Source organism: Thalassophryne amazonica, chromosome 14 (genome assembly GCF_902500255.1).
Source record: "Thalassophryne amazonica chromosome 14, fThaAma1.1, whole genome shotgun sequence".
In the NCBI taxonomy this organism is placed as follows: Eukaryota; Metazoa; Chordata; class Actinopteri; order Batrachoidiformes; family Batrachoididae; genus Thalassophryne; species Thalassophryne amazonica.
This window is the reverse complement of record NC_047116.1, coordinates 48,835,659-48,979,837: the sequence shown is the minus strand read 5'-3', so window position 1 is coordinate 48,979,837 and position 144,179 is coordinate 48,835,659. Positions and strand designations below refer to the sequence as shown.

At 42.0% G+C, this 144,179-nt stretch overlaps 2 protein-coding genes across 3 annotated transcripts; both read left to right on the top strand.

The window, feature by feature from the left end:
* The first annotated feature begins 86,196 nt into the window (after positions 1-86,196).
* Positions 86,197-108,961, top strand: LOC117524626 (protein FAM171B-like). The gene is made up of 2 exons (XM_034186439.1): positions 86,197-86,457; positions 108,658-108,961. The coding sequence occupies exons 1-2, from the start codon at positions 86,316-86,318 to the stop codon at positions 108,942-108,944; spliced, it is 429 nt and encodes a 142-aa protein (XP_034042330.1). The 5' UTR covers positions 86,197-86,315; the 3' UTR covers positions 108,945-108,961.
* Positions 108,962-117,840: 8,879 nt separating this feature from the next.
* Positions 117,841-140,728, top strand: LOC117525191 (protein FAM171B-like). 2 transcript variants are annotated; one of them, XM_034187038.1, is made up of 7 exons: positions 117,841-118,211; positions 121,553-121,645; positions 121,789-121,947; positions 135,886-136,056; positions 136,498-136,614; positions 139,140-139,263; positions 139,346-140,728. In XM_034187038.1, exons 1-7 carry the CDS (start codon positions 118,013-118,015, stop codon positions 140,304-140,306), a joined length of 1,824 nt encoding a protein of 607 aa, XP_034042929.1. In that variant the 5' UTR covers positions 117,841-118,012; the 3' UTR covers positions 140,307-140,728. The 2 variants fall into 2 exon arrangements, with proteins under 2 accessions (XP_034042929.1, XP_034042928.1); XM_034187037.1 differs by having other exon boundaries at positions 117,842-118,211; positions 139,343-140,727.
* Positions 140,729-144,179: the final 3,451 nt, after the last annotated feature.

Genomic DNA, 144,179 nt, shown 5'->3' with positions numbered 1-144,179 from the left:
GGGTCGTTTTGACCGTTGGGTTTTTCCGTAATAATTTTTGGCCTTGCCTTGCAATATGGGGCGCCTTGGGGCAACTGTTTGTTGTGATTTGGCGCTATATAAATAAAATTGATTTGATTTGATTTGAAGTCAGCATGACTTTATTTTTCAAGACCTCCGCCTGACTGGAGTGTTGTAATTGATAGAGAGATGGCTTTAGAACTGCTCTCTGGGTGCCTCTGTGTTGGGAGTGCTGTAGTAAACAAGAGCTTCCAGCAGGGGCAGAATGTTCAAAGACAAAAGTGTGGTTTCAGTGTATGGGTCTGTTGTTACTTTTAATATTAGTAGAAGTTATTGTGGCATTAAAAGTTAAATTCGTTTTACTAGTAGTTGCAAATGTACCAGAGACAATATTGGAATTTATCTGTTATCGGTTATCTGTAACTTCCGATACATTTTTTGGTGGTTTATTGTTTCATCTTTATCTAAGATATCTTTTCAGTTATCTGATTATCTGTTATCGAAGTTAATTTTTTGGTTATCTGTGCCCACCACTGGTTGTATGTGAACTTTCACTTTTTGCTCTTGTGTTTTTAATTGAAAATACCCAATGAGATCTCATATGAGGGTTGGTTGAAAGGTTCTGCCTGCTACATCATTCTTACACTAATAGGTAAGATATTACATTTCTATGTAGATCCATTCCCTTTACACACGCGTACATATAAGGTATTCTTTCAAGGTGGGAAAAGGAGAAAGTTGGAGGGTGCATTGCAGTCTAGCAGAGGAAAGCATTCAGTTCCTGTGCATGTCAAGTCCGAAGTTCCTGACAAACTCACTTTTGGTTCTGTTTCATTTAGACTCAGCATCTGTGGGACTCATCACACACCCACTTTTATATCACTGAGTAAATCATGGACAATCTGATGGGCCCACTTTTTAGAAATAACCATTTTGGCGACGCCTTCCTGCTTGACACACTGATTAGTAGGAATCAACTTGTAGGAATCACTTGGTGCTCTCCATCTGTGGCTGTTATGAGGCGCCCCCTACAGGACTGGTCATGCAAACTCATCATGGCTGGATTTTGCCCTTCAAACTCCTTACCCACCTCCTGACTATGCTGACATCCACGTGTTGCCATAGGCGACATTCAGTCATGGATAAATGTCCAAGGGCGTGCAACCCTCCGACGTGATGAATTAAAAAACTGCACATTGTTTTAAATGCACGCTCATGAATGTCGCCATTTTTTATCAATTACTGTGCACATGTGACACATTGAAGGTGATTCTGCACATGCCTGAAATTGCAGGCCAGATTTCTTTGGTATAGTGATATTTAATTACTAAAGACAGGGCTGGATCCAGAGAGAAAATCTGACATGCATTTTTGCCCAATGATAAAATAAAAATCGTACACGTCTTGCTATTCAATAATCTTCATTCCTTTATTCGTGTGCAACATACACTGTCACACTTCTTTTAATATATTTATTATACTTCATGGACCATAGTGAACACTTCTTATTTGTATAAATATGACATCCAAAAAAAACAACACTATAAGAAAAATTGACTATAAACCGGATCAGATTTATTGCCAGAATCTTTCAATTATACCTGAATCTATATATGATTTTTTTTTCAATTGATAAAATCAATAAAAAGATGACTGCACATATTCCTAATAATAATATATGGAGATACAGACAGTTCACAGAAGACATTTTCCATTGATACCAATCAAAATTAAAAACAGTCCAGCAGGTAACAATATTCATCATGTCCATGACTAAATATACTGTATTTAAAATATGAAGAAAGTTCTGTGTGTCAACAATGATTTAATTTCTTTGATTATGGGAAAGTGTCCTATGTCACGTGACCGAATGGGTGCCTTCGTTCGGATACATGTACTTAGTAAATAAATAAAATGTTTTCCGATCTGAAAGTTTGTGTGTGGCATAAATACACTTAGACCAGGCATACTTCCATGATGATTTATGGATAAATTAAACACTTTTACAATCAATGCATGTGGCAGGTCTGATATCATTGGCATCAAAAGCGACAGCGACTGAGCGAGTGGGGTTTTTTTTTCCAAAGTTTCGGCCATCGATCGACCAACGATTTTAGTCGGAAAACCACTGAAAATGTAATTTCAGTCATCATAGAATGCCTTTCAAACCACACTATTGTCTGAAAACTATTTATAAACCACTCACCGTTTCTTGCTGAAATAAGCGCCTCCTTGCACAACAACTTTTTTCTTGGATGTCATGATCATCGACTCGACTGGACTGACGCTATGTTTGTTTTGATCCGGTTTGAATTTTCCTGTGTGTGTATACACCTGCGCAGTGCATTGTGGGATCAAATCAAAAGCTGTGTTCACCGGGGGGACACGTTCGGCACTATTCGAGATTTTTTACTGATGACAAACGATGCATAAAAAAATCTGACTGATGCAACTGCATCGGTCCAAACCAGTCAGGATCCGGGCTTGAAAGATTATTCTCACGCTAGTTTTAATTCCATATCTTGCTTGTTCTTGAAATAATCATGATGGAGGCAGAACTTTCCAACCGTCAGTCAATTTAAATCCCATGTTTTTTTAATTACTTCTGATTACATTTTTGAAATAATTAAAAATGCCTATCTCAGCTTTCAATGCTTACCAGCCCAGTGAGTATAAGAGAAATTGTGGAGAGCTGGGCATGTCCCAACTTGTCCCCTGGCACTCCGAAACGGAGGTGTTCCTTTGTCTCGCTCGATCAGTGAATCGGTCCTGACGCGCGAAGCCTCCGCGTGGCTTTCCATGACAAAATCTCTTGTAAAAAGTGAAATCTGCCGTAAAATGTCTGATGTCCAGCTCTTGTGATAACCACAGAAATTGCTCATGACGGTCCCAGCTCCATACAGCGATCCATTTAGAAATGATGTGGTGTTTTCTGCCATTGTGGGCCATCCTTAAAGCTGTAGTAACACTCCTTATTCTCTGTGAAGCCCGTAAAAGTTTCACCGAAAGCCAGATAAATTTTTCAAATGGTTTCCAGCTGCCTGTCTCTAACAGTTTCTGAAAAACGTCTGATGGAAAAAAAGCCCAAATCATTCCGCCATTTCCTCGCAATGAAACAAAGACGAGAGGGGTGGACCACTCCTCCCACAAGGCATGCTCACAGGCGAATGATGCAACCGACAGGCGTGGAAAAACTCATGCATCCGCACGAAGGTTCAAGCTTGGCTGAAGTAAAAAAATATGAATCAAATCCATATGGTTTTTGAAAAAAATATTAAGGTTAATATTAATATTAAATATTACTTTTCTAATAGACCTCATAAAACTTTTTGTTCCACTGAAGAGTTTAAAACTTCATCATTAAGTATATCAAGTGAGGAAAAATGGAAATAAGGAAAAGGACAAGGTCACACATAAAGTACCACTGAAGAAACTTGTCACCAATAAATTATTTTTAGTTTGTAATTCATAATGCACAAATTAAAATTTCAGTTACCATTTTCTTGCTTTATATAACTTAGCTCTATATTCAGTTAGCTTTATGTGGAGTTGGCTTTATAATTGCGTAGCTTCAGATTCAGTTAATTTGTTAAGTTTTACATTCAGTTGATGTGTCCAGTTAACGTTATACAACTACACTTGGTTAGAAGATTCTGTGAGTTTTTTAATGTTCATAAAAAATATGTCTGTAAAATGGCTATGTTTTATTCAGCACTCACAATGTTAATGTGTGTGCAAATGATTAAAGATTTATTTGTCATTTTTGATTAATTAATGCGTACATGATAAATGCCTGTGCTTTGCCAAATTCCAAAGCATGTACAGAGACTTTAGATATGAAATAACAGCCCAGTCTCACATTTTTTTTCATGCTCTAGTCAGGAAATGAGTCAAATTTTCATGACGGTGTTTTGTTTGGTTTTTTTTTACTTACTATTAATAACCCTGCTCCTACCCCCAACCCTAACCTTAACCACCCCCAGCCCCCTGCTTTACTTTTAATTTCATGCAGCCATCACAGAATGAATTAGAATGAATTTGTGCTGCCATGACGAAAATGAAGTGCTTTTCATCACAATATCACAAACCAATAGATTAATGTATATTTTGTGCTGCTAGATCAGGACTTGCTGTGAGACCAGGTTGCAAATAACACTCTGTGTGATAGATGTTATTATTGGCTGTTTATGTGGAAAATAACAAACATGGAAATACATTTACTGAGCACTGAATAGATTTTGTCTGCTCAGAGACAGGTGCATGTTAGCCAACACTTACTTGATCAATGCACAATCAAAATTATTTAAATGTTTATCTCTTGTGCACAACTTATTCAACCCTGGTGGAGTTTGACCACAGATGAGTATGTCATTGCATTTGTTTGTTTTGACTGCTTTTCTTTTGCTTGGTTGAAAATTTTTTGTGTGTGTGTGTGTGTGTGTGTATGCACACGCGTGTTCACATAATATGCATTATGATGTTAAACAGGACATACAGTGCCGGTCGCATTGCAGAAGTTTTCAACATGTTTGAATTGTTGCGTTGTGGTTTGATCTCAACAAGATGCATGTTTGTAATGCAGTTGCTCCACACATTGCAACAGAAGAGAGCTGCAACAATTGTTTGATTAAATGATCATTAATTGACTTTGACAACGGTTTTGGTAATCAGTTAGTTGTTCTGCATCATGGGCAGCACCGTGGCTTAGTGGTTAGCACCCTTGCCTCACTGCAAGAAGGTTATTTTATCCATTTTCTGACATTTTATGGACGTAACATCAAATCAGTGAACCAAGAAAATAATCAATCAATTCATCAATTATGAAAATAGTTTTATTATTTGCAGCCCTGCAATACATCATGCATTTCAGTAAGATCCTGCCATGATGTGTATTCATGTCACATGAATGTGTGCTGCATGGCAGGCTTTACTGTTCACAATCTAGGTCATACAAACCTACAGTGAAACTAATCCCATGTCTGTGTGCAAAGGTACTGGCATCACTATCCACCTTTTTAGTAGTTCATAACTCCATTGAGCCTTCCAAGGTGTCTGTAGTCCTCATAGAACATGATACACTGGTATTTTTTTATTTTTATTTTTAAGAATGGCATCAATTCGATGGTTTCAGCACCTAGGATCAATACAGTATTTCAGGCTTTTTCTGTTTGTTTTTCAAGGCAACTATAAATATATATATATATATATATATATATATATATATATATATATATATATATATATATATATATATATATATGATATGATATATATATATATATATATATATATATATCATATATCTATATATATATATATATATATATATATATATATATATATATATATATATATAGATATATATATATATATATATATATATATATATATATATATATATATATATATATATATATATATATATATATATATATATATATATATATATATATATAATTCTCTTTTTTATTATTTTCTTCCTTCTTAACTAGATCTCCCATTGCTGATTTTTGGAACTTGATTGTTTACTATAGTGGCTAAAAAGCAGCCCAGTTTTTTTCATGCTCCAGTCACGAAATGAGTCACATTTTCATGACACAGTTTTTTTTTTTTTTTTTTGTTATTTTACTATTTCTAATCCTACCTCTTTCCCTAACCCTAACCACAGCCTAACCCTCTCCCTTCCTCTAATCCTAACCATAACTCTTCCGACCCCCCCTCCCCAAAGTCACTCCAAGTCGTGCTCCCATCACAAAATTAATTCATGTTCTTGTCATGAAAATGTGGCGCTTTTTGTGACAGTATCACAAACTAATAGATTAAAATGCTTTTTGTGATGCCATTACAAAATGGTGTGAGATAGGGTTGCTAAAAAGACTATCCAATCAAAGCATGCTTTCATGATTAATCTGGGGAAATTGAGTATTGCAGGCTGTTGCAACCCATAGTAAAAGTTTTGAAAATGTTAAAAAAAATGATGACACTGTGACCCACCGTGATCTGAAAAAGTGAATAATCAGACTGTAATCTGTGCAGATTGAGGGTAATATTTATCTGTTACTTTAATTGTATACACAGCTTTGGCTTTTTATTTAATTACTGCATCTTGAAATAAAACAAATTTCTGCTTGAAAGTGAATTTGACAGTCACTTTGATGCCAAGTTAAAATTACAGGCTGAAATTACAATACAATGTAGGTTTATTTCTGTTTTAGGGCAGAGCAATTTCATTGAAATGAGAAGGCAGAGATAGTGTGCAGTGGTGCAGTAACTGTGCGCCAGAGGAATTGGAGTAGATTAGCACGCCATCCGCAGGATGCATGGTGGTTCGGGGACACACATGGAGGCACCTTGCCGAGACGCACAGCTCATTGCTCTGACAAAATCACTGCAAAGGTTTGTGCATACGCTGTATGGAGTATTTTTTGCATACCAGTACCGGAACACACACCATGCATCTGTTTTATTTGTACAGATGGCACTTTTGTTATTTAAGATAACATTGTTATTATTTTGTCAGTGCTTGAATATGGATTTGGAACCTCATTTATTTTGATGATGCCAGGCTACAATCGAAGAAATTACAATACCAAGCAGATTGTGTTATTTGTGACGTGAGCACAGCAGTGTGTGTGCAGTTAAAAAAACTCGCTGTTCATTGAACTCTTTGAATTGCCTCTGGATATACAGGATGTCCCAGAAAAATATACAAATTTTCATCTGCAAAGAAGATGGTCATATCATATATTTTTTAAATAGATACAGTATATGTCTGGATAGAAAGTTGAAAGGTTGAAGTTTATTGTACTAATGACAAAATTGCCAAGAAAATTTAAATTTTGCCATAAGGTGTCATTTTCTTTTAGACAGCATGTTCAACATAGGCTCCACATGGTCCGATTACTACCTGCAAATGCTTTGTCATGTTCTCGATCACTTTGGGAAATGTTTCCTGAGAAATGTTCTGAATTTCTTGGTGGATGCTGAACAAGAGCCTGAGGCCTTGGGTTTCCACAGATCCTGTCCTTGAGATACCCCCACAAGAACAAGCGTGGAAGAGTAAGATCAGGGGAATATGGTGGCCATTCAACATCACTGTAGAGAGAGATAAAATGGCCTCCAAAGTGTCCTTTGAGAAAACACTTTGTTTCCCTGGCTGTATGGGGTGGTGCACCATCTTGCTGGAACCACTGGGTTCTCATCTGGATCAGGTTGTTTCTCCTACAGGCCTGAGTATGTAGCTCAGGCAGATAGCAGTGGTGAGACAAAGTCAAGTCATTCTCAAGTCATCAATCTGCAAGTCCCAAGTCAAGTCGCATGTCAACTTGCAAACAGTTGGTGGTCATTATGACTTGAAACTTGACTTGGGATTTCCTGAGTCATGACGTGCAAGTCACCCACATGGTGGCTTTGAGAACAGATCTAGGAACCAGTTCAGTTGATGCATTCCCAGAATTTTCAGTTCCCTAGTACTGAAAATCCTGAAAATTGTTTACCTCCCCGGACAAGTGTACATGGCATTCGTCCGTCATGTGAACTTTCTTGAGGAAGAAATCTTCCTCCAACTTTCCTGAGAACCAGGTTGCAAAGTCTAGTCATTTCTGTTTGTGTTGATCAGTAAGCCCAGTTTTTGTTTGAATTTTGTATGGAAAGGCATGAATAGCTTGGTGAAGGATTCTCTGAACAGTGCTCTTATGAATGTTCATCTCAGCAGAAAGTCATTGAATTGATTTTTTTGGACTCTGAACGAGCGATTGTCTCACCATTTCCACATCCTTTTCACTACGACTAGTCATCTTCCAACCACTGTGACCCTTGTGAAGGTTCCATATGGTTCCCACATTGGTAAACTTTGCGATGGTGGATGTTATTGTCCAAAAGCTTGGTGCATGGTGCAAGTGCACCTGTTTGACACTTCTGATGCCAGAGTTCAATCATTTTTGTCCGTTGTTGTATGGTTAGGCTTGGCATTTTTTTCTGGCACTTGCTTTGTATCAAAATGAACTTCAGGGTCTCTGCAACAAGAAATGAAGCATTAGTGACAAAATTACTGCTTTTTAAGGATCAAACAAAGCATTTGAAAGTTCTACATGTTTTTGGGACACCCTATATAATAAACATCAATAATCCCATGAAAGGCATGTCACACTCTTCAGAAGAACACATTTTTAGATGTTATCAGATACATTTTTACTTTGTAACGTGTTGTTATACGACAGACATACACACAGTGCTGCGTTTAAAGCCGCTTGTAACCAGATGGTGGTCAGTTCCTCTCTGCTGACTCAAGACTGCTGCTGATGGTTGTGGGTAACTGGGGAAGATTACCTTGTATTTGGATTCCGGTCATCAAGCTGGTCCACAAAAACATGGCAATGGGAGCCTAAGCCACACTGCTTTCACAATTCAGTTTCTAATATTTTCAAATGATTTAAAAACAGAGTTGTCAGCTGTATTCCTAATCTAATTTCACCATGATTTATTCAGTAATCCAGAAACACTGAGCTCCTCTTTTGCATTTTCCTATAACAGAGCAAAGAAGCTTAACCATGGCAACAATAGAAGGCAAATGAAGTGAAACACACCGAAAGTCTCCCTGCTCTCATTACTTGTACAGTAGGTTAGAAGGTAAATGCCACAAACAAACCGACTTTGTGAATTTTGCGATGTCCCAAAGTAGAGGCAAAGTCACTCATTTTAAGTATGATTAATTCCACTTGGTGCTAATCATTGTGCTCAAAGCAGGTCTCCTGATAGGTGCAGGAATCATCTTCCAGAGGGGAACAGACGTACTGTATCTCCTCTCCTCTGACTACGTTCTTTACATGCTAGAAGTGCTCGTTCCTCTCTCTTTATCACTTCAAGACTGAAGAGAAGACTCAAATAAATTGTCCCGTGTGCATTAGTTTGATCCTTCTTTTATCTGTTAACAGCGTAGCAGTTTGTTCTGACACAAATCTCTTGGTTCTGCTCTCCTTACATGACAGGCAGCTCACCAAATGGGGTAGAGAAACAGGTCAGGTGCTGCGAATGTTGGAATTGTTCCAATTTGCTGAACTCCCTCGCTATGCATTTTACTCCTTAATTAGAATGCAAAATGAATGGCTGTACTGTAATGAGAGCAGAGGATTTCATGCATGTAGCGCATAATGCAGCGTTATATTAAATCAATATGTAGCAGATTGGATAAACAAATGGGGTCACAAAAGCTACTACCCTTTTGATTCCATTAAGGGATGCATAGTGCACGTATCATTCACATACCATATGCAGAGACCAGATAGACAGGAGATGGAGACAAGAAGAAGAGGAGTGTCTCCCTTATTTAGCAGGAGTAGGGGGAAAACTACAGAGGATCTTCAGACAGCACAAAATCCCATTTTACTTTAAACCGATTAATACCTTGAGACAGAAATTAGTTCACCCTAAGGACATGATCCCTAGTTACAAACAGAGCAATGTAGTGTATTCTATCAGATGTCAGGAAAACTGTAACGAACACTACATAGGTGAGACTAAGCAACCTTTACACAAAAGACTATACCAGCACCGCAGAGAGGGCGCCAGTGGACCTCAGTCTGCAGTTCATCTCCACCTTAAAGACACTAACCACACGTTTGAGGACAAGGAAGTTAAAATATTAGCCAGAGAGAAGAAATGATTTGAGAGAGGGGTCAAGGAGGCATTCTTTGTGAAACGTTTGAAACCCAGCCTCAACCGGGGAGGGGGTCTGAGACACACTTTATACCCTGTTTACAATGGGGTACTCAGGTCAAAGGAGTTTCAGTCTTTTGTTCATGGTAATGAGTCATTCACATCATCAGGAGAGTCATCAAGGGAGCCATCAAGAAAGGCATCCATCCCATCATTAGGAGGGGCAGCTGCCCTGTCATTAGGAGAGTGCTAACTAGAGCACAATAGTTGCTAATTAGAGCTATTGTTTAGTCACTAGCCTATAGCAGTCTGCCTCTCGGTAGGAGGGGTCTGGTTAGGTTTAAAACTCCAGCTTTTGTTGGCTTCTGTTCATTCATCTCTGCAAGAGTCAGACAGAAGTCAGACTTCCAGAGTAAGAATTTTAGCTGAGGAAGCTTCTGCGAGTTGAAGTGAAACGTCCTCGCGTCAAGCAACCCAGTCCAGTCGAAGATTCAAGATTCTCTACTATGCTGTGGAAGACAGCAGAGATCAATCACTAATGATTAAATGCAGAGTGGTGCATACAGAGCAAAAAGAGAAAGAAACACTCAGTGCATCATGGGAACCCCCCAGCAGTGTAAGTCTATAGCAGCATAACTAAGGGATGGTTCAGGGTCACCCGATCCAGCCCTAACTATAAGCTTTAGCAAAAAGGAAAGTGTTAAGCCTAATCTTAAAAGTAGAGAGGGTGTCTGTCTCCCTGATCCAAATTGGAAGCTGTTTCCACAGGAGAGGAGCCTGAAAGCTGAAGGCTCTGCCTCCCATTCTACTCTTACAAACCCTAGGAACTACAAGTAAGTCTGCAGTCTGAGAGCGAAGCGCTCTATTGGGGTGATATGGTACTAAGAGGTCCCTAAGATAAGATGGGACTTGATTATTCAAAACCTTATAAGTAAGAAGAAGAATTTTAAATTCTATTCTAGAATTAACAGGAAGCCAATGAAGAGAGGCCAATATGGGTGAAATATGCTCTCTCCTCCTAGTCCCTGTCAGCACTCTAGCTGCAGCATTTTGAATTAACTGAAGGCTTTTCAGGGAACTTTTAGGACAACCTGATAATAATGAATTACAATAGCTCAGCCTAGAGGAAATAAATGCATGAATTAGTTTTTCAGCATCACACAAGACCTTTCTAATTTTAGAGATATTGTGCAAATGTAAAAAAGCAGTCCTACATATTTGCTTTATATGCGCATTGAAGGACATATCCTGATCAAAAATGACTCCAAGATTTCTCACAGTATTACTAGAGGTCAGGGTGATGCCATCCAGAGTAAGGATCTGGTTAGACACCATGTTTCTAAGATTTGTGGGGCCAAGTACAATAACTTCAGTTTTATCTGAATTTAAAAGCAGGAAATTACAGGTCATCCATGTCTTTATGTCTGTAAGACATTCCTGCAGTTTAACTAATTGGTGTGTGTCCTCTGGCTTCATGGATAGATAAAGCTGGGTATCCTCTGCGTAACAATGAAAATTTAAGCAATGCTTTCTAATAATACTGCCTAAGGGAAGCATGTATAAAGTGAATAAAATTGGTCCTAGCACAGAACCTTGTGGAACTCCATAATTAACCTTAGTCTGTGAAGAAGACTCCCCATTTACATGAACAAATTGTAATCTATTAGATAAATATGATTCAAACCACCGCAGCGCAGTGCCTTTAATACCTATGACATGCTCTAATCTCTGTAATAAAATTTTATGGTCAACAGTATCAAAAGCAGCGCTGAGGTCTAACAGGACAAGCACAGAGATGAGTCCACTGTCTGAGGCCATAAGAAGATCATTTGTAACCTTCACTAATGCTGTTTCTGTACTATGATGAATTCTGAAACCTGACTGAAACTCTTCAAATAGACCATTCCTCTGCAAATGATCAGTTAGCTGTTTTACAGCTACCCTTTCAAGAATTTTTGAGAGAAAAGGAAGGTTGGAGATTGGCCTATAATTAGCTAAGATAGCTGGGTCAAGTGATGGCTTTTTAAGTAATGGTTTAATTACTACCACCTTAAAAGCCTGTGGTACATAGCCAACTAATAAAGATAGATTGATCATATTTAAGATCGAAGCATTAATTAATGGTAGGGCTTCCTTGAGCAGCCTGGTAGGAATGGGGTCTAATAGACATGTTGATGGTTTGGAGGAAGTGACTAATGAAAACAACTCAGACAGAACAATCGGAGAGAAAGAGTCTAACCAAATACCGGCATCACTGAAAGCAGCCAAAGATAACGAACTGTCTTTGGGATGGTTATGAGTATTTTTTTCTCTACACTGAAAAAACAAACTTGTAAGATTTACTTGATTAAATCCTCGTAACAATTTGCACTAACATTTTTTAAGTAATTTTACTTCTGTAATATCAAGTTTGACTTACTTGGCACTATCAAGTAAAATGTACTTACTAAAGAACTTAAAGTTCATGAAGATATTAAGTAAATGTTATGCTGTTCTACATAATTTAGATGTTGTATTTACGCAAACAAATCAAGTAAAATTAACTGACTTTTTTCCATAGGCAGGAAAATCAAACATGAAAATATTAAGTAAATCTAATATATTTGTAATAATTACTGTTATGAAAAGTATAAGTAGACCTTAATGTTTCTACCATTTAAAATTAAATAAATTGTATCATGTTTTATTACTCATTATAATTATGTAAATTATGCTTATTTTGATAAATGTAACCAGATAATATACTTTTATCACAAATCACAACTTGAGTACAGAAGAATAAACATTTATTTACAAAAGTTCACATCTGAACAGGTCATTTTTAAAACACGTTTTGAACAAACTGAACTACTGTTGTGTGTTGGGGGGTTTGGCTGGACATTTTGGTGTTCTTTTCTTTTCTTTGCTCTCCAGGTGGTATGCAAACTGGTTTTTGTCTGTGGAGAAGGTGCTGGCAGAAGAGTCCTTCACCCTCATCAGCATGATTTGCAGCACCTGTGGATGATGCTGACGTGCAGACTTGAGTACTTTCAGCTGAAGCAGATAATAAGATGGCGTTCTGCATTTAAGCCATGAGTAATTCGAGCAGAATTGCCGGGAACTTGACCTTGTGACGTTCGTTTGTTAGACGCTGAGGACCGCGCCTGGGTTTGACACATCGTGCCTGTGAAGGAGGACGGGTGAGGGACACATGCTGTCAGCACACATCAGAGGTGATTATCGTCTGAATGATCGTTAATAGTAATTTGGTATTTTGTTACGCAGTATATTTGAATATTGATGAGAATTGTGCAGCTCGCTTCTCACTGCCGTGGCGTACAGAATGATGATCCTCCACCTGTTGTGAGAAGCTGCTCATTTACATAAAGCTTAAATTCAGACCTGAATGTGTTGCTGATAGTGTGTGCCTTTGAAGGATATTTGATGTAGCTGTTGACTTACCTCACCTTTTCCATCCTTCAGAGTCAGTTTGTCGTATCCACCTGGGGGGTGTTCGGCGGTGAGTCTGGGTCCAGAAGCGCCGAGCTTTGATCCATTTGGGCACTGGAGAGCGCGCCGTCCTTCACCTTGCCAGACAAACGCACATTTATGTTGTACACCAATTATTGCACAGGAGAAAAATAAAATTGTTTTGTTTTTGGAACCGCTTTCTGGGTATTTAGCGCTGGGTTCAGTCAGACGCAGGTCCGCTCCTCAACCGCGTCTGCACATAACAGTAGTTCCCGGCCATTCCAAAATGGACCAAGCGGCAGAAGCGGTTCCTTTTGCTGAAAAAGTTCAAGAATACTTGGAGAAGATATGGGAGCAATTACGGCCTCTCGCAAATCAAATTAAACAAACAGATGCTCGCATTACGGAGCTTGCAGCGCAAGCCGTTCTGCTTCCTGCTGCTCCAGCTGCGGCACTATCGATACCGGTGCAGATAACTCCGTCACCCAAGGGGAGGCGGAGTGCGGCAGATTATTCCGTGGATTTCCGAATTTTTTCTGCTCAGTCCGGTTGGGATGCCGCAGCTTTGAGAGGAGTGTTTGTGGATGGTTTGAACGATTCATTAAAAGACGAGCTAGCGGTCCGTGACGAACCAGAAGATTTAGATGAGCTAATATCTTTGGCTATTCGTCTAGATGATCGGATAAAGGAGCGTGGACGCGAGAGAGGACGGACATCAGAGCGGGTCTTTTCGTCTCGGGGCTTTCCCCGACACAGATCTGGGCTGCCTCTTCTTCGCCCCACTGAGACTCCTCCGACGGGACCTCTGGCTCCTCTTGCGGATGAGCCCTTGCAGCTCAGATGAGCTGAAGCCGCCATATTGCCCCGGTCACATAAGCGTCAAGAAAGATAGTGATGACGTATCTCCAGGTGTTCTGGGACAGGCATTATAATGGACACAAAAAAAAAAGGGGCAAATCTTTGGTTGTTCAGTTATTAGGGCTGTTTTTGTTTTCTTGTAAGGGGTTATAAATTGTTTGGGGATTTAGAGGCGGTTCTGGTGGAGTGAACGACTGGCAGTTCGGAGCTCGGCCGGACTCAGGTAATCATTATTTGAAGTTTAGGTAATTTTTGTTTGAGGATTGGGTCGTTTTGTTTTGTTGTTTTTATTTCCCTGTTTCCCTAACCCCAACCTCACATGCTCTAAGACCGTTTGTCTTTTGGGTTGTGGGGTGGTGCAGGTTGGTTACGCTGAGCATTTCTCAGAAAACCTCTGCACCTGGGGGGGGTTGTCAGGGGCGTTTTTTGGGTTTGGTTGATTCCCGTTCCACTCCAGCCCCGGTGGGCCTTTGACCGTTCGTCATTGGTGTTACCGGGGTGTGGTGCAGCGGGAACGTACCTCAGTCGGAGTGGTGGACCAATCTGTGCCGTTCGCCATTTCGGTAGTTCCACCCCTCCCAATGGGCTGTTGGTATGGTTGGTTTGGGGCACCGGATGTCTTTCCGGTTTTCCGCTGCGCTTAGGGGATGGGACTGGGTTAGTTTTTCCTGTTTCCTTCCCCAGCTTGGTAGTTTTGTGCTGTTCGCCAAAATTGAGCCGACGATAGGCTCTGGGAGTGATCTGGGGTCTTTCGGGGTGCTGGGGGAGGTAACAGGGTTTGCCGGTTGTTTTATTTGCCCCCGGGGTGGTTTAATGAAGTCCGCCGGGGGTTGGATTTTGTGTTTCTTAGGTTTCCTTCCAGGTTCCACATCCAGGGTTGATGGGACGGTCCTCTTGGGGGGAATTGGCTTGTGGGGCCAACTAGCCAAGTGTGGCCGGGTCTGGGGTTCCTGGGTTGTGGGGAGGGTGCCTCCTGGGGTTGATGGTACGGTCCTCTGGGGGGCGCTGTTGCTCCATGAATACCTGGGGACCTCTGTGGGATTCCGGCTTTGGCTGTTACTCCTGGAACTGGCGGTAAAGGTCTTCTGGGGGGTGTTGGGCTCTGCAAGTCGTTCTGGGGGGGTTGTTTGTTATTTTTCTTTGTAAATTTATGTTGGTATTGTGTTGTTGGGGCTATGTTGGGTTTTTGGATTTGGGTGTTTTTCTTTTCTTCCCGGGGTTGGATGGGACGGTCCCCTGGGGAGGGTTTGGGTGGGTTTTGTGTTTTTTCTTGTTTGTTGGGTTGTATATGGGATTTTTTGGGGTTTTTGTTGCTGCCAGCCAGCCTTCCAGCCGCGGTGCCCTGTCCTGCTGTCTGCGGTGGACCTTGGGAGCATTACGCCATCTGCTTCCTGACGAGGACCCCGGAGGGAGGTGCTGTTCTCGGGCCTGGTCTGTTCGGTCGCTGGGAGGCTTCCCATTGATGGGGGGGTACTGTTGTGTGTTGGGGGGTTTGGCTGGACATTTTGGTGTTGTTTTTCTTTTCTTTGCTCTCCAGGTGGTATGCAAACTGGTTTTTGTCTGTGGAGAAGGTGCTGGCAGAAGAGTCCTTCACCCTCATCAGCATGATTTGCAGCACCTGTGGATGATGCTCACGTGCAGACTTGAGGACTTTCAGCTGAAGCAGATAATGAGATGGCGTTCTGCATTTAAGCCATGAGTAATTCGAGCAGAATTGCCGGGAACTTGACCTTGTGACGTTCATTTGTGAGACGCTGAGGACCGCACCTGGGTTTGACACATCGTGCCTGTGAAGGAGGACGGGTGAGGGACACATGCTGTCAGCACACACTCAGGTGATTATCGTCTGAATGATCATTAATAGTAATTTGGTATTTTGTTACGCAGTATATTTGAATATTGATGAGAATTGTGTAGCTCGCTTCTCACTGCCGTGGCGTACGGAATGATGATCCTCCACCTGTTGTGAGAAGCTGCTCATTTACATAAAGCTTAAATTCAGACCTGAATGTGTTGCTGATAGTGTGTGCCTTTGAAGGATATTTGTTGTAGCTGTTGACTTACGTCACCTTTTCCATCCTTCAGAGTCAGTTTGTCGTATCCACCTGGGGGGTGTTTGGCGGTGAGTCTGGGTCCAGAAGCGACGAGCTTTGATCCATTTGGGCGCTGGAGAGCGCGCCGTCCTTCACCTCGCCAGACAAACGCACATTTATGTTGTACACCAATTATTGCACAGGAGAAAAATAAAATTGTTTTGTTTTTGGAACCGCTTTCTGGTTATTTAGCGCTGGGTTCAGTCAGACGCAGGTCTGCTCCTCAACCCGCGTCTGCACATAACAACTGTACAACAATGGAAAATGTCAGCTTTTCAAAATAGAACTGTTTTTCTTAAAATACATGGTGAACACAAAAACACTCATTTGTTTCAATTATTTATAATATCAAAAAGTTACATGAATAATTTAACAATTTTGATATCTAGTTATAGAAACTCAAGTTTTTTTTCCCTCTATTGCAGATTCTTCTTCAAAATTGTAAAAATATTCATGTAACTTTTGATATTATAAATATTTGAAATGTTTTTGTGTTCACCCTGTATTATAATGGCACTTTTCTTTAAATACTGTAACAGTGCTTTTCAGAAAATATAACGCCACTTTGTTTCAAATATTTTAACAGTGCTTTTCATAAAATATAACGGGACTTTGCTTCAAATATTTTAACAGTGCTTTTCATAAAATATAACAGCACTTTTCTTCATATATTGTAGTGCTTTTCATAAAATATAACAAAAATTTTCTTCAAATATTCTAAGTGCATTTCTTCAAATATTCTAACAGTGCATTTTTCCCAAATATAACTGTTTTTCTTCAAATATTATAACGGCACTTTTCAAACACTAAGCTTTTCAAATACTATAACAGCATTTTCCAAATATAACACTGAGCTTTTCAAATATTATAACAAAACTTTTCTTCAAATATAACAGCCCAACAGCAACATTCAAAATAGCACGATGGCATTGTACTTTAAACCAGGGGTATCAAATGTATGGCCCGGGGGCCAAAACCGGTCATCGATAACATCCAGCCAGCAGGCTGAAGTCCTCAAAATGTAGGGACAGTGAAGTGCATAAACAAAAACAAGCTGCCGTCTGAACAGAGGGTCCAAGAAAGCTGCTACAGTCTTTTGTAAGATAGAGAAGCATGGGGAACACTGGCAGCTAAGATTATATACCAGGGGTGGGCAATCGTGTCATGAAGGGGTGGGACACTGCAGGTTTTCCTTACTACCAATCACCTCAGCAGGTGATTTCATTGACAATCAGGTGTCTCAGCAGGTAATTTCATTGACAATCAGGTGTTTATGCTCATCAGCAACCCACCTGCTGAGGTGATTGGTTGCAAGGAAAAACTGCAGTGTCTCGGCCCTCATTGCCCACCCCTGTTATATACCGACAACAATTTCAACTTTAAAGCTTGCACTTTTGGGGATAACTTAATCCCATCCAGTTCCAAGAAAAGTTTCTGAAAGACCTCACAGGTGTAGCGCAGTGGTGAGGGGTATGCAAGGTTGAGTGCATAAATCAGTCCCATTAGCAGTGCACAAGCTTTGGCACCATTGCCGCATCCTGGCAACATCTCCTGGCCTTCAAGAAGGATGGATACAACCATGGATCTTCTCCATCCGGCCCATGGACAACCAGAATCTTTAGGATGTGCTGAGTGGCATCACTGCGGTTGTCCTCCTGCATAAAATGACAATTCAATTAATTAAAAAATAAAAATAAATAAATAAAAACAGAACCATTTGAATCACTTAAGTGATTTGAATATTCTAGATTACATATGCCCTAAAAACAACCATTATTAAACATTACTCTGATCAGTGGACGCACATTTTAAGCCCCTTCCACACTGGCGTATTCGTAGAGTTGCTCATTGTGGCGTATCATCTATGCTGAGATGAGCAGCTCTATGTCGAGTTTTTTTCTCCCTATGCAGCAGTATGTTGAGGGCTACACGTGTAGGATGGAAGAAATTAAACATGTTTAATTTTCTTCGGCATAGAGGGCTGGACACAGTTTTAAGCAGGTCTGCGCAGCACAGTGTTACTGCATGCAAGTCTGTGCAACACTGCGGTTCTGTCCAAAACAAAAAACTGAGTGCGTGAATCCAGAGGAATCAGCTGGAGAACATGATCACACAGCCCACAGCGCCTGTGTGTGCTCAGACCAGGGAATCGAACCTCAACTCAGAAATCCAGAAACACAACAGAAACAGCAGGTCGGTCGTTCTCTCTCTGTCTGTCTCTGTGTGTGCCTGATCAAACCTGTGACTTTAAAATAAAAGCCTCGTCGCTGCATGTCGGTTCACTCATCAAACGCCCTGATTGATCAGGTCTGATCAAACCTGAAATGAGCTGTGACTTTAAAATAAAAGCTTCATTGCTGCATGTCTGAGATCAGATCAAATCAGCGGACCTGATCAGAGCAACCAGAGCTTTAAAAGGTTAACGAGTCACAGCGCTTCATTCACAGCAGCCTTTACCACAGCCAGACTCAGCAGCATCTGGACACAATGAAAATGATCCACCAAGACAAATAACAATAATAATAATAATAATAATATGTTAAATGACTGTTTCTGACGTGCACCATACCGTGCAGTAGAGAACAGAGCACACTTCCACAGAGGCAGAAACTAGCAGCTTTGGCTACATACGAGGCAGTAATGAAACTGGAAAGAAACCTCATGATACAGTCCACTGTTTTCCAAGTGCAGTGATGTGTTCTGCACAGTCGGCAGGAGTGAATTGGGTTTAAATAGCGGCAAGATACACACGCCTGTGTGCACACATTAAAAAGCGAACACACGCAGCTGCAAGCAGATCTACGAACACGGAAAGGTTGACTACTTGCGCATTTCGGCATATTGAAATAAAACAACGCCGCAATACGCAGGTCTACAAATATACCAATGTGAAAGGGGCTTTAGGAAAATAGAGATTAGCATGTTTCCAAACATCCCCTCCTGAAATCATATTGATTTAATTTTATTTCAAACAGATTCTCCCCTCGTTATCTGCAGTGAAACATTGGTCAATGTTTTGGTTATATATTGGGGCATATTAACACACCCAAAACCAGCTAGACTATCTATGCCGTTTAACGCCTTAAAAATCCTGATCAATTTTCCCATCAACACAATGTATATGAACTTGATATTGGCACTGTGGTGGGTGTATATTTAATGAGTAAGGTTGGAAAGGAAAAAAAAAAACGCTGGAAAAACATGATGGCTGTATGCTCAGGACTAACAAGGGGTTGCTGATCAGAACAAAGGCATTTAAATTAATCAGTAAAGTTGTCTGCTGGCAAGTACATTGTAAAGTTGTAAAGTTTACAATTTGAATAACCACTGCAGAAAGATCTAAATGTGTGGTCATGTCTCATGCCATCTGCAGATATTATTACAGGTAATATACAGTTGTATGCAAAAGTTTGGGCACCCCTGATAATTTTCATGATTTTCCTTTATAAATCATTGGTTGTCTGGACCAGAAATGTCAGTTAAATATATCATATAGCAGACGATCACAGTGATATTTGAGAAATGAAATGATGTTTCTAGTATTTGCAAAAAGTGTGCAATAATAATTTAAACAAAACTGGGCAGGTGCAAGTAGATAATCCTTTAGCAGAAATAACAGCCTCTAAACCTTTCCTATAGCTTCAAATGAGAATCTGGATTCTGGTTGAAGGTATTTTGGACCATTCTTCTTTACAAAACATCTCAGAAGTGTTGCTTTCCGAGCATGGACTTGTCATTTTATTGTTTTGAATACATTTAGCACTAATTATTGGAACACAAAATTGGTTTTGTAAGCTCATTGACCCTTGACATCCTTACACAGGTGAATCCAATCATGAGAAAGGGTATTTAAGGTGGCCATTTGCAAATGTTTCCGCTATTTGCAACTCGTTTAATGAGTGACAACATGGGAGCCAACAATTTTGAGATGTTTTGTAAAGAAGAATGGTCCAAAATACCTTCAACCAGAATCCAGACTCTCATTTGGATCTATAGGAAATGTTTAGAGACTGTTAATTTCTGCTAAAGGATTATCTACTAAATATTGATGTATTTTTTTCTGTTGGGGTGCCCAAATTTATGCACCTGCCTAATTTTGTTTAAAGAATTGCACACTTTCTATAAATCCTATAAACTTCATTTCACTTCTCAAATATCACTGTGTTAGTTTGATATGATATATTTAACTGAAATTGCTGATCCAAACAACCAATAATTTATAAAGTAAAATCATTGAAATCACCAGGGGTGCCCAAACTTTTACATACCACTGTATAATCAGGGCTGTGTAATAAGAAATTGTGAAATCAGAGGAAAATTTGCAAGAGCTGGGGTTTATGGCTTGTGGGGCCCCAGAAACCAAATTAATTTTGTATCTAATGATACATTTTCAGCATCTCCTGGAAGAAAAAATAAAATTCTCAAAAGAAGTGCAACTTTCATTTGAACTGTCAATGATAATGTTGAAATAACAGTATGACATGGAAGTAGGACCTGGAATGATTTTCCTTTTAATTGTAAACCAAATTATGCAATAACTCAGAACAATTAAACTACATTAAATTCATGAAGACGGAATTAAAGCATTTCAAAAACCACACCTAAAACTTGTAGAATATTTTGAAAATTATGGCAAAATATCAATAACATACCTTATGGTAAAAAAAGTCACTTACAGTGCCTTGAAAAAGTATTCATACCCTTGGTATTTCACAAATTTTAATTTGTTTATGCCATTTCGATTACAAAAAATAAAAATTTCTAAAGTTATCTTCCTTAGACTCAAACTGAAAGCAAATCTCAACAACTTGATATAAATTAATAAAAAATATAAAGCCAAGATGATGGGTTGCATAATTAATGGGCCCCTTTGGCATAATACCTGTAAATAATCAGTTTGATTGCAAGTTTTTTTCAGACAAGACAGTGGATGGATACATGAACATTTCCAAGTCACTGAATATGTCTTGGACTTTATTCCCATCAGTTATGAAGAAATACAAACAGTTTGGCACTCTATGGTAAATCTGTGTGGAGTAGACAGTTCTGAAAAACTGAAGAAGCGTGAGGAAAGCCAAGACACCCAGAAGAAATTATAGGCTTCTGTGGCTGTGATTGGAGAAATTGCGCACAGTGCATGTTTTGCCTTTTGTATTCCCAGTTATACAGCTTCATGATGAAGTGGTATAGAGGAGCATTTTCTTTCACCAAAACATTAAATCTAGGCTTGCATCTCAGATGTACCTTCTGGTAAATTGCATCTGAACTTTCAGGTCTTCTTTTTAATAAAACCCTCCTCTGTATCACTTCATTGTGAAGCTACATAACTGGGGATACAGTATGCAAAACATGCACTGTGAACAATTTCTCCAGTCACAACCACAGAAGCCTGCAACTTCTTCTGGGTGTCTTGGTGGCTTTCCTCACTCTTCTTCTTGCACAGTCACTCAGTTTTTGAGAACCGTCTACTCCACACAGATTTACCATAGCATGTCATACTGTATTTCCTCATAACTGATGTAAATAAACTTCAAAACATATTCAGTAACTTGGAAATGTTCATGTATCCATCCTGACTTGTCTGAAGAAAACTGGCAATAAAATTCATTACAGGTATTATACTAAAGGGGCCCATTAATTATGCAACCCATCATCTTGGCTTTTATATTTTTAATTAATTTATATCAAGTTGTGGAGATTTCAGTTCAGATCATTTTAAAAATTTTTATTTTTTGTATTTTTTTTCTATTTGAAATGGGATAAACAAATTAAAATTTGTGAAATACCAAGGGTATGAATACTTTTGCAAGCCACTGTATATCCTTGCGTAAATTCCTGTAAATTCATTCATAGCCACAATGTCTTTTTCCAATGAAAATCTACATCAATTAAAAAAATAAAGTCACATAATCTTGTCTGAAATCCTGTTTAAACAGCACAATATTTATTTTCCAGAGGAAAAAAAATTCTCACCACTGACCCTCTCTCTGACATCACTCCGTGACACAGACATGGCACAAAATTCGCCTTTTAAAAACTTGATGGCTCTTAAAGTATGCGATGTCTACATGGTATGTTTAGCTTAAAGATCAGCGTCATGGAGCAGCCACACAGCATCGCCGTAGCAGCCAACCAGCCTCGCTTTACCACAACTGTCACAACAGCCAGGCTTTGAGAGTCATTTTTCTCCACTGACATCCTCGGATCCGAGGACACAGATTTGTATCTGTAACACACAGATCATTGTCCGTGGACTTATAAAACTTGCACAATGTTATAAAAAAAAGAACGTTTTGCGACAGGCATTTTCATGACTCAGTGATGATCACAGAGTAGAACACTACCCACCCACGCGATGAAATCCGCAGAATTCTTCGGATCCACTAAGTTTTCATAGCCCTGATAATAATTTGTTGAATTTCCAATTTTAGACCATTTTTACACTGTGTAACCAAAATAGTTACTTTGTTAACATTAAGGAACAAAAGTGTCTTCAAAAACACTATAAATATGTCATATAATAGAATTTTCCATTTCTTTGAATTATACAAGCCCTCCTGTGGGTTCACCACCTGCAGAGGGGGCCATGGGGGTCGGGTGCAGAGAGGATTGGGTGGCGGTCGAGGGCGGGTGGCCCGGCTGCCCGGTCCATGCTCACAGCCTCTGGCTGTTGGGACGTGGAATGTCACCTCGCTAGGGGGGAAGGAGCCTGAGCTTGTGCGGGAGGTTGAGAGATACCGACTAGAGATAGTCGGGCTCACCTCCACGCACAGCTTGGGCTCTGGTACCCAACTCCTGGAGAGGGGCTGGACGCTTCATTTTTCTGGCATTGCCCACGGGGAGAGGCGGAGAGCTGGGGTCGTATTGCTTATTGCTCATCAGCTCAGTTGCCAAGTGTTGGAGTTCACTCCGGTGAACGAGAGGGTCGCGTCCCTACGCCTTCGTGTCGGGGACAGGTCTCTCACCGTTGTCTCGGCCTACGGGCCGAGCAGCAGCGCAGAGTACCCGACCTTCCTGGAGTCCCTGGGAGGGGTACTAGATAGCGCTCCGACTGGGGACTCCATTGTTCTCCTGGGGGATTTCAATGCCCACGTGGGCGGCGACAGTGAGACCTGGAGGGGGTGATCGGGAAGTACGGCCTCCCCGATCTGAACCCGAGTGGTGTTCAGTTGTTGGACTTCTGTGCTAGTCACAGTTTGTCCATCACGAACACCATGTTTGAGCACAAGGGTGTTCATAAGTGCACGTGGCACCAGGACACCCTGAGCCGGAGGTCGATTATCGACTTTGTAGTCGTATCATCTGACGATACAGAATCACTCTTATCTCATTGGTTGAGGGACATCTGCTCGCAAAAAGATCCCGGACGAGAATCATGAGCCGACGATGCATAGCAGCATGGCTGATACCGACACAGACACTGACACTGGTATTGCAGATACGCCTACAAACAGGAATGTCTGTAACGTCGTTACTCCTCCTCGAAAAAAACAAAACAAAAAAGAAAGCAAAAATACATGGGCAAATGGGAAAAGGTGCGCGACAACAGCTATAAGTATTCCCCAACCAGTCCCAGCAGAAGACTGCCCCTCCCTGAGCCTGGTTCTGCTGGAGGTTTCTTCCTGTTAAAAGGGAGTTTTTCCTTCCCACTGTAGCCAAGTGCTTGCTCACAGGGGGTCGTTTTGACCGTTGGGGTTTTACATAATTATTGTATGGCCTTGCCTTACAATATAAAGCACCTTGGGGCAACTGTTTGTTGTGATTTGGCGCTATATAAAAAAAAATTGATTGATTGATTGAACTGACCTTCGGCCATGTGTCTCGGACACTTGAGTGAAGAGAGGGGCAGAGCTGTCGACTGATCACCACCTGGTGGTGAGTTGGATCCACTGGGAGGGTAGGAAGCTGGTCAGACCTGGCAGGCCCAAACGTATCATGAGGGTCTGCTGGGAACGACTGGCGGAACCCTCTGTCAGCGAAGTCTTCAACTCCCACCTCCGGGAGAGCTTCTTCCAGATCCCGGGGGAGGTTGGAGACATGGACCATGTTCTCCATCTCCATTGTCGATGCGGCTGCTCGTAGCTGTGGTCGCAAGGTCTCTGGTGCCTGTCGCGGCGGCAATCCCCAAACCCGGTGGTGGACACCGGAAGTAAGGGATGCCGTCAAGCTGAAGAAGGAGTCCTACTTATCTTTGTTGGTAGGTGGGACCCCAGAGGCAGCTGACAGGTACTGGCAGGCCAAGCGTGCCGCAGCCCGTGCGGTCGCAGAGGCAAAAACTCGGGTCTGGGAGGAGTTCAGGGAGGCTATGGAGGAGGACTATTGGTCGGCCTCGAAGAGATTCTGGTAAACCGTCTGACACCTCAGGAGGCGGAAGCAGCTCTCCACCAGCACTGTTTACGGTGCGGGTGGGGAGCTGTTGACCCTGACTGGGGATGTTGTCGGGCGGTGGAAGGAGTACTTCGAGGATCTCCTCAATCCCATCGTTACGTCTTCTGAAGAGGAAGCAGAGACTGGGGACTCAGGGGTGGACTCATCCATTACCCAGGCTGAAGTCACCGAGGTGGTTAGAAAGCTCCTCGGTGGCAAGGCTCCTGGGGTGGATGAAATCTGTCCTGAGTACCTTAAGTCTCTGGATGTTGTGGGGCTGTCTTGGCTGACACGCCTCTGCAACATCACGTGGCGATCGGGGACAGTGCCTGTGGATTGGCAGACGGGGATGGTGGTCCCTCTGATTAAGAAGGGGGACCGGAGGGTGTGTTCCAACTATAGGGGGAATCACACTCCTCAGCCTCCCCGGTAAGGTCTATTCCAGAGTACTGGAGAGGAGAATTCGACCGATGGTCGAACCTTGGATTCAGGAGGAGCAGTGTGGTTTTCGTCCTGGTCGCGGCATACTGGACCAGCTCTACACGCTCCATCGGGTGCTCGAGGGTTCATGGGAGTTCGCCCAAACAGTCCACATGTGTTTTGTGGATCTGGAGAAGGCGTTCGACCGTGTCCCTCGGGGCACCCTGTGGGGAGTGCTCCGGGAGTACGGGGTCCGGTGTCCTTTGCTAAGGGCTATCCGGTCCCTGTACGACCGCAGCAGGAGCTTGGTTCGCATTGCCGATAGTAAGTCAAACCTGTTTCCAGTGCACGTTGGCCTCCGCCAGGGCTGCCCTTTGTCACCAGTTCTGTTCATTATTTTTATGGACAGAATTTCTAGGCGCAGCCAGGGTGTAGAGGGGGTCTAGTTTGGGAACCACAGAATCTCGTCTCTGCTGTTTGCAGATGATGTGGTTCTGTTGGCTTCATCAAATCAGGACCTTCAGCGTGCACTGGGGCAGTTTGCAGTCGAGTGTGAAGCGTCCGGGATGAAAATCAGCACCTCCAAATCCGAGGTCATGGTTCTCAACCGGAAAAAGGTGCTTTGCCCTCTTCAGGTCGGTGGAGTGTCCTTGCCTCAAGTGGAGGAGTTTAAGTATCTCAGGGTCTTGTTCATGAGTGAGGGACGGATGGAGCGTGAGATCGATAGACGGATCGGTGCAGCATCTGCATCTGCAATGATTCGGTCGCTGTATCGGACCGAACCAGTGTTCTCCCGGTAAATGTCTAGGGTGGGTGTTTACAATGAAATATACGGGAGGGCCCGGCTTGATCCGGAATAACTCGTCAGACGCAAAAACACCGGCAAACAGGTCTCCTATTAAGCCCCTCATAACTGCGTCCAATTCCAGGGTGTTCATCAGTAAAAATCCACAAGGACCTGTCGCTTGGAATTAATCTCCAGGAGAGAATCATAACACGCGTACACTATCAGCGTGGTGGTATGCGGAGTCGCGACTCTGAATCTCATTTCAAGTCGCAGGGTGCCTGTGGAGACGGGGCTCAGAGCGCCGCTGTCCTCCTCCGGGTTTAAATTGAAGACGTACAGCGCGTAGCCACGCGCAAAATCCTCCCGGTCTATACAGAGAGGCTGGTCTTTGAGGTGTCGTCCGGTCGCGGTGTAGAGATTGTAAAACTCCCTGACAGAGAGTTCGTTGTTAAATTCAGGCTGGAAAGCTTTAGCCGGCAGCTGTCTCCCGTTTTGACTGAGTGCGAGGTACTCCAGGTCATAGTGTGCAAATTCAAACGGGGACAGATCTCTTCTCCCACTGAATGCATTGTGATTCACCATACCCAGAACCACATATTTGGGCATGGTTCCTAAAAACAGGTTCTCCTGGTTGCATATCCTGGAATGGCTGGGGATCACGTAAGTCTTAACGTTGATTCGTGATAACGGGTACACGGCGTTCCCTTTCATGAGAGCCGCGGAGTGGCCCAATCTCACTGCAGGGGATACGGTGACTTTCTTAACGAATAGGGATGCGCCCAGAATTTTCAGCTTGAAAGTGGAGGCCGCCAGCCCCATCAGGCAGAAAGCATCGCTGGCTCGAATTAATTTAACTCTTAGATCAATGTTATTCAGAAGAAGCCTCTCGCAGAAAAATATGTCCGCGTGCAGCGGACCCTGAACTTGAAATTCACGCGATTCGGCGCTAAAGCGCGCTCTGCTCACGAGGCCTTTATTCGGGCCCGCGTCATCCACAGCGGTCGAATTGTGCTGACCCGGGGTGTCCTTGTAAAACAAACCGCCCGTGAACTGCGATTTCAATGAAGCGGGGGAAAAGTTCAGCAGCGTCTCAATCATTGCCCTGTACGGGTGCGTCGCGCTGGACTGGGAAATCAGCCGGTCACCCAGAGTCACGTCGACTTGTGAGAAAATCGTATTGAGAGGATAATTTATGACGCCCACGCGGGCGTCATTAGCCAGGTCAGTCCCGTCGGCGTTTGTAATTTTCATTCGCAGATAAAGCAGCGTATTATTGAGGTCTAAATACCTCTCACCGTCTCCGGGGATAAAAAACTCGATAGGGCCCATGTCCGTCAGGGCTGATAACGGGCTGACTTCAACGTATTGGCTTTGCTCGATGGACAGCTGGGTCCCGGGGACGGCGAATAAATCCAATTCGCTCATGGTGCATTCGGGGGAATTATTTCGCAAAAGAGACATTGTTTAAGAGAAAATATCCCCGGACAACCTCCTCTTCTTATGCTTCCTTCGAACTGTTCTGCTTTTTCCGGGGGTCTTTCGCTTTTTAACTGTTTTGACCCGTTTCCCCGGGGGGCGTTTCCGGGGCCTTCTTGAGAGCACCATGATCCCGGACCCCCGCTGCTGCTCGGGCTCCTGACTCCGTCCGGCCCTCTCAACAACGCGGCTCACTACGTCGGAAGCGATGCTTCGGGCTGCGTTTTTCAGGTGAGGTTTGGCGATCATGTATCCTTGTTTAATCAGCGGCGACACAAATTTGAACAGTTTCGAAAATATGTTCCCGAGCCCACGCCCGTACATAACAGGAGCGCCGTGGAAGCCGTGAAGGCCATTCCCGACTTGATTTTCATAGTAAGGCACAAATCTATAAATGTCGGCTTTGTGCGCTGCCCCAGCCATTTTTTTTTATCCCGCCGGTTTAAAATGTAATGTCACAACCACTTTACCGTATCTGAAATCCACCGTTTGATCTTGATCGCTTTTGATTTCGATGCGTATTGTCTCAATATGTCTTTTGGAGACCGGGATGTAATAAGCGGGGTTGAATTTCTTTGTAATTATTTCCCCGAAACGACCTCCAATTTCGAACGCTCGGAGGAGAGGAGCAAAAGCGTCACCCACGCCTGAGGCTGTACAACGTCTGTATAACAGAACAGGTGATACATCCCTGCTTTTATATCGGGGTAGCGGGGACAGCTCGTGACCCCGGGTCCGCATCTCAGCCATTGATTAGGGTGCATCCCCAGCATGTACGCCGTCGGGGCTTCAAAATATACCTGGCTGGTACCGTCTCCTTCCCACAGAAACTTTTTCTGGATATCGTCATATTTTAAAGTCAGATTCGGATCTATAGTCTTCAAACGAGGGTTTATCAGCCCTGCAATAACCTCAAAGTTATCATAATATCCCGTGTCAAAATATCGCGAGTGAACGGCGAGTTTGTTCTTGCCCGTAATTTTCATCACCTGGAACGTACAGGAAGGCTTTTCCGGGATATTTAACCAGGTGTGCGGATAACAAATTTCCGTCAGCGCCACATCCCAGTCACCCTCTAGATCCAGGTGTCGAGCCAAGTCCACCTGGTAGCATGAAATTGTGTTGTCCGGGAATACTTTTAGGCTGGCGTTTGAAGGCAGAGTCATATAAAATCCGTGTTTCAGATCCCGATCCATTTCTCATATGTCGGTTGAAGATGGAAGTTCTCATATTTATACGGCCATCAGCTGGTCCGCGGGAACCCAGGAGTTAAATTTCTCGGGCCAATTTTTCCATCTGACAAATACAAATTTCTTTCCCTTGGTAAAACGTTCACGAATAATTTCTTGAACCTGATACGGTCTGTCTTTTGCTATTTTAACCTTCTGCAATTCCGGTTCATAGAATGAGCCTTCAATGATCTCACCGTCATAATCTTTCAATTTATAAACGGGCGGCGTACGTTGTATACATTCTGACACCGTGAACATTTCATCCGTAAAACTTTGTTCATATTTTTTATCAAAAACTCCCCTGAGCTTGGAGACCCTGACTATATCTCCGACCTTATATTTACACTTCACAGGCCTCCTGCGTAGGGTGGATGCCCCATACAAATTTTGAAACACTTGATCGACATTTCGATCATTAACCTCATTCGGCCTCATCTTAATGCTTTTATGATAACTCTCGTTATAAGCCGTGAGTAAAGACGGTAGGACGTCGATGTATCTTCTCGTGTTTTTAGCAGTAAAATATCTCCACATTCTCGTCTTTAGCGTGCGATTAAACCTCTCGACAACCGAGGCTTTCAGATCACTTGCGGTGGCAAAATGTAGAATCCGGTGTTTTTTCATTAAATCCTTGAACGATTTGTTAAAAAACTCTTTCCCGGCATCAGTCTGCATCTTCAGAGGCACCCCGCTCTGCTTTAAGAGTGAGGCAAAGGCCTGTGAGACTTCGCGCCCTTGCTTTGACTTCAGAGGTCTGGCATACGCTTTTTTTGAGAAGATATCGATAACGGTCAGCAGGTACTTGTACCCGTCGTTAAAATCTGATAACCCCTGCATGTCGCATAAATCCGCCTGAAATTGGTTAAGCGGGTTTGTGACAAATACTCTATTTCTTGGAAAATGCGTCCTGGCAGGTTTGTGTAATGTGTATGCATCTTCCCCCGACAGGAAATCTCTGATATGCTTCATACGAATTTTAGAGCTGTGTTGATCATGCAGAGCCCTGCGTAAACGCTCCGGCCCTCCAAAACTCCCCGGATTTACCGGACTATAATATACATCCTTCATTAAACCCTCATCACCCATCTTTTAAGACGGATCTCTTCAGAATGATGAACCGGATAGTCCTTTTGCATTTTTATATGTTTTAGCGACCATAAATATTAGTCTTTTGTTTAAATTGAACTCTGATTCAGCACCGCGGAGAGCGCTCACAGAGCAGCCTCGAGCTTTTAATAAGACCGTGTTAAAACCCCTCATTAATTCATACGAGCACCTTTTTTCCACCAAAACCTCGTTTGTATGACTCTGTCTTGCAATATGAAGCGCCTTGAGGCAACTGTTTTGTTGTGGTTTTGGCACTATATAAATTTGATTTGTAAAACATTTCACCCTTTTTCAACAATATTATAGGAAAGAACACAGGCCGTATAAGGTTTAGAATATATGCTTTATTACATTCATTAAAGTCACGCACAGAGAAAAAAGCAATTGTTCATGTTTATTAAACACAACATGTGTGAAGGAAAAAAGTATACGTTTTAAATAGGAGCTCTTGGAAACGTTAAATTGAACTCTGATTCAGCACCGCGGAGAGCGCTCACAGAGCAGCCTCGAGCTTTTAATGAGACCGTGTTAAAACCCCTCATTAATTCATACGAGCACCTTTTTTCCACCAAAACCTCGTTTGTATGACTCTGTCTTGCAATATGAAAAACATTTCACCCTTTTTCAACAATATTATAGGAAAGAACACAGGCCGTATAAGGTTTAGAATATGTGCTTTATTACATTCATTAAAGTCACACACAGAGAAAAAAGCAATTGTTCATGTTTATTAAACACAGCATACGTGAAGGAAAAAAGCATACGTTCACGTACAAAACTGGAAAACTCTCAGTAATACATCTCCCCCGCATTTACGGTTTATTTCAGTATTCAGCTGTAAAAGTGTAGGAACAATCTCCCCTCTGGACACCCCCATCTGTTTCACCCGGCACGCTATCACATCCACAAACAGAGTGTATAATGTAAGCAGATGCATCGTATTACACCGTGTAAAATCGTCAGTGGTCAAAACAGAGATTTTCAGTAATACGTTGTACAGAGATTTTTCAGATGAATGGAGAGCCGCGCTGTAGATATGATCTGTCCAGACTCCGGGCCCGGGGCGACGTCTGATAACGTCGAAAACCCTCTCCATAGCGCATAAAGGCGGGGCGTCTGGGATCTCCAGCCTGCGAATGACTACCCGCTCCAGCTTATACGAGAGTCCACGTATAATATAAACTTCCCGCAAACTTTGAAAGAGAATCATCACACAATTACCCATGACTGTAAAACAATATAATGATATTTAAAAAAAAAAAAAAAAAAAAAAAAAAAAAACAGGTTTTTCTTCAGTCGTCTGGGTTATAGACGGCTACCATCCCCTCCAGGTCGAGATCTGCGTCTTCACCGAAACATGTGTACAGTTCGTTGATCTTTGCTTCAAAAGTATCAGTGTATTTCAGCTCAGTGAGGATGTTTTCTACCACCCCCTGAACCCTCGCAGCCGATGGGTTGAGGAAGCGCTGGGCTAGGAGCTTTACCACAGCCGGGATGAAGGTCGGTCTCCAGAGTCTCACCATTAATCTCTCAAAATGTCCGGTAAAGAAATATTCATTTAACGGGTCCAGGCACTCGTGCTGGCGCTGGCTGGGGTGATCGATCTCACACCCGTAACAGAGTTTTTGTCTGTAACTTTTGATCACAGCCAAAAGTAAGTGTGCCACGCCGACTTTCACCGTTTTCAGGAATTCCTCTGACAGGAACCCGTCAGGCCGGTCAGATGCGAAAGATGTGGCGTATTTCTCAGCCGGCTCGAGGTCTTGTACCTCCCGCGGACTCGCGGCCTCCGTGACAGCGGGAAGAGACCCCACGCCTCCCGGGCTGGAAAGCGCGTGAGAAGGATGGATCTCGCCCCAGACCGCCTCGAGCTGAACTCCCCACGGGCTCTCGTACCCACCGCGGGTCCGTGAAGCCTGGCTCAGGGAGGGCCGGTCTCTTCCACAGTCGAGCGCGCAGTCACAAGCGATGTCGTCGGCCGCTGCAATGGGAGAGGTTGAGGAGCTCATGCTGGTTCGTCGTCCGATGCTTGAATGAGATGTGGTCCCCTGGTTTTTATAGAAATCCCCGTGCATGCGGGGAGGAGCTACGTCAGAGTTTTTTTTATTTTTTTTATTTTTTTATTTTTTTTATTTTTTATTTTTTTTTTTTATTTATTTTTTTTAAGTAAAAAGAGGGGCCAAGTTTTTTCGGACTTCGATAACGTCCCTCCAGGCCAGGCACCTTGTAAAGAGGCCCGTAATCCTGTCGTTGCAGGTGTTGAACATCTCATGCCAGCTCTCAGCCGCAGCTGTGACGCTTCTGACGTGGCCGCTGGCACTAACCCGCTCCAACTTAATTTCACCCTCAGAGACAGTGTCAGCTGAGCCAGGTGAGTTGGAAGCGTGTTTTCTTCTTTTCCGGCGTCCGATCTCCTGGAGGTTCAGGGTTGACCGTGTCGCGAATCATCGAGCCCGCCGCCGCGGAGAAGACACCCCAATCGGCGGAAGTAAGCGCCACCCGTGGGGTTCCTCGAGTGGCAGTCTCACCCTCGGCCAGAGTGAAGAAACTTACTTGGGCATAATACGGGTCGAACGTGTAAGTTAAACGTTCGTGCCCCTCCAGGCTGTACGTCAGATCTTCCTCCGGTATCGGCTGGCTCAGACGGCTGACGTACATTCTCGCTTTTTTTGGGGCAAGCGAGCCTTCTGTTGTCATGGTGATGTTAACCGGGGTCTCGCAGATGTAGCGGAGGATCGGAGTTCGTCTCGCCATGGTGAATGCTGTATGTCACTCTATCGTCGAAAGGGGATTTTTAAACCCTTCTTCGTCCGCGGGGCGTAATTCCTTACCTTTTGCTCTAAAAACACCGTTTGGCGTAAGTGATAAGGAGCATTGTTTATTGTTCGGGCTCGGGGCAGCATCTCCGCTCAGCGGGTGTCCCGCGCCCCATGATCGATCGGCTAATATCTTAAAAGAAAACATCATCTGGCGTGAGTGATAAGGAGCATTGTTTATTGTTCTTCGGGTTCATCACCTCGGGGCAGCATCTCCGCTCAGCGGGTGTCCCGCCACACACACACACACACACACACACACACACACACACACACACACACACACACACACACACACACACACGCACACACACACGCACTCACACAGACACAGCGTCTGCAACAGGTTTTACAGCCGTGGGGTCATGTTTCCGCGAGCGGCTCTATGCGTGGGTATTTGACCGTCTTGCTGCAAAGACTTACAGCCGAGAGAGACGGGTATTTGTTCCCCTTCTTTAATTTACGAATTAAAAAACAGAAAAGGAAAGGTAATAATTTAAGAATTAAAGATATTAAAGGGTCATTAAATAATAGACAGTGATTTATGTTTAATTATTTCAGAATTAGTTAATTCTTTAATACATTAAAAAGATCTAGGTATTTTTAATCGTTCTTTAATTCATGAAATAAAATGACATTAAAATATTAGACCCTGGGTGGGAGGGGAGGTATGGCTTGGAGGCGGTGCTTGGCCGGGGTTAGGGGAGGAGCTTGGGGGTGGGGCTAGGGGAGGAGCCAGGGGCGGAACTAGGGGAGGAGCTGGGGGCGGGGCTTAGGGGCGGGGCATACTGACGTCATCGACTCTGATTGGATGTGACGTCATAAGGGGCGGGGGCTCGGAGGCGGGATTAGGGGCGGGGCTTAGGGGCGGGGCATAATGACGTCATCGATTATGATTGGCTGTGACGTCATAAGGGGCGGGGCTTGGAGGCGGGACTAGGGGAGGGGCTTAGGGGCGGGACATAGTGACGTCATCGATTCTGATTGGCTATGACGTCATAGAGGGGGCGGGGCTTAGTGACGTGGCCGATTTTGATTGGCAGCTGTCACTTTTTTGACGAAAGGTGGGTCAGTTTTCTCTCTCCGGTACAATGCCCTCAAGTAAATCGTATAGCACATCAGGTGGGTAACCTGTTGTCACATGAAAATGATTTAATTTTTGAGTAATTGCACAATGCCTTTTAACTCCTCGGCTGTGTGTGTTACTAGACAGTGCTGCTTCAACGTCCAACTGGTATTGCTGTTTTGTTCTACCAGAGAATGCTCCTGTCCTGACTTCAAGTTCCTGAAACTGGGACCGCTCTCCAGTACAAAATCTGCAAACATATGACCCACTGAAACTTTCAACAAACCCTGCAACTGAGTGGGCACCAAGATTATCTGCAATCAAAGAAAATACAGTGCCTTTAATAATTTTTCCTAAACATGGCACATAAAGACCATCCTCTTCAAATGTTTTCAAATCATTTAATAATGGGTCTAGCACTTGAGGATAACCAAATATCTTAATATCATCTGCCTTGCACAAAACAGCTAAGTAAATTGATGATAATGTAGACCTTAAAAGTGATGGAATATCAGCCAATACCCAGTAGACACCTGTTACCTTGTGCTTCTTTCGAGAAGTTCCTAAAGGATTACAGATTTCAAAATCATCACAGTAGAGCAGAAGTGAAAGTCTTAACTCCTCTTCAAAAAGAAAAGCATTTTTCATGAAGTGAGAACCATCACAAAAACTAGTATACTGACCTGCAGAACCACAATCTCTTGTACTCCTAAACACTATTTCCTGAATGTCCCCATTTTTCAGAATTTCAGACAACTGCTGCAAAATTGGTACATATTGGAATGTCCTTCCCTCTTTTCCATTGAGTATATACTCTAATGGCTCAACAACAAAGAAATGTTCCTTTAGATACCTATTTCTTTGGAATGCTGTACCAAGAGGACCTTTTTCACTTAAGGCTGAGCCAAGAGGAATTAACTGGCAAATGCTATTTACCAAATCTTTGATGACCAAGCCATCAACAGTGCAGTTATGGTTTGTTAATGTGTTAGTTACAATATTTTTTATAACAGGTGTAGATGCTGAACAACTAATGAATTGGAGCTCCTCTACAATCTCATCTATACATCTATTTGGAACACTGAAGATGCAGTTTAATTTAAGTAACAATGAAGCAAGATGATTAACAATTACTTTACCTAAATCTTCACCCTCATTGACAAGTGTTTCATCAGATGAAATGTCACTTTCATCAACAACTGACAACTATCTTCTGTTGTCCGAACTGAGTATGTCTGAAATGCGGTGTGTTTAAAATCTTCAAGGCAGTGAGGATTGTGCTTCCTACTTTTATGTGATGCAAAGGTTGAATATATATTTGTACTGTAATTACAGTCTTTAAAAACACAACAAACAGTTTCGTGTTTTTTCAGATGAACTCCCAGGTGTTCAAAATATTGCCTCTCTGTGTCAAAATTAGGTGAATTACAGAGAAGACAACAAAATGAAACACTATGCCCTAATTGTTCAGTTTGTACATGATCCCTTGATATATGTGTGCGAAGTGCACCCCAACTTTTGAAAGAACCAGGACAATCTGAGTACAAGCATGGCAGTGCCCGACCAGTGGGTAAATGTTTCAACCTATAATGCTTTAAGAGTTGTAAACGTGTTGATGTTCTAAAGCTGCAATTCTTACACAACCATATCATTACTTTTTCAGGCCGTTTGATGACACCAGTGTTCTCCTTGCCCTAAAAATGAAATAAAATGGTTATTAATAATAGAATAATTACAATGCTCAATTTTTAAGTGTACATTAAAGAACAGCAAGAGAGAGATCTGGAGCTTTGACTCAGATCACAAGTTGCTCACGGCCATTACGCCACACTCAAAATTCAAATAGCTGTTATCTGGGAAGATGACGGATCATTCACTGGCTAATATTAAAAGTGTGTTTCCACTGTGAAAAACACAACCTCAAACCTCCATAAAACCTAACGGCTGAGTTATTTCTACTTTAGCCTCTGTAGCTATCCGCAGAGGTGGATTACAGTAGCCCAGATGACGTAGCCACAAGTTAAAATACATTCAGTAAAATGAAAAGTTACAGTATTCTGTAAGTCGGCGTGATGTTATTGTTTTATAATGTTATTTTATATGTCTAAAAATTAGTGTCCAAGGTTCCTTATGTTAAGAGATGATCTAATCTGAAATAACAGGTAAATTATGGTTTAATTTACAGATGAAGAAGGTTTCTAAAGACTCTTATTTTTTTATTATATGATGATGATGTAAAAAAAATTGCAAGGATTTTCTTCAGAAAACTGCTGCATATAAATGAGCCATTCTGCAACTTTTTTCTGCCACTGATCTGTTTATAACTGTTTTATACAGATCAGTGGTTTCTGCACTGAAGTCTACAGTGTCTTGGCCTGATGCCTCATTTCTATTGGACAGCACAAAGCTACGTCACAGCTCACAGTGGTGAAAGCACCCTGCTCAGTGCGCTGCTCTTATTGGAGCAACAACACAGAATGTGTCTCTTCCCTGATAAAGCTGTTTCAGTGCAGCTTCTTGTTCTGACTTTAACACAAAGTTCTCACCAAAGTCTTTCATCACCATCTGTAAATGGTCATCAAACCATTCCAATTGTATCTTTCTGAACTCTTCTGCATCAAACTCCATTGTGTCAATGTTTACACTCTGCTTAAGCAATAACAGGTGAAGTTGGTCATAAACTTTGAGTTTCTTAAATATTTATTACAGCCACTCTTGAAACTTCAGTTATCTTCATAATTTTATTAATGGTAAATTTTAGAATTAATTTAGATGAGATATACTCATTATCTCACCGGAATATATCAATTATCTGGAACTACTTTCTGCGCAGGAATTCATCAAGCACGTCGGCCACGGGCGCGCACAAACACAGAATATCCAAAACTGGATAGCCAAAACAAGAGCGTCAACTTTTAGCTTCCCATAAGCTAAGATAATGGCGCGCGTGAGAGTGTGCAGCCAAAGTTGGATTGGGTTGAACTTTCACCACAAATGCGCGCTCCCCACGACGCATCTGCCGTGTCAAAAAAGCGATGCGTCTCATTGAAAATAATGCTTTTTAGAACCATTTGCGACGTCTCCGCAATGCCTCCGGCACTTGCCGCGTCTGACGCCTGCAAAGGCCCTTCACCTTTCCATTTCACTTAATGGCGATGACGGCGCGCTGCAGATCACGTGACATATCCCGACGTCCGATTTGACATGAATGACAGAATGGTCAAAACTTTAACTACGTTAAACTAAATTTGCATTCGCTCAACTGCTGTAAAGTACAGTAACTAGTACGCCAAACTAACGATAAGTACGATAACCCAGGCTACGTGTAAAGTATTTATGCTATAAAGCGGCTGTGAGCGCAGCTATCATTTGAACATGCCCAACAGGTAAACCTCCGCCTGATGATTTCGAATTTAATAGTTGTTCACGTCATATTACACGAGTCAACATAATCACAAATAAGCATTTGAACAGAAAGACTGAAACTTACGGTTCAATTGTGATGTACACCTGCGTTGCAACTCCAAGTAATGCGCCGACTCACACCTCTCCTCCGTCTCATGTGCGCGGCCTCCCAACTCCCATGGTGCCTTGCTTGACTTCCGGTGTGTCATCCATTGTTCCCCCGCACCCAGATGGATTTTTCAGATTAAAATTTACTCGCTATTTTCCCGTTGTTATGTTATGACTATAAACCACTTAAATACGACCACCAAATTCATATTAAAAGTTACTTTTCTCACACAGTGCATTTATCACATGAATAAAGTGTGTAAATATTTTTGGTGTTACTTAGGAAATTCTAGTTCTCCTAGATTCTTGATATTACAATGTAGAAATTATTAAAGCCAATTTAATATATTTTACTAGCCCCAAAAGTTTGTTTTTTCAGTGTAATAGTTAAAATTTTATTAGCAAAGAAAGTCATGAAGTCATTACTAGTTAAAGTTAAAGGAATACTCGGCTCAATAGAGCTCTGATTCTTTGTCAGCCTGGCTACAGTGCTGAAAAGAAACCTGGGGTTGTTCTTATTTTCTTCAATTAGTGATGAGTAGTAAGATGTCCTAGCTTTATGGAGGGTTTTTTTTATAGAGCAACAGACTCTTTTTCCAGGCTAAGTGAAGATCTTCTAAATTAGTGAGATGCCATTTCCTCTCCAACTTACGGGTTATCTGCTTTAAGCTGAGAGTTTGTGAGTTATACCACGGAGTCAGGCACTTTTGATTTAAGGCTCTCTTTCAGAGGAGCTACAGCATCCAAAGTTGTCCTCAATGAGGATGTAACACTATTGATGAGATAATCTATCTCACTCACAGAGTTTAGGTAGCTACTCTGCACTGTGTTGGTATATGGCATTGGAGAACATAACAAAGAAGGAATCATATCCTTAAACCTTACAGCACTTTCTGAAAGACTTCTACTGTAATTAAACTTATTCCCCACTGCTGGGTAGTCCATTAAAGTAAATGTAAATGTTATTAAGAAATGATCAGACAGAAAGGGGTTTTCAGGGAATACTGTTAAGTCTTCAATTTCCATACCATAAGTCAAATCAAGATCTAAAGTATGATTGAAGTGGTGGGTGGACTTATTTACAATTTGAGCAAAGCCAATTGAGTCTAATAATAGATTAAATGCAGTGTTGAGGCTGTCATTCTCAACATCTATGTGGATGTTAAAATCTCCCACTATAATTATCTTATCTGAGCTAAGCACTAAGTCAGACAAAAGGTCTGAAAATTCACAGAGAAACTCACAAGAACGACCAGGTGGATGATAGATAATAACAAATAAAACTGGGTTTTGGGACTACCAATTTGGATGGACAAGACTAAGAGTCAAGCTTTCAAATGAATTAAAGCTCTGTCTGGGTTTTTGATTAATTACTAAGCTGGAGTGGAAGATTGTTGCTAATCCTCCCCCTCGGCCCGTGCTATGAGCATTCTGACAGTTAGTGTGGCTCGGGGGTGTTGACTCATTTAAACTAACATATTCATCCTGCTGTAACCAGGTTTCTGTAAGGCAGAATAAATCAATATGTTGATCAATTATTATATCATTTACTAACAGGGACTTAGAAGAGAGAGATCTAATGTTTAATAGACCACATTTAACTGTTTTAGTCTGTGGTGCAGTTGAAGGTGCTATATTATTTTTTCTTTTTGAATTTTTATGCTTAAATAGATTTTTACTGGTTGTTGGTGGTCTGGGAGCAGGCACCGTCTCTATGGGGATGGGGTATTGGGGTGATGGCGGGGGGAGAGAAGCTGTTATTATGGACTGTAGATGATGGAATCCCTAAATTCCTTGCAGTTGAACATTGAGAAACATTGTTCTTACACTATTTTTTCATGCAGTGGTGATCGTCGCCCCATCTTTGCTCATGACTGAATGGCTGAGCCTTTTGGGAATGCTCCTTTTATACACAAACATGACACTCACCCATTTCCATTTAGATGTTCTTTGAGCATTCAGCAACTTTCCCAGTCTTTTGTTGGCCTGTCCCTGTGTTGAAGCCATCCATTTCAAATTGCACAAATATTTGCACAAAAACAATAAAGTTTATCAGTCTGAACATTATCTTGTCTTTGTAGTGTATTCGAATGAATATAGTTGAAGAGGATCTGCAAATCATTGTATTCTGTTTTTATTTACATTTTACCAGTGGTGGAGACAGATAACCAAAAAATTAACTTCAATAACAGATAATCAGATAACTGAAAAGTTGTCTTTGATAAAGATAAAACAATAAACCACCCAAAAATGTAGCGGAAGTTACAGATAACCAATAAATTCCAATATTGTCTTTGGTACATTTATAACTACTAATAAAACAAATTTAAGTTTTAATGCTACAATAGCTTCTAGTAATATTAAAAGTAACAAAAGACCCAAACAATGAGACCACACTTTTGTCATTGAGCATTCTGCCCCTGCTGGAAGCACTTGTTTACTACAGAGCTCCCAGCACAGAGGCACTCTGAGAGCAACCATAAAGCCAAATCTCTATCAATCACAACATTCCGGTCAAGCAGAGGTCTTGAAAAATAAAGTCATGCTGACTTATGGTTTTGATTTATCAATAACATTAATACGATAGAACTCCATTAATGTCAATTCTGTCATTTGTACAAAGTTAAAATATGGCATATATCTTTTAATGTTGAATAATGCACTAATTCTGAGGTTTTGTAACAAACACAGACAGATCGCAAAGGATTCTGGGTAAAAGTGCCTCTGCTAAACACTGATTGGTTCAGTCATTCATTATGTAAACCAACACGTTAATGTGACGTCTGTCATGTGTTGGTGTTTTGTTGGTGCATTTTTTTTTATTTGTAAAAACAGGCATTTTTACGGAGCCCTGGAAGTGTCATCGCAAAATGTTTTTCATGTGGAGAGAATGTGCGCACATTTTATCATGTTGTAAAACGTGCTTTACACTGTGCGAGATGATTTTTCATGCAGGAATTTTTTGGACCAAGTTTCAGGTTAATCGCGCGTCCTGCATCGTGTAGTGTACATGGAATAACAAGCTGCGTTTAACATCTTAGGACCACCTCCTGATCGCCGATCGTATGGTCCAATGAAAATCAAACCTGTTTGATATTATTCTGGTCAGCCGTCATGAGGTTATCCTCCTGCTGAAAAGCTACACGCATCCAACTGCTCGCACTGTGCCTGTGCAAACACTGTAGAGCTGTCTTGTAATATTATTTATTTCTTTTTTTGCTGTTGGTTTTTTGTTTGTTTTTAAACTTTATTTGTAAAAAAAAAAAAAAAAGCCATTTGCAAAGCCAAAAAGTTGATTTGACAATCATCTGATATAACCGGGGTCAAAACAAATACAACACTGCCATCTACTGGTTCCCAGATGCTTATTACTTAGGGCGAATACTGCCATGAACACTACTGGTAGATGGCAGTAGAGGCCTTGAAAACAAAATTCCAGATAATCCCTGTCTGCTACATTTAAAATGCGTGGAATTTCACAAATGCAAATACAATAACAACGTCTATAAACCCAGAGAATATATTCAAGAGAGTTTTAGGCACTAGAGTTTAATGCTGTTGTCTGTGGAGCCTGAACAGAGTGTCTGAAATGCAATTGTCCTGTCATGAATGTGAGATTACATCATCCTACCCATAATGCACTGCTGGGCTCAGCATGTGCTCACAAAACCTTAAAAATTAGCACATTACTTTAAAACTAAAACATATATCTGATATTTTCACTTTATAAAACTTCAGACATGACAGTAATTTTAAATAACTTGTCCAAAATTAGTTTGGTTAAAATTTGAACCATAAGTTAAAAATGTATGCCTCTGGATGACTTAGGTGATATTGCCAGCATATCGGTATGGTGTTAAAGGAATTTTTTTTTTGATCACTTTTCCTTTGTCTGCAGAAATGAAAGATGCTTTTCATAGAAGCAGCTCTCTTCTGTGTGTAAAGGGTATAACTGTATATTTCTTACAAAACTTTTAACAGGTAGATGCTGAACTGATTTTAAATTTTAGAAATGCTTGTCGCTGTTAAGCTTTGTTTATTGGACAAAAGTTAATCGGAAGATAATTGGTCCGATAATGGTTTTTAAAGTTATCTAAAAAAGTTAATCTGATAATGAAAATATTATCTTCGATAATTATCTGTTATCGGATTATTGGAACTGTGCCCATCACTGCATACAACACATACTGTATATAAGAATTGAATTATGCACTTTCCTGAACAATGATGTAAGGACCTCTGATACTTCCCACAAGTACAAAAACACAACCTACAGCTTTGCAAACTCTTCCTAAACTCTAGATTATCCTGCAAACATGTGACACAGCATGTCAGTGCACCTCATAATGACATGATGGTGTTATCATTATTAATGGCGAGTCATGCACTCATCTCTCTGGGCAAGGTCTTATTGACTGTGTGACTTTGTCTATCACGTTGTCATGTTGTCTATCTTATAGCAGCCTCGTGTCACTTTATTGCCTCTGGTCCATCACTGGTATTTTGAAACTGAACACAGCTGTAAAATCTTGGATTTAATTTGCTCCACACCCCACAGACACCACACTGTCACCTCATCCACAAAACATCACATCAATAAGGATTTTTTCAACATAGTTTATGTGTGCTTATAAGGAATTTTAGAATTAAAGATATGGGCTTTACAAATTACAATTGGTTTATGTTACAACACTGATAGGATTTTAAAAGCTGAAAATCTTAGGCACCCAATGATGATTGTATAATTGAATACAATTGTTGATTTTAATGTAGGTAATGTAGGATTACTAGCAATACAATCCCACGTACACACAACAAATGAAGGATAATAGTCAATGATATAATGACTTGGACTGACTTTATTGTTATTGGAAAATAATTTACAGTGCATCCGGAAAGTATTCACAGTATTGCACTTTTTCCACATTTATTATATTACAGCACGGTGGCTTAGTGGTTAGCACTGTTGCCTCACAGCGAGAAGGTCAAGGGTTCGATTCCCACCTGTGGCCTTTCTGTGTGGAGTTTGCATGTTCTCCCCGTGTTTGTGTGGGTTCTTTTCGGGTGCTCCGGCTTCCTCCCACATTCAAAGACACTCAGGTTAGGTGGACTGGAAAATTTACATTGTCCATAGGTGTGCGTGCAGGTGTGGATGTGTTTCTTTGTCTATATGTGGATCTGCGACAGACTGGCGTTCTGTCCAGGGTTTACCTCTCCTCATGCACTATGACTCCTGAATAGGCTCCAGCGCCCAGCAAACCTTAATTGGTCTAAGTGGTTGAAGATGAGAGTGCGTGTGTGTGTGTGTGTGTGTGCAACCTTATTCCAAAATGGGTGAAATTATTTTTTTCCCTAAAAATTCAACACACAATAATAATGGCATAATGGCCTCATAATTGCAATGTGAAAAAGTTTTTTTTTTTTTTTCTAATTTATTAAAAACAAACAAAAAACTAAGAAATCATATATACATAAGTATTTAGTCATTGCAATGAAGTTCAGAACTGAGCTCAGATGTCTCCTGTTTGCACTGATCATCCTTGAGATGTTTCTACAGCTTAATTGTAGTCTGCCAGGGATACAATCAGTTGATTGGATATGATTAGGAAAGGCACACACTTGTCTACAAATAGGGTCCCACAGCTGACCAGTACACATCAGAGCACAAACCAAGGATGACGTCAAAGGAATTGTCTGTAGACCTCCGAGACAGCACAAATCTGGGGAAGGGTAGAGAAACATTTCTGCTGCTTTGAAGGTCCCAATGAGCACAGTGACCTCCATCATCTGTAAATGGAAGAAGTTCAGATCCACCGGTACTCTTCCGAGAGCTGTAATAAATGTATAATGACCGATACGTCATCTAAACCAAGGACTGAAGATGTAATCATTTACCTAGGCACTAGAATGTAGATAAAGCAAGTAATCACTTTTGTAACAGCTCCAGGCGCACTTCCCACTGCACGGTGACCACCAGCCATGCTGCAGTCTGTCAAGTCAGACATGTGCCGTGGGTGCAAATTGGGATGGTGACATCCGCCATGATCTGAAGGCAGATGTGTCGCCCCCTACGAAATCATTATTCCATATGATACCACATTCAGACAGCACTCATCACTCACCCAACCGCCCTCTCTCTCTCTCTTTCTTTCTCCCTCCCTTTGACTCTCCACAGGACATTAGCCCTTTACCAGACAGCAGACCTTCCCGCTGTCCAGCAACTACAAGCAGCGATGAGGGTGGACGGTTCTGTGTGGAAGATCCCTGATGAATAGGAGCTTTGGGATATGACTGTTCGGATCCTTTCCTCCGGTTCAGATTGGGCCGGGGTTATACACGCACCCACCACACACATGCCCACCACACATGGAACCACCCCAAAGTCTGGCCTCATTTGGACTGGCAGTAGGGATCTAAAGAGTCATATCCAAAAACATAGATTCATCAGGGATCTTCCACAAAGGACTGTCCGCCCCATCACTGCTTGCAGCAGTTGGACAGTGGAATGGTCCACTGCGCGTCATGGCACGTGCCAGCCCATTGCATGCTTCAGAGAGTCCGTCATATGCAGCACTGTTTGATAGGTACAAGACATATTTGTGGACCACAGTGTGCTCAGGTCATGGAGCTATATCTGGGGTGGGGAAGGCCATGAGAGGCAGGGTGAGGGGTTGAGCAACATTGGAAGAGAAAGAGAGAGAGAGAGAGAGAGAGAGAGAGAGAGAGAGAGAGAGAGAGAGAGAGTGTGCGAGCAACAGAGGGGATGGCCGTCCGCTGTGTGATGCTTTCATATCAGCACCTGCCTTGACAGTTCTCAGGATTACATATGATATCCAATATATGGCCGGAAACATGTAGTCCAGGTTCTCCTGATTGTGGGGGTACTGTGATGCATCGCAAGCTGGAGGTTATCACTGCTGCACCGGTAATGACGTACATGCACATTGGTGATCAGATGGCCCTAGTTGTCTGATCACACAGTGTACATGCACTACAGTGATGTGATATTCAGTGGACCTTGGTTTACATGCCACCATTTCATAGGTTGGATGTTATTCAACATCCATCAGAGACACATGGAAAGACACCAAATGATAGCAGACAGCAGCTCTCACTCTGGTATGCCCCTCCCCTTAATTGCCCTCCACCTAGACTTCGGGTGGTATTCGAACTGTAATCCTAGGACATTCGAGGTGTATTTCTACATTCTTACTGCAATCTAAAAGCATTCTTGTTATTTGTGCTGTGTTCCAAATACATTTGGCCTGTACGTGCATCAGCTCTCAAAGCTGATGCACGTAGAATGGACATGAATCAGCATTTAACCCATCCTAATTACAGTTAGACAAAATCCAAGCACTAAGAGTAGTGAGCAGCCACAGTCCAGCACCCGGGAACTAACTCCAAATGTAGATACACTACCTTGGTCAGGGGCACAAAAAGGAGCAGACCCTAAATAAGCACTTTTTTTAATTGTTTTGTTTTGTTTGTTTTTGTGTTTTTGATCAATAGACTGTGAGATATTTGCTTGTGTTCAAGAGTTTTGCTTTGTTGAACAGGAGCTGTGGTTTTTCGTCATCACTAGTGTGGCTGCTAGATGAACTACAATGAAATTTAGCCCAAAGTGCCTGAACAAGTGTCAGCATGTTAGTAAAGTGTCTGTCACACTTTGATGGATTGATGAAAGATTTGAGTAACTAAATTAAATTTTGATATATGTTAATGTCTGTTATTGTGCTGTACAACTCCTTTTCTTATTTGTTAAATGTGTTCCTTGTCAGCTGATGGACAGCGAGTCAGCTGGAAAGTTTTGTACATGCTCAGAACTTTGAGTGGACATCAAGAGGAGAGCTTTCCCCGTGGTTGCATGTTTGTTTATCATGTTGTCCTCTACTTGTTTGCTACTTCTATGATAGTCATACTTTCATATCCTGTGATTGTCTGATGCTTCAGACTGGGGTTCTGATTGATCTGATTGTGGGGTGTGAATTCAGCACAAAGGGAGAGAGAGGACAGTAACAGCTGCAGCAATATGCAGTGTGGCTGTTCAGTCAGACAACATCAGTCTTAACTGAAGACTGTGTATTTTTGTCTGGATGCCAGAGCTCACCCAGCGGATTATCTTTGCAATAAAGTGCCCCAAAGAAAGAAGGTTGTTTACTGCTTCCGATGTTGCAGCTGCACTGAACGCCAGCACAGTGGAAAGGATGCTGTCAGCGCAGAAACAGTGATGAAGTACAGTGCATCTGGAAAGTAATCACAGCGCTTCCCTTTTTCCACATGTTGTTATATTACAGCCAAAATGGAGTAATGTTTTCACAAAAAATTCTACTCACAACACACCATAATGACAACATGAAAACCCTTTGTTCAATACTTTGTTGATACACCTTTGGCAGCAATTACACCCTCAAGTCTTCTTGAATATGATGCCACTAGCTTGGTGCACATATCTGTGTGCAGTTTTGTCCATTCCTCTTTGCAGTTCCTTTCAAGCTCCATCAGGTTGGATGGGGAGCGTCGGTGCATAGCCATTTTCAGATCTCTCCAGAGATGTTCAATCAGATTCAGGTCTGGGCTCTGGCTGAGCCACTCAAGACGTTCACAGAGTTGTCCTGAAGCCAATCCTTTGATCATTGTCCTGCTGAAAGATGAACCGTAGCCCCAGTCTGAGGTCAAGAGCGCTCTGAAGCAGGTTTTGATCCAGGATGTCTCTGTTCATTGCTGCATTCATCTTTCCCTCAATCCGGACTAGTCTCCTAGTTCCTGCCACTGAAAACCTCCCAACAGTGACTCTGCCACCACTATGCTTCACTGTAGGGATGATGCCTGGTTTTCTCCAAACATGACACCTGGCATTCAATTTTTGTCTCATCAGACCAGAGAATTTTGTTTCTCATGGTTTGAGAGTCTTTCAGGTACCTTTTGGAAAACTCCAGGTGGGCTGCCATGTGCCTTTTACTGAGGAGTGGCTTCCTTCTGGCTACTCTACCATACAGGCCTGATTGGTGGATTGTTGCAGAGATGGTTGTCCTTCTGGAAGATTCTCCTCTCTCCACAGAGGAATGCTGGAGCTCTGACAGAGTGACCATTGGGATCATTGGATGCACTGTATGATGTCATGATCCCCAAGCTAACCGGAGCCATATTTCAGACCATATTCAGACCTCTGAACATGGTCCCCCAGCATGCATACATGTCTTTAAACTGGGACATTATTTCTGCTGAATATGGCTTTGTGTTGCCAGTGGAAATGTGACTTCATCCATCAATTTGAGCCCAGAGTGAAACAAATACTAATGGATTAGGTGATACTTGCCACCACACAAATTGTTTAAATTTGTTGCTAATCAGTCTATTCAATCTGTCTTTGTGTAACTACGCACTAAATAAACATTCAGTTTGTAAGGACCCCGTCACACAGCACAAATGAGCAGGAATCAAGCTGAATCAGCCAGAATGGGAAAAAAAAAGCCAATGCTGTGTGGGTGTGGCCCGATCGCCATCCAAATTCTGGATGGAAGGCAAGCAAAGGGAGGGGCATGGCAAAATGAGCACTGTGGTCCACTATCTTTTGAAAACCTGCCTTGACTTCCTGCTGGATGTCGGATGATATCCAACCTATGAACTGTGAACATGTAAACTAGTGTCCTCTGATGACTGCACAACTGCAGTGCTTGTAACCATGTGTTTAGAATGTTATGGCCATCAGAACACCGATGTGCACATCCACAACTGTTATTACCACTGCGGGCCCTGGTAATAGCCACCGGTCCATTGTGTATCAGAGTAAACTTATAATCAGGGGATCTTGGATGACATATTTCAGTACAAATACTGGATGACATACGTAATCCAGAGGGGAGTTAAAGCAGGTTCTGACAGTACAGCATTACACAGCAGCAGTACACGCTCTCTCTGTCTCTCTTTTTTACTCTCTCCAGGAAATCAGCTCTGTAGGAGACAGCGGGGCACAGCAATCAGATGATCCATCCTAACACACAAACAGTACAGTGACCAGATGATCTAACCTCACACACAGGCTGCGCAGCGATCAGATGAACAACATCACGCACATGCAGCAATCAGATAATCCAGCCTTTCCTTTTGATGTGGAGGAGCAGTGGCTCGACTCCGAGCTCCTCCCGAGTGACAGAGCTCCTCACCCTATCTCTAAGGGAGCGCCCAGCCACCCTGCGGAGGAAACTCATCTCAGCCCCTTGTACTCGCAATCTCGTTCTTTCGGTCATGAGCCAAATCTCATGACCACAGGTGATGATCAGAACGTAGATCGATTGGTAAATCAAGAGCTTTGCCCCCCTACTCAGGTCTCTCTTCACCACGACGGTCCGATACAGCGACCGCATCACTGCAGATGCTGTACCGATCCATCTATCGATCTCACGCTCCATCCGTCCCTCACTCGTGAACAAGACCCTGAGATACTTAAACTCCTCCACTTGAGGCAAGGACACTTCACCGACCTGAAGAGGGCAAAGCACCTTTTTTCCGGTCGAGAACCATGGCCTCGTATTTGGAGGTGCTGATTCTCATCCCGGACGCTTCACACTCAGCTACAAACCACCCCAGTGCACGCTGAAGATCCTGATTTGATGAAGCCAACAGAACCACATCGTCCTCAAACAGCAGAGACGAGATTCTGTGGTTCCCAAACCAGACCCCCTCTACACCCTGGCTGCGCCTAGAATTTCTGTCCATAAAAGTAATTAACAGAACCTGTGACAAAGGGCAGCCCTGGCGGAGGGCAACGTGCACTGGAAACAGGTTTGACTTACTACCGGCAATGCGAACCAAGCTCCTGCTGCAGTCGTACAGGGGCCGGATAGCCCTTAGCAAAGGACCCCGGACCCCGTACTCCCGGAGCACCCCCCACAGGGTGCCCCGAGGGACACGGTCAAACGCCTTCTCCAGATCCACAAAACGCATGTGGACTGGTTGGGTGAACTCCCATGAACCCTCAAGGACCCAATGGAGTGTGTAGAGCTTGTCCAGTATGCCGCGACCAGGATGAAAACCACACTGCTCCTCCTGAATCCGAGGTTTGACCATTGGTCAAATTCTCCTCTCCAGTACTCTGGAATAGACCTTACCGGGGAAGCTGAGGAGTGTGATCCCCCTATAGTTGGAACACACCATCCGGTCCCCCTTCTTAAACAGAGGGACCACCAGCCAGGTCTGCCAATCCAGAGGCACTGTCCACGATTGCCACGCGATGTTGCAGAGGCGTGTCAGCCAAGACAGTCCCACAACATCCAGAGACTTAAGGTATTCAGGACGGATTTCATCCACCCCAGGAGCCTTGCCACCGAGGAGCTTTCTAACCACCTCGGTGACTTCGGCCTGGGTAATGGATGAGTCTGCCTCTGAGTCCCCAGTCTCTGCTTCCTCTTCAGAAGACGTGACGATGGGATTGAGGAGATCCTCGAAGTATTCCTTCCACCGCCCCGACAACATCCCCAGTCAGGGTCAACAGCTCCCCACCTGCACCGTAAACAGTGCTGGTGGAGAGCTGCTTCTGCCTCCTGAGGTGCCAGATGGTTTGCCAGAATCTCTTCGAGGCCAACCGATAGTCCTCCTCCATGGCCTCCCGAACTCCTCCCAGACACGAGTTTTTGCCTCTGCGACCGCACGGGCTGCGGCATGCTTGGCCTGCTGGTACCTGTCAGCTGCCACTGGGGTCCCACCTACCAACAAAGATAAGTAGGACTCCTTCTTCAGCTTTACGGCATCCCTTACGTCCGGCGTCCACCACCGGGTTCGGGGTTTGCCGCTGTGACAGGCACCAGAAACCTTGTGACCACAGCTACGAGTGGCCGCATCAACAGTGGAGGTGGAGAACATGGTCCACTCGGACTCCATGTCTCCAACCTCCCCCGGGATCTGGGGAAGCTCTCCCGGAGGTGGGAGTTGAAGATCTCACTGACAGAGGGTTCTGCCAGTCATTCCCAGCAGACCCTCACGATACGTTTGGGCCTGCCAGGTCTGACCGGCTTCCTCCCCTCCCAGCGGATCCAACTCACCACCAGGTGGTGATCGGTCAACAGCTCTGCCCCTCTCTTCACTCGAGTGTCCGAGACACGTGGCCGAAGGTCAGATGATATGACTACAAAGTCAATCATCGACCTCTGGCTCAGGGTGTCCTGGTGCCACATGCACTTATGGACACCCTTGTGCACGAACATGGTGTTCGTGATGGACAAACTGTGACTAGCACAGAAGTCCAACAACTGAACACCACTCGGGTTCAGATCAGGGAGGCCGTGCTTCCCGATCACCCCCCTCCAGGTCTCACTGTCACCGCCCACGTGGGCGTTGAAATCCCCCAGTAGAACAATGGAGTCCCCATTCGGAGCGCTATCTAGTACCCCTCCCAGGGACTCCAAGAAGGACGGGTACTCTGCACTGCCACTCGGCCCGTAGGCCGAGACAACGATGAGAGACCTGTCCCCGACCCGAAGGCGTAGGGACGTGACCCTCTCATTCACCGGAGTAAACTCCAACACATGGCGACTGAGCTGGGGAGCAATAAGCAATGCGACCCCAGCTCTCCGCCTCTCCCCATGGGCAACACCAGAAAAATGAAGCATCCAGCCCCTCTCCTGGAGTTGGGTACCAGAGCCCAAGCTGTGAGTGGAGGTGAGCCCGACTATCTCCAGTCGGTATCTCTCAACCTCCCGCACAAGCTCAGGCTCCTCCAACCCCCGCGAGGTGACATTCCACGTCCCAATAGCCAGGGTCTGTAAGCATGGACCAGGCCGCCAGGCCACCCGCCCTCAACCGCCACCCAATCCTCTCTGCACCCGACCCCTATGGCCCCCTCTGCAGGTGGTGAACCCACAGGAGGGCGGGCCCACGTTGCTCTTTTGGGCTGAGCCCGTCCGGGCCCCATGGGCTAAGGCCCGACCACCAGGTGCTCGCGCGCGAGCCCTAACCCCAGGCCTGGCTCCAGGGTGGGGCCCCAGCTCCGCCATACCGGGCGACGTCTCAGTCCTTGATTTTTTACTGGTCATTGAGGTTCTGAACTGCCCTTAGTTATTTCACATACATTATCTAATAAATGAGAGAGAATGACAATGTGTCTGTAATAGGTTTATTATGTATATAACATCCCGTCCAGATGTACGCACTGCTCCTAGGCTCTGTGACACATTCACTCGCAGTGACACGTGGTGCTTTCAGTTTGATTGTGCAATGTTCACGTCGAGTTCACAAGATGTATGCGTGCCACAAACATTGCACATAACAATATTTCCTTTGCATAACCCAAACAAGATGCACGGGGTGCTGTCAGGGACATGCTGGCAGGTTTAGATGTGCCTGACCATGGCAAATGTCTCTCAAGCATGATCAGACTGTTTTGACGCCGTGAGAATATTTAGAACGCAGTTAGATTGCAGTTAGAGTACACCTTGACTGCCGCTTGATATTTTTCCACTTCGACTGCGCCACAAATGTTTTGAACATGAGCAAAACATTCGGACAGTCGCACGACCACATTCGACTGCTCTGAGATTGCTGTCTGACATTTCCGAATGCACCTTGACATTTCTGGAATGTGGGTTGAATTTTCATTCAGAGGGGATTCGACCTCATTCAGTCTCTAGTGTGACAGGGCTGTAGCATTATCGGTTTGAATCTATCTGCATAATGCTGGGCACTAGCTGACAGTTTTACTTTTGAATACTCAATAAACCTGCTACTGAGCAGTTATTTTTTTATTACTTTGACAGTAACTAAACCAGAATGAACACAAAATATAATAATTAAAAATAACACAGATTGCAGTGGAATAATTTCTTTGCTATATTTGCAGTGTTCAATGAGTCGGCCATATTGAGTACAGAACAAAAAGTCCACCTGACTGCTGACAAGATTAAGAGACGAATGCAGCCAAGTATAAAACACAAAGCAGGGGCAGATTTCCAGGGTGAAAGGAAGCACGTTTCCAAATAGGTCCCAGTAGATGCAGCTATTTATGTGGCAAAATGAGCCATTACTGTAGCCAATTTGCAGTAAATTGATCCTGGATACTCAGGTTGCAATCCATTCTGCTTCTTGTATGTTTAAGCACCGATTTATTCTTTGTCATTGGGGAAAACCGCTGGGAGGGACAAATGTGTCAGCTCGGTGCCCCTGTGAGTCCACTGTCACAGAAGAGGTATGATGGCGAACAAGCCAGCTGAGGAAGTCTTCACTCGTGGTGGCAACAAGCGAGCCCTCAGGCTGACACCGTGATGAGGAAATAAACCTGCAGGCACATCTTGAAGGACATAAGAAAGTGAAGTAGGACATGATACTGACTTTGAAATGTGTTCTTTCAATAACAAGCTGTACTTAGTATCTCTCAGTTATGTGATGTCACAGGGCAATAAAATATAGGATAAATATTCACATAAGGAAAACAATTGTAATAAACTACTTTAAAAGTAGTTCTTGAGAGCATTACGCTAGTTTTTGATCAAATGTTCTTTTGGCATCTCTGCATTTATCATCACTTTGAAAAGTCGGTTGTTCAAATTGCATATGGCCCAGCATAAAAAGAATCCACTCACTCACTACATGTGTAGCAGTACCAAAATATATTTCCAGGTGGCAATTAATTTGAATAGTTAAGAGCATTTTCCCTAACTTTATCTGCAAAATTGTATTCCCACATCTGAGGCCCCAGGGCTCTCCAGGTGAAATTCTGGCTGAAGAGGAGATGGGTTGATGCATGAGCATGCCCAGTATTATGTTTGTCAGAATGCCCAGTTCAATAAAATGTCTAATTTCATCACAAATAAAAAACTAAATCACAAATATCTCACCTGTTTTTCATGTTTTTTTTGTTCTTTTCTTATTCAATCAATATGTTACTTGTAATTTATTTAAAATTTTGATGGGCATTTAACTAACTTTCTTCAAAAAAGGGGGCGGCCTAATTCTCGGCCCTGGGCCCTCCAGCGGGTGAATACGATATTGCATGCTTCCCTTTCAGGTCAGGTCATCCCACCCAAGATGCCGGCGCATGTATACGCTGCGGCTTGCAGCTCCCGTGGCTATGCTTGTGTTAATTTGTTTGTTTGTTTGTTTGTTTGTTTTTACTCATGTCTATGTACACAATGGTAATGGAAGCACTAGTGCAGTACAGTAGGTTGGAATTATGGAATATTGGGCTACAGTGCAGGCTTCACATATCCCCGAAACTGGACTTTATTTTACTGGAGTTGCAAAGGACTACTGAGCCTATGATTTCTTTCCACGCCGCTGCCCAGGAGACGGCATTTTCGTAAACAGAAAAGGGGTAAGCTAGCCCATACAGACCGGCGGTTCCTAGCTCCTTCCTTGCCAGTGCCAGGTCTCTTGCCAACAAGATTGACGAGATCCGACTTAGGAGTATCTCGCGAAGAATGGACAGTTGTGTGGCCACTGTTACAGAGACCTGGCTGGGTGATAACATCCCAGATACAGCGGTGGAGATAGAGGGACGCTCTCTCTTCTGGGCGGACAGGACTGTGGCTTCGGATAAGGGCAGTGGTGGGGTCTGGTGCTGTATGTAAACAATCTTTAGTGCACAGCCACATATACAGTATTGTTGCAACATTCTGCTCTCCTGATTTGGAATACGTGGCGGCAAAATGCAGACCTTTTAAGCTGGTGAGATAGCTCTCGTCTATTGTGATTGTAACTGTCTATATACCACCATGGGCAAATGCTAAAGTAGCGTTAGAGGCTCTGTACAGCCTGGTTAATGGGCAAATGAATGCCAACCCAGAAGTGGCTGTGATTGTGGCTGGAGATTTTAATCACGCTGAATTAAAGGCGGTGTTTCCTAAATTTCACAAGTACATAAACTTCCCTACCAGAGACAAAAATATTTATTTTAGATCAGGTATATTGTAATATTCCTGGTGCTTACAAGGCTGTAGCAGGACCACATCTGGGCATGTCCGACCACAGTTCAGTGGAGCTGATTCCTGCTTATAAGCCCCTGGCATGTAGATCAAATCCAACCATCAGGACAGTTCAGGTTTGGTCTGATGAGGCCTCCTCCGCACTACAGGACTGTTTTGAGGATACGGACTGGAGTGTGTTTAGGGATGGGGCGGACCTGGAAGAATATACATCATCTGTCTCGGGTTACATCCAGTTCTGTACTGATGCTATCCTCCCTATAAAAACCATTAAGGAGTTTCCCAATCAGAAACCATGGTTGGCTAGAACAGTACGGTCCCTGCTGAAGGCCCGAGATGCTGCTTACTGGGCTGGAGACAGGCTGGCTTACTGCAGGGCTCGTTCTGAACTGAGGAGTGGAATTAAGCAGGCAAAACTTCAGTATAAACAGCGCATAGAGGAGCATTTTATTAATAAGGGCCCTCAGAATATATGGCAAGGCATCAGGACCATGACGGATTATAAGCACAACAATCAACTGGCCAGCCATGACCCCACCCTGCCTGGCACTTTGAACAACTTCTTTGTTTGTTTTGACACTTCAAACAGCAGGGAGGCTGTAAATTTACCCCAATTTGAGGAGCAGCATCAGCCTCTTGTCCTGCAGCACCATCAGGTGATGTCTACATTGCAGAGGATTAAAGTCCACAAAGCTGCAGGAACAGATGGGGTGTCGGGTCAACTCTGAGAATATGTGCTAATCAATTAACAGGAGTGTTTTCAGATATTTTCAATCTGTCCTTGCACCTGGCCAAGGTTCCTGGGTGCCTCAAGTCCTCCATCATAATACCGATACCAAAGAAGACATCCATCACCTGCCTGAATGGTTACTGGCCTGTTGCTCTGACCCTGGTAATCATGAAATGCTTTGAGCGGATTCTTCTAAGGTATATCAGAGACTTCATTCCTGTGGACCTGGACAGCCTTCAGTTCGCTTACAGAGGGAACTGTTCAACAGAGGATGCTGTTTCCATCACTCTGCACACAGCCCTGACTCATCTGCAGCACCCCAACACATAGGTTAGGATGCTATTTGTAGACTTCAGCTCAGCTTTTAACACAGTCATCCCAGACAAGCTGACACTGAAGCTACACCAGTTGGGTTTGCCTGTGCTGCTGTGCTATTGGATCAGAGACTTTCTCACCAATAGGTCTCAGGTGGTGAGAATAGGTGACCGTATATCGTCTTCTCTGGTCCTTAACACAGGCACTCCGCAAGGCTGTGTGCTTAGCCCAGCCCTTTTCACTCTTTGCACACATGATTGTACTACCATCCATTCCACAAACACAGTTGTGAAGTTTGCAGATGACACCACAGAGTCATACAGAGTCATTTCAGATAATAATGAGACCCACTACAGAGAGGAGGTCCAGCGGCTAATTCAGTGCTCTTCAGTTAACAATCTGACACTGTACACAAAGAAGACCAAGGAGGTCACTGTGGATTTTAGGAGGGCCAAGAAAAGGGGGGGACGCTCCACCACGTCCCCCTCCTCATAGGCGGAGAAGTGGTGGAGCGTGTGGATAACATCAAATTTCTGGGCCTCCATATTACATCTGATCTGTCTTGGTCCATGAACACCTCCCATCTGGTGAAGAAGGCGCCACAAAGGCTCTTCTTCCTCAGGAAACAAAAACGCGCTGGACTATCCTCCCGACTGCTGGCAAACTTTTACAGGGTCACAATAGAGAGCATCCTCTGCCTCAGTGTGACTGTGTGGTACGGCAGCTGTACGGCCCAGGAGAAGAAGAGTCTGGCGCGAGTGGTGAGGACAGCACAGGGTATTGTTGGCTGCCCCCTCCCAGACTTGGACTCCATTTATGAGGGCCATGTCAAGAAAAGGGCCAAATCTATCGCTGCGGACCCCAGTCACCTGGGCTACAGATTGTTTGTACCGCTTCTATCAGGCAAGCGGTACAGAAATATAAGGGTCACTACAAATAGACTGAGAGACAGTTTTTTTCCTAGGACTGTCAGAGCTATTAACCGCTGCCCCCGCCCCATAGTTTTTCATATACACCCCACCACTCTGTACTTATCGACACATAGACAGATATGCGCACACACCCACACACACACACACACACACACACACACACACACACACACACACACACACACACACACACACACTTTTTAGGGACTGTAATCATGCATTCAGTATAGCTGGCCTGTTTTATTTATTTATTTATTTACAGGGTCTGCAACTCCTGGCACATTGCACTTTATTTATAGAACTGTCATGCACGCAGCACTTTTATCTATAGAGCTGCTATGCATACAGCACTTTTTGATATCCCCTGCTGCATTTCTTTGGCTACTGTATTCTCTGTGTATATAGTTGAATGTGTATTTTTGTGCTTTGTCTTAAATTGTTGTATGAGGTTTATGCTAGACAAGGTGAAGCTGCAAATTAAATTTTGCTGAATTTTATTCAATGACAAAATGCATCTTATCTTATCTTATTATACACAGTTATCATACATCTATAGCTGCAGGCAACTATTTCTCATAGCTATTACCTGAAAAGGTGATTTTTTTTTTTCCCCCCCCCTACCTGTCCCAAGTCTCACTGAATTGACTCCAGGTCATTGTTGTAATTATCACCTAAATCAACTTTCCGAAACCTGAAACCATCTTAGGATCGGTGACCTATCATAGTTAACACAGAATTTCCCTATCAGTATTTTCACTATATCATGATAGCCCTTGATAATAAATTACTTAGAAATACATATGTCATATAATATTAATTTCAGTCTCTCTAAAACCCATGTTAATACGAGGTCTGTCCATAAAGTATCGTACCTTTTTTTTTTTTTTTTAAACTATATGGATTTGATTCATATGTTTTCACGTCAGACAAGCTTGAACCCTCATGCGCATGCGTGAGTTTTTCCACGCCTGTCGGTGACGTCATTCGCCTGTGAGCACGTCTTGTGGAAGGAGTGGTCCCGCCCCGTCGTCGGATTTTCATTGTCTGCGGAATGATTTGGGGTTTTTTTCCATCAGAATTTTTTCAGAAGCTGTTAGAGACTGGCAGCTGGAAACCATTCGAAGAATTTATCTGGCTTTCGGTGAAAATTTTATGGGCTTCACAGACAATAAGGTCTGTTAGTACAGCTTTAAGGACCCTTTTAAGGACACTCGGCGCACCGCGCTCCGAGCTGCGACGACGCGGCACAAGCCACCGGACCATTTCTAAACGGATGGCTCTGTGGATACGAGACCGTCATGTGCTCTTTCTCTGGTTATCACAAGAGCTGGACATCAGCGATTTTCCAGCAGATTTCACTTTTCACAAGAGATTTTGTCATGGAAAGCCGCGCGGAGGCTTTGCGCGTCACGACCGATTCGCTTTGGAAGCAAGACAAAGGAACACCTCCATTTCGGCGTGCCAGAGGACAAGTTCGGACATGCCTATCTCGGCTTTCAATGCTTACCAGTCGATTGAGTTATAAGAGAAATTGTGGAGAGCTGGGCATGTCCGCCACTTCAACTGTAAAAAAAAAAAAAACAGAAAATCACATATGTTTTTTTTAATAATTAATTTGCATTTTATTTCATAAAATAAGCATTTGATCAATTACCAGCCAGTAGTCTGTCAGATGCCTGTTAGTTTTTCTTTAAGAAGCCCTCCTAATCTGCACTCTTTAATCTGAACTCGCTACCTGTATAAAAGACACCTGTCCACACACTCAGTCAATCACACTCCAACCTGTCCACCATGGCCAAGACCAAAGAGCTGTCTAAGGACACCAGGGACAAAATTGTAGACCTGCACAAGGCTGGGATGGACTACAGGACAACAGGCAAGCAGCTTGGTGAGAAGACAACTGCTGGCGCAACACAAGATGACTGTCAATCTTCCTCGGTCTGGAGTTCATGCAAGATCTTGTCTCGTGGGGTAAGGATGATTCAGAAAACCCAGAACTACATAGGAGAACCTGGCCAATGACCTGAAGAGAGCTGGAAGCACAGTGGCAAAGATTACATTAGTAACACACTACACCGTCATGGTTTCACGGCACGCAAGGTCCCCCTGCTCAAGCCAGCACATGTCCAGGCACATTTGAAGTTCATCAGTGACCATATGGATGATCCAGAAGAGGCATGGGAGAAAGTCATGAGGTCAGATGAGACCAAAATAGAGCTTTTTGGTATCAACTCCACTCGCCGTGTTTGGAGGATAATGTAGCGGGACGAAAGTCCCGGGTCCCAATTGAAAAGACGTTCCCGCTAGCTTGGCTAACGGGGAGTTCCCGTTTGGCTGACCTGGTAGAGGAACGGTCTTTTGGTGCGAGTCGCGTGGGTTCGATCCCCCACCGTCGTCCCGGCCACGAAGGTCCTGCTGCTTCAATCTGGCATCACGAACAGGATGTGGGTCACAGATGCTAATATGCACCTGTGACTTTGTGACAAAGTCAAAAATGGTGGGGAGATGTGTAGCGGGATGAAAGTCCCGGGTCCCAATTGAAAAGACGTTCCCGCTAGCTTGGCTAACGGGGAGTTCCCCTTTGGCTGACCTGGTAGAGGAACGGTCTTTTGGTGCGAGCCGCGTGGCTTCGATCCCCCACCGTCGTCCCAGCCACGAAGGTCCTGCTGCTTCAATAAGAACAACCCCAACAACACCATCCCAACCGTGAAGGAGAATCTGGTTAGTACTTGGATGGCAGACCTCTTTGGAACACTGGCGGCTGTGTGTGTTTCTCCAGGTAAAACGAGTTGTGTCAGGAAGGGCATCTGGCGTAAAACTTGTGCCAATTGCCACTGCAGATCAGGCTGTATCCGCTGTGGCAACCCCGAACAAAACCAGGAGCAGCCGAATGAACAACAACTAATCAGGAATTACAGCCATGAAAAAAAAAAAAAAACATTTTAATAAACACTTTGATAAAAAGTTTAATGAACTTTTATCTGCTGCATCCTCAATTATACAGCTTAGAGGAGGAGTAGCACTGGGAAATTTTTTTGAAAGAAAAGATGTGAAATTTCAGCTGTGCCAGAAGGTCACCCCAGCTTTAATCAATTTTCTTAAGGTCTTCTATTCCTCTGCCATGAAACTGTGCAATTGGTGATACAAAAGACAAAAATAGCACTTTGCAGAGTTTCTCCAATCACAGCCACAGAGGCACCACTCCATCTGTCACAGCCATGTGATACAAGGGCATATTCCCTTAGCATATTCAGCACTGAGGCACCTATATGCTCTGAATCATTCTCACGGAAGGGTCCTACATGGCCATAATGTCATAGCTGATGCAGTAGCATAACAGCAAAAGTACACTGATATGAGTCTCCCAAAGTAACCATTTGTTTGACATGAAATCATTCCAGTTGCACTCACAGATTCTCCAGAGAAACCTATTTCCAAAGATGGAGTCGTCACCTTTGGTTACAAGTTTTAGTCCAACAGCTTTATGTTCTACTTGATTCAAAGCAACACAAAATGCAACACAGGTGTTGCATGTGAGGAACAGGAACTTGCATGTGAGGTCTTCTCTCTCAAGGGCTGAAAAAGCTACACATTGGTCAGTGAACATAATCTTCATGCAGAGCAGGTTGCACACACGTGCATGCAAATTCCCTGAAAATAAATGCATCAAATTCCAGTGAATGTTGATTGTTAAAGGGGATGATAGGTGGCAATCTGGGTTGGTTGATTTCAAGATATGTTGCCAACCACCCCTGTATAATGTGGAACATTAAACCAGCTGCTTTGCACGCAGTGCCCTGGTTTCATTTGGTATTTCCCGCCGCTTAACTAGCAATGTGCTCTTGGACATATGCAGCCTCTGCACTGCTTGAATTCGGCTATACTAAAATACGAAATCTGGCAAAATGTAGCGTAATAATCACAAAATGGGGGTAAAAAATTAATGAAATGGAGCAGACTGGCTCCAAATATGATAAAATATGATTCAAATAATTACTTTTATTTAATTATTTTGAAGCAAAATGGACCAAAATGGGGACTGATGATAAAAAAAAAAAAAAAAAAAAAATGGGGGTTAAACGTAGCGAAATGGAGCAGACTGTCTCCAAATATGATTCAATTAAGTACTTTTATTATTATTATTTTTTTTTTTTTAGCGAAATAGGACAAAATGGGGACTGACAACAACAAAATGGGGGTAAAACTTAACGAAATGGAGCATACTGACCCACTGAAGTTTATTCTCTCAAAAGTCAGATGGCGCACCTGCCCCTACTACATGTACTGAGCACATCTCACAAAAAAAACAAAAGCAATTAAATATACAGTAGTGTAAAGAATAATAGTAGCGCTATGTGACTAAAAAGATTAATCCAGGTTTTGAGTATATTTCTTATTGTTACATGGGAAACGAGGTACCAGTAGATTCTCACAAATCCAACAAGACCAAGCATTCATGATATGCACACTCTTAAGGCTACGAAATTGGGCTATTAGTAAAAAAAGTAGAAAAGGGGGTGTTCACAATAATAGTAGTGTGGCACTCAGTCAGTGAGTTTGTCAATTTTGTGGAACAAACAGGTGTGAATCAGGTGTCCCCTATTTAAGGATGAAGCCAGCACCTGTTGAACATGCTTGTCTCTTTGAAAGCCTGAGGAAAATGGGACATTCAAGACATTGTTCAGAAGAACAGCGTAGTTTGATTAAAAAGTTGACTGGAGAGGGGAAAACTTATACGCAGGTGCAAAAAATTATAGGCTGTCCATCTACAATGATCTCCAATGCTTTAAAATGGACAAAAAAACAGAGACACATGGAAGAAAATGGAAAACAACCATCAAAATGGATAGAAGAATAACCAGAATGGCAAAGGCTCACCCATTGATCAGCTCCAGGATGATCAAAGACAGTCTGGAGTTTCCTGTAAGTGCTGTGACAGTTAGAAGACGCCTGTGTGAAGCTAATTTATTTGCAAGAATCCCCCGCAAAGTCCCTCTGTTAAATTAAAGACATGTGCAGAAGAGGTTACAATTTGCCAAAGAACACATCAACTGGCCTAAAGAGAAATTGAGGAATATTTTGTGGACTGATGAGAGTAAAATTGTTCTTTTTGGGTCCAAGGGCCGCAGACAGTTTGTGAGATGACCCCCAAACTCTGAATTCAAACCACACTTCACAGTGAAGACAGTGAAGCATGGTGGTGCAAGCATCATGATATGGGCATGTTTCTCCTACTATGGTGTTGGGCCTATATATCGCATTCCAGGTATCATGGATCAGTTTGGATATGTCAAAATACTTGAAGAGGTCATTCTGCCTCATGCTGAAGAGGACATGCCCTTGAAATGGGTGTTTCAGCAAGACAATGACCCCAAGCATACTAGTAAACGAGCAAAATCTTGGTTCCAAACCAACAAAATTAATGCCTCGCAGATGTGAAGAAATCATGGTTATACAACTAAATACTAGTTTAGTGATTCACAGGATTGCTAAAAAAGCAGTTTGAACATAATAGTTTGACCTTTGATCTAACCTTTGATAAGGTTATACCTTACCTGTGTGAAGCACCTTGAGGCAACTCTGTTGTGATTTGGCGCTATATAAAGGAAAATAAATTGAAATTGAAAAATTATTTGTAGTCAGTCTGGTTCACTCTGCTCCATTTTGTTAAATTGTACCCCCATTTTGTGATTATCAGTCCCCATTTCACCCTATTTCACTCCATTTCACCCATTTTGTATTTTTTATGGCCCCTTGAATTTGTGTCCACTTTCAAGAGCAGATCCCTGACTCTCAAAAAACATTCAATAAGGCCAGTATCTCACTGACACAGGACTGGTGGAGAGGAGGAGGAGACATAAAATTGTGCAAAACAGGCGCAAAAGGGATAACTTTCTCGCGTGTAATCTCATTGAATTGGTCCTCCCAACACGCATGCGCATGACGACTGACTGTCCGCTGAATGCCGTACAGAATGGCAGCGAAAATTATGGCCACAAATCTTGAGCAGTCCACACACAAAGAGAGCCACTGACATGGTGTACAGCACACATGCAAAAGTTGAGTGGCGCGACGATTTGAGCGTGAATACCATGCGACACTCTCACAGATGTTGAGTGCCACTGGCGTCACTGAAATGACCACACATTTGCGCACACAATGCTCAGGATGGATGTGGACTATTGCATTGTTATTATGTGAAAGAGGCTGTGAAAAATCCCCTGACTTTAGGGAGAAAAAGCATTGAAAATAATAATAAAATAATTAAAAAGTAAATAAGAAAAGTGTGAACAACCTATCAGGGACTTACAGAATGATGTCCACTGCGCTGCTTCTCTCAAGTTCCACTGACATCCTCACAGACAATGAAAATAAAGCAATGAATCTGGATGACACATGCAGCACTCGATGTATAGATGGGCCACACATAAAACTGATTTCCATTAGATGGCACGGCTCTGCTGTGGCAGGACAGGAGACACGGACACTGTGATCCTTTGGAAGTGTGATGGTTTGATGTGGGTGGGAGACGAACCCAAGAGCAGGGAGCAGAGAACGATATGTTAGAAAATAGATTTATTACAAGGAGCTATGAAAAATGAGCTAATGTGCGTGGCTATCTATGTTAGGTTTAAAACCACCTAAACATCATAAAACTGTAAAAGAGAAAGACACAACAGTCAAATAAGAGTCAGAGAGTAGAATTCAATTGTAAATGCTCGCGAGGAGTGCAGCACAGAGACATCTAACAATCTCCAAACTGCACTAAACTCTGGCTGCACTCTCGCTCTTTTAATTAGGATGTCATACAGGTGCGGTTGTCAGCATACGTGGCATAAACACTTGAGCAATCATAAACAGGTCTTGCAGCTACAGTTGGGCAAGATTTACAACTTCAGGTTTCTGCGACCTCAGGCTGCTGGTTTGGGGAAGGTGCGGTCAGGACTTCCTCTCCTGGGCTCCGTTCTTCAGGTGTTATCTTCAGCCAGCACATGTCAGTTAACCTTTTGTTCTTTCCTGTGGTTGAGACCACATGCGTGTGAGTAGAAACATCATTTTGCAACACAGCTTGTAACACAATTTGCAATACAGCATACTTTCTCTTAGAATCATATTCAATCTTTCCATTACAACTCTCTTTTGCACAAAAACAATTCATATAATCATATACAAACATTTTCATTCCTTATTATTAATTTCATATGTTATTATATCTTTAATTGTTTGATCAGTTGTTTTGGACACCAACTCTTCTGACCTTGCTTTGCGACATCACTTAAGTTCCTCTTTCTCTCTAACTGCAAAGATAAAAACAACTCATGTAATCATTCATTTGTAACATACTTTATCAAGAGGTCATCAAGAAGTCAGCAACAGACTTCTGACAGATACAATGAGTTTATTTCTATTACTAAAGTATTAATAAAAGAATGTAGAATAAAAGAATGTAGAATAAAAGAAAGTATAATAAATGAATGTATGATAACTGACATATCCATATATACATAAATCCAACATTTCCCCCCTGTTTATCATGCATTCTTATGGTATAAAACATTCACCCATGAACAAAATTTATTCTAACAACCACTTCTTTTTAGATTTTCAGTTGCGGGATCATCCAACAGTGGTAAGGATGCATTTACACTTGGGAGGCTTAGAGGTCATCATTGTCGTCATCAGGTTCACCGTAGTCACCTGGGTCTGGGAACAGGTCGGGCAAGTGCACGCTGTCATCGAAGTCATCATGACAGCAGTCTTCTTTATCATCTGTGTCAGGGTTGTCTCCTAAGAGGGGGTACATCTGAGCATCGTCTCTTCCAGCTGGTGAGATAGCAGTGGTGATCATTCTAGTGATTAGAGATCGTAGACAGGGTATACAACAACATCCACACAAGGTCAAAATAGCAGCAAAGACAGCAACAGAGATGAGTGCAGATGAGACCAACGTGCGATATCTCCCAAACATATCCAACCACGAGTCCCAAAACGCAGTGTTAACTCCGCTGTGCTCCTTCATTTTATGATTCAGGGTGCGCAGACCCTCGATAGCCAGGGTCAGGCTGTCATTAGCCGCTGTATTGTTCAGAATGAATGTGCAACACTGTTCTCCAAACATGGCGCAAACCCCACCCTTTTCAGCCAATAGCATGTCAAGGGCTATACGGTTCTGGAACGCCATCAAGGATGTGGCAGCTAGTTGGGAGCGCACTGCTCGGAATCCTTCCTCAGTCCAATTGCTTAATCTTTGAACGTTGTAATGGATGTAATTGATCCTATCTACATTTTTGTTGATGGTACACCACCAACAAATAGAGGATTCAAAACCAGCTGCGATCTGATCAGCTAATTTATACTCATCTGGAACCCCTCTAGGGACTCCTATAGCGTCAATGTAAGTTGGATCTCCAGCAGTCTTCCATGCGTTTCGCTTAGTGCGGGTCCAATGTTCAGGGATGACTGCTTTGGCATTTAAGGTTAGTTCTTCAACAGTCATGGGCAACACTTGTACAGGCAAAAGGAGTGATACTAGAGTACAGTGACCCGAGGCATCGTTTGGTAATCTATCAAAAATCCTATTATCTCCACACCACCACCACACATCGCTTCTAGCAATGGGCTTAAAAGGGCTTGGTGGTGTGAGAGTGTGGTTACACCACACGGTCTCATTTAGTCCCCCTAACTTTAGACCAGTACCTGGAAGCTTAACACAGGTAAAGTTTCCCTTTGCCACATCTTCAGAGAACAGGGGTTTATTCTTGGCCATGTTGGCCACAGGATAGATAGTATCCCAACTTGTGCAACTGTGATTCAAAGGAATGAACGTATTCACCATAATTTCAAGCAAACAATCGGAGGTCAAAGGGGCTGGTACTACACGCAGTATTGGACGAGGCCCTAAGCACACTACACAGTCTTTTTTGGCAGGTTTTGCTGCCTGCTCTATCATAAGCAACCAATTGTTTCTTTGTCCACTAATTCCTGTGGTTACCAAAAACCAATCATCTGTTTCAATTTTTCCATTTATGATCTGAACTTTTGTCATAGACGTCTGTGGACCCAATGACAGTCCTACCACTGTGGGCGTCGTTGGAGAAGAGTCAGTTCGTTTTGATATGTTAGTACAAATTGAGAAGTCAGTATGTGGGTCAGAGTAAACACCGGGTCTGTACACAAATAATGTTAAATGATAACAAGATGCAGTTGTATATGAGTGTATTCTGGGAGGGTTTTCTAAAAGCGGCAGATCCGTAGTATTGAATGACAGCAGGAGATGGTTATCATGTCGAGTCAGAGTTAGTCTACGCTTCCACTCTATGGCCTGCTGGGTGGAAGGATACGGTGTCCAGTCACTACCAGTATACGTAAAAACTGTTCCCCAATGTTGGTCCCAATCAACACTGGAAAGATACCATTCATGCCATTTCCAGTGAGTGCCGGAACTCATTTCTGGAGTGGCCTGTCCTCCCACCCGTATGATTGAAAAAGGTATAACAATTTTTGAAACAAACTGGGTGGCATTGTAACAGACATAAAAGTCTTTGGTAGTGGCTGTATCAGTTGTAGTCGGGGAGCAAGGATTAGTGAACTGTCTGGCCCCAGCAGTCCCAGTACACGCTCCCCTACAGAAAGAGCGTCTCACTCTGTTGCGATTATAACTGTCAATCGCAGGATCATAATCATAATTTTCAACCGTAGGATCATACTCATGGATCACCTGCTCAGTTCTACTCAACAAAAATATAAATGCAACACTTTTGGTTTTGCTCCCATTTTGTATGAGATGAACTCAAAGATCTAAAACTTTTTCCACATACACAATATCACCATTTCCCTCAAATATTGTTCACAAACCAGTCTAAATCTGTGCTAGTGAGCACTTCTCCTTTGCTGAGATAATCCATCCCACCTCACAGGTGTGCCATATCAAGATGCTGATTAGACACCATGATTAGTGCACAGGTGTGCCTTAGACTGTCCACAATAAAAGGCCACTCTGAAAGGTGCAGTTTTATCACACAGCACAATGCCACAGATGTCGCAAGATTTGAGGGAGCGTGCAATTGGCATGCTGACAGCAGGAATGTCAACCAGAGCTGTTGCTCGTGTATTGAATGTTCATTTCTCTACCATAAGCCGTCTCCAAAGGCGTTTCAGAGAATTTGGCAGTACATCCAACCAGCCTCACAACTGCAGACCACGTGTAACCACACCAGCGCAGGACCTCCACATCCAGCATGTTCACCTCCAAGATCGTCTGAGACCAGCCACTCGGACAGCTGCTGAAACAATCGGTTTGCATAACCAAAGAATTTCTGCACAAACTGTCAGAAACCGTCTCAGGGAAGCTCATCTGCATGCTCGTCGTCCTCATTGGGGTCTCGACCTGACTCCTGTTCATCCTCGTAACCGACTTGAGTGGGCAAATGCTCATATTCGCTGGCGTTTGGCACGTTGGAGAGGTGTTCTCTTCACGGATGATGCGAAGGAGATGTGTTGCACTGCATGAGGCAAATGGTGGTCACACCAGATACTGACTGGTATCCCCCCCCCAATAAAACAAAACTGCACCTTTCAGAGTGGCCTTTTATTGTGGGCAGTCTAAGGCACACCTGTGCACTAATCATGGTGTCTAATCAGCATCTTGATATGGCACACCTGTGAGGTAGGATGGATTATCTCAGCAAAGGAGAAGTGCTCACTATCACAGATTTAGACTGGTTTGTGAACAATATTTGAGGGAAATGGTGATATTGTGTATGTGGAAAAAGTTTTAGATCTTTGAGTTCATCTCATACAAAATGGGAGCAAAACCAAAAGTGTTGCGTTTATATTTTTGTTGAGTATTTACAGTGCCAATCGTCCAAGTTTCAGCCAATTCCCACCCTGGGGGTGTATTTTTACACAAGTAACATTGTGATATCCACAAGTACCATCCCCAATAGATAAGTAACAGGAGTCCCACCTGTATACTTCCTAGGATGCACATCTGTTTAGGTAAGGCCATCTTGTCAAAGTCGGTGTCAGCCTAAGTTCAGGTCAGTGGCAGTAAAGCTTCAATGGCTTTCGTGTCAACCCTGGATCTTAACACCAGAATCCCACACTATTACCAGACTTTGCTTCACTTCCCTTACTTGATTACCGGGTTTGCCCAGATGACCCTTTTAATGTGTGTGAGGTGTACCCAAGTTCCTCTCTCTGCTATTTTAAGGGCTGTTGGGGTTGTCAACATGACCTGATATGGTCGTTCCCACTTAGGTGAATGCCAATATTTCCTCTTGATGCTCCTGATTAGAACCCAGTCACCCGGTTTCACCAACAGGTCGTCCTGTGGAGAGATGGGGGTTTCTTCGTCAGTGAGTGTTTTCTGTTTCTCGAGCATTTTTCTCATATAATCTGCTAGGTTGGGTTCATCTTCTATGTCCCAGGGACTTTTACAGTGAGGCAATTTAAATGGTCTTCCAAAAAGGGTCTCAAATGGTGTCAATCCTATAGTACTAGTAATGTTCATGTACAGCTGTACTAGTTCAAGACACTGAGTCCATGGTCTCCCTGTTTCTTCCATTGTCTTTTTGAGTCTGTTTTTTACTGTTCCATTTGTTCTTTCTACTAATCCTGCGCTCTGAGGGTGGTACGCACAGTGGTTTTTTTAGTTCATTGCAAAACATAGTTCCTATGTTTTTAATAACTTCATTCACAAAATGAGCGCCATTGTCACTATAGATTCGTTCAGGTATGCCATAGCGGGGTATGATGTTTTTGCATAACGATTTGGCTACAGTCAATGCATCAGGTCGTTTGGTTGGAAAAAGTTCTACCCATTTGGAAAAAGCATCCACAATTACTAAACAATATTCTTTGCCCTCACTTTTACTTAGTTGAATGTAGTCCATATGTATAACCTGAAAAGGATATTGTGGAGTGGGAAATTTTCCTCTTTTAGGTCTCAAATTGCCTTGGGAGTTGTGTTTGGCACACGTGAGACACGCTCTGCAAAAATTTTTAGAGTACGTGTTAAATCCAAAGATTGTATAGATGGCATTAATCTGGCTCATCATCCCCCCTGTTGAGACATGAGAAATTCCATGGCTCAATATGGCAGGCCATCTATACAAATTTTTAGGTAAAATGGGTTTCCCTAATGGTCAGCAATAGATGCCATTGCGTATGACAGCCCCTCTCTTAGTCCATAAGTCCTTCTCAATGTCAGGACTTTGGGCTTGCATGTCAGAGAGGACTTGAGAAGTTAAACCAGTCCCCTCCACGGAATTTGTAATGTCCTGCACTGGGTCAACGTGAAGCACACTAAGTTCTCCTACTGCAGCGGCTTTGGCGGAAATGTCAGCATAATGGTTCCCTCGAGATACAAGATCAGATTTCCCTGTATGAGCTGCACATTTACATACTGCAATTTTGGAGGGTAACTGAACAGCAGCAAGAAGGCGATTAAGCTGTTCACTATGTGTGACAGGTTTGCCAGTAGAGGTCACCATACCCCTGTTTTTCCAATGTTGGGCAAATACATGAACAGATGCAAAGGCATACTGACTGTCTGTGTAAATAGTGACTGGTTTGTCTTTGTATAGAGTGCAGGCATGTGAGAGAGCAATTAGCTCTGCAGCCTGAGCCGAGAAATGCGGTGGCAGGCGCTCGGCTCGCAGAACGCGAGTATTTGTGACTACAGCATAACCTGTCAAAGTTATGCCCATATCATTCTTCCTAGAAGATCCATCCACGAAAACTACATCGCCAAGTGCCAGGGGCGTGTCCTGTAAATCTGGTCTGGATTTTGCTACAGTCTGAGTCGAATCTAGACAGTCATGTGGTTCTACGTCATCAGGAAGTGGCATTAGAGTCGCAGGATTCAATGTGGTGCATCGCTCGATTGTGACATGCGGTTGGGACAGCAGCGTGGCCATGCAAGACAGATGGCGTGCCGGTGATAAAAAGGTCATGTTGGTTTGTAGCAGCAATGCCGACACTGCGTGTGGCACCTTAAGAATTAGTGGGTGAAAGAGGACTACGCCAGCACTGCATTCCACAGCCATCGATGCTGCCACAACAGCACATACACAATGGGGGAGAGCGCAGGCCACACTGTCCAATTTGGCGGAATAGTATGCAACTGGGCGGAGTTTGGTTCCATGTTGCTGCGTGAGTACGGAAGTCATAAAGTGGCCCTTACAGTCAATCATTTGTACAAAAGTTTTGTTATAATTTGGAAGTGCCAAAGCAGCTGCAGAGGTCAATGCTTGTTTTATTTTTGAAAATGCGTCTTCTGCTTCAGAGGTCCATTTAACAGCTGTGTTCATGGAAATGTCTTCAGTGTACATTAATCTGTTTAAAGGGTGCACAATTTGTGCATAGTCAGGCACCCAACTTCTGCAATAGTTTGTCAGGCCCAAAAAGGACATCACTTGTCATTTAGTCAGTGGTTTGGGGGCCTGTAAAATGGCTGTTTTTCTGTCTGCTACGATTGTTCGTCCTTCACAACTCAAATTGTGACCCAAATATTTTACTTCATTTTTCCACAACTGCAATTTATTCTTACTGACTTTGTGACCTTCTTTTGCCAGGTGATGCAATAGAGCAAGAGTATCTTTTAGCAATTTATCCCAGAATAGAACTGTTGGGTTAATCAATGCTTAAACACCAATAATAAATAGAAACAATGACAGAATCAGATACATAAACAATGTTTGGTTCGCAGGAATAACTGGATGGACAATAATCATGTGAAAAGTTGTCCAACAATCTCTATCCTTTAAGGCCTAACTTAATTTGCATGCATCAAATAATAACTAATAAGCACTTCATTGGTCATCAATCCTTCATGAAAGCCTGCAGCTTCTTGTTTGATTTGCAGCAGGGGTTAGTTGCATCACATGAGAGTTCACATTATTTCAATCAAAACACAGGATGATCAAAATATTGAGTTATTATTATTTGTTTCTTCTACATTGCTGTCAGTTCACCCTCACCAACATTAATGCTTTCAACAGGAGCACTATAAACATGTTACAATAATCAACATAGTCTTACTGTTCACACACTGTACAACCTTCTGCTCTGCTCTCCGGCTGGAGTGATAAATTACACTTTGTTTCCAAAACAAACTACGCTTCAAAAAATAGAACACTGAATGTATTTGGTAAAGTCAATGCAACGTAATGCAAAACAACATTAAAGCTGGAATTGATTACATCAAATAAACAATATCTCTCTAAGTGTAACAGTAACAAACACTTTTAAAACACTGGTATCAATTACATGTAAAACCCCTGTGTTTCATGTGTTATAGCACAACAAAATATCGCTGCAGTGTTTCTCAATTTCTCAAGTTGTGGGGGTGTGGCGCGGCAGGGAGAGGAGGAGGAGGGAAGTGAGCATTTAGAGCTTCCCTCAGCAGCTGTGTGTGTACACACTCCTCCTCCAACACCCCAGACCAGGAACAGAATCCCACAACTGCTACAACAAACAAGCAAAATAACCCAACTCTTCTCAAACAAAAACGTCCAAAGAAGACCTGTGTTACATTATATGCAACATATTATACACACATATAGACACGTAGAACTCAACGGAACTATTAATTACAGTGAACTGGTAAGAGACTTTTTTTTTTTTTTTTTTTTATAGTCCTGGGAGAATCTACCACAACCACATTTTTATTTACTCTAGCTCTTAATAGAGAGAGAAGAAAGAGAAGCGGCAAATGTCGAATGAACAAAAAACATTTTTTTCTTTGATATAATAATTATATCAAACTGTTGAGGGCATTAAATGCAGAACACACGGCAAAATGAAACAAAACAGACAACATATATAACCTAATAACTTCATCCTTGTTCAAAGTATTCAAACTGGGAAGTGGATTTTCTGAAAACAAACAAAAAAGTAAAAACATAATTAAAAAGAAAATAAAAGCAATAACGGTTGTCAAAACTCCCAACATCTGGAGATATTTTGCAGTTTCCAAGTTTACATAACATACGGTCGATAACTCAAAATAGCAGAGAAAAGAATGAAATGAATGCATACCGAGGTGAGAAGTAATACAAAAAGTAAACATCCTGACTTTCACACAAATAAATTGATAAAATAACAAAACATTATTTCATTACGCTAGTGCTGTAACAGGACAGGGAATCATATTTTGACTGCATTCAGGTTTTTACAGCACTTAAAATGAACAGAAATAACTGGGTGATTGATCAATACATAGATGCTAACTATCCACTACAAGACTGCATAACTCAAGTGATAAATTAAAATAATAATAAATAATAATAATAATAATAATTACCCTGCCTCACACCCCATGACTACTGGGATATTAAATGGAGTGAGCAGGAATAGAAAATTGATAGATAATAATCACCATCTTAAAGCTACAGTGTGTAGGATCTTTTTGTTCCATAAATTTCCAATCTTTGTTTCCCAGTTGGTCCCGCGGGTTCAAGTTTGAACTTTTACTGTTAGATTTACCCATGGTTTTATTGTTTTTGTGGTTTTAGAAAGAAATATCAGACCAGTATGTGTCAACACCTACAGTGTTCTAAATACTGGTTTATTGTATTTTACGGGACAGCGAATTAATATTCTACCGGTCAGTGAGTTCCCTTTCGCCTCCCCGAGGGGAGCGGGAAATCCTTGCCTCTGCTTCTGACCAACAGTCGCTGTTTTCGTCCCTGTAAATATTGTATAGAGGAGGATCTAATGACCCATCGCTCTCATTCAGTCACCTTTATTACACTTTCACACTTTTCACCGGTATTAATTTAGACGCCAGAGGAGCCTGTGCCTCCTAATACAGAGTTTAACTAGTTCGATACTAGAGGATTCTGTTCATCCTTACGGGGTTTAACTGCGTTTAACATTACCTGACATTGTCTAGAATTCTCAGGGTTTTAACATGACTTCCTGTCACTATACACTGTCCTGTCCTTTTATGTGACTTCCTGTCACCACACACACTTACAGTTTTTCAATTAAAATTCTACTCACTCAACCGCTGTCTTCCCCCTCGGACTTGTCTTCAACCTTCCGGATCCCAGCCGGTGGACTGAGCCAGTCCCGTCAAAGGGTCTCAGTACCTTGGCCAAGGATTTTGCTGGTGTCAGTCTCGTCCACTGGAACCCTTCAGGTATGTTGACATCTGGCTCGAAGGACCAAGGTAATGTTAGGTTTAAAACCACCTAAACATCATAAAACTGTAAAAGAGAAAGACACGACAGTCAAATAAGAGTCAGAGAGTAGAATTCAATTGTAAATGCTCGCGAGGAGTGCAGCACAGAGACATCTAACAATCTCCAAACTGCACTAAACTCTGGCTGCACTCTCGCTCTTTTTATTAGGATGTCATACAGGTGCGGTTGTCAGCATACGTGGCATAAACAGTTGAGCAATCATAAACAGGTCTTGCAGCTACAGTTGGGCAAGATTTACAACTTCAGGTTTCTGCGACCTCAGGCTGCTGGTTTGGGGAAGGTGCGGTCAGGACTTCCTCTCCTGGGCTCCGTTCTTCAGGTGTTATCTTCAGCCAGCACATGTCAGTTAACCTTTTGTTCTTTCCTGTGGTTGAGACCACATGCGTGCGAGTAGAAACATCATTTTGCAACACAGCTTGTAACACAATTTGCAATACAGCATACTTTCTCTTAGAATCATATTCAATCTTTCCATTACAACTCTCTTTTGCACAAAAACAATTCATATAATCATATACAAACATTTTCATTCCTTATTATTCATTTCATATGTTATTATATCTTTAATTGTTTGATCAGTTGTTTTGGACACCAACTCTTCTGACCTTGCTTTGCGACATCACTTAAGTTCCTCTTTCTCTCTAACTGCAAAGATAAAAACAACTCATGTAATCATTCATTTGTAACATACTTTATTTATCAAGAGGTCATCAAGAAGTCAGCAACAGACTTCTGACAGATACAATGAGTTTATTTCTATTACTAAAGTATTAATAAAAGAATGTATAATAAAAGAATGTAGAATAAAAGAATGTATAATAAAAGAATGTATGATAACTGACATATCCATATATACATAAATCCAACAATCTAGCCGTGTGGAGATCGGCCCGCTCAGCGGTGGAACCAGGGGAACCGCAGACCAGATGTCTTCAGTTCTGATGGGATGGATCTGGAGCCAGGTGGCCGCCTGCAAGCTGTCGACATGGCTGGGGAGGAGAGACAGATGGGTGAGTGCTGAGCTGGTCACTTCCAGAAGTGATTCTCACAGTCAGTCAGTGACAAACTATCACAGCTGGTCCAGATATGCAGGCAGTTAGACAGAATGATTCAGTTCAGTTTCTTCTAGTAGTTCTTATCAGGAAAAGTTCACAGTTCAGTTTGTATGGTTATTCCAGGCAGTGTTCAGTGAGAAGCAGCTCACATGAGCAAAAGGAGAGCAAAACACTTAGCTGGTAGATGCAGAGTGTGAGAGCTCCGTGCACAGGCTGCAGGTGAAGCTGGTCTTGGTGCAGAAGCAATTAGGAAGATGTCGGCTCTGAGGAGATGCTCAGACAGAAGGTGTGTGAAAACACTAAAAAGCAAAAAATATTCTATTTTGGAAAATAGAGAGACCAAGCTTACCGTGGAAGATTAGCTGAGATTCTGGCGAGGATGGAGTGAAGAGCCGGGGTTCATATACAGGTGATGATGATATGTACATCAGGTGTGTCGATCAGCTTGAGGTGCGCCACCTGTGCAGAGGAGAGAAAGGAGCAGCAGCAGCAGGAACAGAGCAGGCAGTCCACAACAGGAAGTGCTCCGATAAAAATAAAATAAAAGAATGAAGCCAGAGTGCTGACATCGTCCACCCACCATGCCATGTACATGTGCACAGTGGATGTGTGCCAACCATAAGCATTAAACTTAAATCCACTTCTGTCCTCGGAATAATAAATAAATAAACAATAAATACTGATTTGTGCAGGTCCATGGCCAGTGCCCAGCCAGTGTCCATGACCAGACAGAATGTGTCCAGCCCGCATGTGCACGTGGGGTGTGTGCTAAGCACGAGCATTAAACTTAAACCCACTTCTTTCCTCAGAAAACTAAATAAATAGAAGTAAACACAATGAGTCCGGTCCGTGCAACTGCTCCTGTGCATGCACGGCTGGTGTACGATGAAAAAAATATATTAATAAAAAATAAACAATCTGAGGTATGCAGTTCAGTCAGTTTTTTTTTTTTTTTTTTTTTTTGTTTAAAAATCAATCAATCAATCCTAATTCCGCAGGAGAACCCTGAAGACCTGGATATTCATTGTCCTGCAAAGTTATCAACACCATCAAACATCTTTGTGACTCCACAAGCTCAAAGGATGTCTCTCAATCTCAAAGCTTGAGGTCTCAGAGCCATGAATGTCACTACTGACAAATGAATCAAAGTTCAACACTTTTACGACATGCTCCCAAAAGACAATTTGCGTGCTTGAATAAATTGTTCAATGTGTAAATGGAAGCTATTTTGTTCACTCAGTAATTAGCTTGCAACCTTGTTATGATTGAAGAGGAAGAAAATGTAATTTAGTCACTGAAGTCAGATATCCTGCAGTGTGACAGAGAAATTCTGCAGAGTACCTTATTAATTGTGTTTGTCATCCTGTAATCATTAAACACATAACAGTAAATTGCTTGTCACATACAAAAAAAAAAAAAAAAAAACAGCAACAACAACCAGGCAGCTGTCTACTGATAAAATAAGAAGCTGCGGAAGCTTTCCAAAGCCTAGTTGTCTAGAAGTGGCATTTATTAATCTGCTGGTCTTCAGTGTGTGGTGTCACCACATCAGACTGAATACAGATTGAATCTGCTTTGGGATTTGGTACAACATTTACACTGGATGCCTTTCCTGAGGTAACTTCAGTTCTACATTGAGAAACACAGACCCTGGTCTTCCCAAGCAGTCTCCCATCCAAGTACCAATCAGGACCTACTCTGATTCACTTTTGAGGTCTCAGGTGCACACAAGGCAGGATGGCTGTGCAAGCAGCATTTATTGGAATAATTAATGTAGAAATGTACAAGGATTTGTGCTAGGTGACTTATACTTGAGCAAATTAATAGTATACTACAAGATGAAGAAAGTCATCCCCTTTGGCTGACCTGGTCTTTAATTGGTCTTGAGAGTGTGAAATCTGGTGTTCAAAGACATTTTGCTTGGTTACACTACTCCATACATTTTTTAAATCTCATTAGTTACTGGAATGATCTCCCTGCATCAATAAAATAGTCTGATTCTGTAGAGACTTTCAAGTCCATACTTAAGATGCATTTATTCTCCTTTTCATATGGCTAGCATACTGGCATAGTATGTTACTACGTTACTATGCTTCATACCCTCTTAAATTCATTTTATTAGTAAACAGAGTCGGTCTCAGCCTCAACTTTATCTAAAGTCTGGGTCTGTTAGTGAAGCTTAGTGGCTGGCAGTTACCTTAGTATTTATTCTGCTTTCCTGTTTCTTAATCCTGAGAAATTATACCTTGAGTATTTTTTTTCTGGCTGACTGATTCTGTTTTCTTTGTCTCTCTGTCCAAGATGTGGCTAGATCCACGTGCTGGATTTAATGACTTCTGCCACAGACGTGGGATGCTGTAGAAACAGATCCAATGAGTGGCTTGATGACCCTCACCCCCTTGTCCCCAACCCACTCCCTCCCTGACGTCAGACTAGATGCCTGCATGGACTCTCTTCAATTCAGTTATGTTGTGTTCTATATTGTAAACCTCTTTGGTAGAATGACCCAATCAGAGGGTCACCCATTTGAGTCTGGTCTGCTTGAGGTTTCTTCCTCAATATCATCAGATGGAGTATTTCCTTACCACTGTGTGCTTGCTCTAGGGGTTGATAAGCTTAGACCTTACTTGTGTGAAGCACACTGGGGCAGCTTTGTTTTGATTTGGTGCTATGTAAACTAAATAAATTGAATTAAATTGAACTGGACAAGCTTTTGTTTTTGTTTTTTTTTTTGGCTGTAAAAGTAACAGTTTACTACAGTTCTGGTCAGAAACTATGTCTCTCTGACTGACAACCCTGCCTGCCTAGTTACATAATGTATGCTGATTAGAAAATCCAAAATCCATTAACTATCCAGCAGGTGGCACCAGATTCACAGGATATTACATAAGCAAAATAAAATAGGTTTTTCGCTTGAACTGAGGCATCAAAGTTCATCAGATTTTAATACATTTTTGCTCATTATGTACCTTTTTAATTTGGAGACGTACATGACGGTCGCGTTGGTTGTATTTGAGTTGTCATGTTAACAATTTGGGGTGGATCTATTCACTTTTCCAAAAACCTGGGATTAATAAAATACATCGCATGCATCACATTAGCAGTACCAGTGTGAGTCACAACATATACGAGGGCTGTCAATAAAGTAACGGTCCTTTTTATTTTTTTCAAAAACTATATGGATTTCATTCATATGTTTTTACGTCAGACATGCTTGAACCCTCGTGCGCATGCGTGAGTTTTTCCACGCCTGTCGGTGACGTCATTCGCCTGTGAGCACTCCTTGTGGGAGGAGTCGTCCAGCCCCTCGTCGGAATTCCTTTGTCTGAGAAGTTGCTGAGAGACTGGCGCTTTGTTTGATCAAAATTTTTTCTAAACCTGTGAGACACATCGAAGTGGACATGGTTCGAAAAATTAAGCTGGTTTTCAGTGAAAATTTTAACAGCTGATGAGAGATTTTGAGGTGATTCTGTCGCTTTAAGGACTTTTCACGGTGCGAGACGTCGCTCAGCGCTCTCAGCCGCCGTCATCAGCCTGTTCAAGCTGAAAACCTCCACATTTCAGGCTCTATTGATCCAGGACGTCGTGAGAGAACAGATAAGTTTCAGAAGAAGTCGGTTTCAGCATTTTATCCGGATATTCCACTGTTAAAGGAGATTTTTTTAATGAAAGACGTGCGGACGGATCCGCGCGTCGGGACGCAGCCGCTGCTGTGCGGCGGCACAGGAAAAACACCTCTGTGTTGATAACCATTTGCAAAATCCAGGCGGCTTTTGATGGCTTTCAGTGGAGTGAGTATATGAGAAATTGTTTAACAGGCAGGACATGTTCCAACTTGTCCTTAAGGCTTTCAACAGAGGTGTTTTTCCTGTGGCGGAGCGTCGCGGCGGCTGCATCCCGACGCGCGGACCCGTCCGCACGTCTTTCATTAAAAAAATCTCCTTTAACAGTGGAATATCCGGATAAAATGCTGAAACCGACTTCTTCTGAAACTTCTCTGTTCTCTCACGACGTCCTGGATCAATAGAGCCTGAAATGTGGAGGTTTTCAGCTTGAAACAGGCTGATGACGCCGCCTGAGAGCGCTGAGCGACGTCTCGCACCGTGAAAAGTCCTTAAAGCGACAGAATCACCTCAAAATCTCTCATCAGCCGTTAAAATTTTCACTGAAAACCAGCTTAATTTTTCGAACCGTGTCCACTTCGATGTGTCTCACAGGTTTAGAAAAAATTTTGATCAAACAACGCGCCAGTCTCTCAGCAACTTCTCAGACAAAGGAATTCCGACGAGGGGCTGGACGACTCCTCCCACAAGGAGTGCTCACAGGCGAATGACGTCACCGACAGGCGTGGAAAAACTCACGCATGCGCACGAGGGTTCAAGCATGTCTGACGTAAAAACATATGAATGAAATCCATATAGTTTTTGAAAAAAATAAAAAGGACCGTAACTTTATTGACAGCCCTCGTATTTTCTTCAAAACCCTGTTTTTCTTTATCTATTTATATACCAGATGCTCTTGTGTCACCACAAAAGCTGTGTGTGTCTGATCAGCATCAAGGTGTTTGTTTCTCGGATTGATCTCATGACCCATTCTTATCCCTGATTAGTGGAACAGGTGCTGTTGCAATTAAACCAGCATCACAAACGTACGTTGATCCAGAGGGGTGAACTGACTCTGCACTTTATAATTGTGGACAGGATTGTGGTTTGTGCTTCTTGCCTCAGCAGGAATTATGTGGTCGGTCATACCATTATGCTCTTGATTTTGCCTGTGTGTAATATATATTTTTTATAGTTATACTTACAGCCAGTGCAGTGTAAGCACAATATGTAATGGGTGTGAATAAGGTGCAGAGGAGGGAAATTTAGGAATGGTGGTCTGGTCATCATTTCATACAGAAGATTAACAAAAGAAACGAGCAAATGTATAGATTTTGGATCTGTCTGAACTATCATGATTTGTGGATTAAAAGGTTTGTACATTGTTAGGTTTTTGTTTTTTCCTGAAGACATTGTGTTTCAACACCACCTGCCAAGTGTGTCTGTTCTTTGGCAACACTTTTACACTACATAACTGCGGGCAGCTGCCAACACTGTTCTTAAATTAACTGTTCTACCATTAGTACTACTTTTAAATACTACTACAACATCCACCTGTACTGTATCAGTTACTGTTAATCTACTTAAACTTATAAGTAAAGTGCATTTTCCTGAAAGGCATTGTGGTGTTTTCGTTAAGCAATGTTGCATTATTGCCATCTAGTGGTTGGGATGGATAGATGTGGTTGATTCCAGTAGTGGACAACATTATGCAAAAAAAATAAATATATATACGAGGGCTGTCAATAAAGTTACGGTCCTTTTTATTTTTTTCAAAAACTATATGGATTTCATTCATATGTTTTTACGTCAGACATGCTTGAACCCTCGTGCGCATGCGTGAGTTTTTCCACGCCTGTCGGTGACGTCATTCGCCTGTGAGCACTCCTTGTGGGAGGAGTCGTCCAGCCCCTCGTCGGAATTCCTTTGTCTGAGAAGTTGCTGAGAGACTGGCGCGTTGTTTGATCAAAATTTTTTCTAAACCTGTGAGACACATCGAAGTGGACACGGTTCGAAAAATTAAGCTGGTTTTCAGTGAAAATTTTAACAGCTGATGAGAGATTTTGAGGCGATTCTGTCGCTTTAAGGACTTCCCACGGTGCGAGACGTCGCTCAGCGCTCTCAGGCAGCGTCATCAGCCTGTTCAAGCTTAAAACCTCCACATTTCAGGCTCTATTGATCCAGGACGTCGTGAGAGAACAGAGAAGTTTCAGAAGAAGTCGGTTTCAGCATTTTATCCGGATATTCCACTGTTAAAGGAGATTTTTTTAATGAAAGACGTGCGGACGGATCCGCGCGTCGGGACGCAGCCGACGCGGTGCGGCGGCACAGGAAAAACACCTCCGTGTTGATAACCATTTGTAAAATCCAGGCGGCTTTTGATGGCTTTCAGTGGAGTGAGTATATGAGAAATTGTTTAACAGGCAGGACATGTTCCAACTTGTCCTTAAGGCTTTCAACAGAGGTGTTTTTCCTGTGGCGGAGCGTCGCGGCGGCTGCGTCCCGACGCGCGGACCCGTCCGCACGTCTTTCATTAAAAAAATCTCCTTTAACAGTGGAATATCCGGATAAAATGCTGAAACCGACTTCTTCTGAAACTTCTCTGTTCTCTCACGACGTCCTGGATCAATAGAGCCTGAAATGTGGAGGTTTTCAGCTTGAACAGGCTGATGACGCTGCCTGAGAGCGCTGAGCGACATCTCGCACCGTGAAAAGTCCTTAAAGCGACAGAATCACCTCAAAATCTCTCATCAGCCGTTAAAATTTTCACTGAAAACCAGCTTAATTTTTCGAACCGTGTCCACTTCGATGTGTCTCACAGGTTTAGAAAAAATTTTGATCAAACAACGCGCCAGTCTCTCAACAACTTCTCAGACAAAGGAATTCCGACGAGGGGCTGGACGACTCCTCCCACAAGGCGTGCTCACAGGCGAATGACGTCACCGACAGGCGTGGAAAAACTCACGCATGCGCACGAGGGTTCAAGCATGTCTGACGTAAAAACATATGAATGAAATCCATATAGTTTTTGAAAAAAATAAAAAGGACCGTAACTTTATTGACAGCCCTCGTATATATATATATATATATATATATATATATATATATAGCAGAGAACAAATATTGTGATATAATGTTATGTAACTAATGCTTATAAAAGAGATGCATTTTCGGAGAGTACCCTGGGCTTAACTTAGATGTTTTCCTTTATTGAAATTGCAAAATTAGTGGCAAACAGTTTTTGTTAGTATGCTACAAAGCACATTAGTGCATTTGAGATGCACAAAAGCAAAATGTTTAACTCAATTTATTTACACATTACATTTACACATTACATTTACATATTACACAGACATTTACTGCAGCTGGTAGTATTTTCTATTTTCTTTATTATTTTTTTTTTCTATTTTGTATTTCTATTATTTTCTATTTTCAAAAGTCAATCAATCAATCAATCAATTTTTTTATATAGCGCCAAATCACAACAAACAGTTGCCCCAAGGCGCTTTATATTGTAAGGCAAGGCCATACAATAATTATGTAAAACCCCAATGATCAAAACGACCCCCTGTGAGCAAGCACTTGGCTACAGTGGGAAGGAAAAACTCCCTTTTAACAGGAAGAAACCTCCAGCAGAACCAGGCTCAGGGAGGGGCAGTCTTCTGCTGGGACTGGTTGGGGCTGAGGGAGAGAACCAGGAAAAAGACATGCTGTGGAGGGGAGCAGAGATCGATCACTAATGATTAAATGCAGAGTGGTGCATACAGAGCAAAAAGAGAAAGAAACAGTGCATCATGGGAACCCCCCAGCAGTCTACGTCTATAGCAGCATAACTAAGGGATGGTTCAGGGTCACCTGATCCAGCCCTAACTATAAGCTTTAGCAAAAAGGAAAGTTTTAAGCCTAGTCTTAAAAGTAGAGAGGGTGTCTGTCTCCCTGATCTGAATTGGGAGCTGGTTCCACAGGAGAGGAGCCTGAAAGCTGAAGGCTCTGCCTCCCATTCTACTCTTACAAACCCTAGGAACTACAAGTAAGCCTGCAGTCTGAGAGCGAAGCGCTCTATTGCGGTGATGTGGTACTACGAGGTCCCTAAGATAAGATGGGACCTGATTATTCAAAACCTTATAAGTAAGAAGAAGAATTTTAAATTCTATTCTAGAATTAACAGGAAGCCAATGAAGAGAGGCCAATATGGGTGAGATATGCTCTCTCCTTCTAGTCCCCGTCAGTACTCTAGCTGCAGCATTTTGAATTAACTGAAGGCTTTTTAGGGAACTTTTAGGACAACCTGATAATAATGAATTACAATAGTCCAGCCTAGAGGAAATAAATGCATGAATTAGTTTTTCAGCATCACTCTAAAGACAAGACCTTTCTGATTTTAGAGATATTGCGTAAATGCAAAAAAGCAGTCCTACATATTTGTTTAATATGCGCTTTGAATGACATATCCTGATCAAAAATGACTCCAAAAGTAAAGAAATTGAACCTAGGCTCAAATCTCCTATGGGCTTTGTGGCAAACTGTCTTGTCTTTAAGCAAATCCTTTTCTGTATGAATCATAGACACAAGTCACACATTTTGTCCAATCACAACCACAGAAACCTGTAAATCCTTCAACTGTCATAGGTGTCTTGGTGGCTTCCTTCACTCATCAGCTTTTTTGCACGATTATTCAGTGTTAGAGAAATGCCTCCTCCAGACGCATTTACCATCAAGCACTAGTGTTTGTACTTCTTAATGAAAATTCAAACTAAAAACAAAACTAAGAAGTTATATACAATTTAAGGAGGAATACCAGACTGAGCCTTATGTGAAGTTAAATTTGTTTCAGAAACAGCGGTCCCTTTGTCTCTGGTAGTCTTCCTCTGGCAGTGGAAGTGGGCAGGTATAAGGGTCTTTCTGAACAGGAGAGAGTTTGTATTTTTTGTGACCTTGATGTTTTGGAAGATGAGTATCATTTTGTTCTTTACTGTCCTTTGTACTCTGATTTAAGACTTTGTTTATGAGATTGCATCAGAATTTTGGCTCTCTGTTGGGACTGTTTACACAGAGACTGCTACCTGCTGCTTTGGACTTGAACTAACAGTCTTTTTCAAGACTTTTTGACTTTTTTACCTTTTTACTTTTTTTTACTTTTTTACTGTGCTCCAACGCCTAAGGAAGACCTCTAATGGTCGAAACATCGCGACGGAGCACTTTTATCAGCTAACTTTCATCAGCGTTGGCAAGCTAACTAGCTTGCTAACGCTTTCATTTTTATTTTTTTTATTTTTTTTTATTTTTATTTTATTTTAGCACCGTTGTCGTGCGTTCGCTGTTGTCGTGCGTTTCCTGTGCTGCTTCATGGCCTGTTTGGTGCCTTGATTGGGGCACTCCTTCTGCTGAATCACCTCTAAATTATTTACACATTATTCACTTTGTGTGTTTTTAGGAATCCGCTAGGTTGCGTAGCTACTAGCTCTTAGCCGATTTAGCATGGCGGCTTCTCCTGTCTCTCCCGTACTTTTCTGCTCTGGGTGTGAAATGTTTAGTTATTCCTCGGCCTCCTTTAGCAGTAACGGTACTTGTAATAAGTGCAGCTTATTCGTAGCTTTGGAGGCCAGGCTGGGCGAATTGGAGACTCGGCTCCGCACCGTGGAAAATTCTACAGCTAGCCAGGCCCCTGTAGTCGGTGCGGACCAAGGTAGCTTAGCCGCCGTTAGTTCCCCCCTGGCAGATCCCATGCAGTCGGGAAAGCAGGCTGACTGGGTGACTGTGAGGAGGAAGCGTAGCCCTAAACAGAAGCCCCGTGTACACCGTCAACCCGTTCGCATCTCTAACCGTTTTTCCCCACTCGACGATACACTCGCCGAGGATCAAACTCTGGTTATTGGCGACTCTGTTTTGAGAAATGTGAAGTTAGCGACACCAGCAACCATTGTCAATTGTCTTCCGGGGGCCAGAGCAGGCGACATCAAAGGACATTTGAAATTGCTGGCTAAGGCTAAGCGTAAATTTGGTAAGATTGTAATTCACGTTGGCAGTAATGACACTCGGTTGCGCCAATCGGAGGTCACTAAAATTAACATTAAATCGGTGTGTAACTTTGCAAAAACAATGTCGGACTCTGTTGTTTTCTCTGGGCCCCTCCCCAATCGGACCGGGAGTGACATGTTTAGCCGCATGTTCTCCTTGAATTGCTGGCTGTCTGAGTGGTGTCCAAAAAATGAGGTGGGCTTCATTGATAATTGGCAAAGCTTCTGGGGAAAACTTGGTCTTGTTAGGAGAGACGGCATCCATCCCACTTTAGATGGAGCAGCTCTCATTTCTAGAAATCTGTGACTGTCCAGCGTTGGGACCAGGAGGCAGAGCTGTGGTCTTATACACCTCTCTGCAGCTTCTCTCCCCCTGCCATCCCCTCATTACCCCATCCCCGTAGAGACGGTGCCTGCTCCCAGACCACCAATAACCAGCAAAAATCTATTTAAGCATAAAAATTCAAAAAGAAAAAATAATATAGCACCTTCAATTGCACCACAGACTAAAACAGTTAAATGTGGTCTATTAAACATTAGGTCTCTCTCTTCTAAGTCCCTGTTGGTAAATGATATAATAATTGATCAACGTATTGATTTATTCTGCCTAACAGAAACCTGGTTACAGCAGGATGAATATGTTAGTTTAAATGAGTCAACACCCCCGAGTCACACTAACTGTCAGAATGCTCGTAGCACGGGCCGGGGCGGAGGATTAGCAGCAATCTTCCATTCCAGCTTATTAATTAATCAAAAACCTAGACAGAGCTTTAATTCATTTGAAAGCTTGTCTCTTAGTCTTGTCCATCCAAATTGGAAGTCCCAAAAACCAGTTTTATTTGTTATTATCTATCGTCCACCTGGTCGTTACTGTGAGTTTCTCTGTGAATTTTCAGACCTTTTGTCTGACTTAGTGCTTAGCTCAGATAAGATAATTATAGTGGGCGATTTTAACATCCACACAGATGCTGAGAATGACAGCCTCAACACTGCATTTAATCTATTATTAGACTCTATCGGCTTTGCTCAAAAAGTAAATGAGTCCACCCACCACTTTAATCATATTTTAGATCTTGTTCTGACTTATGGTATGGAAATAGAAGACTTAACAGTATTCCCTGAAAACTCCCTTCTGTCTGATCATTTTTTAATATCATTTACATTTACCCTGATGGACTACCCTGCAGTGGGGAATAAGTTTCATTACACTAGAAGTCTTTCAGAAAGCGCTGTAACTAGGTTTAAGGATATGATTCCTTCTTTATGTTCTCTAATGTCATATACCAACACAGAGCAGAGTAGCTACCTAAACTCTGTAAGGGAGTTAGAGTATCTCGTCAATAGTTTTACATCCTCATTGAAGACAACTTTGGATGCTGTAGCTCCTCTGAAAAAGAGAGCTTTAAATCAGAAGTGTCTGACTCCGTGGTATAACTCACAAACTCGTAGCTTAAAGCAGATAACCCGTAAGTTGGAGAGGAAATGGCGTCTCACTAATTTAGAAGATCTTCACTTAGCCTGGAAAAAGAGTTTGTTGCTCTATAAAAAAGCCCTCCGTAAAGCTAGGACATCTTTCTACTCATCACTAATTGAAGAAAATAAGAACAACACCAGGTTTCTTTTCAGCACTGTAGCCAGGCTGACAAAGAGTCAGAGCTCTATTGAGCTGAGTATTCCATTAACTTTAACTAGTAATGACTTTATGACTTTCTTTGCTAACAAAATTTTGACTATTAGAGAAAAAATTACTCATAACCATCCCAAAGATGTATCGTTATCTTTGGCTGCTTTCAGTGATGCCGGTATTTGGTTAGACTCTTTCTCTCCGATTGTTCTGTCTGAGTTATTTTCATTAGTTACTTCATCCAAACCATCAACATGCTTATTAGACCCCATTCCTGCCAGGCTGCTCAAGGAAGTCCTACCATTATTTAATGCTTCAATCTTAAATATGATCAATCTATCTTTGTTAGTTGGTTATGTACCACAGGCCTTTAAGGTGGCAGTAATTAAACCATTACTTAAAAAGCCATCACTTGACCCAGCTATCTTAGCTAATTATAGGCCAATCTCCAACCTTCCTTTTCTCTCAAAGATTCTTGAGAGGGTAGTTGTAAAACAGCTAACTGATCACCTGCAGAGGAATGGTCTATTTGAAGAGTTTCAGTCAGGTTTTAGAATTCATCATAGTACAGAAACAGCATTAGTGAAGGTTACAAATGATCTTCTTATGGCTTCGGACAGTGGACTTATCTCTGTGCTTGTTCTGTTGGACCTCAGTGCTGCTTTTGATACTATTGACCATAAAATTTTATTACAGAGATTAGAGCATGTCATAGGTATTAAAGGCACTGCGCTGCGGTGGTTTGAATCATATTTGTCTAATAGATTACAGTTTGTTCATGTAAATGGGGAATCTTCTTCACAGACTAAAGTTAATTATGGAGTTCCACAAGGTTCTGTGCTAGGACCAATTTTATTCACTTTATACATGCTTCCCTTAGGCAGTATTATTAGACGGTATTGCTTAAATTTTCATTGTTACGCAGATGATACCCAGCTTTATCTATCCATGAAGCCAGAGGATACACACCAATTAGCTAAACTGCAGGATTGTCTTACAGACATAAAGACATGGATGACCTCTAATTTCCTGCTTTTAAACTCAGATAAAACTGAAGTTATTGTACTTGTCCCCACAAATCTTAGAAGTATGGTGTCTAACCAGATCCTTACTCTGGATGGCATTTCCCTGATCTCTAGTAATACTGTGAGAAATCTTGGAGTCATTTTTGATCAGGATATGTCATTCAAAGCGCATGTTAAACAAATATGTAGGACTGCCTTTTTGCATTTACGCAATATTTCTAAAATCAGAAAGGTCTTGTCTCAGAGTGATGCTGAAAAACTAATTAATGCATTTATTTCCTCTAGGCTGGACTATTGTAATTCATTATTATCAGGTTGTCCTAAAAGTTCCCTAAAAAGCCTTCAGTTGGTTCAGAATGTTGCAGCTAGAGTACTGACGGGGACTAGCAGGAGAGAGCATATCTCACCAGTGTTGGCCTCTCTTCATTGGCTTCCTGTTAATTCTAGAATAGAATTTAAAATTCTTCTTCTTACTTATAAGGTTTTGAATAATCAGGTCCCATCTTATCTTAGGGACCTCGTAGTACCATATTACCCCATTAGAGCGCTTCGCTCTCAGATTGCGGGCTTACTTGTAGTTCCTAGGGTTTGTAAGAGTAGAATGGGAGGCAGAGCCTTCAGCTTTCAGGCTCCTCTCCTGTGGAACCAGCTCCCAATTCAGATCAGGGAGACAGATACCCTCTCTACTTTTAAGATTAGGCTTAAAACTTTCCTTTTCGCTAAGGCTTATAGTTAGGGCTGGATCGGGTGACCCTGGACCATCCCTTGGTTATGCTGCTTTAGACGTAGACTGTGGGGGGGTTCCCATGATGCACTGTTTCTTTCTCTTTTTGCTCCGTATGCATCACTCTGCATTTAATCATTAGTGATCGATCTCTGCCCCCCTTCACAGCATGTCTTTTTCCTGGTTCTTTCCCTCAGCCCCAACCAGTCTCAGCAGAAGACTGCCCCTCCCTGAGCCTGGTTCTGCTGGAGGTTTCTTCCTGTTAAAAGGGAGTTTTTCCTTCCCACTGTGGCCAAGTGCTTGCTCATAGGGGGTCGTTTTGACCGTTGGGGTTTTTTCATAATTATTGTATGGCCTTGCCTTACAATATGGAGCGCCTTGGGGCAACTGTTTGTTGTGATTTGGCGCTATATAAGAAAAAAGTTGATTGATTGATTGATTGATTTCAGTGTGTGCAAAAAAAAGTAATGTGGATGTGTTTTGGTTTTCTGAGGAGAAAATCTTGAGTTGGATTTTTGAAAAAGAAACATTTGCTTTTGCTTTTTTTGTCTGTAAAGCCTGGGAAAGGAGGCAACATATGCTGTACCCTGTTGTATCCTGAAATTATATTGTATTGTGGAACTTGTGACATGTATGTAGTTATCTTGTTTTGTATATGGAGGGTCCTATAAGTCCATGCGGGCTGGGCACCAGTGGTGCATGACACTTTAATAAAAATCAATCAATCAGTCAATCATGATTGCCCAAGACATAATTCACTGACTTGAAAACGTTTATTTGTGTTCATCTGCTAATTTGTTGAAAGAAAATTTGTTGTAAAAGTATTTTTAATATATATATATATATATATATATATATATATATATTCAATTTGTCCAGTTATTTACAGGCTCCGAAAATAGACTGTGTATAAAATGCAATTTGTTAGAAGTTAATATGATATTTTGTAATTAAATTTGGAAGTCTGCACAGAAAACACATTTTGATTGTTACACTTCAAATCTATAAAAAAAAAAAAAAAAAAATCAAAAACCGTCCAAATAATTATGGACCCAACGCCAGATAGATAGATAGATAGATAGATAGATAGATAGATAGATAGATAGATAGATAGATAGATAGATAGATAGATAGATAGATAGCACAGAGCGAGTAACTAAAGGCTGGAACATCTTGAAGGGGAGGGGCTTGTTGCGTAGTTCGGATGCGGTCGGACAGAACAGTGCTTTGATGAGATGGCGTGATATTTATGTCTGTGTCTGAGTTCCAGATGAAATTACGGACTTTTTGTACAAAGTGATACGGATCAGCAGCATTTTTTGCAGCCATGCTCCTGCTGACGTGTTTGTTTTTCGCGCTGGTTTTGTTCAGCAGGACAGTTTGTAGGCTGTCTGAGCATGTTAATGACGGAAACTTTTCAAAGCACCAGGATCAGATTCAGCAGCCACCGGTTTCTAATTCCTCTCCAGGTTTGTAAACAAAGACAACGAAAGCCAAAATATGATGATAGTATATCCACAAGTTAAATGTAGATATGTGATTTCTGTTTTCTATAATGACATATTCTGTTCTTTCTTGTTGTAGAACTTAAACTTTATTTTTTAGTTTGTTGTGAGCATCACTGTGTATATATATATATATATATATATATATATATATATATATATATATATTTTTTTTTTTTTTTTTTTTTTTTTTTTTTTTCTCCATCTGCTGACTTTAAGGTCACATAATTGCTTGTCTTACATTTTTACGCTACTGCACATATCCAAATTAATGAAGACAACCCATATCATCTTTAAAAATTAATATAAATGGGTGATTCTTTAACTACGGGCACTATTGGCATTGTAAATGTAATTTCCACCACACCATTGCCTTACAATATAAAGCGCCTTGGGGCAACTGTTTGTTGTGATTTGGCGCTATATACATGTGCTCTGATGTCACTGTTTATCTCCATAGAAACTACCCAAACAATCTTTTATACAAACTGTTTAAAGGGACATTACAGTGTTGTGGTGGAAATTACGGCAATAGTGTGGGACAACTACATTTTGTATAAAAAAAATCACATCAGTTGTATGACATTGAATACCCCAATTATGTTTAGATTATTTTACTGATATTTTTTTCAGAGATATTTTAAAACATTAGAAAAAACATTTCTTTACCATTCATTTTTGTCATTGAAGATCAAAATTCGGGGTGTGGGACAAGCACAAAATGGCAATATTTGCATATAATGATGCTGAAAAAAGGTGAAAAAGTCATCATAGACTACTAGAACAAATTTCTTAACACACTTTCATTGTAAAGATAACTATAAAAGTGTGAAATTTCCCCTTTTTTCTGTTTTTTATACAATGTGATCAAAGGACATAATAAGTGCCCGTAGTCTAAGAATCACCCAAATATGACACAGTTTCGCCTTTCAAGTTATACCTAAAAAATAAAAAAAAATTACCTAAACATTTTTTTTTTTTTAAGAATCATTCAATTGGTCATTGATTAGGGATCAGGAGTTTCATTTGTAGTGTTATGTACTTTGAAGTCCATATTAAATTGATCAATTAATTTGTATTATTCAGTATGTCAAACACCAACTTTTAGGTCTGGGTTTGTTAGTGAAGCTTAGGGCTAGTGGCTGGCGATCACCTTAGTATTTCTTATACTTTCCTGTTGCTTAATGCTGATGAATTATACCTTATTTATACACTTTCTGCCACCTGATTGTTTTTTTTCTCTCTCTCTCTCTGTTTGAGGTGCAGCTGCATTCAGAGGTGGTAGTGGGCGTCTTCTTCTGCAAGCCTCCCATCCTGGACACCAGCATGGACTCCCAAAATTTCCTCTATTTTGTATTGTCAAGTGTGTCTTTAGCATGGCCCAAGCAGAGGGTCACCCCTTTGAGTCTGGTCTACTTGAGGTTTCTTCCTCAATATCATCAGAGGGAGTTTTTTCTTACCACTGTCGCCTGTGTGTTTGCTCTAGGGGTTGGTAAGGCTAGACCTTACTTGTGTGAAGTGCCTTGAGGCAGCTTTGCTATGATTTGGCGCTATATAAATGAAGTAAATTGAAATTAAATTAAAATTGAAAGGCCTCAGGTCAAGTTTGAGCCCACAACCTTCTGGTCACGAGGCAGAGTCATACAGTCACACTACCACTGAAAACTCACAGCATTTGTTACAAGCTCAACAATTTGTGATGTAATTGTTTGGGCATTAAGAGAGAAGTGCCTCTTGACCAAAAGGTTATGGGATCAAACCTGACCTGAGATCATTGGGAGGCCGATTATGGCCCTACTTTCAAAACTGAAGAAATTGTGCTTGATGTTTTTTAATGTAGCAGCCAAAATTTGAATTACCTACTATTTCATGTCTGCTTACATACAGTTGGGCTTGTGTGCAAAAATACCTTTTTGCATGCTTTTACCCAAGAGTTTTCCAAAAAGCTAAACTATCTTTGTTAACATCTCAGAATTTCTTTCTGTTGAAGAGTGCAACATGATTTTCATGGGTTTAATGTGACAGAAGAGAGCAGGATGCCTCTTATAAGGAGAACCGTAGGTCCTGATTCCTGCATATTGTACCCACTTGTCCACTTTCACCAATGTTTATACAAGATTACCAGCAGTTACAGCTAATTATTCACTTTTTGTGCATCATGATTTATCCTGGCATCACAAATTTTTAAAATATGTTTAAAAGTTTTAAAAGGAGACTGCTCTTACTCTGAGTTATTACCAAACAATTGCACCATTTTATTTTAATTAGCATTTTGCTGTCCATCTCTTTGATTATTGTCATTATTCAATACATGTGCTTATTGTTAATTCAGCTTTAGATGCAAGTAGATGGTAAGTGAATCGCTGACCTTTCAAATAATAGACTTGAATTATTATCTGAGCCATGCTGAATTGGAGCACAAAAAGAGAAGAACTCAGCAAAATGTGACTGTCACCACCAAACTCCTGGACATTTTGTCCAACGTAGGCTGCAGTTGTGGCTCAGGTAGTCAAACCTGAGGGCTATTAACTGGATGCTTGGTGATTCATGTGCTCAGCTGTTTTTGAGCAAGATGAAAGAAGCTCCTACACCTGCATTCTGAGTGTTTTGTGGAAGTAGGAAAAAAAAATGCTGTATTTGCTGTATATTTGTATTCGTTTTTACGTACAATTTAGTAATGATATGATTGAGTATACAGTGCATCCAGAAAGTATTCACAGTCCTTCACTTTTTTTCACATTTTGTTATGTTACAGTCTTATTCATTTTTTCCTCAAAATTCTGCACACAATACCCCATAATGACAATGTGAAAAAAGGTTTTTTTTTTTCTTTTTTTTTTATTTTTGTAAATTTATTTAAAAAAAAAAACAAAAAAAACTAAGAACTCACATGTACACAAGTATATACAGCTTTGGCCATGAAGCCCAAAATTGAGCTCAGGTGCATCCTGTTTCCACTGATCATCCTCGAGATGCTTCTACAGCTTAATTGCAGTCCACTTGGGGTAAATTCAGTTGTTTGATGCCTTTCCAGATGGTCTGGAAAGGCACGCATCTATCTATATATAAGGTCCCACAGTTGACAGTGCATGTCACAGCACAAACCAAGCATGAAATCAAAGGAATTATCTGTAGACCTCAGAAACAGGATTGTCTCAAGGCACAAATATGGGGAAGGGTAGAGAAACAATTCTGCTGCTTTGACGGTCCCAATGAGTGGCCTTCATCATCCATAAATGGAAGAAGTTTGGTTCCACAACTCTTCCTAGAGATGGTCACCTGTCTAAACTGAGCAATCGGGAGAGAAGGGACTTAGTCAGGGAGGTGGCCAAGAACCCAGTGGTCACTGTGTCAGAGCTCCAGCATTCCTCTGTGGAGAGAGGAGAATCTTCAAGAAGGGCAACCATCTCTGCTGCAGTCCACCAATCAGGCCTGTATGGTAGAGTGGCCAGAAGGAAGCCACTGCTTAGTAAAAGCCACATGGCAGCCCATCTGGAATTTTCCAAAAGGCACCTGAAGGACTCTCAGACCATGAGAAACAAAATTCTGTGGTCTGATGAGATAATGCCATGTGTCATGTTTGGAGGAAACCAGGCACCGCTCATCACCTACCCACTACCATCCCTGCAGTAAAGCATGGTGGTGGCAGCATCACACTGTGGGGATGTTTTTCAGCATCAGGAACTGGGAGACAAGTCAGGATTGAGGGAAAGATGGATGCAGCAATGTACAAATCACATCAAATCAATTTTATTTATATAGCGCCAAATCACAACAACAGTTGCCCCAAGGTGCTTTATATTGCAAGGCAAAAGCCATACAGTAATTACAGAAAAACCCCATCGGTCAAAACGACCCCCTGTGAGCAAGCACTTGGCGACAGTGAGAAGGAAAAACTCCCTTTTAACAGGAAGAAACCTCCAGCAGAACCAGGCTCAGGGAGGGGCAGTCTTCTGCTGGGACTGGTTGGGGCTGAGGGAGAGAACCAGGAAAAAGACATGCTGTGGAGGGGAGTAGAGATCAATCACTAATGATTTAAATGCAGAGTGGTGCATACAGAGCAAAAAGAGAAAGAAACAGTGCATCATGAGAACCCCCCAGCAGTCTAAGTCTATAGCAGCATAACTAAGGGATGGTTCATGGTCACCTGATCCAGCCCTAACTATAAGCTTTAGCAAAAAGGAAAGTTTTAAACCTAATCTTAAAAGTAGAGAGGGTGTCTGTCTCCCTGATCCGAATTGGGAGCTGGTTTCACAGGAGAGGAGCCTGAAAGCTGAAGGCTCTGCCTCCCATTCTACTCTTAAGCCTGGTTCACATGACAGGGTTTTAAAATTATCTGTAGGTTTCCAAAACCTAAGAGACAACACATGTGAAGAAAAAAAGTCATGGATCTAACAGATTTGGTCGTACTGTGTGTGGTGTTCAGCCACACGGTAAGGACAGCAACACCACACACGAACAGATTTAACACACAAACATTTACAGTTCAGACAGGAAATCTTGCAAAATCTCTCGAGATTAAACGTGACTTCAGAGTAAACAAACGGAGGTACTTTGTGGACTATTTAAAACAGAGGGAAAAAATGATACAAAAAGGAAAAGAAAAGGTGTTCTTTAAAGGAGTGGAGACAGCACGACCACCGGACTTTCTGGTAAGTAGAACAGCTGTTTTGATTTTATTTTCCGCTCCGTGCGTCCGTCACCTCGCTTTCTGATTGGCTGCACGTCGCATTCCACAGGCTGGGTGTTCGTTTGTGGTCGGAGGACACCACACACGCCGCGATATCGGGCCAAAAAAATCCAACATGTTGAATATCCCCGATTTGCGATTGGAGCGTTCCTGATGTCCTTCCGAGCAGATCAGAGCACTCTTACCACACATGACAGAAATATCTGATAAGATTATCTTTAGTGTCATCACAATTGTCGGGGCGTCCTTAAGATTGTCGGAAGGGGAAGATCAGGTCCGATATTGGCCTAATTATCCTGCCGTGTGAACCCGGCCTTAAAAACCCTAGGAACTACAAGTAAGCCTGCAGTCTGAGAGCGAAGCGCTCTATTGGGGTGATGTGGTACTAAGAGGTCCCTAAGATAAGATGGGACCTGATTATTCAAAACCTTATAAGTAAGAAGAAGAATTTTAAATTCTATTCTAGAATTAACAGGAAGCCAATGAAGAGAGGCCAATATGGGTGAAATATGCTCTCTCCTTCTATTCCCCGTCAGTACTCTAGCTGCAGCATTTTGAATTAACTGAAGTCTTTTCAGGGAACTTTTAGGACAACCTGATAATAATGAATTACAATAGTCCAGCCTAGAGGAAATAAATGCATGAATTAGTTTTTCAGCATCACTCTGAGACAAGACCTTTCTAATTTTAGAGATATTGCGCAAATGTAAAAAAGCAGTCCTACATATTTGCTTAATATGCGCATTGAAGGACATATCCTTCAATGGACACAGTACAGAGACTTCCTGGATGAAAACCTGCTTCAGGTCGCTCTTGATGTTAGACTGGGGGATGAGTTATCATTCAGCAGGACAATTTCTGGAGAAATCTGAAAATGGCTGCAACGGATGCTCCCCATCCAATCAATCAGCAATCAGTCAATATTTATTTATGCACCAACATTTATCAACATTTATTTATAAAGCACTTTACAGCACCAGATGGTGTCCAAAGTGCTTAAAAGTAAAAACAAAGATTCACAAAAATAAAACACACATACAATAAATTTAAAACAGAACATGTCACCTCCCCACTAGGAGCGAAAAGCCAGTTTAAATAAATAAGTCTTTAACTTAGATTTAAAAAGTGCTAGGTCAGGAATAGTGCATAAGTCATGAGGTAGCTTATTGCACAGTCTGGGACCAGCTATCACAAAAGCACGATCACCCCAGAACCTCTATCTTGACCTTGGAACATCTAAGTAAAGCTGTGCAGATGACCGTAATGTCCTACTGTAAGTGCGCAACAACAGACAACATTTCAGACAAGTAAGGAGATGCAAGGCCATAAGTAGCTTTAAAATAAACATTAAAATCTTAAAATCAATTCTAAAATGAACTGGAAGCCAGTGGAGTGAATACAGGACAGGTGTAATATGCTCACTTCTAAAAGTGTTTGTTAAAAGATGAGCAGCAGCATTCTGCACCAATTGGAGATGTGCAAGAGAAGACTAATTAATGCCAGTATAAAGTACATTACAATAATCAAGTCTAGAACTGATGAAAGCATGATGGCCGCCTCAAGATCACATCTACTGAGGAAGTGCTTTACTTAGCCAAAAGACAAAGCTGGAAAAAAAACTTGCTTTGACAACAGAGTTTATCTGTTGATCAAAACATCAAACAGCTGTCAAATATGACTCCCAAATTCTTGACAGCTGGTTTTACATAATTAGCCAGAGCACCAAAGTCTGTTGTTACTAAATTCAGTATGCCAGAATGCTCAAACACTATGATCTCAGTATACCAACATTCAGGACGTTTTGGGACAGCTACTGCTTTACATTGTGAATACAATTAAATAATGATATCAGTGCATCATGCCCATTAGTTCTCATAGGCAGATAAATCTGCAGATCATCTGCATAGCAATGAAAGGACAGGTTGTGCTGAGCTATAATTGACCCCAATGGCAGAATGTACAAAGAAAATAGAATAGGCCCAAGAATAGAACCCTGTGGCACTCCACAACACAGAGGAGCAGTTGATGAGTAGAGGTCACCAATCATAACAGAAAAACTCCTTTTAGCCAAATACGATCTAAACCACTTAAGTGCAGTACCCTGAATAAAATGCTCTAACTGGGAAACAAGTACTGATCCACAGTATCAAAAGCTGCTGTGAGGTCCAACAGAACCAGAACAGCAGGATTCTCTGCATCCACCGATAAAGTGATGTCATTGTTCATCCAGCCTGATCGAGCTTTCGAGGTGCTGCAAAGAGGAATGGGTAAAAACTGCCCAAAGACGGGTGCACCAAGCTTGTTGCATCATATTCAAGAAGACACGATTTATTTTTTTTAATAAATTTGCCAAAAAAAGAGAAAAAAAAAACAACAAAAAACTTCATGTTGTCATTATGGGGTGCTGTGAGTAGAATTTTGAGGGAAAACATAAATTTACTCTATTTTGGAGTAAGGCTGTAACATAATAAAATGTGGATGAAGTGAAGCTCTGTGAATACTTTCCAGATGCACTGTAGAGCATGACTGGTGACTTGGTGTTCAAACTTTCTTCAGATAAACTTCACACTTTCTAGTGATATGTCAACATTATTTTTCCTTTACAAACAGAAAACACAAAGTAAAAACTGTCATGCGTAGGCATTCAGAAAGCAGCTCGGAAGGCTCTGAACAGAATTAATTTTGCACATTTGTGTCAATTAGATCACATTACAACACAGTCTTTGCAGCAGCTCTGTTAATCTATTGCTCATTCCTCTAGTTAAAAAAAAACACCCTTGGATCTGTGCACTTTCCACAGCAAGCTCCTTGTTTACAGCAAGTGCATAGAGAGGAGCTGAAAGGGGGATTTGTGACCCTGTTCGAAGCGATTCATGACTAATTAATGCTGCTGTAGGAGTGCATTCCCATCCATCATTACAAGTTCCTCCAGTCTGTCTGGACTAAACCCTTGGAAATATGCCCAAAGATGATGTCAGCACCACTCCCCCTCCTGTCAAGTTGTGGTTATGTCCTGCCAAACCTCCTGCGCAGTGTTCATTTGAAGGCAAGCAGACAAAGACAGCCAATGTTCCTTTGCTTCTGAAAAAAACAACTTGAAAATTAAACATTGTCATTTTCATATCACAAGTGACAAAAAGATTAAATCACTTTGCCACAAATACAGCCATTTGAAAATAGGACTACTAGTTGTTTGAACACCTAGTTTTCATGTAATCCGTCACCCCAGTGCACCTGCAGTGTCATTTGTCTTTCGTCTCAGCTTGGGTTGATATTACTGGCCTGTGTGCAAAGGCAGATTTGAGCCTCATGCCAACGGTACACTTGTGTTTTCACCGTTGGTGGAATTTGTGGCCTAATTCCAACACACACAAAAGCATGCACACAGTTAAGATGTGGGGGTTGGAGGCCCCCCACAGATAATTCCCTGCTCACCATCTGTTTGTCCGGCTAGATCGTATAGTGTCAACATGTTTATGCTTCTGGCCATTTCACACTTCATTCAGTATGTTTCCTCCTCACAAAGTCAAAATATTCAGTGGAATTTCATAAAAACAAAGATGAGCAATGATAATTTATTACAAGCAGTATTGTTTTAAATGTGAGAAATGCCCATCCCTCATATGTTGGAGCCATAGTATGTTGGACAAACACTGTGACATCACTCACAAGCTTTCTGAGGAGTGTATTTGAAGCTAAAGTGTGGTTGCCAATGGCTGGCGCCATATTGGCATCCTGTCAGGCAGCCTGACTGTCTGGCTAACAACCAACCTGTAAATGGCTAAAAGGGAAGGGTGTAGGCAAGACTGTCATAACCTGGGAGGGACAAATAAATCATGATTATGCCCACTTATCTCAAATTTACCAAGCTGGCTAAGGTTAACATGCTAGATCTTTGGGTTTTGATTAATTCATATTTTGCAGACTGAGGGATAACTGCAATAATGGGTGGCTTGTGTGCAGATATTAAAAGCTATGACTGGCATATAGCCTCAATAACTGTGGCACTATCGGCGTAGATAACATTACTTTGTTACTGGCCTCTACTGGTGGTTGGCTCTCACTGCAGTATTGTATCACTTCCTGTTCTGGAGCACAGCGGTGTTTTGCTGTATCCGTTAGCTGTTTAATCTGCGCAGTTAGATTGATCTAGTTAACTAGATAACGATTTGTTTCACAGTGTAATCTTCACGTGCCTTAACTAAAGCACTCCCTCTGCTGAATCACCTCTAAATTATTTACACATTATTCACTTTGTGTGTTTTTAGGAATCCGCTAGCTTAGCGCAGCTACTAGCTCTTAGCTGGTTTAGCATGGCGGCTTCTCCTGTCTCTCCCGCACTTTTCTGCTCTGGGTGTGAAATGTTTAGTTATTCCTCGGCCTCCTTTAGCAGTAATGGTACTTGTAATAAGTGTAGCTTATTCGTAGCTTTGGAGGCCAGTCTGGGCGAATTGGAGACTCGGCTCCGCACCTTGGAAAATCCTACAGCTAGCCAGGCCCCTGTAGTCAGTGCAGACCAAGGTAGCTTAGCCGCCGTTAGTTCCCCTCCAGCAGATCCCGAGCACCCGGGAAAGCAGGCCGACTGGGTGACTGTGAGGAAGAAGCGTAGTCCTAAACAGAAGTCCCGTGTACACCGCCAACCCGTTCACATCTCTAACCGTTTTTCCCCACTCGGCGACACACCCAATGAGGAACAAACTCTGGTTATTGGCGACTCTGTTTTGAGAAATGTGAAGTTAGCGACACCAGCAACCATAGTCAAATGTCTTCCGGGGGCCAGAGCAGGCGACACTGAAGGAAATTTGAAACTGCTGGCTAAGGCTAAGCGTAAATTTGGTAAGATCCTAATTCACGTCGGCAGTAATGATACCCGGTTACGCCAATTGGAGGTCACTAAAATTAACATTGAATCGGCGTGTAACTTTACAAAAACAATGTCGGACTCTGTAGTTTTCTCTGGGCCCCTCCCCAATCGGACTGGGAGTGACATGTTTAGCCGCATGTTCTCCCTGAATTGCTGGCTGTCTGAGTGGTGTCCAAAAAATGAGGTGGGCTTCATAGATAATTGGCAAAGCTGGGGAAAAACTGGTCTTGTTAGGAAAGACGGCATCCATCCCACTTTAGATGGAGCAGCTCTCATTTCTAGAAATCTGGCCAATTTTCTTAAATCCTCCAAACCGTGACTATCCAGGGTTGGGACCAGGAAGCAGAGTTGATCTCTGCAGCTTCTCTCCCCTGCCATCCCCTCATTACCCCATCCCCGTAGAGACGGTGCCTGCTCCCAGACCACTAATAACCAGCAAAAATCTATTTAAGCATAAAAATAAAAAAAGAAACAATAATATAGCACCTTCAACTGCACCATAGACTAAACAGTTAAATGTGGTCTATTAAACATTAGGTCTCTCTCTTCTAAGTCCCTGTTAGTAAATGATATAATAATTGATCAACATATTGATTTATTCTGCCTTACAGAAACCTGGTTACAGCAGGATGAATATGTTAGTTTAAATGAGTCAACACCCCCGAGTCACACTAACTGCCAGAACGCTCGTAGCACGGGCCGAGGTGGAGGATTTGCAGCAATCTTCCACTCCAGCTTATTAATTAATCAAAAACCCAGACAGAGCTTTAATTCATTTGAAAGCTTGACTCTTAGTCTTGTCCATCCAAATTGGAAGTCCCAAAAACCAGTTTTATTTGTTGTTATCTATCGCCCACCTGGTCGTTACTGTGAGTTTCTCTGTGAATTTTCGGACCTTTTGTCTGACTTAGTGCTTAGCTCAGATAAGATAATTATAGTGGGCGATTTTAACATCCACACAGATGCTGAGAATGACAGCCTCAACACTGCATTTAATCTATTGTTAGACTCGATTGGCTTTGCTCAAAATGTAAATGAGTCCACCCACCACTTTAATCATTCCTTAGATCTTGTTCTGACTTATGGTATGGAAATTGAAGACTTAACAGTATTCCCTGAAAACCCCCTTCTGTCTGATCATTTCTTAATAACATTTACATTTACTCTGATGGACTACCCAGCAGTGGGGAATAAGTTTCATTACAGTAGAAGTCTTTCAGAAAGGGCTGTAACTAGGTTTAATGATGTGATTCCTTCTTTATGTTCTCCAATGCCATATACCAACACAGGGCAGAGTAGCTACCTAAACTCTGTGAGTGAGATAGATTATCTTGTCAATAGTTTTATATCCTCATTGAGGACAACTTTGGATGCTGTAGCTCCTCTGAAAAAGAGAGCCTTAAATCAGAAGTGCCTGACTCCGTGGTATAACTCACAAACTCGCAGCTTAAAGCAGATAACCCGTAAGTTGGAGAGGAAATGGCATCTCACTAATTTAGAAGATCTTCACTTAGCCTGGAAAAAGAGTCTGTTGCTCTATAAAAAAAAGCCCTCCGTAAAGTTAGGACATCTTACTACTCATCACTAATTGAAGAAAATAAGAACAACCCCAGGTTTCTTTTCAGCACTGTAGCCAGGCTGACAGAGTCAGAGCTCTATTGAGCTGAGTATTCCTTTAACTTTAACTAGTAATGACTTCATGACTTTCTTTGCTAAAACTAACATGATGTTATTTGGAAATTATAAACAGGATGTACAAATACAGTTAAATATACTTGGGGTAAATATAGATTGTTTCAAGGACAACAAATTGTTCAGTGTGATTATTGATGATAGAATTAACTGGAAAGCGCATATTCAACATATCCAAAAGAAAGTTTCTAAAAGTATTGCACTATTAAATAAGGCAAAGTACATTCTAGATGGTAAATCACTACACACTCTGTATTGTGCATTGATTGCACATTACTTGACTTACTGTACTGATGTTTGGGGTAATAACTATAAAACTACATTACAATCATTATTTATCCTTCAAAAAAGAGCATTAAGAATAATTCACAATTCAGAGTTTCGGGATCATACCAATCCATTGTTTATTAAGTCAAAGATATTAAACTTTATGATATGATTTCATTTAAGACTGTTCAGATGATGCATAAAGCAAAAAATAAACAATTACTTTTCAGAATTCAAGAATATTTTATGCAGCGAGAAGGAATGTATAATTTGAGGGCTTCATATTATTTTAAAATTGCTGGCACTAGAACGACTATAGGAGGTGCTTTTGTGTCTCCATTTGTGGCCCAATAACATGGAATAATTTACTGGAGAAACTTAAGCGATGTCCAGATATCAACTGGTTCAAATATTTATACAATGAAATTATATTTTCTAGATATGTATTAGATAAATGTGGTTGAGTTGTGTTATATGTAGATGCTGTTATACTGGAACCTTTGTTTTTTTGTTTGTGTTTTTTTTTTTTTTTTTTTTTTTTTTAGTTTGTTTTGGGAGCTGTCTGGAGAAATATTTGACTTCTTCTATCTGTAGCTATGTGCTGTTGTTCAAATTGTGTTTGAATATAAATGTCTATGATCAGGCATATATGCCTGGTTTGATTTGAATTTATACAGGGGTGTAGGCGCTGATAAGCGTTGCTTCTGCCTACGCCTTTAGGCACCATGTATTTTATTTTCTTATATTTATTTTCGCCTTTGACTTTTCTGTTATGAGTTTGGTTGTTTGTATATGAGTGAATTTCTGTTATGCATGGGTGTCTAATAAATTCACATAGATCCTATCAGAGTAGCTCCTTTTTGCTTCTCTGATCTCCTTTGTAAGCATGTTCCTAGCCTGCTTGTACAGGAGCCTGTCTTCACTTTTGTAGGCCTCGTCCTTGGCCTGGCGGAACTGCCTCAGTTTCCCAGTAAATCAAGGTTTGTTGTTGCTGTATGTACAGAATGTTTTGGTCTGCACAAACAGGTCCTCACAAAAAGTGATGTCAGATGTCACAGTGTCACAAAGTCCATGAATGTCTGTGGATGCAGCTTCAAAGACGCTCCATTCTATGCAGTCAAAATAATGCAAGTTCATGGCTTACAAATAATTAAACTGATGAGTTATATAAAAATTCACCATAACCACTTGTCGTGAAGGGGCAGCTAATGTTTGAGACCAAAGCTGTTTTTTGTTTGTTTGTTTGTTTGTACATGATTGTTGTTCTTTTGGCTTTTCCCTCTTGAGTGGGGTCACCACAGCCGATCCAGCACAGATCCACATTGTGGTTTGGCACAAGCTGTATGTGGGATGCCATCCCACCTGGAGGAACAAACATCACCCCTAGTCTTTTTAAGAGGTCTCTCATCCGACTACTAATCAGGACATACTCTGTTTAGCTTGAGGTCTGACAGGATAAGGCTTAAATGGAGCTGACTGGCTGCCTTTTTGTATGTTGTTGTAAACACGTTTATTTTGCTATGAAGTTGGTCATTTTAACATGGGATTCAATGTGCGTTGACTCAAATTTGAAGTCATCATCAAGTGGTCATTTAATGAACTGCAGGTTTTCTCATTTCAACATTGGTTTCATTTTTCAGCACTGGAGGTTGGCATTTGGTTGGACCAGCATCATAAAATGATTCATCTGATATTTATCACATTTCAATGTCAGTGTTGAATATATGTAATTATACTGTAGTTTATGGACAGAAGTATCACCCATATGATGTTAATTTACAAACAGCAATATGCAAAAGCATTAAGAAACCCATTTTTTTCTGTGAAATTATAGTCTTTGATAGTTTTTCTTCATTAGTATGCCAGTAAGTCATCAAATTTGAAATTTCAAAATGTTAATCAGCATCAATTTGCATAAATTATGTTCAGTTTTCCATCAATCTACTGTCTAAACTTGCTTATTCCAGTCCAGGAAAAGGTGTAGTACACTGTGGACAAAACACCAGTCTATTGCAGGATGAACAATTCAATTCAATTCATTTTTTTTTTTTTTATATAGCGCCAAATCACAACAAACAGTTGCCCCAAGGCGCTTTATATTGTAAGGCAAGGCCATACAATAATTATGTAAAACCCCAACGGTCAAAATACATACAGTAGTGTTCAGAATAATAGTAGTGCTATGTGACTAAAAAGATTAATCCAGTTTTTGACTATATTTCTTATTGTTACATGGGAAACAAGGTACCAGTAGAGTCAGTAGATTCTCACAAATCCAACAAGACCAAGCATTCATGATATGCACACTCTTAAGGCTATGAAATTGGGCTATTAGTAAAAAAAAAAAAAAGTAGAAAAGGGGGTGTTCACAATAATAGTAGCATCTGTTGTTGACGCTACAAACTCAAAACTATTATGTTCAAACTGCTTTTTTAGCAATCCTGTGAATCACTAAACTAGTATTTAGTTGTATAAACATGATTTCTTCACATCTGCGAGGCATTAATTTTGTTGGTTTGGAACCAAGATTTTGCTCGTTTACTAGTGTGTTTGGGTCATTGTCTTGTTGAAACACCCATTTCAAGCAGTGGTCCACCCCTCTCGTGGGATTTTTATTGCGAATAAATGTCTGAACGATTTGGAGCTTTGCTGTATCAATTTTTTCCAGAAACTGTGAGAGACCTCCAGGTGGACACCATTCGGAAAATTCTGTTGGCTTTCAGGGATGATTTTATGGGGATTACATAGATTAAGGAGTGCTCCAGAGGGTTTAAAGACCGCGCACAGCTGCTGAGAGCGCGCTGCGCTCCGAGTGCCGATCAACAGGCTGAATCAACCAGATCATTTCCAGCATGAAGGCTTTGTTGATCCGGGACTTCGTCTGACTTCCACAAAAAAAGGCAGAAGGCATGGACATCAGCACTTTTTCGGCACATTCCACTGTTAAAGGAGTTTTTTTCATGGAAAGAAAAGCGGACAGATGCGCGTTCATGGCGCGGGACAAAACCAACTCCATGTTGGTCTCACAGGACGGCTTGGAGATGGCTTTCAGACGGCTGTCCGTGGGTTTTCAGTCGTGTGACTAACCGAGAAATTGTGGATGAGCCTGGACATGCCAGAACATGTCCTGTGAGGCTTCATCACAGCGTTGCTTTGCGCAATGCGGCTCCACCGTGACACGCGGAATTCCTCCACTCCTCTTTCCATGACAAAAACTCCTGTAACAGTGGAATGTGCCGTTCATTTCCACACTGGACACTGTGTTTTATCCGGGACGTCCTCTGACTAGCACAGGAATTGCGGAAGACATGGACATCAGCACTTTTTCGGCACATTGAGACAGACATGCGGAGGACTTCCGCGCGTCGCGGTGGAGCCGCATGGCACAAAGCAACGCCGTGATGAAGCCTCACAGGACATGTTCTGGCATGTCCAGGCTCATCCACAATTTCTCGGTTAGTCACACGACTGAAAACCCACCGACAGCCGTCTGAAAGCCATCTCAAAGCCGTCCTGTGAGACCAACACGGAGGTGGTTTTGTCCAGTGCCATGAACGGCACGGTGGCGCAACTGTCCGCTTTTCTTTCCATGAAAAAAACTCCTTTAACAGTGGAATGTGCCGAAAAAGTGCTGATGTCCACGCCTTCTGCCTTTGTTTGTGGAAGTCAGACGACGTCCCGGATCAACAAAGCCTTCACGTTGGAAATGATCTGCTTGATTCAGCCTGTCGCTCTCAGCAGCTGTGGGCGGTCTTTAAACCGGCTGGAGCACTCCTTAATCTTTGTAATACCCATAAAATCATCCCTGAAAGCCAACAGAATTTTCCGAATGGTGTCCACCTGGAGGTCTCTCACAGTTTCTGGAAAAAATTGATGCAGCGAAGCTCCAAATCGTTCAGACATTTATTTGCAATAAAAATCCAACGAGACGGGTGGACCACTGCTCACACAAAGCCTGCTCACAGGTGAATGACGCAACCGACAGGCGTGAAAAAACTCACGCATGCGCACGAAGGTTCAAGCTTGGCTGATGCAATCACACGTGATTCAAATCCATGTTTTTTGAAAAAAATAAAAAGGTCCGATACTTTTCTGACAGCCCTCATATAGGCCCAACACCATAGTAGGAGAAACATGCCTATATCATGATGCTTGCACCACCATGCTTCACTGTCTTTACTGTGAACTGTGGCTTGAATTCAGAGTTTGGGGGTTGTCTCACAAACTGTCTGCGGCCCTTGGACCCAAAAAGAACAATTTTACTGTCATCAGTCCACAAAATATTCCTCCATTTCTCTTTAGGCCAGTTGATATGTTCTTTGGAAAATTGTAACCTCTTCTGCACATGTCTTTTATTTAACAGAGGGACTTTGTGAGGGATTCTTGCAAATAAATTAGCTTCACACAGGCGTCTTCTAACTGTCACAGCACTTACAGGTAACTCCAGACTGTCTTTGATCATCCTGGAGCTGATCAATGGGTGAGTCTTTGCCATTCTGGTTATTCTTGTATCCATTTTGTTGGTTGTTTTCCGTTTTCTTCCATGCATCTCTTTTTTTGTCCATTTTAAAGCATTGGAGATCATTGTAGATGAACAGCCTATAATTTTTTTGCACCTGCGTATAAGTTTTCCCCCCTCCAATCAACTTTTAATCTAACTACGCTGTTCTTCTGAACAATGTCTTGAACGTCCCATTTTCCTCAGGCTTTCAAAGAGAAAAGCATGTTCAACAGGTGCTGGCTTCATCCTTAAATAGGGGACACCTGATTCACACCTGTTTGTTCCACAAAATTGATGAACTCACTGACTGAATGCCAAACTACTATTATTGTGAACACCCCCTTTTCTACTTTTTTATTAATAGTGCAATTTCATAGCCTTAAGAGTGTGCATATCATGAATGCTTGGTCTTGTTGGATTTGTGAGAATCTACTGAATCTACTGGTACCTTGTTTCCCATGTAACAATAAGAAATATACTCAAAACCTGGATTAATCTTTTTAGTCACATAGCACTACTATTATTCTGAACACTACTGTATACACAATCACACCTGCAATCAATTTGAAGTTTCCTATACACCTGTATGTCTTTGGAAGTGGCAGGAAGCCGGAGCAGGCACATGGAACCCACGGATAATATGCAAAATCCATACAGAAATGACCAGGCGGGAAGAGATCCAAGGACCTTCTCACTGTGATGGAACAGTACTAACCACTAAGCCTAAAGCTCTTTATTACCTATCTAGCTTTCTTTCTATCACTCTGTCTGTGTAATAACACACAATAAAACACAACAATGAATGACATGAAAAAGAAAGTGGACTAAAGTCTAAGTTTAATGAAACAAGTTTTTTTTTTTGTTGTTTTTTTTCAGTCCAAGTAGAACCAATAAATTATCTAACAAGTAAAAAAAAAAAAAAAAAAAATCAGAAAACTGAAAAAAAAAAAAATACTCAAATGTTATCAAATTAAATGACACTTTTATAATTACTGATAAAACAACTTTTTACACAGTTTCTAAACCCATGAATCAAATTTGGGGAGTTGGTGGTCTAGCGGTTAAGTGTTGGCCTTCAGACCAGAGGATCCTCGGTTCAAAACCCAGCCAGACTGGAAAATCACTAAAGGCCCTTGGGCAAGGTCCTTAATCCCCTAGTTGCTCCCGGTGTGTAGTGAGTGCATGGCAGCGTCCTGACATTGGTTTGTGAGTGTGTCTGGGTGAATGTGAGGCATAATTGGAAAGCGCTTTGAGCTTCTGGAAAAAGCGCTATATAAATGCAGCCCATTTACCATAAATGAAATGCCATTCCTTGTGGCCATTATCAAAATTGTTCCTTTGTTAATTCAAACCCTTAACAGAAATGCATAGATTTTTTTTTTTTCATTATTGTTTTTCTTGTTCAGAAAATAGCAGTCCTTTTCAGATGAATACACATCTTTGTACCTTTGCAGGTTCACAGCATAATCATGGATCTACAAAGACAACAAACTGGGGGATAATGATCAATAATTAATAAACTGAACAAATTACGTTGGTAGACTATGAGCTATTTCACAAATAAATAAGAAGCTTTTGACTGTTTGTTGCAGCATTTTTGCTTTAAGGTTTTATTTGATCAAGCATAAGATTTTTTCAGAGTACTGTATTTTGCTTAGTACATGCACTAATATGCACAGTAATGGCAGTATTCACATGTTCTAACAGATGCCATACACTAAATTGGTTGTTTTTCCTCCTCCAGCTCAGTGGCTGCAGACAGTCAGTCCACTTCAAAAACCTCTTTGTGGTGAGGTTCAGATCCTAAACAGACATTATCGTAATCTTGCAGAGAAGACTTCACTGAGTGACACATATACCCTCTCCTCCCAACACACACACACAGACTAAAGTAAAACAGAAGACATGAAACAGCTTAGTTTCCATAACAACAATCCAAATATCCATCTGTACTTGGCACTGACCCTGCCAAATTTCGACTTTGTTTGGCATTGTGTGCATAAGTAATGCATGTGTTCAATAATTTCAGGCAATTCTTTCTGCTTTTCATCAAAGACAGTTGTTAGCCTCAGCGATTTGGCATGATCTGGTTATCTGGCTGGCTGACATATTGTGTTAGCTGGCACCATAAGGTCTGGCTTCATGAGATTTCAGAAAAGCGTTGGCACATATTTTAAGCAGCAGGATTATAAACAGTCTGAGTGTCGCTGCAAATTCAATCATTGCATGAAATTGTCACAGTTATAAAAATAAGCTGATTGGCTGCAATGCTACTATCACAGTCTTCTGTTATTTAGTCAATATGATAAAAGCACATGAATGAAGATGGTAATGTTTTAGTAGCACAAAATGTTTTTTTATATAGTCTGTAAAATTAGTTAAGAAGTCACTTTAACCTGCTAAAGAACAAAAGTAAGTCTCTTCAGTTGCTCCCTTGTTTTCACTTGGGGTTGTCGTAGCAGATTCGATGTGGATTTGCATATTGAATTGGCACAAGTTTTACATCAGATGCTTACTTCCTGATGCAACTCTACATGGAGAAACTGGTAGGAGTGGGGTATGAACCAGGGATGTTCCACACTGAAACCAAGCACACTAACCACTTGGCCACCATCCCTGCACTACCCTGCTAAAGAATAGATGACACATAATGACTGTTAAGATGGAAAATCAAGGGTTGATGATGAATGTCATCAGTGCATATGCCCCACAACTAGGATTTGAGATTTAAAAGTAAGGAGAGTTCTACAGTGAGTTTGATAAAGTTGTGTAAAGTGTGCTCAAGGACACAACTGGGGTGATGGAATTGAACTTCAATGGGTATGTTACAGAAGGAAATAGGTGATGTGGAAACACAGATGTGGTTCATTTTACAAGGATAGAAATGGCTGTGTGAAAACTTTTTTTAAGGAAGGAGGACCACATGATGGAAGATGGTGCAGACAAAGGAAATATGTCCTGTGTAAGAGATGCAACTTGAAAGAGGCTGGAGACTGTAATGTGGCAATACACCATGAGTACATGGAGATGCTGCACAAGGTGAAGTGAGAGGTAGCAAAAGCTCAGCAGGGAGGAGAAAAAGACCTTGAACTCTAGGCCAGACAGAGTCCTGAAAAAGATGTGCAGCAAATTGGGTGATAAAGGAACCAGATGGAAATGTGTGTTGAGAAGGTGGATGGAGTGTTTTGAGGAGCTAATGAACAAAGACAATGAGAAGGTGAAAAGGTTGGATTATGTAGAGAGAATGAAGAAGCAAGTACAACAGATTTAGGATAAATTGACTGCATTTTATGTAGCCCTTTTCTGTTCAGTGAAGTGGAGGAGGAATAGAGAAGAAGTGTACTGGAAATGATTTTTAAGAATAATGCATAATAATAACTGCAGTGGCAACAAAGGTATGGAGGACTATCGAATGCTGGGGTCTCTATGGACTAGGATGTTTGTGGATGACATAGTGGCATGTAGTGAAAATAGTGAGGAAGTTGAGGTGAGATTATAGAGGTGTACTCTCTGGAGAGAAATGTAATGAAAGTTGGTAGATGGCATACATGTGCGTAAATGAGGGGATTTGGCTGGTTGGTGTGGTTACAAGGAGTAGAGACAGTGTTGGTGGGTGAGTTTAAATCAGCCCAGTCTCATGGGATTTTTTTTTTTCATGCCCTGTCAGGAAATGTCACATTATCATGATGCATTTTGCTTGTTTTTTTTTTTTACTATTTCTAATCCTACCCCAACCGTGACCATAACCTAACCCTCTCCTTTCCACTAATCATAACCATAACCCCACAAACCCCCACATTTCATGATACCATCACAAAAAGAATTCATGCTTCTGCCACAAAAGCATCGCATTTTCGTGACAGTATCACAAACTAATAGATTTGTGATACCATCATGAAATGGCATGAAATTGGGTTGGTGTAATACTCTGGGTTGACTGTTCAAAGTAATGGAGAGAGGTAAAGATGGCAGTCCAGGAAGGGTGGAGAAAAGCGACAGGAGTGATTTGCGATAGAATGTTAAGCTTTGGTCCCACTGAATAAAAAAGTGATGAATAATGAGCCATAAAGGGATTTGTCAGAAATTTCAGTGATTATTCGAATAATGAACCACATATATGAGCATAGCTCAAACAATTAAAAAACACTGCAAGTCAGCGCACACAGTGCACACAGCGCAGCTCATCTGATCGATTATAAACAGGACGTTAAATCTATCATAAACATACTTTTAAAGCATCTCATAAGAAGGAATGAACATGCAGCTGTTTTACCAAGCTATTAAAATAATTGCAGGATATCACAATAATCCTATATTCGACTGCAATACATTGTCCTGTACTAACCACTATCCATGTGAAAACATATCAGTTGACAATTTTCAGACAATATGGTATTGTATTCAGACAATATTGACAGTATTGCATTAATCAGGAATACCTCTTACTACGTACATCTTCCTCATCACCAGTGTATTGCTATGACAATGACAAATGTTGACTTTGAGGAACGGCATTCCTGTGTTGTTTCATTTGTTTATTCATTTGTTTGTGCCGGCACATGTCCATTCATCCCTTTTGCAGTGTTTCCATAGTAACTTTAGCAGATTACCTAAGATCATCCAAATGCCCATTTTCCCAGCCACATGAAATATTTCTATTGTGGGATTTCAAGGCTAGATGTGATATGTAATACTTCCAGCATGCTCCGATTTTACACCATGGCCACATAATAATAATATTAAGAATTATAACTTATCTCATGCCGATGTCAAACTTTAGGAAATTCAGCTTTTCGTTCTTGCCTTTGTCGAATTGAAAAGGTGTGAATTAGAGCTGGTTTAGGGCCACTAACTTTCCAAGATGGTTTGCCTCACACTGTGTGGAAGTCATTTCATCTCTGAATGCAGGGCAGTGCTTAAAATCACGGCTATGCAATAAAAAAACTTTTACTGGACCAGGTAGGTAGGTAGGTGGATAGGTAGGTAGTTGGTATTAGGTGGCAGTTAGGTAAATAGTCACTATTAGGCGGTGTGTACGTAGGTACTTTGTTCATCTGCTTTGGGGAATTCAGGTATCTAATTGTCTCAAAAACAACACAGACAATAATAAACATATTGATATAAAAACACGGTAAAAAATATGAAAATCACAAAGGGATCTGTAAATAAACAATACAATAGGTAGAAGGGGAGGTAACACAGTTACACACGTCAGCCTTGGAGTGGGGTCTTCATGAGACTCTACCACTGGTTATAAAGCCTGTTATCTGAGGTAACAAAGGATACCTTTCTATCCTGCAACGCAGCAAGATGAGACTCTAAATGTCGTTCGTTCTTTGGCTTGCCAGGGGGAGCGGGAGTTTGTTGACATTGTCCGTAGCCTGAACTTCAGTTCTTTTGCAGTGTCCAGACTAAGTGCAGTCAAAGTGTACTTAGTATCTAGCCACTTTTCGTCATTGTCCTTCCAGCTGCCTCCTCAGCAGACTGCAACACAAAAGATGACATTTGCAACCACTGTCTTATGAAACATATGCAGTATTTCACTGTATATATCTAAAAGACGTTGTTCAGGCATACACCTAGGTGAAAATTTGTAGGTCTGCACCATTTCAGTGTGCTCACCTTGGATGTTGATCTGCTGAAAGAGGGGCTGAGACCTTCTAAAATCCATTACCATCTCCTTGGTGTCGGAGGTGTTCAGTGGGAGGTAGTTGGTGTTGCTGCAGTCAGCGAAGACCTTTATGAATGAACATGAATATTTCTTTCTGCGGACTCTACTTGTGGAATAAACTGAAATAGCTTAAAGTTTAGCCTGTCCAGTGAAGAGAATTTAGGTGATATTAATATTAATTAATATTAATATTAATTTAGGTGATAACCACTGAAAACTAAAAACTCTTGTTTAGCATCATTGACTTTATGTAACATTAGGTTACGCATCTTCAGTTTAAAGTAGTCATTAGATTTCATTTATTCTGTATTTGATCTGGAATAAACCAAAATGGCCTATGATAACCGACTTTACCTGATCCAGTGAAGAGAACGTAGGCGCTAAAGTGAACCAATGGAAATTGCAAACTGCTGTCAAACATTGTGCTTAACACAAAAATACACATCTGCATCTTAAAAGTAGTCTTTATTTTTCCTCAGGTTCTGCCTTCACCCTAAAGGTCCAGGTGAATGACATGTGGAATCGTGACTACCTGAGCCAGGCATTGGTGGAAGTCTATGTTAACTACACTTGGACCAGTGAAGCTCTGACTGGAGAAGATGGTACTGCTACTGTTGCTGTACCTTATCAAACCGGACTGCCAATCACAGTCGTTGCCAGCAAGGAAGGCTACATATGGATGCCCCTACCTTATAAAACCAGCAGAATGCCAAGTAAGATGATATATTTGTCAACCATAGTAAATCAGCAGGCTTTATCAAATTAATCAAATGCGAAATGTTATTGTACCAGACACAAAAAACTCAAGCATAAATGAAAACATCTGTTCAGTGGTGACAAGGACATTGTTCAGCATTGTAACTAAATGTTTTAAAACTTAAGCCTCGGTCCCACCGATTAAAAGCCATTAATACTGAGTCTCGCATTGGTGTGTCAGCGATTATTGAAGAATGGTCCACGTTTTACCTGTACCTACATGTTTTTACCTGTACCTCACATGTGCCAGGTATCTGCCTCTATGCGCCACAACTGACCTGTTATTTGATCCATGCCCAGCCTCGAATGGCTCATGTCGCCGCATATGATCCACATCAAGTCACATATGATCCATGTAACACGATGTTGGTTCACGTTTAGGTATGAGTTTGGTCCAAACGTGCAGCCCTCCCACACTTGGTCCCTTTAAAGTGTGGGTTTTCAATTCACATCATCCATTCAAGATGTTGTCACATTTTTTAAACGCAGTCCAAAAAAGACGCTGCACTGAGTGAGTGCGCGGTCCCGCGCTTTTTTGGATTATTTCCAAAAAAAAAAAAAAAAATTCTTTATTTCTTCCACATCTTACAGTCACCATGATCCAACTTTTAACTTTGTGTTCGTCTGTTATGTCTGCAAAATTGCTCTTTTGCGTGCATACGTTCTGCATTCCTGGACAGTCCCCTCTGCGCTCCTTCTCGCTGCCTTCATTTCTTCCGCAGCTATAAACACACAGCCATTTTGACACTGTGATCCAAATTTTAACTTGGTGTCCATCCGTTATTCACTGTAAAATCACTCTTATTCGAGCTGGTGTTTTGTGTAAATGCTCTTCTTGAGCACGAGTCATTGCATCAGTGTGCACAGAGCGCGCCTCATCTGATCCATTAACAAGATGTTAAATCTATCAAACATACTTTTACAGCTAGGAATGAACATGCAACTGTTTTGCCAAGCTATTAAAACATTACAAATAGTTACCTTTAAGCTGTTCCAAAATATGTTCCTCTTGGAGCAGAAGTGAGGGGGAACAAGGGTCCAGATGAAACACTCTTCTGTGATTCCAGAAGCAATTAGAGGTGTTTTAACACAGGAGATGATGTACTGGGCTTGCTGCTGCGTATCACAAACATGAAATAAGAGGAATAATGTGGAATAAGTTTGAGCAGGATTACATCTGCATGCAATCACAACTTTGGCTAGTTGCCTTAACTATGGAAAACAATAGTATAATGATCTAAACAATGGACAAACATTTTACAGCTCAACATAATGTATAGGCAATAAAGCATGACAAAAGATGAAATACTTGTAATTTGTGTACTGCATCAAGTAATATGTATGCAGGTGTTTTATGTAACAGTATTTAAACAGTGTTTTAATAGTATATTGTCATTTTGTTGAAAGGACAACAAACCGCAAACACTGTCTGAAAAAAAAATATATGAAGCGTACATATTAGTTATGTTGTTAGATCAATGTCCTTCATGTCCCTTCAAAGTGAACTCTGGTCATGTAGGTGCATGTGGACACTTTAAACACTTTAACTCTGGTGACCTGATGTGGAGGATGTCATTATAGATACAAATTATAAAAAAAAAAAAAAAAAAAAAAGTGAAAAAAGCAGATCCACATGATCAAACCACATCACATTGCAACATGTGAGTTGTAAACTTGTAGATCTGCAATTATATGTGACATCCTTTGATGAAAGTATAAAATAGTGGTTAAGTGGTTATGAGTAAAAGCAACATCAATTAATCAGTTTCCAATACTTTAGATAACTATATTTTGTTGTAACACACCACACTATACAGTTTGATTTGAGGTGAGTACAATGATTTGAGTGTTTACTGAGATGTACATTTTCCCCTCTCTGATGAGACTTCACTGCGCATGCGTCATTTTGGAGCGTCAGCAGCGATTAACCAATTATTTTTCTGCTTAAAACTGCACATTAGTCATTAGTCCGCTTTTCTTTCCATGAAAAAAACTCCTTTAACAGTGGAATGTGCCGAAAAAGTGCTGATGTCCACGCCTTCTGCCTTTGTTTGTGGAAGTCAGACGACGTCCCGGATCAACAAAGCCTTCACGTTGGAAATGATCTGCTTGATTCAGCCTGTCGCTCTCAGCAGCTGTGGGCGGTCTTTAAACCGGCTGGAGCACTCCTTAATCTTTGGAATACCCATAAAATCATCCCTGAAAGCCAACAGAATTTTCCGAATGGTGTCCACCTGGAGGTCTCTCACAGTTTCTGGAAAAAATTGATGCAGCGAAGCTCCAAATCGTTCAGACATTTATTTGCAATAAAAATCCAACGAGACGGGTGGACCACTGCTCACACAAAGCCTGCTCACAGGTGAATGACGCAACCGACAGGCGTGAAAAAACTCACGCATGCGCACGAAGGTTCAAGCTTGGCTGATGCAATCACACGTGATTCAAATCCATGTTTTTTGAAAAAAATAAAAAGCTCCGATACTTTTCTGACAGCCCTCATATAGGCCCAACACCATAGTAGGAGAAACATGCCTATATCATGATGCTTGCACCACCATGCTTCACTGTCTTTACTGTGAACTGTGGCTTGAATTCAGAGTTTGGGGGTTGTCTCACAAACTGTCTGCGGCCCTTGGACCCAAAAAGAACAATTTTACTGTCATCAGTCCACAAAATATTCCTCCATTTCTCTTTAGGCCAGTTGATATGTTCTTTGGAAAATTGTAACCTCTTCTGCACATGTCTTTTATTTAACAGAGGGACTTTGTGAGGGATTCTTGCAAATAAATTAGCTTCACACAGGCGTCTTCTAACTGTCACAGCACTTACAGGTAACTCCAGACTGTCTTTGATCATCCTGGAGCTGATCAATGGGTGAGTCTTTGCCATTCTGGTTATTCTTGTATCCATTTTGTTGGTTGTTTTCCGTTTTCTTCCATGCATCTCTTTTTTTGTCCATTTTAAAGCATTGGAGATCATTGTAGATGAACAGCCTATAATTTTTTGCACCTGCGTATAAGTTTTCCCCCCTCCAATCAACTTTTAATCTAACTACGCTGTTCTTCTGAACAATGTCTTGAACGTCCCATTTTCCTCAGGCTTTCAAAGAGAAAAGCATGTTCAACAGGTGCTGGCTTCATCCTTAAATAGGGGACACCTGATTCACACCTGTTTGTTCCACAAAATTGATGAACTCACTGACTGAATGCCAAACTACTATTATTGTGAACACCCCCTTTTCTACTTTTTTATTAATAGTGCAATTTCATAGCCTTAAGAGTGTGCATATCATGAATGCTTGGTCTTGTTGGATTTGTGAGAATCTACTGAATCTACTGGTACCTTGTTTCCCATGTAACAATAAGAAATATACTCAAAACCTGGATTAATCTTTTTAGTCACATAGCACTACTATTATTCTGAACACTACTGTATACACAATCACACCTGCAATCAATTTGAAGTTTCCTATACACCTGTATGTCTTTGGAAGTGGCAGGAAGCCGGAGCAGGCACATGGAACCCACGGATAATATGCAAAATCCATACAGAAATGACCAGGCGGGAAGAGATCCAAGGACCTTCTCACTGTGATGGAACAGTACTAACCACTAAGCCTAAAGCTCTTTATTACCTATCTAGCTTTCTTTCTATCACTCTGTCTGTGTAATAACACACAATAAAACACAACAATGAATGACATGAAAAAGAAAGTGGACTAAAGTCTAAGTTTAATGAAACAAGTTTTTTTTTTTTGTTGTTTTTTTCAGTCCAAGTAGAACCAATAAATTATCTAACAAGTAAAAAAAAAAAAAAAAAAAAATCAGAAAACTGAAAAAAAAAAAATACTCAAATGTTATCAAATTAAATGACACTTTTATAATTACTGATAAAACAACTTTTTACACAGTTTCTAAACCCATGAATCAAATTTGGGGAGTTGGTGGTCTAGCGGTTAAGTGTTGGCCTTCAGACCAGAGGATCCTCGGTTCAAAACCCAGCCAGACTGGAAAATCACTAAAGGCCCTTGGGCAAGGTCCTTAATCCCCTAGTTGCTCCCGGTGTGTAGTGAGTGCATGGCAGCGTCCTGACATTGGTTTGTGAGTGTGTCTGGGTGAATGTGAGGCATAATTGGAAAGCGCTTTGAGCTTCTGGAAAAAGCGCTATATAAATGCAGCCCATTTACCATAAATGAAATGCCATTCCTTGTGGCCATTATCAAAATTGTTCCTTTGTTAATTCAAACCCTTAACAGAAATGCATAGATTTTTTTTTTTTCATTATTGTTTTTCTTGTTCAGAAAATAGCAGTCCTTTTCAGATGAATACACATCTTTGTACCTTTGCAGGTTCACAGCATAATCATGGATCTACAAAGACAACAAACTGGGGGATAATGATCAATAATTAATAAACTGAACAAATTACGTTGGTAGACTATGAGCTATTTCACAAATAAATAAGAAGCTTTTGACTGTTTGTTGCAGCATTTTTGCTTTAAGGTTTTATTTGATCAAGCATAAGATTTTTTCAGAGTACTGTATTTTGCTTAGTACATGCACTAATATGCACAGTAATGGCAGTATTCACATGTTCTAACAGATGCCATACACTAAATTGGTTGTTTTTCCTCCTCCAGCTCAGTGGCTGCAGACAGTCAGTCCACTTCAAAAACCTCTTTGTGGTGAGGTTCAGATCCTAAACAGACATTATCGTAATCTTGCAGAGAAGACTTCACTGAGTGACACATATACCCTCTCCTCCCAACACACACACACAGACTAAAGTAAAACAGAAGACATGAAACAGCTTAGTTTCCATAACAACAATCCAAATATCCATCTGTACTTGGCACTGACCCTGCCAAATTTCGACTTTGTTTGGCATTGTGTGCATAAGTAATGCATGTGTTCAATAATTTCAGGCAATTCTTTCTGCTTTTCATCAAAGACAGTTGTTAGCCTCAGCGATTTGGCATGATCTGGTTATCTGGCTGGCTGACATATTGTGTTAGCTGGCACCATAAGGTCTGGCTTCATGAGATTTCAGAAAAGCGTTGGCACATATTTTAAGCAGCAGGATTATAAACAGTCTGAGTGTCGCTGCAAATTCAATCATTGCATGAAATTGTCACAGTTATAAAAATAAGCTGATTGGCTGCAATGCTACTATCACAGTCTTCTGTTATTTAGTCAATATGATAAAAGCACATGAATGAAGATGGTAATGTTTTAGTAGCACAAAATGTTTTTTTATATAGTCTGTAAAATTAGTTAAGAAGTCACTTTAACCTGCTAAAGAACAAAAGTAAGTCTCTTCAGTTGCTCCCTTGTTTTCACTTGGGGTTGTCGTAGCAGATTCGATGTGGATTTGCATATTGAATTGGCACAAGTTTTACATCAGATGCTTACTTCCTGATGCAACTCTACATGGAGAAACTGGTAGGAGTGGGGTATGAACCAGGGATGTTCCACACTGAAACCAAGCACACTAACCACTTGGCCACCATCCCTGCACTACCCTGCTAAAGAATAGATGACACATAATGACTGTTAAGATGGAAAATCAAGGGTTGATGATGAATGTCATCAGTGCATATGCCCCACAACTAGGATTTGAGATTTAAAAGTAAGGAGAGTTCTACAGTGAGTTTGATAAAGTTGTGTAAAGTGTGCTCAAGGACACAACTGGGGTGATGGAATTGAACTTCAATGGGTATGTTACAGAAGGAAATAGGTGATGTGGAAACACAGATGTGGTTCATTTTACAAGGATAGAAATGGCTGTGTGAAAACTTTTTTTAAGGAAGGAGGACCACATGATGGAAGATGGTGCAGACAAAGGAAATATGTCCTGTGTAAGAGATGCAACTTGAAAGAGGCTGGAGACTGTAATGTGGCAATACACCATGAGTACATGGAGATGCTGCACAAGGTGAAGTGAGAGGTAGCAAAAGCTCAGCAGGGAGGAGAAAAAGACCTTGAACTCTAGGCCAGACAGAGTCCTGAAAAAGATGTGCAGCAAATTGGGTGATAAAGGAACCAGATGGAAATGTGTGTTGAGAAGGTGGATGGAGTGTTTTGAGGAGCTAATGAACAAAGACAATGAGAAGGTGAAAAGGTTGGATTATGTAGAGAGAATGAAGAAGCAAGTACAACAGATTTAGGATAAATTGACTGCATTTTATGTAGCCCTTTTCTGTTCAGTGAAGTGGAGGAGGAATAGAGAAGAAGTGTACTGGAAATGATTTTTAAGAATAATGCATAATAATAACTGCAGTGGCAACAAAGGTATGGAGGACTATCGAATGCTGGGGTCTCTATGGACTAGGATGTTTGTGGATGACATAGTGGCATGTAGTGAAAATAGTGAGGAAGTTGAGGTGAGATTATAGAGGTGTACTCTCTGGAGAGAAATGTAATGAAAGTTGGTAGATGGCATACATGTGCGTAAATGAGGGGATTTGGCTGGTTGGTGTGGTTACAAGGAGTAGAGACAGTGTTGGTGGGTGAGTTTAAATCAGCCCAGTCTCATGGGATTTTTTTTTTCCATGCCCTGTCAGGAAATGTCACATTATCATGATGCATTTTGCTTGTTTTTTTTTTTTACTATTTCTAATCCTACCCCAACCGTGACCATAACCTAACCCTCTCCTTTCCACTAATCATAACCATAACCCCACAAACCCCCACATTTCATGATACCATCACAAAAAGAATTCATGCTTCTGCCACAAAGCATCGCATTTTCGTGACAGTATCACAAACTAATAGATTTGTGATACCATCATGAAATGGCATGAAATTGGGTTGGTGTAATACTCTGGGTTGACTGTTCAAAGTAATGGAGAGAGGTAAAGATGGCAGTCCAGGAAGGGTGGAGAAAAGCGACAGGAGTGATTTGCGATAGAATGTTAAGCTTTGGTCCCACTGAATAAAAAAGTGATGAATAATGAGCCATAAAGGGATTTGTCAGAAATTTCAGTGATTATTCGAATAATGAACCACATATATGAGCATAGCTCAAACAATTAAAAAACACTGCAAGTCAGCGCACACAGTGCACACAGCGCAGCTCATCTGATCGATTATAAACAGGACGTTAAATCTATCATAAACATACTTTTAAAGCATCTCATAAGAAGGAATGAACATGCAGCTGTTTTACCAAGCTATTAAAATAATTGCAGGATATCACAATAATCCTATATTCGACTGCAATACATTGTCCTGTACTAACCACTATCCATGTGAAAGCATATCAGTTGACAATTTTCAGACAATATGGTATTGTATTCAGACAATATTGACAGTATTGCATTAATCAGGAATACCTCTTACTACGTACATCTTCCTCATCACCAGTGTATTGCTATGACAATGACAAATGTTGACTTTGAGGAACGGCATTCCTGTGTTGTTTCATTTGTTTATTCATTTGTTTGTGCCGGCACATGTCCATTCATCCCTTTTGCAGTGTTTCCATAGTAACTTTAGCAGATTACCTAAGATCATCCAAATGCCCATTTTCCCAGCCACATGAAATATTTCTATTGTGGGATTTCAAGGCTAGATGTGATATGTAATACTTCCAGCATGCTCCGATTTTACACCATGGCCACATAATAATAATATTAAGAATTATAACTTATCTCATGCCGATGTCAAACTTTAGGAAATTCAGCTTTTCGTTCTTGCCTTTGTCGAATTGAAAAGGTGTGAATTAGAGCTGGTTTAGGGCCACTAACTTTCCAAGATGGTTTGCCTCACACTGTGTGGAAGTCATTTCATCTCTGAATGCAGGGCAGTGCTTAAAATCACGGCTATGCAATAAAAAAACTTTTACTGGACCAGGTAGGTAGGTAGGTGGATAGGTAGGTAGTTGGTATTAGGTGGCAGTTAGGTAAATAGTCACTATTAGGCGGTGTGTACGTAGGTACTTTGTTCATCTGCTTTGGGGAATTCAGGTATCTAATTGTCTCAAAAACAACACAGACAATAATAAACATATTGATATAAAAACACGGTAAAAAATATGAAAATCACAAAGGGATCTGTAAATAAACAATACAATAGGTAGAAGGGGAGGTAACACAGTTACACACGTCAGCCTTGGAGTGGGGTCTTCATGAGACTCTACCACTGGTTATAAAGCCTGTTATCTGAGGTAACAAAGGATACCTTTCTATCCTGCAACGCAGCAAGATGAGACTCTAAATGTCGTTCGTTCTTTGGCTTGCCAGGGGGAGCGGGAGTTTGTTGACATTGTCCGTAGCCTGAACTTCAGTTCTTTTGCAGTGTCCAGACTAAGTGCAGTCAAAGTGTACTTAGTATCTAGCCACTTTTCGTCATTGTCCTTCCAGCTGCCTCCTCAGCAGACTGCAACACAAAAGATGACATTTGCAACCACTGTCTTATGAAACATATGCAGTATTTCACTGTATATATCTAAAAGACGTTGTTCAGGCATACACCTAGGTGAAAATTTGTAGGTCTGCACCATTTCAGTGTGCTCACCTTGGATGTTGATCTGCTGAAAGAGGGGCTGAGACCTTCTAAAATCCATTACCATCTCCTTGGTGTCGGAGGTGTTCAGTGGGAGGTAGTTGGTGTTGCTGCAGTCAGCGAAGACCTTTATGAATGAACATGAATATTTCTTTCTGCGGACTCTACTTGTGGAATAAACTGAAATAGCTTAAAGTTTAGCCTGTCCAGTGAAGAGAATTTAGGTGATATTAATATTAATTAATATTAATATTAATTTAGGTGATAACCACTGAAAACTAAAAACTCTTGTTTAGCATCATTGACTTTATGTAACATTAGGTTACGCATCTTCAGTTTAAAGTAGTCATTAGATTTCATTTATTCTGTATTTGATCTGGAATAAACCAAAATGGCCTATGATAACCGACTTTACCTGATCCAGTGAAGAGAACGTAGGCGCTAAAGTGAACCAATGGAAATTGCAAACTGCTGTCAAACATTGTGCTTAACACAAAAATACACATCTGCATCTTAAAAGTAGTCTTTATTTTTCCTCAGGTTCTGCCTTCACCCTAAAGGTCCAGGTGAATGACATGTGGAATCGTGACTACCTGAGCCAGGCATTGGTGGAAGTCTATGTTAACTACACTTGGACCAGTGAAGCTCTGACTGGAGAAGATGGTACTGCTACTGTTGCTGTACCTTATCAAACCGGACTGCCAATCACAGTCGTTGCCAGCAAGGAAGGCTACATATGGATGCCCCTACCTTATAAAACCAGCAGAATGCCAAGTAAGATGATATATTTGTCAACCATAGTAAATCAGCAGGCTTTATCAAATTAATCAAATGCGAAATGTTATTGTACCAGACACAAAAAACTCAAGCATAAATGAAAACATCTGTTCAGTGGTGACAAGGACATTGTTCAGCATTGTAACTAAATGTTTTAAAACTTAAGCCTCGGTCCCACCGATTAAAAGCCATTAATACTGAGTCTCGCATTGGTGTGTCAGCGATTATTGAAGAATGGTCCACGTTTTACCTGTACCTACATGTTTTTACCTGTACCTCACATGTGCCAGGTATCTGCCTCTATGCGCCACAACTGACCTGTTATTTGATCCATGCCCAGCCTCGAATGGCTCATGTCGCCGCATATGATCCACATCAAGTCACATATGATCCATGTAACACGATGTTGGTTCACGTTTAGGTATGAGTTTGGTCCAAACGTGCAGCCCTCCCACACTTGGTCCCTTAAAAGTGTGGGTTTTCAATTCACATCATCCATTCAAGATGTTGTCACATTTTTTAAACGCAATCCAAAAAAGACGCTGCACTGAGTGAGTGCGCGGTCCCGCGCTTTTTTGGATTATTTCCAAAAAAAAAAAAAAAAAAATTCTTTATTTCTTCCACATCTTACAGTCACCATGATCCAACTTTTAACTTTGTGTTCGTCTGTTATGTCTGCAAAATTGCTCTTTTGCGTGCATACGTTCTGCATTCCTGGACAGTCCCCTCTGCACTCCTTCTCGCTGCCTTCATTTCTTCCGCAGCTATAAACACACAGCCATTTTGACACTGTGATCCAAATTTTAACTTGGTGTCCATCCGTTATTCACTGTAAAATCACTCTTATTCGAGCTGGTGTTTTGTGTAAATGCTCTTCTTGAGCACGAGTCATTGCATCAGTGTGCACAGAGCGCGCCTCATCTGATCCATTAACAAGATGTTAAATCTATCAAAACATACTTTTACAGCTAGGAATGAACATGCAACTGTTTTGCCAAGCTATTAAAACATTACAAATAGTTACCTTTAAGCTGTTCCAAAATATGTTCCTCTTGGAGCAGAAGTGAGGGGGAACAAGGGTCCAGATGAAACACTCTTCTGTGATTCCAGAAGCAATTAGAGGTGTTTTAACACAGGAGATGATGTACTGGGCTTGCTGCTGCGTATCACAAACATGAAATAAGAGGAATAATGTGGAATAAGTTTGAGCAGGATTACATCTGCATGCAATCACAACTTTGGCTAGTTGCCTTAACTATGGAAAACAATAGTATAATGATCTAAACAATGGACAAACATTTTACAGCTCAACATAATGTATAGGCAATAAAGCATGACAAAAGATGAAATACTTGTAATTTGTGTACTGCATCGAGTAATATGTATGCAGGTGTTTTATGTAACAGTATTTAAACAGTGTTTTAATAGTATATTGTCATTTTGTTGAAAGGACAACAAACCGCAAACACTGTCTGAAAAAAAATATATGAAGCGTACATATTAGTTATGTTGTTAGATCAATGTCCTTCATGTCCCTTCAAAGTGAACTCTGGTCATGTAGGTGCATGTGGACACTTTAAACACTTTAACTCTGGTGACCTGATGTGGAGGATGTCATTATAGATACAAATTATAAAAAAAAAAAAAAAAAAAAAAAAAAAGTGAAAAAAGCAGATCCACATGATCAAACCACATCACATTGCAACATGTGAGTTGTAAACTTGTAGATCTGCAATTATATGTGACATCCTTTGATGAAAGTATAAAATAGTGGTTAAGTGGTTATGAGTAAAAGCAACATCAATTAATCAGTTTCCAATACTTTAGATAACTATATTTTGTTGTAACACACCACACTATACAGTTTGATTTGAGGTGAGTACAATGATTTGAGTGTTTACTGAGATGTACATTTTCCCCTCTCTGATGAGACTTCACTGCGCATGCGTCATTTTGGAGCGTCAGCAGCGATTAACCAATTATTTTTCTGCTTAAAACTGCACATTAGTCATCATCTATCTCAGCGATAGATCTCTTAAGCTTTTCTATAACAGTCATTTCTGCATAAATTCATGATTTCATAATAAAAAAACAGGGGGACTGATCAGACCGCAACACCAGCATGTCTGAGTCTGACTCTCTACACCCAAACCGATCAGAGGGAACAATGTGATTATTAACCATCAGATGACAAAGTAAAATCTCTTAAATCATTCTAAAATGCAGTTTTATGCAGAAACGAGGTGATATTCAATAAATGACGCATGCGCAGTGGAGGAAGGCGGACCGATCAGACCACAACAGCAGAAAAGGGGTTTTCATTTATGGAAGGCTAAACATTTATATGAATGAATGTTTGTTCACACCATCCTGGCACCAAACACACCTGCTGTCATCTCCATGACCACCAGTCTCCTCCTGGCACTGCTCCTTCTGCACAACCTCCATGGCAGTAGTAGCCGCATCCTCAATTTCAATGTCTGTCTCAATTTCAATGTCTGCATGCTGAGCTAGGCCAGCGACCACTGTTTTGTCGTCGTTAACAGGCTTCCGTTCAAAATGCTTATGAAGTTTGTCTGTTTTGATCCATTGTGGTATTTTCGCAGTAATTAAACACAACGCTGTTAAATGTGTCAAACATACGCCACAATAGAGCATTAAAAAGTGGTGTAAAAAACGTAGTTTGGATGCACAAAACGTGTCAAATACATGATCACGATTGGGCGAATAAGATAAGACATTATATTTATCTGCCCAACGGTTGTGCATGTAATGTTCAATGTATGACTTATCTGCCCAACGGCTGGGCGAATAAGGTAAGACATTATATTAATCTACCCAATGGTTGGGTGTGTAATGTTCAATGTATGACTTATCTTCCCAACGGTTGGGTTGTAGCCTTTGTGACTCGCTTTGTTTTTCATGTTCTGTTATGTTGGGGTTTTTTTTTTTCTCTCATCATAATTGCTTATCATTAAAGGTGATTGGATGGTGGGGAGGGGAGGGGAGACTCTGGGCCACTGTAGCCAAACAAAGGTTCACAATTGGGTGCGTTATTTTTTGACTGACAAGCCACTGGGCCTATGCTGTGTCAGCTGAGCCCGGTGGGCCAGTACATGTCCTGGGCCAGGAGAGTTACCATGAAAAAAAAAAAAAAAGAGCAGCCATTAGCCCAGTTATTAATCGGCCCACCGGGAAAAATCCTGGGACTCTTAATGGCCAATCCACCTTTGAAACCCGGGGAAATATTAGCTCACACTGCCATCTAGGGGATTTTTTTTTTTTTTAATAAATGACAAAACATAATTTTGCTCCCATTTTCTTCCTTACTGCTGCAGTATTTTCTTCAGTGACAATGTCGCTACTCCGTCTGACTCAAGGCAACATCTGGTTCTTTGAAGATTCTGTATTGATCACTTGCAAAACATCTGGTATGTTTTCTTTCTTTCTTTCTATTCATCTCCAGTAAGCATAAATTAAGAAAAACTATGGGCAAGTGTAAATCAACCACATCATAAGGAACAGACTTGAGCATATTTTCTGGTGATACTGATGATAATTTGTTGTTTTCCAGGTGCTTCATCTCAGGCTATTGTCACATTTTCCAAGAACCTTCTAAATCTAACAGACAGCCGTGATATCACCTCAATAAAGGCTTACCTCACCATTCCTGCACTGTCCTCAGAGGACAGCAGCTTTTTGAACACTCTGGGCATCATGAGCACCAAATCAGGTGTGTATAACAGGATTAAAACATAAACCCGTGACTCCTGAAAAGGACTGAATTTGATGACTGCAAAAATGTTTGCATGTGTGGCAATATGCAACAATTCCTCTCTGTGACATTCCCAGTTAGAGACAGTTACAGTCAGTGGTTAACTTAAGCTCTGTTTTTGGATGGTGGGAGGTAAGTACCCAAAGACCCTCAAAATGTGAAGCTGCTGCAAACCATGAATATCCATGAACTGTTAATAAGTTTTTTGCAAACCATCAATAAATTATCCCACAAAACGTGAATGCAGATCTCACAAAACACAAGTTGTAAAATGTGAATATCATTCATTGTATATATTTTCCTTCAGTTTTAGTAGTTTACAGATTTCAGTTTATGGATCAATTACTTCAGGAAATCTTGATCGCAAACCCTATCACCGCAAAAAAAAAGGGGGGGGGGTGTCACTACACCTGGTGAGGCGAGCCCCAAGAAGGTTCTCAGTAATGGTGTCAAGCACCCGGCCCCGCTGGCCGTGACCCGCTCCAGGGACAGTGGCAGGTGGGGAGTTTGACTGGGGCGGTACACCTGTAAAACAGTAACGCAGGTGTCCTCAGGCGAGCTCAGGAAGGACAGAAACCTCCTGTGGAGCAGAAGGGCAACACCTCACTTGATCTTGATTTTCACTATGAATACAGACCGTGACAGACTTCTGACTTTTTGGGTTTTAAGCAGGAGGTGTCAGAAAAGTTATCACAGGGATAACTGGCTTGTGGCGGCCAAGTGTTCATAGCGACGTCACTTTTTGATCCTTCAATGTCGACTCTTCCTATCATCATGAAGCAGAATTCACCAAGTGCTAGATTGTTCATTTACTAATACCAAAACGTGAAGAAATTCACGTTTCGGTATTAGTTTTGCAACATATGCATTCATGTTTCGGGAGATATTTTTTCAGTATTCACAGACACACACACACACACACACTCACACACTCATATTCAACCGCTTAGTCCAGTCAAGGGTGGCGGGGGTGCTGGAGCCTATCCCAGCAGTCATAGAGCGCGAGGTGGGATACACCCAGGACAAGACACCAGTCTGTCGCAGTTTTTTAGTATTCATGTTTTGCAATTCATGATTTGCGGATAATTTGCGATTTGCAGCTGATTCACGTTTTGGCAGTTAACAGTGCACATGTGCTTTCTTGCTATCAGTTACACTGGTAGTGCACTGTAACTATGAAAAGTCTTCTGGTTCAGTTACTGGCCACTTTCACAAAAAAAAAAAAAGTTACCTTATTCCATTATCACAAGCTTTAAACTGATGCATTCTGATCACATTTCCTTTCTTTTGAATTATGTTAATGCCAAATGGCTAAACAGTAAAGACAAAGGAAATGTCCAGATGACTTACTACAGTGTGTGCTGTGAGCATCCACACAATTAGGAGCTACGTTTCACAAGTTTTTCTGTATTTTTCTGTATTAAAGACAAAATAATAACGTTCCACAATAAATCACGTCCCATCACCACCCCCCACCCCAACCCCAGAGCTTCCATGTGAACTCCATTGAAATAAAAGGGAACTGTCTACAGTTCTGTTTTCAGTTTCTGTTTTGCTGATTACATTTTTTATTTACGATGTAGCAGGAGTAAATTAATTAATCAATTTCCACATCTGATTAATTCCAAGTGGCTTTTGAAACCTAATAATAGTTTGATGCTTTTTTCTGGATCAGCTATAAGTATGCATTTATGTGCCTTTTGCTACAGGTTTTGTTTGACCAGTTTATTTATACAAATTTAAGTTGTGTGGTGTATATTTATTATTATTATTTATTATTAAACATACCAAACTCCACCCTGTCCACACTCCTATTTAAATATGCAAATGTATTTAAATAGGCCCTGGGGATTCCCTTCTCTTTCCAGAATGATCACGGTAAGAAAAGATATTTTATAGAGTGTGAGCTACAGATGAAGTGGAGTAAATGACGTAAATTAAGATACACAGGAATATTTTATTTGGTACCCTGTCATCTGGAATAAACATGAAACGAAAGCAGTGCACACACACTGAAGTTAAAGAAAATGAGGTGTGCCGCGGCCAATAGTGTGTGACATCACAACTTTATACACGCGTTTATTGACAAATACTGAACACAGGGAGACATCGGGGGCTTGTTAAGAAGGTCTGCAGCTCTAGTTTCACCATTAAGAAACAAAAAATAATAATAACAATAAATACGAGGTCTGTTAGAAAAGTATCGGACCTTTTTATTTTTTTCAAAAACCTGATGGATTTCAATCACGTGTGCTTGCATGAGCAAACCTTGAACCTTCGTGCGCATGCGTGAATTTTTTCATGCCTGTCGATTCTTTGCAAGGAAATGGCGGAACGACTGGAGCAGCGCGACTGCATCAAATTTTGCCAGAAACTGGGCGACAGCCAGGTGGAAACCATTCGGATTATTCAGACAGCTTTTGGTGACGATGCTATGGGCATCACACAGCTTAAGGAGCGGTACAACCGGTTTAAAGACATCCACACAATGGTGGAGAGCGCGCCGCGCTCTGGTCGACCATCAACATGCTGAAATGACCGGATCATTCCAAAGTGAACACTGTGGTGATGTGGGACCATCGTGTGACTATCCGAGAAATTGTGGAAGAGGTGGACATCAACACTTTTTCGGCACATTCCACTGTGACAGAAGATTTTGCCATGAAAAGAGTTGCTGTGAAATTCATGCCGATGGCTTGGGCACGAAGCTGATGGCGGAACAAAAGCGCCACCGTGTTGAAGTCTCACAGGACATGTTGTGACATGCCCAGCTCTTCCACCATTCGGAAGATTCAGACGGCTTTCAATGGCTTTTCAGTCGTGTGACTATCAGAGAAATTGTGGAAGAGCTGGGCATGTCACAACATGTCCTGTGAGACTTCAACACGAGGAGCATGAAAAAAGCATGAAACTGGTCTGCCCCAACCATGCTGTTAGTCAGGCTGGATGCGTTGAACCAGGTCACCTAGCCACGATGGTAGTTAGATGCATTTTTGCATCACATATGGTTTGAACATTGATGGAATAAAAATGTTTCCTAAACAAATTCATCATCTGATGGCACCTTTATAGCAATATGTGTGCAGTTAATAGCTCATATTCCGGCTCTCGCTCCAAATTGCACTCTTATGTTGGAAGGTGATGTACCTGCATGACATTCGGATAATTCTGTCCCACACAGCTGGCATGGCTCGGCTCAAGATTGACTGGCACACTCCTGACCAATCGGCCAGCTCCCGCTGGAATGTCGCTGTTGCCAGGAAGCCCAGCTTGGTCAGCACGTGTGGGCACAGACACCCACTGGCTTCTCACTGTATTGTGCTCTGGGTCCAACTGCAGATCTGCGCACAACTCCAGTAACAATGGCCTTGGTAAATTAAATCGGCTTATGAGCTAATTATCTTCATTTTCAAGGATATCCTTGCATCCCCTGAATACACACTCATGTCGGATTGCAACATTTGCAAGGTCCTCTAACAATGCTAATGGGGTCATTGTTAGTGCTATTTTATGCATTACTTTGCACAGGCTTTTATATACACCCATATAGTTCTAATCACCAATGTGAAATTATACATAGTATGTCATTTTCTTTGGAAAATATCATGGAATGTGTTACAGTTGAAAATAAATGTAAAAAATAAAAAAATAGAATTATAAGCTGCGTTTATAGAGCTTCAGGCTCAGATTGTTGTGAAAGTGTTGGAACACGGACCCACAACAGGGGGCGCAATGAACGGACAATGGAGAAAGTAAATAACAAGATTTACTACTGAACAAGCAAGAGTAATACAACAAACACAATTTAGGGTCGAATCCGCTGGTGTCGTGTGGGCAGGCTCGAAGGTAGGAGACGTCCGTCTCAGTCGAACCGGAACCACCCAGATCTCCTCTGCCACCGAACCCTGGAAATACTGGAACCGCCAAGTCCCGACTTCCCAGGTGGCCACTGCCTCCGCTCGTCGGATCCGGTACTGCTGGCAGGAGAGAGCAACAACACACAGGAGTGGATGAACGCACCCAGTTACAGAGAGGGGAGAAGCCGCCTCCACCTCTTGACAAAGTTCAGCAGGAAGGTGAGTACTTATCCAAGGAATAAGGTTCTTAGTAGTCACCAGTCCTGAAAAACGGTTTTGACAGTCTTAGTTAATAATGCAAAGTATACCTGCAGAGAATACTACCTTGGTCTTAGGTGATATCTCGGCACTGAGGTGGAGACGCCGTCCTCCTGATATACCTTGGTGCTGAGTGGAAACAGCTGTGTTTGGTGATGGGTGACAGCTGTCACCCAGATTACTCCCATGATGCGGCAGCGCCCTCTGGTGCCTGGAGCCCGCACTCCAGGCAGGGCGCCCTCTGGTGGTGGTGGGCCAGCAGTACCTCCTCTTCAGCGGCCCACACAACAGGACCCCCCCCTCAACGGGCGCCTCCTGGCGCACAACCGGGCTTATCCGGATGGCGACGGTAGAAGTCGGCCAGGAGGGCCGGGTCCAGGATGAAGCCCTTCTTCACCCAGGAGCGCTCCTCGGGGCCGTACCCCTCCCAGTCCACCAGATACTGAAAACCCCGGCCCATCCGACGGACGTCAAGGAGCCGGCGGACAGTCCAAGCCGGTGCTCCGTCGATGATCCGGGCAGGAGGCGGTGCCGGACCCGGGGTGCAGAGGGGTGAGGTGCGAAGAGGCTTGATCCGGGAAACATGGAAAACTGGATGGATCCGCAGTGAGGCCGGAAGCTGGAGCCTCACTGCGGCGGGGTTGATGACTTTGAGGATTTTATATGGTCCGATGTATCGTTCTTGCAGTTTAGGAGAGGTAACCTGTAGGGGAATGTCCTTGGTGGATAACCAGACCTCCTGCCCAGGACGATACTTGGGAGCCGGGGCCCGTCGCCGGTCTGCATGTTTCTTCGCCCTCGTCTGGGCCTGCAACAAAGCAGAGCGGGCGGCCCGCCACACCCGACGGCACTTCCGTAGGTGGGCCTGGACCGAGGGCACACCGACCTCTCCCTCAACCACCGGAAACAAGGGGGGCTGATACCCCAAGCACGCCTCAAACGGGGAGAGGCCGGTGGCTGATGACACTTGGCTGTTGTGGGCGTACTCGATCCAGGCCAGATGGGTACTCCAGGCCGTCGGGTGCGCGGCTGTCACACAGCGAAGTGTCTGCTCCAGTTCTTGATTCGCCCGCTCTGCCTGCCCGTTGGTCTGGGGGTGGTACCCAGACGAGAGGCTGACCGTGGCCCCCAGTTCCCGGCAGAAACTCCTCCAGACATGTGAGGTGAACTGGGGACCGCGATCGGAGACGATGTCTGATGGTATGCCATGCAGACGGACGACGTGGTGGACCAGGAGGTCCGCTGTCTCCTGGGCCGTAGGGAGCTTCGGGAGGGCCACGAAGTGGGCCGCCTTGGAGAAACGGTCCACTATCGTGAAGATGACAGTGTTTCCCTGGGACGGCGGGAGACCCGTGACGAAGTCCAGACCGATGTGGGACCAGGGGCGATGAGGCACGGGCAATGGCTGTAGTTGCCCTGAGGTTTTTCTATGATCTGCCTTGCCCCTGGCACAGGTGGTACAGGCCTGGATGTAGTCCCGGACGTCGGTCTCCAGGGATGCCCACCAGAAGCGTTGCTGGACGACTGCCACGGTCCTTCGCACCCCTGGGTGACAGGAGAGCTTAGAACCGTGACAGAAGTCCAGGACTGCAGCCCTAGCTTCTGGTGGGACGTATAGTCTGTTTTTTGGTCCGTTTCCGGGGTCCGGGACACGGGTCAGGGCCTCCCGGACGGTCTTCTCCACGTCCCAGGTGAGGGCGGCCACGATAGCGGACTCCGGGATGATGGGATCCGGGGGATCCGACGGTTCCGTTTTGACCTCATCTTTGTGCACCCGGGACAATGCATCCGATCTCTGATTCTTGGTCCCGGGGCGGTAGGTAATCCGGAAGTCAAAACGGCCAAAGAACAGTGACCAGCGGGCTTGCCTGGGGTTCAGACGCTTGGCGGTTCTGATGTACTCCAGGTTCCGATGGTCAGTGAAAACCGTGAATGGCACGGCTGTTCCCTCCAACAGATGTCTCCACTCTTCGAGGGCCTCTTTCACAGCAAGGAGTTCCCGATTGCCGACGTCATAATTCCGCTCAGCGGGGGTCAACCTGCGAGAAAAATAGGCACACGGGTGAAGGACCTTATCGGTCTTCCCGCTCTGGGAGAGCACCGCTCCTATCCCTGAGTCCGAGGCATCCACTTCAACCACCAACTGGCGGCTAGGATCGGGCTGCACCAGAACTGGTGCAGACGAGAAGCGCCGTTTCAACTCCTTGAACGCGGCCTCGCACCGGTCCGACCAGGTGAAGGGAACTTTTGGAGAGGTCAGGGCTGTCAGGGGGCTAACTACCTGACTGTAGCCCTTAATGAACCTCCTGTAGAAATTTGCAAAGCCGAGGAACTGTTGCAGCTTCCTACAGCTTGTAGGTTGGGGCCAATCTCTCACCGCCGCAACCTTGGCCGGGTCCGGGGCGACGGAGTTAGAGGAGATGATAAACCCCAGGAAGGACAAAGAAGTGCGGTGGAACTCACACTTCTCGCCCTTCACAAACAGCCGGTTCTCCAACAACCGCTGCAGAACCTGACGGACATGCCGGACATGAGTCTCAGGATCCGGGGAAAAGATGAGTATATCGTCCAGATATACGAAGACGAACCGGTGCAGGAAGTCCCGCAAGACATCGTTTACCAACGCTTGGAAAGTCGCGGGAGCGTTAGTGAGACCGAACGGCATGACCAGGTACTCAAAATGACCTAAGGGGGTGTTAAATGCCGTCTTCCATTCGTCTCCCTTCCGAATCCGAACCAAATGATACGCATTCCTAAGATCCAGCTTGGTGAACATTTTGGCTCCATGCAAGGGAGTGAACACTGAATCCAACAAGGGCAACGGGTATCGGTTGCGAACCGTGATCTCGTTCAACCCCCTGTAATCAATGCATGGACGAAGCCCGCCATCTTTTTTACCCACAAAAAAGAAACCTGCGCCCATCGGTGAGGTGGAATTCCGGATCAATCCGGCAGCTAATGAGTCCCGGATGTAGGTCTCCATTGATTCGCGTTCCGGCCGTGAGAGGTTGTACAGCCTACTGGACGGGAACTCACTGCCTGGAACCAAATCGATGGCACAATCATACGGGCGGTGGGGAGGAAGCGTGAGAGCCAGATCCTTGCTGAACACGTCAGCGAGGTCATGGTACTCCGCTGGCACCGCCTTCAGATTGGGCGGGACTCGGACCTCCTCTTTAGCTTGGGAGCCGGGAGGAACCGAGGAACCGAGACACTCCCGATGGCAGGTTTCGCTCCACTGAACCACTACCCCGGACGGCCAATCAATCCGGGGATTGTGTTTAAGCATCCATGGAAACCCTAAAACCACACGGGAGGTGGCCTTAGTCACGAAGAACTCGATCACCTCCCGGTGGTTACCTGACACCACCAGAGTTACTGGAGGTGTCTTGTGCGTAATTGGTGGGAGTAGGGAGCCATCTAGTGCCCGAACCTGCACAGGCGAGGTAAGAGCCACCAGAGGGAGCCCTATCTCCCTGGCCCATCTACTGTCAAGCAGATTCCCCTCAGAGCCCGTGTCCACCAGTGCTGGGGCCTTCAGGGTTGAATCCTCAAACAGGATCGTGACTGGGAGTCGTGTAGCAATGTGGGTGTGTCCCACGTGAATGTTTTGACCCACCCCTGGCCCAGTCTCTAGGGGCGGGCATTTGGCGTTTGACCGCTCGGGGCAGTCTCTCACATGGTGCTCTATTGAACCACAAACAAGACACGCTCCGTGGGTCCATCTCCTCTGTGCATCTGGTGCCCTAAATGTTGCCCTACTCGTGTCCCTAGCTTCGTCAGTAGGGGGAGCTGTGACCCCACGGAGCGCAGGGGCTGTGGAGCGTGGGGAAGGCGGTGCTCGATCGGAACCGGAAGGGAGAGGGACGACGCGTGCCTGGCCACGCCCTTCGCCTCGTTCCCGACGGCGTTCTTCTAACCGGTTGTCGAGTCGTATGACTAGATCGATGAGCCCGTCTAAGTCCCGCGGTTCGTCCTTCGCCACCAGATGCTCTTTTAGGACCAGTGACAGTCCGTTTACAAAGGCGGCGCGGAGGGCAGTGCTATTCCAGCCGGATCTCGCCGCCGCGATGCGGAAGGCGACTGCATAGGCAGCTGCGCTCCGACGCCCCTGTCTCATTGACAGTAGCGCGGTTGAAGCGGACTCTCCTCTGTTGGGATGGTCGAACACCGTTCTGAGCTCCCGTACAAACCCAACGTACGTATGAAGGAGCCGTGAGTTCTGCTCCCAGAGCGCTGTAGCCCAAGCGCGTGCCTCCCCGCGAAGCAGATTTATTACATAAGCTACTTTGCTAGCATCAGTCGCGTACATTACGGGACGCTGTGCGAAGACGAGCGAACACTGCATCAGAAAATCCGCGCACGTCTCCACACAGCCTCCGTACGGTTCTGGAGGGCTTATGTATGCTTCTGGGGACGGAGGAAGGGACCGTTGAACGACCAGTGGAACGTCACTTTCACGCGCAGGGTCCTCGGGAGGGAGAGCCGCAGCGGCGCCCGAAGGGCGCGCCTCCACTTGTGCGGCGAGAGCCTCCACCCTGCGGTTTAGGAGAACGTATTGCTCGGTCATTGAATCGATCCGAGAGGTGAAAGCGGTGAGGATCCGCTGCAACTCGCCGATTACCCCTCCCGAAGCCTCCGCCGCGTCTTGGTCTTCCATTGGCCGTTCAACAGCCGGTTGACGCCCCTCGGGGTCCATGACGCTGGCCGAGATATCCTGTTGTGAAAGTGTTGGAACACGGACCCACAACAGGGGGCGCAATGAACGGACAATGGAGAAAGTAAATAACAAGATTTACTACTGAACAAGCAAGAGTAATACAACAAACACAATTTAGGGTCGAATCCGCTGGTGTTGTGTGGGCAGGCTCGAAGGTAGGAGACGTCCGTCTCAGTCGAACCGGAACCACCCAGATCTCCTCTGCCACCGAACCCTGGAAATACTGGAACCGCCAAGTCCCGACTTCCCAGGTGGCCACTGCCTCCGCTCGTCGGATCCGGTACTGCTGGCAGGAGAGAGCAACAACACACAGGAGTGGATGAACGCACCCAGTTACAGAGAGGGGAGAAGCCGCCTCCACCTCTTGACAAAGTTCAGCAGGAAGGTGAGTACTTATCCAAGGAATAAGGTTCTTAGTAGTCACCAGTCCTGAAAAACGGTTTTGACAGTCTTAGTTAATAATGCAAAGTATACCTGCAGAGAATACTACCTTGGTCTTAGGTGATATCTCGGCACTGAGGTGGAGACGCCGTCCTCCTGATATACCTCGGTGCTGAGTGGAAACAGCTGTGTTTGGTGATGGGTGACAGCTGTCACCCAGATTACTCCCATGATGCGGCAGCGCCCTCTGGTGCCTGGAGCCCGCACTCCAGGCAGGGCGCCCTCTGGTGGTGGTGGGCCAGCAGTACCTCCTCTTCAGCGGCCCACACAACACAGATATCAATACTTTTGTGGATAGACTGACTGACATGTACAACACAATTAATAATAACAAGGTTTTGTTTGTCTGTGGAGACTTTAATATTGATTTTTTTTTAAAACCCTTATGGTCAGTTACAAATAACTGAATTTATAAACTCTATGTTTTCTATGGGTCTATATCCTGTGATCACACATCCAACCAGGATAACTAGGAACACATCAACACTCATTGACAACATATTAACAGATGCCATTGTAGGGAATATAACAGGTGGAATACTTATTTCCGATGTCAGTGATCACTTGCCAGTTTTTGTAGCCTTTCAATCATCAGTGGACAGCGTGCACCAAACAAAAACTGTACATTTTATTAGGAAAATAACTAATGTTAATATTGAGAACCTCAGAAGGGATTTATTGCGCCAAAATTGGTGTGAAATGTATTGTGATGATGTTATGAATCATATGAATTATTTATTTCTATTGTATCTAATCTGTATGATAAACATTGTCTGTGGGTGCCTAAAACTGGAGATACACAAAGGACTGATAAACCTTGGGTAACAAAGGGACTCCTGAATGCATGTAAAAAGAAAAAATTATTGTATAAGCAGTTTTTAAAATTTAGAACCAATGAAGCCGATAGAAAATATAAAACATATAAAAATAAATTAACAAACATTATGCGATTGTGTAAGAAGCAGTATTACTGCGATTTGTTGGAGAAAAATAAAACTAACATTAGGGGAAACTGGAAGCTCTTGGGTGAAATCATTAAAAAGAAAAAAGTTGTTAAAGATTATCCATCTTGCTTTTATATAGACTCTGATAAAATTGTAAAAGGAAATAAAATTATTGCTGATTATTTTAATGATTATTTTGTTAATGTTGGTAAAAATTTATCAAACTCAATTGTAGCTACGGCAAAGTGTTCTATGGACAACTGTAAATTAATTAATAAAATTCAGGATTCAATGTTTATTAGAGAAATGGATGAAAAAGAAATTTTTAGCATAGTTCATAAAATTAAGGGGAAAAATACACTGACATTGATAGCTTTGATATGGTTTTGATTAAGAACATTATTGACTGTATTATCAAACCCTTAACATACGAGGGCTGTCAATAAAGTAACGGTCCTTTTTATTTTTTTCAAAAACTATATGGATTTCATTCATATGTTTTTACGTCAGACATGCTTGAACCCTCGTGCGCATGCGTGAGTTTTTCCACGCCTGTCGGTGACGTCATTCGCCTGTGAGCACTCCTTGTGGGAGGAGTCGTCCAGCCCCTCGTCGGAATTCCTTTGTCTGAGAAGTTGCTGAGAGACTGGCGCGTTGTTTGATCAAAATTTTTTCTAAACCTGTGAGACACATCGAAGTGGACACGGTTTGAAAAATTAAGCTGGTTTTCAGTGAAAATTTTAACGGCTGATGAGAGATTTTGAGGTGAGACTGTCGCTTTAAGGACTTTTCACGGTGCGAGACGTCGCTCAGCGCTCTCAGGCGGCGTCATCAGCCTGTTCAAGCTGAAAACCTCCACATTTCAGGCTCTATTGATCCAGGACATCGTGAGAGAACAGAGAAGTTTCAGAAGAAGTCGGTTTCAGCATTTTATCCGGATATTCCACTGTTAAAGGAGATTTTTTTAATGAAAGACGTGCGGACGGGTCCGCGCGTCGGGACGCAGCCGTCGCGACGCTCTGCCACAGGAAAAACACCTCTGTTGAAAGCCTTAAGGACAAGTTGGAACATGTCCTGCCTGTTAAACAATTTCTCATATACTCACTCTACTGAAAGCCATCAAAAGCCGCCTGGATTTTACAAATGGTTATCAACACGGAGGTGTTTTTCCTGTGCCGCCGCACCGCGTCGGCTGCGTCCCGACGCACGGATCCGTCCGCACGTCTTTCATTAAAAAAATCTCCTTTAACAGTGGAATATCCGGATAAAATGCTGAAACCGACTTCTTCTGAAACTTCTCTGTTCTCTCACGACGTCCTGGATCAATAGAGCCTGAAATGTGGAGGTTTTCAGCTTGAACAGGCTGATGACGCCCCCTGAGAGCGCTGTGCGACGTCTCGCACCGTGAAAAGTCCTTAAAGCGACAGAATCACCTCAAAATCTCTCATCAGCCGTTAAAATTTTCACTGAAAACCAGCTTAATTTTTCGAACCGTGTCCACTTCGATGTGTCTCACAGGTTTAGAAAAAATTTTGATCAAACAACGCGCCAGTCTCTCAGCAACTTCTCAGACAAAGGAATTCCGACGAGGGGCTGGATGACTCCTCCCACAAGGAGTCCTCAGAGACGAATGACGTCACCGACAGGCGTGGAAAAACTCACGCATGCGCACGAGGGTTCAAGCATGTCTGACGTAAAAACATATGAATGAAATCCATATAGTTTTTGAAAAAAATAAAAAGGACCGTTACTTTATTGACAGCCCTCGTATATTTGTAACTTATCACTTACGACTGGGAAATTTCCCTCCAGAATGAAAATTGCATTTGATACTATTGATCATACTGTATTATTGGAAAAATTACAGATGTATGGCATTAGAGGACTGGCCTTTAACTGGATAGCTAGTTATTTATGTAATAGATATCAGTGTGTTCACCTTGGTGGGATAAAATCTGAATTTTTGAGGATTATGTGCCCCAGGGGTCAGTTCTTGGGCCATTATTGTTTTTGCTGTATATTAATGATATAGGTTTGATTTCTAAGTCTTTGAGTTGTATTTTGTTTGCTGATGATACAACTGTGATTGCTAGTGGAGATAATTTGAGACAGCTCTTGGACTTAGTGGAGAGAGAACTGCAAAAATTTAAATACTGGTTTGACTCTAATAAATTATCACTTCATTTCGGTAAAACTAAGTGCATTATATTTGGAAATAAGCCTAGAAATTTAAGCAGTAAATTATTGTTGAATGGTATTGAAATTGAAATTGTATCTCAAACTAAATTTCTTGGAGTTTTTGTTGATGACAAGCTTAGTTGGAAAACTCATATAAAACATATTGAGACCAAAATATCAAAAGTTATTGCTATCTTGTACAAAGTACAATATCACTCATTACTTGTCCCTTATATGACTTACTGCATTGAAGTTTGGGGAAATACATATAAAACAAATACTAATCCAATATTTCTCTTACAAAAAAAGCTATAAGAGTGATAAGTAAAAAACCATATCATGAACCAACAAATTCACTGTTTGTTCGTCTTCAGTTTTTTACATTTTATAACTTGGTTGATTATTTTACAATACAGATAATGTATAAAGTTAAAAATGGACTCTTGCCTCATCATGTCCAGGAGTTGTTTAAAATGAGAGTCCAGTTATAATTTGCATGGATCATTGGTGTTTGATAGAAGAAAGATTCGAACTACTGCTAAAAGTCATTGCATTTCCGTAAAGGGTGTTAGAGTGTGGAATGACTGTTTGGATTGTATTAAAGTATCCAGTACATTAGCTTGCTTTAAAAGACTGTATAAAAATAATATATTAACTTGTTATAGTTTGCGTAATTAAGTAAATTGACTGTGTGGCTATTTTTTTGTTTGTTTGTCTGTTGTATTACTTTGTATGTTTCACTGCGTTACATTGCTGACTGGTAATTGTTTTTTTGTGTTTATTTTTTGTTTGTACACAGAAATTGCTGAAATTGATGTACGGGGTGGGCGTTTATAAGTTTTTGCTTCTGCCCACACCCTTTCAGCTGCACTAAATTGGTAAATTGTTTCGAGTTTTATTCTATATGTTTTAATTTTTGTTTTCTCTTGACTTGTTTTATAAATGAGAGATTTTGTTTGTGCGTGCGTGCTGAATAAAAATCATTCATTCATTCATAATTGTAAACACTTGGGTGCATTAATTGTTCATAAGTGTATCTCTGCATGGTGTCCACATCACTCCAGTGACTTTTTTTCACACTATTAACAGTTTCCCAGCATCACCTTTATGTATCGCCAGCAGAGCAATAGCTGTAGAAATGTGCGTACGCCAGCCATGAACTCAACGTGGTGCACTGCACATTTCCAGAGTCATTTGATACCTCTGAACATTAGCATGGAGATGAACTTTTTTTTGGTTTGTTTGTTTCAGGCTGAAAACATGTTTATTTCTGCTCTGAAGTTGGACATTTTATCAGGGGTGTTTACAACAGTGTTCTCCCTTTTGGAGTTGGAGTGTGAAGCGCCTTGAGGCAACTCTGTTGTGATTTGGCACTATATAAATGAAAATAAATTGAATTGAAATTGGAGTTTGCCTCAAGGTTCCATTCGGGTGTGCCTTGTGTTGGACAACCGAAGGGTGCCACATGAATAAATCATTGCCTTCTGTTTGTGCAAAGGTTACATAAGTGTGGATTTGAGTCCAGTGGCAGTCGTCAGTGTTCAACTCTTCTCCAGCGACACAGAGTTACATGTAAGTGGGCCAATACAAATCAGTCTCAGTGTTCCTGACAGCTTCAGACTTCAAACTTCAAATGTGGTTCCTGCCTGGTTCTTCAACCGGATGACTGGTGAGTGCAAAAACATGATACTCAAGATCCTGCATAGGTGAATGCTGAAATAGTGAAAAACCACTGAAATGGCAATTATTCTTCATTGATGTACCTAAGTGTTGTATTATAAAGTTTAAGATTGTCAAGACACAGTAGACTGTCATATATAACATATGTTCTGTCAAATATAACTTAGTACTTAATAAACTTCATCAAATAGGAAATAGTTGAGAAATAAATCAGATTTTAAAGTGGGTCCTTTCGACAAAGAAAATTGGAACCTCTGATGTAATATTTCTACCAAAAAGCTTCCCAGTCAATGCAAGAAGCACAGATACTTTCATATCCCTTATTTATATCTCCAGAAAATGAACACATTTGTTTTGAGATAAGAAATTGAAAGCAATATTGTAATGACAGCAAGAATAATGTCTCACATATTTTATTTCCTGAACTTAGGCGGATGGATGAAAAAGGGTCACGGAATGGTGTTGTCAGTAGCAGGGAAGCATATGTGGACATTCACAGCTCCACACCTTGGCTATTGGATTGCAGCACCTTTGTCATCCAACAGAGGCATGTACATATGGGGGGGGGACCCATTGCAAAATGAAAAAAAAAAAAAATGTGTGTGTGTGTGTGCGCAGCTGAGTACCTGGGGTTTTTGACAGTAATATAATATTTGTAGTTTTTCCATTGTACACTATTACAGTGTAGGTGGAATTAAACAAGGTGTGTTTATAGTGTAGATTTTCAACTTTAATTCGACTAGTAATATTGCATGAACCATTTACAAATTACAGTCACGTTTATACATAGAGGCCATAAGTAAATGGGAAAAATAAATATAAGGACTGTTGTTCACACAAATCATTAGGGTTTTCCTTCTTGCATATTCCTTCAGTTTTGAGAATGGCCTTCCCCAGACTAATTTACCACACAGTACCATACAATTTGTATCTCTTAATGATTGCTGTAAATGAATTCCAAGATATATTCAGTCACTTGGAAATGTTGATGTAGCATCTCCTGCTATTGTGGCCAACTCAGTACAGTGCTTTTGGCAACTGTTACTTTAGGTTGTACTACGTCATCCACTTTCATTAAATTCTTTTCTTCTGAAGTATAAAGTGTCCAAAGAACAAATCAATATAATTTTAAGCTATTAAGACGATACTGGATGGCATAAAACATGACACAGGCTATCTAGCTTCTGTGAAAATCATAGTCTGTTCAATAAAATGCAGTGGCGGCACCAGGGGGGGGAGCTTGGGGGAGCTTAAGCCCACGCAATAATGAGCCAAGCCCCCCTCAGCCCCCCCCAATAATTCTGCCAATAATGTGAATAGTGGCTGACATATTTATGGATCTCAACTGCAGTTTTGTGCTGAGAATGTCTCAATATTGCGTAACTGATTAAAGTGATGAATGTGTGTGTTCGATGATCCACCAATGCTGAATCATCCTTCACAAACAGAATTTTCAGTTTTGCAAATAAACATTTATTTGTAAAAACCCACACACAAGTTACAAATCAGAAATTTGTGTTTGTGGATCACAAAGCATGTGTATAAATCAAAGGATATTTGTAAATCACCCTCTGTGCATTTGCAAGTATTAATGAGACAAATTTAACTCCATACTCCAAAAATTTAGGTTTCCTAAATATTTATTGCGGCCACTCTTAAAACTTCACTTATCTTTATTTATACCTATGTGCAAGTTTACTGAACTTGCAATCATTCTAAGTGATGTGTGTGTGCATTGATACCACATTTTAGAGGAGCACGGGTGACTAAAACATATACCTCAGCTCCCTTAACAAAAATTTCCTGGCGCCGCCACTGATAAAACGCTCAAGCATGCTGGTTTATGACCATTCTAATATTTACTCCGATTGATACATCAGCTTAAATGAAATTCTACAACACCATAATATAAACTGTTCCAAAATAGGATCAAAATAAGTTGCAGAAGACAATAATGGTTATAAATTATGTCTGTGTCAATGTATTATCTACAGCAGCAGTGATAGATATCTATTTTAGCATGTACTGTAGCTGGCTTGGAAATTAGCCTGTTAAGTTTGTTTTAGAGAAAACAAATTTGAAATAGTTATATGCCGTCACCCATAAAAAAATTACTGAAATTGTGTTTTGTAGTTATTTTGTAGATATCTCTTGGAAACTTTTAATAAATACATATGCATATGAGCCAGTGCTAACAAAATGGTCTGGCAAACACTTGGAACAGTTTCAATATTTAACAAGAGCAATCAGAGATGATGTCCGCCAATCTGGATCCTAACCATGAGCTCCAAAATGCAGTGGAGTCTTCCATTCCCCAGTAGCTATCTGTGGTGCAAATTTGGTGAGAATCCATAAAGTAGTTTTTACATAATCTTTCAAAGTGTATATAAAGTGAAATCTTGATCCAGAATCAGGATCTGGTGTTCTGTCGAGATGTGTAGTCTTGTCAAATTGTGCATCTTGTCGCATAAATCAACAGTTCTGCGTCCCAACAATATTGTGCTGTAAATATAGTGTGCACATGCAAATTTTAACTATTTAAAATTGAAAAAAAAACACACTTATTATTGTTGTAATAATCAACCCGATGGGGGGAGGTGTGAAAGTCTGGGTAGAGAGAACTGTGCATGCGTGCACATGTGCAGTTGCGTGGAGGGCTGGCCTCTCATCAGAACACTGGCTCACCTCCAAAATTTAATTGTGTCTTACATGGCCTATGTCTCTGTGGTGAAAATTTAGTGAGAATCCACAAAGTTGTTGACGTAGCCTATATAAAGTGAAACTTGATCCAGAATCCGGATCTGGATCACCTCCAAAATTTAATGGAGTCTTCCTTGGTCTCATATGTATCTGTGGTGAAAATTCCATCAAAATCCGTGCAGTAGTTTTGACGTAATCTTGCTAACAGACAGACAGACAAATAAATAAACAGCAATGATTTTATTACGTCCTTGGCAGATGTGAAAATGGCGTCAGTTCAGAGGCCTCTCAGATTTGCTTTGTAAGTGTTTTTTCTCTCTCTCTCTTTGTCTGGCTTTGGCCCTCTGACCCTGCTTTGTACTCTTGTTGTAGATTTCCTGGGATTTGTTGAATTTGTTAACTTCATCGTACACCGGTCGTCTTTCCTGATGGTTTTCCTTTGTGGGATGCTTGTCGTTGTCACCTGTCTTCTTGTTGGGTTGTTGTACTATCACAGGTAAGAACAGCTGTCATCTTATATCACTCTATTTTTCTGTGTTCACATGATTCACTAAATTGTTCTGTTTGGTCTACAGAAGCTTCCGCTGTAAAACCAAGACACAGAAGAACCACCCTGCCACAGTGATGACAAAAGACCAGACCACGTCGACACAAGACAAAGAACTCTCTGAAGAATCTTCAGCAGATTCACATGTGCAGGATGAAGATGGGGAAGATATCCAGCACAATTCCTTTGTCATATCCATGCGCAATGACATGGCCAACCATAGATCAAGACATGGATTGATCCAGTTTGATGAAAATGCTGTGGCTGTTGTGTTGGAATGTGTTGCACAGGAGCAGAGCGCAGACCCCCATGATCTCATGCGATTACACAAAAACCCGCAGCAAATGAAATTTACAGCAGAGGATTTGTTTTATTACAAAAAGTCACCTGTCACCATTCTTCATTCGCCAGCAATTTTCCACGTGGAGGAGCAACCGGAGCAGCCAAAGTGGAGCAAGTCAGCAACCCTACCTCGTGCAGGAGCTTTAAACAGGGCTGCCGGTGAACCTCCCAGCAAGGACTATGTCATCTTGACTACCCAGCCCACACAGAACCAGGCTGCAGAAACCAAAGAGCAGCTGGAGGTTCTCGAAGACTCTGAAGAAGCATCTTGCAACACATCATGGGGTCACTTTGGCATGCCCGAGTCAGTGTCAGTGCCTGGAACATTAAATCAAATTGGTAACAACCGACGTTCCTGCACAGGCAGGGAGCACCAGGGGAATTCAGTACATACTTTGGCAGAGCTTTCTAAAATCCCTTCACCCCAGCCTCCTCGAGCCTGGTTTGTGTCACTGGAAGGCAAACCTGCAGCTGAGATCCACTACGCCGTGTCAGAACAGCACAGGAGACGGAGGCCAGTGGACAGCCGAGAAACCAGTTTTGATTCTGGGGTGGACATGAGTGAAATGAACCAGGCAGCTGGTAGGAGGGCCGTGACACTACAGCGCAATGCTACTTTTGTCAAAAGTGCCCCAAGCAGTAATCATTGACTTTCCTAGCACAACCCACAGTATCTGATCATTACATAGCCAGAGGTTGGTGAACACACTTGACAAATCCTTTTCCTTTTAAATAATTTTGCACATCCAGTGTCATTTAATGCTAGTTGTCCCAAATGATCAGTCATGAAGTTGCATGTTTTAACCCTCTAAAGCTGGTCGTGCACTACATGATGGTGTGATAGGAATGTGCGTTACCGCAGTTTTGCATAGATGTTGCAGTGTGTACATGGTGACTGCAATACAGTTCCATTTGTTGGTGAAATGGGGCCAAATCACGAGAACTGGAATAATTAATCAATCAACTATTAATTGAGTACTAAAATAAATCAAATAAGTAAGTCCCTTCAGCTGCACCCTTGTTTACACTCAGGGTCACCACAGCAAATCTGAGATGGATCTACATATTGAATTGGCACAAGTTTTACACTGGATGCAACTGATGCAACTCCACATTGCATGGAGAAATGTGGCAAGGGTGGTGTTTGAACCGGGAACCTTTCACACTGAAACCAAGTGCACTATCCACTTGGCCACCACCCCTTCCCCTACTAAAATAAAATCAAAATCCAGAAACAGGTGAACCGGAAAAACAGTAAAACACATGATGACCTTCACCCTACCAATTACCTACCAACGACATCAATACAGTTTCATAAAATGAACTTAGTCAGTCTATCAGTAACTAAAACTGTGAGATTTTGTCATTGGATGTTCCGGTGTCTCTCAAGCCGACCACTCACTACAGAATGATATAATGCACTCGTGCCTTATCAAGGTATGGCAGTAAAGGTCAAATGCCAAAGGGAGTTTTTCATGACCACTGTTGCCATTGTGCTTGCTCAGGGGGTGGGTAAAATTTGGGTAAGGCTTTGTGAAGCTCCTTGGGGCAACTTATGTTGTGATTTGGTGCTGTGTAAGTAAAGTCAACCAAACAGGACTGCATCAACTTAATGTAGAAACGCATTCCAGAACAACCACAGAGCACATATTATGGTGCGCTGCTGTCTGCGCAGGGAAGCACCAGCAGGAGGTGCACACTGGAGGTGGTGGTATACAGGTTTTCTATGTTGGAATCCTGACAGTCTTGGGATATTTCAGGGGTCTCCAGTGACCTCGCCTCCCCCTGCCTCTCTTATCCCACGCGTCCGTTGATTTGAAAGAAGGTATTAACCAGTCATTTAAATTTGAACACAATTACTCTGAGGGCTAGTCCACAACTCAGAGATTTATTGAACAGGATTTAAATGTCACAAATTTTGATAGAATTTAAGTTTTACAGAATGAGTGAGATAAACAAAAACATACCCAGAAGTTCTGAGGGTCCCAGGAGCTGCAAGCTTCCAACCAGCAATCTGGTGTTCCAGCAAGCTGACATCAAGCAGGAACCCCGAACAGTGAGCTGGCTTGTATTTATACCCTATGCTACTACGTTTTTCTGCTAATCTTGGGCATTGTCTTTCATCTGGGTGGTCTTGATCCCTCTATTTCATGGCATGGTCCTGCCCACATGCGCTGTAAAGTCTTCTGGTCTTGAACTGATAAGAAATTGGGCAACAACTGCTAACTGAAAAACTGTCAGCAAGTCACATCACGCTATCACGTTATACCACAAGAATGTTTGCACATTTCAAAATTGCACAACCTTCTAGCAAACAGTTTAGTCTCCTTCTCTGGGCCTCAAAGAAACAGGGACACATCACATTTACAAGACATTTTGAAAATGATTATATAAGTAACATATCTTCATGACAGCTTGCTAAGAAACTAATATTTGAGCAAAAGCAAATCTTAGAACAAAAGCAAATGTAATCATAAACATAACATGCCTTTAATTTGGTAGACACAATACACAATTTAACAGCATTCAAACATATAACCCAAGAGTATTTGAATATATAGATCATGTAATTAACCTTAGCTATTGATTATGTGTTTAGTAAGCAATGATAAATATTGATCACTATGAGCATATGAGTAATATATATTCTATATAAATGATGACTTCTAATAAAAGATAAATAACATGATGATACTGAATGGGGAAAAAAGCACAAAAGGTTAATGCATATTTTAAGCACATTTCAGATATATTCCTTCAACAGCCATTCCAATATTCCATGAATACCGTGTGCTCCATGGAAGCTGCTTCAAGATGCGCAGCTTTATTTTAAAGAAATCTGATAAATTGTGGCCACAGGTGAGTGTGTCATTATGTATTTATTTATTTTGACTGGTCCTGTTTTTCTGGTCCTGGTTCACTCGTGTGTGTGTGTGCACAATGCTCATTACGATTTAATATAGGAAAAATACAGCAGTATAGTGCTCGATATGAAGCGTTACGGTCTGATCTTACCAAGATGCTCCATTGTAACACAGGTGCTGCACACGCACTGCAATATGACTTGTGTTTCTGTACGATCACTGCAAAATGCATTTTCACATTGCATTGTCATGTATGTAGTTAAACGCCAGCTTCACATTTGGGCAAAATGTGGATCTTAATCTCTGTTTGCTATTATTGTACTTTGATTAGTATTTGTGATTAATATATTTCTTTCTTATGTGTCTGCATACTATACTGATGCAATTAATTGCATTTTAATAAAACAAAAAAACACCTTGGTCATTTTTAGCATGTTAATACATGTGAACTATGTGGCATATGTACTTAAAATCATTTATCATTGCATTCAAAATATTAAAAAAAACTATTAACATCAGTTTCAGGAAGAGGGCGAGAGCGCAAAGCCAATCTCAAACTTGTGCATGGTTTTAGCAAGTATAATCTGCAGTAATCAGTTTCTAATCATGATGCTCATGGATGCTCAAGAGACAAGTGGAACTTGATCATTTAAATACATTAAGATAATGTACAGGAAGTTATAATAGCTTTTGGCATAGGTCCCCATCATGGTAGAAAGTAGAGTTGAGATGATCACAAATCCTGCCACTGAAAAAGGTCATGATGGAGTCTTCCCACAAGGACCAACTGGTGAGGGCGGGGTGGAGGAGTGAGCGTCTTGCCAACAACCTAAATGGCAAGAGGTAAGTGAGAACTTTGCTGTTTTAAGGAAAATGCGTGTTTCCTCTTGGTTGAGAGCTGGTGACTAACAGGGGACACCTGCTTCTCGTTAGAGATTACAGCTGTTGTTATGTAACTGATTCTGAATGTATACTTAAAAATCAGAGTCTTATGGTAGAACTTGGACTATGCTGCATTTCTTGAATATACTGGATTTAAGATGTCTTATCACAGCTGGTCTTTCTTCCCTACATGGGTCAGAAATTTGACATTGGTTTAAAACATAATCACCTTTTGGATTATGTAGCAGAAAGCTGTACCAACATTCAATGTCCTAAATTGCATCAAGCAGAGGTCATGAAATTTCTTCAAAAGAAGAAATTCAACACAGCAAGGCCTGGTATATCTCCAGGTGTCAAAGGGAGACCCTCCGAGACAACACAGGATGGCTCGGTGTCATAAACCCCCACCCTTTACAGGATTTAAGATTCTCTAAAGTGCATTCCTCACAGGTGTATGAATCCCTTATCAAGATCCCAAACCAGATGTTGCCAACTCCTCTCTCATAAAAAAAAAAAAAAAAAATGACCACAGAAAGACATATCTGCCCCCAAAAGTCCTAGAAATATGTCTTTACAACAAAATTCCATTACGTACATCTCACTGAAGAATTGCCATCAAGTTGTTGATCACAGTCCAATTTTTCTGGTCAAAATCGATCCCAGATTGACAAGAGTTCACATTTTGTGATGAAATCCAAAACCCAGTACCTTCCAGTCCAAGGAACAAGAGTGACCCCTGTTGGATGAATTGGGGAAGAGCATGTAACAATTATGTAC

Excerpts from the sequence above, each read along its gene's own strand:
- LOC117524626 (XM_034186439.1), top strand. The coding sequence starts at position 86,316 with ATGCTCCTGCTGACGTGTTTGTTTTTCGCGCTGGTTTTGTTCAGCAGG. Across the intron at positions 86,458-108,657 it reads GGTTTCTAATTCCTCTCCAG|GTTCTGCCTTCACCCTAAAG; the intron begins GTTTGTAAACAA and ends ATTTTTCCTCAG.
- LOC117525191 (XM_034187037.1), top strand. The coding sequence starts at position 118,013 with ATGTGGAATCGTGACTACCTGAGCCAGGCATTGGTGGAAGTCTATGTT. Across the intron at positions 121,948-135,885 it reads CATCATGAGCACCAAATCAG|GTTACATAAGTGTGGATTTG; the intron begins GTGTGTATAACA and ends GTTTGTGCAAAG. Across the intron at positions 139,264-139,342 it reads GGGTTGTTGTACTATCACAG|AAGCTTCCGCTGTAAAACCA; the intron begins GTAAGAACAGCT and ends TTTGGTCTACAG.